Genomic DNA, 143,655 nt, shown 5'->3' on the forward strand with positions numbered 1-143,655 from the left:
TCTGTAAAAAAAGTATGTGTACCGTGTCTGCACAGCACATAAACAAATGCTTTATGGCATGCACAGAGCATAGTGCTAAGGATGCACCTAAAGAGTGCTGTCATATTGACTCTCAGTTCCAAAATACAAATTATAACGTTTATAGTGTGCACTGAGAATCAAACACCCTGACACACTGATGGTTAAGGTGGATCTCCTTTATCCAAAGATGGCAGCTAGTTTATATATCCTGGGGGCATGTGTTCTTCTACTAAGGCAAGTGTCAGTACTTCATTGGCTGAGGTACAAAAGGAGTTACTTATGTAGCACTAGAGTTTCCTTTTATTTGTATAGCGCACACTGATTCTGCAGCACTTTTCGTCAATTATTGCTCCCTGTCCCCATTAGGGCCCCTAATCTAAATTCACCTATCTGTATGTTTTGGGTGTGGGAGGAAACCAGAGTACCCGGAAGAAATCCACAGGAACACGGAGAGAACATACAAACTCTTTCCAGATGTTGCCCTTGGTGGGATTTGAATACAGGAATACAGTGCTAACCACTGAGCCACCATGCTGCCCAAGGAATGTAAATATCTCTACATGTTTGGAAGGTCAGTGCCATATTGTAATGGCTTCACAGAATATACAAAATATGAGTTTTAACAATAGGAGAGTAGGGATGCCTGGCATCCTAAATCCTATGCAGGAGCCTCATTAGCTAGGAGTTGGGCATATGCTATAGCAGGAGTGTCAAACTTCTGTCCCTCCTCAAATTTATGGTCCTCTAGCTGTTGCTAAACTACAATTCCCACCATGCCTGCACAGCCAAAGATTTTTCTTTGCCTGTCCAGGTATGATGACAATTGTAGTTTTGCAACAGCTAGAGGACTGTAAATTCGATACCTGTGTGCTATGGCATGCAGAGTTTACAAAGTAACAGGAATAGGTCACTAAACGCCACTACTGTGGAGCCCAGATGCAGCTGCCTTGGAGGTTGTGATGACAGCATAGGTCAACAAGGTGGGGCTACCAGTGCTGCAAACATCTTGCATCTTCCTAAAGACACTATTAAAATAGTGTTTTGAAGTGGTGGTAAATGTCCTCCCTTTTCCGCATCTATAAAGTCCCACGCAGTGGTAATTCCTTCATTTGCTGTCAGGCACAATTGGGTGGATTGAAGGGGAGGAGTAGGTAAGTCCCCTTATTTGGTTGCTTCAGTAGGTAGTTTTCCCTCATTAGGTAGGTTTGAAGTTTTCCTTAATAAGCTGGCACCTCCAGTAAGTGAGTTCCCCTAGTATGCTGGTAGTCCCCTGTACGTAGGTAGGTATGTACGTAGCTTCCCCAGTATGCATTATTTTTTCAGTAGGTGTCTTTCCCCTGGTAGGCGGGGGTAAATAATGTGGTTGTAATGCAATTGAAATACAAAAAACACTATTATTTGTTTGTGGTATTTTAAATGCAATAATGTATGTGTGTTGTTTTTGCTGATGTCATCAACAACCATCTGAGGATAGTTGGAGGAAGGATCAGAAGCAACATGAGAAAAAATTACTTTACTGACTCTTGTCTTTTCCAACCTTATTAACCACCAGAAAATGTACCCAGCGCTGCCCAGGTGTAAAGTGTCAGTTTGTTAATTAGATTCGTTTCAAGGTCGCCCAGGAGGCCAATCTGCCTTTTTTTTTTTTTAACTATATACCCTGACTGTTTTGCACTGTGTGAGAAGGTTGGTGTGGTCAGGCTGACAATCCTCTTTGTGAGGTACAATCTGATCTCCATAACATTCTACCATTTATTTCTATGGATCTGTTTTGAGGCAGCCGCCCCCAGCAACCAGACAGTGCCGGATTATGATAGGTCCGATTCGGGTGGTAGCCCGGGGCCCTGAGCTCCTGTGGAGCCCATGGCCACCCAAAAAGACTGATACTTTCAGTGGTTTATTGTCTCCTGGCTACAGTTCCGCCATGATTTACAAAAAATGCTGCTTTTTTTACAACCGTTTTGCACAAATCAGGGCATCATGAAATTATCTATCCTGTACTCTTAGCACCACGCTAGTGTTACTATAGTTACAGTAGAGTGGGGGCCCAGGCTTGGTGAACAGCCCGGGGCCTATGGTAAACTTAATCCGCCCCTGCAACCAGATTGCAACTCCCTTTGAAAATGAAAGTAGTAATCCTATTGGTTGCTAAGGCCTCAGTATACTTTCCCAACTACCACTAGTGTCTGTTGGGGTGGTCAGACACTGGCATCATCTGTGTGAGAGAAAATCTGATCTCCAAAACATTCCACCATTTATTTCAATGGTTTTGTTTTTTTCCCCATTCCTCTCCTCATGAGCGCCCCCCAGGCCTGGGTGTAATATCTGTGCCTGTGATGCTTTGGATCTGCACATTTATGTCTCTATAGCTCTGGCTGAGGCTAATTCCCTCACCTGTGCATTGCTGGGGAGACCTGCAGCTCTAATGATGTCACCTGTGTGTGCAGTGTGGAGATTCTCCCAGTCATCTGTATGGGGCGCTCTTCCCCATCCCCCTTCTCTCCTGTACACCTGGCAAGGATGGGACCTTTGCTCTAACGTTCCTGGGCACCCAATGTATCTGCCTGCCAAATTTGGGGTCAAACGGTTCAGCTGTTCGGAGGTCTATAGAGGACAGATAGACAGACATTCATTATTATTATATAGATGTAACTATATGGAAGTAGGTTGGTAGTCGGAGCAGCGTCTGTGGTGCCCTGTATAAAGTATGAGCTTTTAAAGAAAATGAAATAAAGCCGTGGGGATTAGCTTCAAGGGGTTCTCCGATTTAAAACTTGTCCACTATGCGCAGGATATGGAAAAAGTAAGACATCCTGGGAGGGGGGGTCTGACCTCTGTGCCCCCCAGAGATCTCCAGGTGAGCCCCCAGTGTCTTGCAAGAAAATGGAGTCTGAGAACACAGTTGTGTTGAGCCTTACCAGTCTGTTGGTTAATATATTGAAAATAATGACAAAAAGAGGCACAGGTGCCTCCTGTGATACCAGAGGCAAACGTGGAGAGTGTAGGGGTGGTATTCTGCTCACCTTAAAGCCACTTGGGCTAGTAGTGTATCACCCTAATTAGGGTATATATCCAAGCCGGGGTCTCTCGCTTGTTAGCTGGATTCACAGGACTGCAAAAGCTGGTGGTACCTCAACTGGATGCTCCCAGGGGGGGCCCGTGTGTAAACAAGAGTAAAAAGAAAAATCCCTAAAAATGGTACCATTACCAGCGCTGTCACTGCCAGAAAATCCAATTCACCAGGCGGATGACCAAATGAACAAGTTTTTCTTTATCCGCCTGGTGAATTGGATTTTCTGCCAGTGACAGCGCTGGTAATGGTACAATTTTTGGGGATTTTTCTTTTTACTCTTGGTTAATATATTAAAATGCAGAGTGACATTCAAAGAAAATTTGTGATGTAAGGGTACCAAAGGTGTGTCCTATGAAAACTATGACCATTCAGATACAGGACTGAGGCCTAATGCATAGGGCAGAGCTATGTGCACAGAGGCACACACAGTCTGCAACTCTATACAGCATTGTTCTATGATATGCTTCCTTACAGATGATTCATGACTTCAGTGGAAAGTTACATGGAAAGTAACCCTAATCCTACATAATAGGGTTGTATACATGAGCCCTTAAAGGGGTAATGCGGTGCTACACATTTATTCACTAAATAACACACATTACATAGTTACGCTCAGCCAATCGCAGCTGAGAAGCTGATGACGCGCTGGAGGAGGAGCGACATGAGGGAGGGCTGGAGCGGTCCAGCCGGCCTCCTGAAGATTACATCATTGTCCCAAGATGGCGGCCAGGGTTGACAGTAATTCAGTAAGTATAATGCACCACACTTCCAGGCGGGTGGGGGGGGGAACAGGGCCGTTCATATAAATATCACATTACAAAGTTGTATAACTTTGTAATGTGTGTTATTTAGTGAATAAATGTATAGCACCGCATTACCCCTTTAAGCATGTTGGATTTGTCTCAACCCAAGCATGCAGCATTTGATTAGCAATGGCTGCTGAAGTTGGATGCAGCCCTAGTCCTGGAAAACATGGATACAGCCATAGGGCTGCATCCAACTTCAGCAGCCATTGCTAATCAAATGCTGCATGCTTAGGTTTTGGACAAACCAGAGCGTGCTCGAAGTTTATCTGTAATGGATACCTATCACTTACACTTAACTTGTTATCAAACCCCATTGTTTTGTGCTGTAGTTGCCTTGTTTAGAGTTCTGGTTCATACACGGCTCCATTACAGTTCACTGCTTGAAACTGTATTTAGAGCCAAGATTAGCATTACGTGTTGTTAGGTTAGGAAAGCCTTGAACTCTCCTTTAGAAATTCTTCCCTAATTTAATAGGACAGTATCCAGACTCATAATTGGGACTCCGCATATGGATCACGCATGGAACTTGGAACAAACCACGTTACAGACCTGTTAGGATGTAAATGCACAGCCATCACCTATTTCACAATGTTTTTATGCTTACACTTTACCATATTACTTCATAGGCTGTAAATGGTTCCTAGAATGGCAGTGTAAATTATTCTATTTTTAGATTATTTTAAGTAATGAAAAAATAAGTTAGTCATAATGGTTTCTTGAACATAGTAATTTCTTTTAATTAGACTATATTCATATTCACCTACAGGAGTTTTTAGGACATACCATTAACCCTTGGTGTTGGATGAGAGGACTTGACTCAAAGTCTTTCAATTTATCCCAAGGGTGTTTGTGGGGTTGATATCAGGTCTCTGTATGGGCCAGTCAAGTTCTTCCATACTGTACTTGCCCAACCATGCCATTATGGATCTTGCTTTTTACACCAGAGCACAGTCATGCTCAAACAGAAAAATGGCTGAACCCAAACTGGTCCCACAAAGTTGGAGGCATAGTTGTCTGCAAAGTCTTGGTATGCAAAAGCATTAAAGAGGTATTCCACTCTAACATAACTTTTCATATGTTGTTGCCCATGGTGAGATGGTGATTGTTCATTCATTTCATACTTGTTATTATCTATTCAGTCTCCTGCCACCAGTTCTGATCCTGCTGCTTTCTGCTGAAGAAAAGAAATACAGTATGTGTCTGAGCTGTTCTCTCTGCAAAAATGGGTGTAAATGCAAAAATGATTATATGCGCCAATAATGTCTTAAAGGAAAAAAATGACTGCCACCATGTGGCTGGATGACCGCGTGGGACATTAAAATGATATTGTAACCACCCCTTACTCTATGTGCAGTGGACAGTGTCACCTAGGCGGGGTTTCATAGTTGGGCCCTCTTCCCAGCTGGAAGATGGGGCCCAAATGTTGTGAAGCCCAGCCTAGGTGACACTGTCCAACGATGAAATGAAGCGAGAGTTAGGGGATGACAGTATCCTGGCATATCACTCACTGCGGATTCTGCAACTCATCCCCGCTTGCGCGCATCTCTGCTGGTCCCATAGGCTTCATTCTATTGTTTGCCAGATTCTGCCGTCTGCCCAAAGAATGACCGGGTTCATTCTTTGGGCGGACGATGGAATCTGGCAAACCAAAGAATAATTCCTATGGAATCAGCGGAGATGCGCGCAAGCGGGGATGAGCTGCGGAGTCCACAGCAGGTGATGCGCTGTGATTCCATAGTGTGCACATACCCTTACAGTACATTGTGCAGAAATCCCAGTAGATAATCCATCAGTAGTCATGTTTCAAAGAGTGAATATCAGGTCTACAATATCCATTAAGTGATTGACTATTAAATATAAAAGTAAGAAAAAAATGAATAAAACGTTACACATTAGTCTTCCCTTTTGTTCTCATTTTTTCTTTTAATATTGTTTAGGAAAATCATTTCTGAGCATTCTGTGAAGGAGTCTGAATACAATCACTGTTAATGCTTCATTGTGTCGTAAAGAATAATCTGCTAGGAGGCTGACTTAGAAACATCTTTTCATATGACTTAAACTGCAACATTTACAGATGCAATGGATCAGTTGGATATGATGGCTTCAAATCTGGCATGCAAAAAAAGATATTGGAGGTTGATAGTGAGTGTTTCTACTTGGATGTACTATAGTATTATTACCAGATCCAGGATGTGAATGGCATAGCTGCCAAGCTATTTACTATCTATAAGACTCCATGGTTTGCATTATCAGCCAGCCAGGGAGTGAATGGTTTAAGGGTATGTTCATATCTCGTTTTTAGCTGCACGTCGGGCTACACGGCAGAAATCAGTGAAAAAAAGGATGCTGACGTGCGGCTGACGGCCACATGATGGCCACATTGACTTTAATGAGCAGGAAGGAGTCATTATGTGACTGTGTTCTGCTCATTTGCGGGACGTACACGGCTTCTGTGCAGGACTCAAAAGCGTAGTCGACCACGCTTTTGAGTCCTGCGCAAAAGCTGTGTACGTCCCGCAAATGAGCAGAACACAGTCACATAATGACTGATTTCTGCCGTGTAGCCCGACGTGCGGCTAAAAACGAGATGTGAACATACCCTTACTGCCACGTCCTTACCATAGCTGTATCTCCTGAGCACAGCAGGACTCAGCGGTGAGACACGCTGTAATCAATAACTTTTGACGTGTCTGATGACATGTCAAATATTATTTTTAGTGACAGGTATTTTTTAACTAATCTGTGTATCAGAGCAACAAGAGCATGAATTTCCCTGTTAGAGTAAGTGTGCTCTGAGTTAGTCATATTGTGCCATAATCTGTGACTGTTTAAATAATTTTTACTGGCCAAAGAATACTTACATGTGGGGCACTCGCTTCGGCATTCTTTGGGATTTGTAAAGAAACAAAAAGCATTTTTTTTTGAGCAATGAAGCAATTGCAGAAAATTAGCATCATACCATATTATGGACATAGCCATTCGTATATGCTTAGTAAATTCCCCTTTTTGTATATACAGTGACATATGGTTTATATTACTTTGGACATTGAACTGCAATATTGCAAGCTTTAAGACAACTCCCATAAAACTCAGCAGTGGTTTTCTATACACATTGCACTGTAAGTCAACTACAGAAGCTGTATGCGGTTTAAAAGAAGGGGAATACTATTTTACAGGCCAAGTCAAAAAAGATTATTAACTTGTTACTGGTCTTTTGGTTTCAGATGCTTTTAGTCAGTCCAACATCACCGTAGGTCAGTCGAGAGACCTTGACTCTAAAGGTGCCTTCACACGTACCGTATCGCTGCTTATTTCTCGCACAAAACTCGCATCAAACTCACATGAAAGTAGCTGCGTTTCTTGTGGTAGTAAACTCGCCTGTGAAAATCATATGAAGATCAGAACTCGCATGTAAAAATCGCACCAAACACGCAGTGAGAATACACATACATTGGCTTGATAGCAATCAGTATCACTGTGGATTTATGTGCGAGAAACTCGCAGCGATATATATACACAGCGATACGGTACGTGTGAAGGCACCCTAAAGTAGATTTTGAGGCATGTATGGGGATGATGGGCCTTTAAAAAGGTTGCTATCAAAGGAAAGACTAGAAGGGTTGTGCAACAATTATCAATCTACTCTAGATCTCACAAAACATGTTTTCAATTGCTGCTGTTAAGGCCCTATTACACAGAGGGATAATCTGCCAAATTAGGCTGATCATTGTCTTCAACAAGTTTACGGCTATGTTCCCACACAGTATTTTTGGTCAGTATTTTGCAACCAAAACCAGGAGTGGATTGAAAACACAGAAAGGCTATGTTCACACACTTGAAATTGAGTGGATGGCCGCCATTTAATGGCAAATAATAGGCGTTATTTCAAAACAACAGCGGTTGTTTTAAAATAACAGCAATTATGCTATTAAATGTAGGCCATGCACTAAATTTCAGCAGTGTGTAAAGATAGCCTTTCTGTGTTTTCAATCCACTCCTGGTTTTGGTTTCAAAATACTGACCAAAAATACTGTGTAAGAACATAGCCTAAGGGCCCTATTACACAGGACGATCATTGTGCAAAAAATCGTTAAATTGTTCGAATTTAAACGATTATCATTCTGTGTAATTGCAGGCAACGATCGAAAAATCGTTTGTATGTCGTTGATCGTTGATTTAGATCTGAACCTAAAATTATCGGTAATCGGTCGCTGTGATTCCACGTTCGTTTGCGCAAGTTCCGTGTTTTTTCACTAATCGTTCAGTGTAATTGCACATTGTTCATTGTTTTTCTGGGATCAGAAGGAATAAACGATCATAGTAACGATTGCAATAACGATCGTAGTAACGATCGTAACTAACGATTATCGTTCTGTGTAATATGGTGAACGATTTCAGGTTAACGATAAACAATCACGTTTGCGATCGTTTATCGTTAGTCGTTAATCATTAAAAATCGCTCAGTGTAATAGGACCCTAAAAGTCATCAGCCACCAACTGCACATCATTAAATGCAATAGGTGATGCACTGCCGACAGATGAATAAAAAGGTTCTCTGGTATATAGAAAATAAAAAAGCAGCTATGTCCTGCCACTTCTCTGTATCATCCCCTGACCACAGATGCTGTCGCTACTTCCAGACCCCTCTGTACAGAGACAGCCTGCTCAGCCAATCAGTGACTGAGACAGGATAGTGCTGTAGCCAGAGATTGGCTGGAGGAAGGGCTATGACTGCAGAGACTTGTTTGAAAGTAGCGGCAGTCAGTGGGGGATGCAGAGACAAGGAAAGGAGGACATCTGGAAGTCTGGAGAGGTAAGCATAGCTTCTTTATCATTTTCTTTAAACTGACTACCCCTTTAAAGCAAAAGCTGCATGGACATCGCTAACAATGTTTGTGCAGCCATTGCTGAATGCTCATGGTGCTGTCTAACAGGCTCTGTAAGCGGGCACCAATCAGGCACTTACTTGCTGTTATGTACTTATTATGGCACCTCTATTGCTGCTGTTCTGATTTACTCTCAGAATGTTCACCTACTGCATTAAATGCTTACCTGTTTAACAACAAGAATCACTCTGCCACCATGTACAAAAGAGGCCATATAAATGAGCTACTGAGCTTATGTGATCACCGACACTGCGCATGTTAGGTGGACTTGTGATAGGGAAATCAAAAACACCATGAGGCGCCATAACAAGTAAGTAGAACTGTCTGTTTTATGAAGCTGTACACTTGCTGATACAGTGTATATATTAACTCTATCTCCTAATTTTCACAATTATTTTCCTGTCAAATTTCAAGCCATTGGAAGGAAAACATGTAAGACACAGATCTAATCTTTGTTCAAGAAAAAAATCTAAAGAGGCTAAATAACTAGTCCTGACATCACTATGGCAACGTGCGATGCAAGGGCTTCATCTGCAAGCGTTTGAAAGAAGCAGTTTTATAGCAGGAATTGTCTAGCTAAATGTGCAGGTTATTTTCTCCAAGAGGAGCTGTGTGGTACAGTAAATGGAACATTTCAGGGTTAGACATTGACCTAGGACCTTTTTCTCATGTTATCTTTAATAATTGTCACTAAATAGTAAGTTACAGGGTAGGGCAGTATTCAGGCACTGAAGTACTATGACATGTATGGGGGGGATGAACCACAGTTTTATGAACCTGAGTTGGAGAACATTGTGCACAGGGAACTATAAACTGGCCCTAGACACTTCTCTATATGATCTTTTGGCCGCAGGGTTCTGATGCGGGTGCATCAGCGCGTCTGCATCAAAACCTCCCATAGCACACAGTAAAGGGAGTGGCCGGAGCCGCTCGCTTCACTGTTTGAACTGACAGGGTTTCCTACGGCCGCAATTCACTGAACAGGCAATAGGCATTGTTCAGCCATACTTTTATGTAGTGTGAACATAGCCTAAGGGTATAAACCCACACACCGTATATGCAGCGTATTTACTGCTGCGATACGCAGCAAACTCGCAGCAAACTCGCAGCAAAATCGCAGCAGATTAGATCTAAATAACTGAACACAGCATCAAATCTGTACCAACAAATCTGCTGCGTATTTGTTGCATATCTGCTGCATATACGGTGTGTGGGTTTATACCCTAAAGGAGGAATCCCACTGAAGTACATAAGCTGCAGGTAGGCTGGTGGGGCTATAAAAATAATAAACAACTAAACTCACCTGTCCTCGTGCCTCTGATGTGCTGCTCCTGGGCCCTGTTTACATCAGTCGGTTGCTGGCAGCCCCATTCGCATTCCTGGCTGAGTGATTGCCTGCCCAGCCAACCATTGATTGGCTCAGCAGGCGATTGCTCAGCTAGACCGTGACATTTCAGCTGGAGAAGCAGAGGGCGTGATGTACCTGGTTTCCAGGTGAAGATGACCACTGGCTGATGAGAACAGGACCCAGAAGTAACGCATCAGAGGCCTGCCGCCACCAGCCTGCCTACAGTTTTTGTACTTCTGTGGGACTTCTCCTTTAATACTGATTGTAAAGGGCTCATGATTACTATTATGTAATGGGTTTCCCCCACCATAGAAAGTAAGGCCATATTGCTGAAAGTCTTGGGAACCCACCTCCCAATCAGGGTAGGTGTGATATAGAGTGTGGCCTCTGGCAGAATAAGGAGTGGGTTTAAAAATGCCAAAATATACTGTGTAAACAAAAGTATTGGGACCTACAGAAGCTTTTAAAGGGGTACTCCAGCGCTGATAAAAAAAAAAAAACAACAACAGGCAATCATAAACATAATTTTTCCACTTACCATCACTCTTGAGTCTGTCACCATTTGAATTTCCCGCAGGTCCCTGAAGCTCCAGTTAGTCTTCATTTTTCTTCACTTACTGGTTTGGGTTTTCCCATGATGCACTTTATCTCCTGTGATGTCTAACTGACTCTGTAGAACTTTTAGATCTTACATCTTACATTTAGGCTTACATCTTGCTCAGCCAATCAGAGCTGAAGAACCTGAGTCATCTGACAAAGGGAGGCTGGCTTAACAGGTCTTAGACCTGCCTTCTTGATTATGTCACTGTCACAAAATGGCTGCCACAGAGCAGCCTGGGGTCAACAGTCATTAGGTAAGAATGAGTTTACTTCACTTCCTGGTGGGGGTTGAGGGGGGGAAAGATAGGGAAGAGGAGCAGATAGATGATTGAAGCATATTACAAAGTTATATAACTTTGTAATGTTTTTCAATTACTGGGAAAAAGCTTTTCGCTGGGGTACCCCTTTAAGACATCCCATTCTACCATTGGCTGCAGCAGTGTCCTGTCTTGGTCAGTGACTGGCTGAGTGGGCAGGTCCTGCATCGAGCTCTCATCTGGGAAGACAACATATTGGGGCACCAGGGGTAGGTAAGTATAGATTTTGTATTCTTCCCCTGTCACAGAAACTTATTAATTTGTTCTGTGACGGGAAAATTGTTAAACATAACAGAAATAATCCTTGTACTTAAAGTAAATATGTGACACCTTATTTTCTTGTCATTAATGTCATTTTGCTATGTGCTTTGCGCATGTGAAAGAACATTCTGTACCAGGTGGCTATTGATTTCTTTGCATTGTTTACAGATGTTCTCCATAATTTCCCTACTAAATTTCTCTCTATTAGGCTAGATTACAGCCTTTTCGTAAAAGGTGTAAATGGTTCCTTAATCTAAACTTTTTCAGAAAGATCTCTTTACTGGGCTGTTTAGTCTGATGAAATTGAGAGCACCTATTCTCTCTCTCTCTGCACACACATGCATACAAAGATAGATAGATGGTGCGGAGATCCCCTCTTACATTCCTCTCACCGCCATACTGTGACTGGATAACACTGCCATACCAGACCTGACCAATACCGCCATACTGTGACTGGATAACACTGCCATACCATACCTGTTCAATACCGCCATACTGTGACTGGATAACACTGTCATACCAGACCTGACCAATACCACCCTACTGTGACTGGGTAACACTGTCATAACACACCTGACCAATACCACCATACTATGACTGAAAAAAACTGCTATACCAGACCTGACCAATACCGCCATACTGTAACTGGATAACACCGCCACACCAGGCCTGACCAATACTACCTTACTGTGACTGGATAACACTGTCATACCACACCTGACCAATACCGCCATACTGTGACTGGATAACACTGTCATACCAGACCTAACCAATACCACCATACTATGACTGGATAACGCTGCCATACCAGACCCGACCAATACCGACATACTGTGACTGGATAACACTGCCATACCAGACCTGACCAATACCGCCATACTGTGACTGGATAACACCACTATACCAGACCTGACCTATACCGCCACACTGTGACTGGAGAACACCGCCACACCAGACCTGACCAATACCGCCATACTGTGACTGGATAACACCGCCATACCAGACCTGACCAATACCGACACACTGTGGCTCAATAACACTGCCAAACCAGACCTGACCAATACCGCCATACTGTGACTGGATAACACCGCTATACCAGACCTGACCAATACCGCCATACCCCCCTCGAAAAGAAACCTGATTTTCTGGCAAGTCTGAAAGGGAGGGTACTGCCCCTTTGGAAGGTGCTACCCTATGCACCAGACCATGGGTGCCTAATGGTAAATATGACCCTGCAGGTATACAGGACACTACAGGTATACAGGACCCCAAAACTATACACTACAGGTGCATGGGACCTCCACCAACTATATACTACAGGTATACAGGACCCCAAAACTATACACTACAGGTATACAGGACCTTCACCAACTATATACTACAGGTATACAGGACCCCAAACTATACACTACAGGTATACAGGACCCCAAAACTATACACTACAGGTATACAGGAACTCCACCAACTATATACTACAGGTATACAGCATCTTCACCAACTCTATACTACAGGTATACAGGACCCTCAAACTATGCACTACAGGTATACAGGACCCCCGAACTATATACTACAGGTATACAAGACCTCCACCAATTATACACTACAGGTATCCAGGACCCTCAAACTATAAACTACAGGTATACAAGACCTCCACCAACTATACATTACAGGTATACAGCACCAACTATATACTACAGGTATACAGGACCCCCGAACTGTACAGTACAGGTATACAGGACCTTCACCAACTGTACAATGCAGGTATACAGGACCTCCCTCAACTATACACTACAGGTATACAGCCCCCCCAACTACACACTACAGGTATACAGGACCCCCCAACTATACACTATAGGCATACAGCCCCCCCAACTATGCACTACAGATATGCGAGACCCCTAAAAATTATACATTGTGGGTATACAGAACCCCTCCAACTATGCACTACAGGTATACACTAATTCCACTGATTAACTCAGTTGAAACAATACCTTTAGCTTGGCCTCCTGGGCACCTTAGAACAAACCTAATTAACACACTGACACTTTATACCCGGGCAGCGCCGGGTACATTTTCTAGTTTTATAACTATAATCTAGAAGGTGAAGACAATGTAGATAGTAAACTGAGACTTCTTAATGAACCTGGGGGAGTAGCAGATGGAGGGGCTAATAGGAATAACATGCTAACCAGTGCTAGAAGTCTGAGCAATAAAACTGACAAAAGGGGGGAGATTTATAAACTGGTGTAAATTAGAATTGTCTTAGATGCCCCTAGCAACCAATCAGATTACACCTTTCATTCCTTACAGATTCTTGGAAAAACAAAAGGTGGAATTCTTCTTTTCACCAGTTTGATAAATCTCCCCCCTGGTCTTTTGCTTGTTTTGCTACATTCACCTGAAGAAGAGACTGGTCTATTGCTTTCTTTGGTGTGAGTAACACAGGAGTGGCTGCGGTCTGATACTTGATGGTTTTCACCATACGGCTATTCTGTGATAGATATATCTTTAGCCCAGAAATGTTTAAATTCAATTATTGTGGATTTACCTACCACATCTGCTGGAAATTTGTTCCAAGCATCTACTACTCTTTCAGTTAAGTAATATTTTCTCATGTTGCTTCTGATCTTTCATGTCAATTCTTTGGGCGGACGGCGGAATCTGCCCGAGCATAGAATGGAGTCTATGACACAGATGGAAAGTCAAGCATGAGTATGCAGGGGCGAGCGTCAGAATCCGAGGGATGTTACCCGCGCGTAAGACATATGATGCATGTGAGTTATTAGTATCCAGGTGCTTAGCTTTACATGTATCCACACTGAACCTCATTTGTCGGCTAATTGTTGTCTGTAAACAGGCTGAAATGCCAAAGATCAGCTTGTTAACAATCTGCTGCCGCCGCTCCATGCAATGGGTGCGGCAGCAGACCGTCGCTGTATTCTATGTATCTCCGCCAGCCGCCAATGCTATTACACGTGCTGACAGCAAGCAAGGAGGAGCGGATAAGAACTGGGGGGGCTGCCCAGGTGATTGTCGAATAGTCCAGACAGCCCCCCAGTTTTTATTCGCTCCTCCTTGCTTGCTGTCAGCGCGTGTAATAGCACCGGCGACTAGCGGGGGAACGAGGAGCCAGCGAGCGCTGACCTGATGGTTCGGTGCTCGCTTGCTCTCCACATTGCCCTGTGTAATAGGGACTTAAGTCCTCTGTCACAGACTGTTTTAATAAGCAGCGTTATCTTAGCTGTTAAAGCAGAGCCTTAGTCATCTTGCAGCATATGCACATCTTTTAAGCTCTGTTATTACAATGAGCTATGATTTACTATGAAGTTCCTCCCCCAAAGGGGGCATAAAGTCAGGAGGCCAGTTGTGAACCAGTTACTCCCTGCTCCACTGTTTGTGCATAGGGAGAAACCTATCAATGAATCCCAGCAGGAAAGGGGGAAGCTGGTGTAGAGCCAGCCCTTTTTGACTTTATGCCCTGGGCACAAATCCCTCCTCCCTGTGAAACACACCCACCCTACTGATCAATATGTTCAAGTTGAGCTTGAAACTTACTGTCAAACATCATATTTTAGAATCTAACTGTGAACTGCTCTTATGCTGCTAGGTAGGTCAAATTCCCTTCTAATATGCTGCAGCAAAATCTTCAACACCTTTTCGGTTAATCTAAGAGTTTCAGATTGTTTCAAACCCATAATTATAATTCATCAAAAAATGTCCTGACATGAAGGAATCTCTCTATATCAGCTACATATGCACAAATATAAATGAACGTATTACTCTCCTATAAGATATATGTTCCCTCAGTCATAAGCAGGAAAACAATCATCAATAGGACAGAGCATAACAGCACTATAAATAATGGGTTTCTCATTGAAATCTAGGCCATCATTTATTGCGGTCTCCTTTAGGCTTGTGCTGAGCGCTAAGAGTTCAGTCATCAGTTTGATGTATTGCCTAGGCTTTGACATAGTTGCAGCCCAAACTAAAGTAGAACAAATTCATATATTCTTCTTCAAGCAAGCACTCCATTTTTTCTCCATCTAAAACCATTTATTGGTGTTTATTTATCAACTTTGTTGACTAACAGAATCTTTAACTCCTTGGTGCCGCAGCCAGTTTTAACCTTACAGACAGCCATGCGTTCAATACCTAACACATGAGTTTCTTTCATGACACATTATACTGTGTTTGGGTGGTAAATTTTGATTAGGTATGTTTTTCAAATTTGAAATCCCACATCCTCTAATTCTCTAACATATAATAATATCTTCTTTATATAGGCAATAAATATGATTTTTGGCAACAATAAAAGGGGTACTCCAGCGGGGGGGGCACTTTTTCGCTGGGACCGGGGAGGAAGTGGCTGAGGAAAAAGACGTCCACTCACCTCCCTGGTCCCAGCGGCGGGTCCCGCATTGTGGCCGCTTCCTGGTGTCTGACGCGGGCCCGGACTTGAAATGGATCCCGCCTGTCACTGACTGGCTGAGCAGACCTGAGACGTCACGTCAGGAAGCGGCCGGGGACCAGAGCGCCGCGATGCGGGACCCGCCGCTGGAACCGGGGAGGTGAGTGGACGTCTTTTCCCTCAGCCACCTCCTCCCCAGTCCCAGCGAAAAATTGCCCCCCCCCTGCTGGAGTACCCCTTTAAATCTAAAGTGCTTTTAAGGGGGCTTTGTATTTAAGAACCCTAGAAATCAACTCTATTTAAAAACTGCACCGTTTAACCCCTTCCCACAGGGTCATGAACCTGCATGTCCTTTTTTGCAGTGCATTCCAGCATATGGATGTGCCAGTACGTCTTAAGATGAAAAGGGCACAAAAGATTACAGTGATAGCTGGACACCCACTGCAACAGCTGCTGGGACCTGAGCCACGTTCGGATCCCGGCAGTTTACCCTATAGATGATGTTTTCTTTGCGACTGCAGCATCTATAGTGAAGTACGGAGAGAATTCTCCCTCCTTTCACCACTGGGTCTGTATAAAGCAAACACACAGCCTCTAGTTTTATAGCTATGGAAGGTTATTAGCCTAACCTAAGGCAGAGTCTGACCAGCTGTGCCTATGACAGGCACAACCCAATGCAGTGCAGATCAGCAATCAGATAATAAAGTCCCCAAGCTGGGACAGTAAAATAAAGTATAAATGCAAAAACAAAACAAATGGCGGGGCTGGAAGGCAGCCATGCCCGTGCCTTTACGCTTCCAGCTGCACAAAGTATGCTTGGCTGCAGTACCCCTTTAATACATTACTGTGGGGTTATAATGAACATTTTGACACCCATATGTGTTTTACTGCATTTATCACAATTAGATCATAAAAATTAAAATATTTTTTTCAAATAAATAGTTTTGGTAAAAAAAATTTCTTCTAAATATATGCTGATAATCAGAATGTTACAAATGGTATAAAGCAGTGCTTCTCATCTTGTGGGATCAGTAACATTACAATATAATAGTTCAAACAATTGTTTATGCAGCAACACCAAATATGATTATATATTTATTTATTATTCTTTTTACTTATATTTATTTGGGAAAAGTGGGGTGATTTGAAGTTGAAGGGGAGGGGCTCTTTTATATGTTTAAAACATTTTTATATATTTTCCTAGACCCCTAGGAATCTATTATAGGCAATTATTAGCTTACTTACACTGATCAATGCTATGCTATTATATAGCATTGATTAGTCAGATTGCTGCTCTGCTAGTAGAGCCTGCTCGAGGCAGGACTTACTAGCTGATTGTAGAGTTGCAGCTTCCTGCAGTCACACTGTGGGGGTTGCCGATCAGCACATTGACAGGCAAGACACCTGTTTTTAAAACTCTTAAATTTCAAAATTGCTATGGATAGTGGCACTTTAGGGTTTAAATTACTTGCATCAGTTTTGATCATTAACTGTGATATGAGGTAAATTAACAGGTGGCGTTCGGCTGTGTGTGCTTCAAATCGATCACCTGCCTGATGTGATCTAGAGGCACCAGTCACCTTGGAAACTGGAACAGACAGCCATGAGGATTGCACAGCTCTGGAGAGGCAGAGTGGAAAAGGAAATCAGGTTCCACAACAACTCAATGTTAAAGGGGTTATCCAGGGCTACAAAAACATGGCCACTTTCCTCCAGAGACAGCACCACTCTTGTCTCCAGTTCAGGTGTGGTTTGCAATTACAGTAAGCTCCATTCTTGTTTATTTGTTTTGTTTTTAAATTGCCACTGCAGTTTTTAAACCAAAACCAGAAAAGAGAAATACAATTCCTCCCCTTATATTCTCTATCCCATTTGAATCCACTTTTGGCACAAAAGCTCCCATGGCAATTTTCCAAAAAACAGCCCTGTGTGATTCCAGCCTAAAGGGAGAAATTTTGTTAAACTCTTCCTTTTCTTCAGTCTAAGCAGACTCACACAATTAAATACCTGGTGTTGTACAGTTTACCTCCTTTGTAGCCTTTACATGTCTCTGCTTCCTGTTTTGAGTCTAATAACATTAACATGCCTTGTATTTACTATCACCATCTATTACCATAGAGTGCTTTGAGTTTAGAGGTAATTATTTTGAATATATGTACAAATTAACCAATAAGAATTAGATAAACTACACTCAAAGTTAAAAGATTAGCAGAGTAGAGGTAGAGGTAAGACCTAAGTATTGTGTATCTAATTCTTATTAAAAGTTAAGTTTTACTCTACACATTGGTGGTTGGTAACTATAGGGCATTTTTGAACCACTTTGGTGGTTTAATTTGTACATATACTGCATTTAGAGGTGCACACAGGACCCTTTCTAATAAATACTTAGAGATTGATTCATTCAAGCTATTTGTTCAATCACAAAACACATTTTGCTGAAACATTAACTATATGTTCCCTCCACATTTATAGTATTTGAAAAGCAATTAAAAAGTAACTCATTAAAAACTAATTTAATCTTTTTTTCTCTAGTCCTTATGTATAGAACCTATCACCCCTTCCCTGTATCCATCCCCCTCCTTGGTTGAACTTGATGGACATGTGTCTTTTTTCAACCGTATTAACTATGTAACTATGTAAATAAAATAATAATGTCCAATCATTGCCTACTTCGCTTATTGAACTTCATTCATTATGTGAAATTAGAGAGTACCATTAATCAGCTTCTTAGAGGCAAACTCTAAAAACAGGCAGCACTCCAAGGAATTCAGTGGGGAAAAAAATGGACACTATTCACCCTTATGTGAGTGACATTTTAGCTTTGTCAAGCAATATATTGGTGTACAAGGTAGGCATAAATAGTCCTAATGTGCATTAACCTAACTACGTTGGTGTTAGCCTTAGGCCACTCTTACTCAGCACAGTGTCAAAAAGGCACTTTACCTTTTTTCCTCCTCATGTTCTAATAGGCCTGACTCTTTTTTCACCTGATTTTTCACTGATTTTTTTCACCTAAAGACCCATATGAAGTCTTTTTTCATCTTTTTTTTAATTTAATTTAATTTTTTTGCAACTCACCATAAATTCAGCATCAGTGGGAGCACTGGGCTTGTTTCCCTGAATTAGTGGGAGCTGATGATGGACATTGCTGCTACTAAGTAAGGTCCCTGCTGCTACCGATGACGGGCATTGCTGATACTAAAGACAACCAATTTAGCTTGTTTATGGCCATGCATCTCTGATTCGTATCTTTGTAGTGTTTAACCCCTGTACAGTGTTTAAAACTTACCTGTCCCATTCCCGCGCAGTCCTCAGCAGAGCCACTTTGACATTTGCTCTGGTTCCTAGTATAAGACAGATGCAGCTGATTACCATTCACACTGCCACCATCTCACACTAGGAGTGCAGAGCAATGATGCAGGGAGCTAGAGGCACCTTACTAATACACATCAACTTTGTCAATGGCTTTATACTGACAGAAGTGCTGCATATGGAGCCCTACACACACAGTAACTTTTAAAGTAACTTCCTGTGCTGTGGATCAGCACAGAATGCACCACAGCCTGGTCCTAGTCTGCAGACCAGTAGTTCGGGACCCCTGCTTTGGAGGATCTGTATGATCATTACCTTGGTTTCTCATAGAGATTGATGCAGTACATTTCTACTGCATTGATCCATTAGATCTGCACTCAATTGCTACAGCTTGCTAAAGGCAGGCCCAGCAGAGAACTCATGCGGTCTTCACAACAGATCAGTTTTCCACTAAGTGTCTCATTCCTCTGCAAACTGCAATCCACTTTCTGTTGTTAATGGAATTTGATCTTTAGCAGTAAAGAGACCAGGATGGAACACAACTTGTGCAGGAACCAACAAGAGGAGGGGCACTTCGAGATCTAATTTTAACCAATAGGCCAGACAGAATATCAAAGGTAAAGATGGAGGGTCACCTAGGAAAAAGTGACCACAACATAATTTTTCATCTAAAAAATGCTTTTAAGGTGGCTATAAAAACTTCAGGAAGGCTAATTTCCAAAAGGATCTTAGTAATATAGACTGGGACAATACCCTCCGAAGTAAAAGTACACATGAGAAATGGAATATTTTTAAGAGCCTCCTGGGTAGATATTGTGAACGACACATCCCCTATGGGAATAAACATAGTAGAAATAGGAGAAAAGCAACTGTGGTCAACTAGAGCTATTAGGGATTTGGAGAAGCTGGAGGCTTGGGTAGAGAAATGGCAAATGAAGTTTAATGTGGATAATGTAATGTTATACATTTGGGACATGGAAATAATAAGTACAGTTATGTGCTAAATAATAACACACTGGGTAAAACTGATTCCAAAAAGGCCTGGGGGGTATTGGTCGACAGTAAACTCCACTTGGTGATCAGTGGCAGGCAGCAGCTGCCAAGGCTAATAAAATAATGGGATGCATCAAAAGAGGCATAGATGCTAAAGATGAGAACATAGTTTTGCCTCTCACTGGTCAGACCACATATGGAATACTGTGTACAGTTTTGGGCATGGTATATAACAAGGACACAGCTGAACTGCAGCGGGTGCAGAGAAGGGCGACCAAGGTCAATAAAGGAATGGGTGGGTTACAGTACTAAGACAGGTTATCAACCTTAAGGTTATTTAGTTTAGAAAAAAAGACATCTTGGGGGGGGGGGGGGGGGGGGGGGGCGATCTGATTACAATGTAGAAATATATGAATGGACAGTACAGAGATCTTTCTAGTGATCTTTGTACACCTAGGCCTGTAATCATAACAAGGGGATAGCCCCTATATCTAGAGGAAAGAAGGTTTCACCACCAGCACAGACAGGGATTCTTTACTGTAAGAGCAGTGAGACTATGGAACTCTTAAGTTCAAGGGAGGCCTGGATGTTTTTCTTGAAAAATATACATTTAAAATAAAAAGTTATGATTTATTCTGATTGCTAATGGAATCAGGGAGGATTTTTCTCCCTGTGATGGGGAAAATATCCTTGTATTAAATCCAGAAAATTAAAGTTTGTGTTAATGAATGTCTAATCAACCAGGACAACATTAAACTTGCATGTCCCATGACCCTTAGATATATGAAATTCTTCATATATCTAAGGTATAAAACACATGATCAAGTTGTGTTGCATTTTGGTTTGTAACAGTATCACATCAGTTTCCAATAGTATGTAATGAAAGAATTGCATTGCATTTTAGGAAACTGCAACGCAACCTGTGTGTTTTCACCCCTAGGCTATGTTTACACTAAGTAAAAACAAAAAGGAAAAAGGCATCTGCTTTCTGGTTTCTGGTTGCCTCATTTTGATTGACGTCAGTGAATTGTATTGAAGTCTGGAATAATGGATGTCATTTGCACACATTGTATTAAATGATGGATGTCATAAATTATTAAATGGACAAGAAAAAATGTGGGAACATAGCTTTTAAGTTTACCTGTCAATACAAACAATGTTTGACATGTCATCAGCTCATCCGCTGGGATAAGGACATACTGTATAGCCGGGGAGAGAGTGCGGCAGTGCAATCTGCTCCCCGGCCACTCACTAATCCTATCAATGTAAGTCTATGACTCTACACTGATGTAATTGGCAGCTGGCCAGAGAGTGGACAGCAGTGCCTCACTCTCTCCCCAGCTATATGTCCTGATTCCAGCAGGTCTCAGCAGTGAGACCTGCTGCAATCAATAACTTTTGACATGTCAAAAGTTATTCGTAGTGACAGTGGTCATTTGAGCCTGAGCTCTGTTATCAACATAAGCATAAAAAAATGAAAATATACCTAAAGGATAGAAAAGCATTTTAACAATATGTCAATATTCTAAATACAGTGTTTATTGAAAAGTAGCAACAAGAATCATTTGGAAAAGATGTTCTGGTTAGTGTCATTTAATTCTGTTAATCTGAGACGTGTCATTCCGAAAGCTGACATTTAATTCACATGTTATTTGCTAAAGCTATAAGCCTCCAATGACATTGAGTTCAAGAAGGTGGAAGCTAATGCTACAAAATGTATATTATATTTTGCAATTCAATCTTCTCAATAGGAGAATCCAAATGATTAGCACTGCCTTGCATTTCATTTGTGTTCACCCAGTATTTTTAGCACAAGGGCACTTATGTGTACAGTTTCTTTGAGGGGGATTTAGCGATTTCCTCCCTCTTTTGTACAATTAATCAGAAATAGCAATCAAGATGATCCTGGAGAGATGCAGCAGAGGGTGGGGGAAGTTTATAATCCAGGGGCAATCTGTGCATGTTCTTTGCTATAGGAGACTGGCAGAGATAGGATAAATGCTGGGAGTTTGCCATCAGCACCACTCTCACTTTCTTATCTGGATTACCGGACTCTATCATTACATTTAACCCTCTTTTTCTCTTCAGTTTAGCAGAGATAGAGCGACAGCTACAACAATTCTAGGATTATATAGAGGGAAATTATCTGCTAATATTCTATATTGCATATTTACCATTTTGGCAGTGACATAAAGCAGATCACTAAAGCTGCCTGACAAGATCACTTATACATTCATATGCCATGGACTAGATGTCTAAAAGAAACTATGTAGGGAATTTATTAGGACTGGTGTCTCTGATGCAGTTCTTAAAAGGATTATCCAGGATTAGAAAAATATGGCCGCCTTCTTCCAGAGACAGCACCACTCTTATCTCTAGTTTGGGTGCAGGTTCTGTAACTCAGTTTCTTTAAAGTGAATGGAGCTTAATTGCAAACCCCACCTGCACTGGAGACAAGAGTGGTGTTGTCTCTGGAAGAAAGTGGCCATGTTTTTATAACGCTTGCATAATAGAAAAGATAGGCTGGCTTTAAATACGCCAGATTTATTAACCCCTTCATGATCAAAGGTCATTGATGCACAGATGTCCAGGTCACACTGAAGCAGTGTTCTCCTCCTCTGTGTTTTCTAAGAGCCATAACGCATTTATTTTTCCACCTACAGGCTGGTTGCTAATTTTTTTGCGCCATGATTTATAGTTTTTATTGGTGTATATGGTAATTTTTTAATCACTTTTTATTAGTCTTTTTCTGATATATAATAAAAAAAAAAAATCAGCAAGCCTGATATTTTCTCTCCTCTCTTTATTTACACTGTTCACTGTACAACAACAATATTTATATTTTAAAAGATCAGACAATTTTCTATGCTACAATGTCAAATATGTGTGTGTGTGTGTATATATATATATATATATATTTTTTTTTTTTTACTTTTTAACCCCTTAAGGTCCAAGCCAATTTTCGTTTTTGCGCTTTTGCTTTTTCCATTTTATGTTTAAAAGTCCATAGCGCTTGCATTTTTTCACCTAAAGACGTATATGAGCGCTTATTTTTTGCGAAACCAATTGTACTTTGCAATTACAGGCATAATTTTTCCATAAAATATGTTGTGAAACCGGAAAAAAATCATTTGCGCTGTCAAATTGAAAAAAAAACGAATTTGTTTTGATTTCGGGGAGTTTTGCATTTACGCCGTTCGCCCTATGGTAAAACTGACTTGTTATGCATGTTCCTCAAGTCGTTACGATTACTATGATATATAACTATGATATATATTGTATCGGATGGCCTGTAAAAAATTCAAACCATTGTTAACAAATATATGTCACTTAAAATCGCTCCATTCCCAGGCTTATAGCGCTTTTATCCTTTGGTCTATGGGGCTGTGTCAGGTGTCAGTTTTTGCGCCATGATGCGTTCTTTCTACCGGTACCTTGATTGCGCATATACGACTTTTTGATCGCTTTTTATTACATTTTTTCAGGATTTGATGCAACCAAAAATGCGCAATTTTGCACTTTGGGATTTTTTTGCGCTTACGCCGTTTACCGTGCGAGATCAGGAATGTGATTAATTAATAGTTCGGGCGATTACGCGCGCGGCGATACTAAATATGTTTATTTATTTACTTATTAATTTATATTTATAAAATGGGAAAAGGGGGGTGATTTGGACTTTTATTAGGGGAGGGGATTTTTTATTAATAAAAACACTTTTTAACTTTTTTTTTTTTACATGGACTAGAAGCCCCCCTGGGGGGCTTGTAAATACATAGCACTGATCTCTCATAGAGATCAATGCTGTGTATATACACAGCAAAGATCCATGAGATCGGTCATAGATTGCTATGGCCTGCTGCAGGCCATAGCAATCTACTGCCGAGCCGGGATCAGCGTCATTCCGACGCTGAGGCCCGGCACGGCCAGAAGAACGGATCTCCCCCCCGCGATCGCATCGCGGGGGGAGATCCGACCCACTAGACACCAGGGATGTTGTGCATAAAGCACTTCAATGCAGCTGTCAGGTTTGACAGCTGCATTGAAGTGCTTAATTAGCCGGCGCGGCAACGGGACCTGCGCCGGCTAACAGAGGCACTGCCCGGCTGCACGTGTCAGCCGGGATCAGCGCCGTTCAGAGCGGGGTCCCGGCGGGACCCCGCTCTGAACACCCCCCGCGGCGCCATGACGTATCAGATACGTCATGGGTCGCTAAGGGGTTAAACATATATACATATTATTTTAGAACATATTTTTATTTGTAAAAGGGTTTGTTTTCAATTTTTATCATTTTTATTAGGGGAGAGGCTTTGTAATATTTTAAAAAATGTTTTACACTTTTTAAGTCCCCCTGAGGACTTATATAAGCAATCAGATTACTTATATTGATCGGTTTGGTCCTGTGACATTGGGGTTGCAGGGCCATTCCATGGCCTCCCTTCCCTGCACGTGCACGCAGGGAAGGGAGGCCATTCTTCCATATGTCAGGGAAACTGATCAGGACCCCCACAGTCATAAGGGGTTAATGGCATTATAGTGTGCAAGCTGCTCACACTGAAGCAGCACCGCAAACAATAAAACCCCAGTGTAGTGTCCCAGTACAAAGGTTCCACTAAGTTTCTATGTCGCCTGTCCAAAGGTGTCACACTCTGCGATGATGAGTGTTGTTTGGCACTATCACCACTTGGTGACTAATGGTTCGTTTACACAAAGCGATAATTCGCCCCATCGATCGTTTAACGATTTTGAAACAACGGTTTGGTTTTTATAACAATCAGCGTTTAGATGAATAAATCTCACACATAGGGTGAATCTGTGAAAGACTGTTTACACAAAGCGATCTGCGAATTTTTAGCGAATGACCAAAGACGATTTGAGAACATGTTGAAAGATCACAATGAAAGATTTCTCGCTCGTCGCTTGATTGTTCACTGTGTTTACATGGAACGATTATCACTTTAATGCAATCGTTATTGCGAAAATTGGTACGATAATCGTTCCGTGTAAATGCACCATGATTCTACCTTTGACTTTTGCACAGCTGAAGAAATGCAGTGGGTTAACTGGTTTGTTTCACTGTTGTCCAATCACTGGTTTCAGGTGCCTCACACACTTTCCTCCTATCACACACTTTCCTTCTTTCCCTTCTAGCATTTTCCCCATAACCAGGAGTTTGAACCCGGTTACCCCTATATAAGTAAGTTAGTTTCTAGTGGGTGGGTTCTACTCAGTTGAAGTTGGAGACAGAGAAAACATGTGCTTGCGCGTGTGAGAGAAAAAGAAAACTACTGTACAGTTCTAAGCCCAAAGGTGGGGAAACTGTCACCGAGGATCAATCTTGCCTACGCCTGGGATTCTTCTACGTATTCTTGTATAAAGTCAGGACTAACCAATAACAGGATTAGTCTGCAGTGAAGCAAATGGCAAATAGCTGAAGTATTCCACTGAAACTAGCTTGGCCTACTCGGGTAATCTTGAGAGCTTAGCTTCGCCCAGATGTGCAAGCCTGGGACTCGTACTACCAAACCTGACACTCACTGGACTTGTTTGGCAAAGACGGTCTTCTTCTTTTGTAACTATTCTTAACCTTATGTATGAGATTCTTTCTTCTTCACCAAGTCACTCTACACACTATTCCGGCAGAGTTCTGACATACGTAGGCAAAGTCCCCAAGACAACCCCTGAACCTCCCCAAAGTCAAGTAACACTTATCCTTCTACTACTACCTTCTATCTGCTACCTCAAACACTGCTAGTACCTGTACCTACACCCTCTGTGTTGTCCATCAAGAGTAAGGACGTTGATTTCTGTGATTATTTTTGGCGCACTTTCACATTTCAAAAGTCTAAAATATATTGGACTGAAGATTACTCAGTAAAGTGTTATCCTTGTTTAAGTGCTGGACACTACCCTCACAAGGTTCAGTGCCAGTGTGTCCGAGGGAGGGTAGCACCACTTCTGGCTACTGTGACAAGTGCCCAAGTGAAAAAACCAACAAGCCCACTGCTGTTACCACCTAGCAACCCCAAGCCACTGCACCAGGAAGGCTGGACTTTTTATATACTGTACGTATTACTGACATGAACGCAAACCTTTTAATAAATCTGTTGCATGGCAGGCAGTAATAATTTCTAGTGTAAGTTATAATTCTGTTGCCCCTTCCCTGCCAACGTTTCCAAAAAGTTGTGTAAAGGTCGTAGCAAGGTAAAAGGTTGCACTATCTCTGCACAAAACGGGTTTATGCAAAAGTGTGTGACTTTGATATCAGAAAACTAGTGTACCATATTGATAAATGATCCCCTATGCCATTTGACAAATATGACCTTTCTAAATGTCAATCTGATGACTTGGCCTCCCATTTAAGACTGGCAAATAAAATACGTACAATAAAATGACATTGAATGACATATTGGTAGAATGTTGGCTATGATTATAAATGACATAAGGTATATGAATTATCCAGATCCTTTTGTGATCTGTAAAGACATCATTTGATAATACTACATTGCTACGTAAAATATTTTGTGCACATTTAGCAGGACGTTATACCCAGTAAGCAATATTAATAGCATTGAGCGAACTTGCCAAACTGTTGGTTGTAGGTTGATCTATCCTCACTAAATCCTGACCACTCAGATTGGAAAATGAGCATCAACCAAACCTTAAGACAGTCCTTAGACCCCTTAAAACAAATGCTGCCACCACCCATCACAAGACGCCACAACTGAAATGTACAAATTCTCACATTTTGTGTTCTCTAGCACTAGGTACAATGCACGAGCCACAACTTATAATCTATAGTTGTTAGCTTTAATATATGAAGGTACAGTGTGTTACAAAAAGAAATAAAGAGGACATACAAGACTGTGTAAATGGTTATTTAAAATTAAAAGGGAGAAAACCAGAATGGTCCAATGCCAATCAGACTGGGCCCTAAGGGCCCTATTCCACAGTAACTATAATCGGCTGGATCGGCCCCAATAGAGAGAACGATCAGCCGATGATCGTGTCATTGGCTGATCGTTCATTTAGGGCCAGACTTAAAATCATCGTTCCCCCACTGTGCATCGCTACGGTTGGATAGCGGTGCGCGGCGGGCGACCGACGATTTGACAAGCAGCAGCAGCAGCATACATTACCTGTCCAGGCTTCTTCTCCGCGCTGTCTTCATCCCCGGGTCCCGCACGCTCTATGTTCAGAATGGCCGGTCAGCTGACGGAGCGCTCAGCCAATCACAGGCCGGGACCGCCGCAGCCTGTGATTGGCTGAGTGTGGCCCGTCAGCTGACCGGCCATTCTAAAGATAGAGCGCGTGGGACCCGGGGATGAAGACAGCGCAGAGAAGAAGCCTGGACAGGTAATGTATGATGCTGCAAGGACATCGGTAACGATGTCCTTGCATCCCTCGCTCAATGATCATCGGGCCGTGGAATAGGCCCAGATCACCGCTCGTTTACATCGTTGATCGGGCCCTCCTCGGCACGTGGAATAGGACCCTAAGTGTGTGCCAAATGGCAGTTCTTGATCAGCCCAAGGAGGTACTCATTATTCATGGCAAATGTCTAAACTCCTCCAAACCACAAATCATTCCATTTCATGAAACATAATTCCTACTGTATAGAGTAGACATGACACTGTAGTGTCTGCTCCCCTTGTGGACTTACCCTAGTGGACTACCCGAAGGGTTTTTCTATATATCTTTCTATGTATCTTCTGTATATTATGTATGGCTATTTTTCTCTGACCTTGAGGACAGACGGTTGGTATTTTTTGTATTTAACATTGTTTGACACATTGGGTATTGCGTCCTTGTCTGTTTCACCTCGGCAGTAGAGCAATCTAGGTGAGCTGCACCTAATCTTTAAATTTGTTCTGATATGTGTTGGATTCACCATAAGGCTATGTTCACACATAGTATTTTACTCAGCATTTTGCTCAGTATTTTGCACAGCTTCTGTGTTTTCAACCCACTCCTAGTTTTGGCTGCAAAAATACTGACCTAAAGACTATGTGTGAACGTAGCCTTAGTTTGCAGAAGAGTAATGTTGTGTTTACACAGAGAGATTTATCTGACAGATTCTTGAAGTCAAAGCCAGGAATGGATTTGAAAAGAGGAGAAATCTCAGTCTTTCTTTTATGACCTGTTCTCTGTTTAACTAGTATAAGTGTAAAAGAAAAAAAAGTGTTGTTATTAATAAAAAGCCCCCTCCCCTAATAAAAGTCTGAATCACCCCCCTTTTCCCATGTTATAAATAAAAATAAATAAATAAATACACGTTTGGTATCGCCGCGTAATCGCCCAAACTATTAATTAATCACATTCCTGATCTCGCACGGTAATCACGGTAATAACGCAATCAAAAAGTTGCATATGTGCAATCAAGGTACCGATAGAAAGAAAACATCATGGCACAAAAAATGACACCTGACACAGCCCCATAGACCAAAGGATAAAAGCGCTATAAGCCTGGGAATAGAACGATTTTAAGTGACATATATTTGTTAACAATGGTTTGAATTTTTTACAGGCCATCAGATACAATGAAAGTTATACATGTTACATATCGTTGTAATCATAACGACTTGAGGAACATATATCACAAGTCAGTTTTACCCCAAGGCGAATGGCGTAAAAACGAAAAAAATAAATATATAAAAGAAATGCGTTTTTTCTTTTTCAATTTCATCACACATTGAATTTTTTTCTGGTTTCGCAGTATACTTTATGAAAAAATTCAGTCTGTCATTGCAAAGTACAATTAGTGGCGCAAAAAATAAGGGCTCATGTGGGTTTCTAGGTGAAAAAATGCAAGTGCTATGGCCTTTTAAGCACAAGGAGGGAAAAACAAAAACGCAAAAATTTAAATTGGCCCTGTCCTCTAAGGGTTAAAGCGACTCTGTACCCACAATCTGACCCCCCCCAAACCTCTTGTACCTTTGGATAGCTGCCTTTAAGCCAAGATGTGTGGGATCCGTTCAGTAAGTGATGCAGTCCCTCCGTCCCTCCTCCCCACCCTCTTCACCATTAGGAATGCCCCAGGGCAGCTTTTCTCCTATTCATCACTTGTCTTAATGCCTTAACGATCCAATACATGATAAATAATAATAAATAGCAAAGGTGTTGGAAATATAGTTGGAGAATGTCATTGGTGTGGGGTCTCAATATGCCTATACCAAGAGCTTTTTGTCAGGGATAATCATAAGGTTTTAAGAGTGGTTGTAATGTCAGAAAAGTATTATGTGAGAACTCTTTATAATTGATTTTTATATTAAAGAAAATTATGAAGAAAATGTTGCTTTCTATTGATGCTTTCATTCTATTAGCCAGCAGCAGGCATCATACACATGGACGTATTTTTGATCAACTATACCACGGATAATGAATACAATGTAACAGCCTTTCTGTGAGGATCAGACCCCTATATCAAAATACAGCACTAAACTATTGCAAACGCTAAAATTTTAATTGGCCCTGTCCTCTAAGGGTTAAAGCGACTCTGTACCCACAATCTGACCCCCCCCCCCCCAAACCGCTTCTACCTTTGGATAGCTGCCTTTAAGCCAAGATGTGTGGGATCCGTTCAGTAAGTGATGCAGTCCCTCCGTCCCTCCTCCCCACCCTCTTCACCATTAGGAACGCCCCAGGGCAGCTTTTCTCCTATTCATCACTTGTCTGAACACTGCACAAGTGCTTTAACGATCCAATACATGTGCAGTGTTCACACAGGTGATAAATAGAAGAAATCCTGCCTGGGGCATTCCTTATGGTGAGGAGGGCGGGGAGGAGGGATGGTAGGCATCGCAAGCCTAGGGAATAGACACTCGAAGTCACGTCAATTTGACACAGGGCTGCAGGTTTAAAAATATTTTTTTAGGACAATAACTGCATCACCTGCCAAATGGACCCCAGGACAGATTTTGGATTAAAAGCAGCTATCCAACGGTACAAGCAGTTTTGAGGGGGCAAATTGTGGGTACAGAGTCGCTTTAAAGTCTGTTCCTGGCTTTGGCTTCAATAATCTTTCAGATATCTATGTGTTGCCAGGTAAGTAAGTGATCCAGCAGTGACATCATCTGTCTGGTTACTTGAAGGACAACTCCCACGAAAATTTTTTTTTGCTTATTTAACACACATTACAAAGTTATATAACTTTGTAATGTGGTTAAATACCCAGTCTGGCCCCCTTCCCACACTTTTTTTTTTGGGGGGGGGGGAGGGGGGGGTTCCGCGGGAATTGTCCTTTAACTAACTATATGCTACACTATACCCTTTCGGTGACTAAAGAAAAATACTTATTTTAGTCCCATATAAGCGAGAAACTTCTGGCATGTGCAAGTCTCATCCCTAGACTAGGAGATTAAAGTATCAGAAAAAAAATATTATCACCTCTCCTCATCAATCATTTAATATTACTTCTTCAATCCACATTTATCAATGGCAAGGGCATTATTTACACATTTATAAAGATGGCTTTTACTTTTTAATATTATTGCTGCTTCACAGTTGAAGATTTTTTTCTCCACTAGTCAGCTGAAACGTAGAGAAATGCAAATGTGCAAAAAGAGTCTATGAACTTGGGGAACTGCAAATTTGCAAAAAGAGTCCATGGACATAGAGAAATGCAAATATGCGAAAAGAACACTTTTTCATATACTTTTATTTTCACCTACATGCCTAAATCCTTGATAGAAAGCAGGTATGCACGAGAACACCGAATATCCTTTAGGCTATGTTCACACTGCGTATGAGTCCGGCCGTAGTGCGAACCGCGAATATACGCACGTAGTTTTGAGGTTGATGCATTCGCTTGAAAGTATACGATATACGCCCGCACAGTGCACACTACGTATGAGCTTACGGCCGGATCGTATACGGCGCCGTGAAAAATGAACACGACCATTGTTTGAGGACGGAAATGTTCCAACTCACGGCCGTGGATTTCCATTCGGTCCCGTACGGAGTACTTATTTCAGCCAAATTGAACTTGATTTTTCAATCCAAAAGGTTCTGTTTGGTTTACGGGGCTTGGCGAAGATTTCCAAGTAAATGACCTGTTTCAGATCGCTTCGAAACAAGCTAGGGAAGCATAACTGTACTGCGGGCGTATGTTCGCGGTGCGTACGCATCCGGCCGCATGTTGATTTTTCCCATGCCCGTAGCTTCAGCCGCACATGTACGGCGGCGTATGAAACTCGTACTCGTACGCAGTGTGAACATAGTCTTAATCTGTAGATCAGTTTTCTGATTATCAGCACAAGTGTTCACAGTGCAAGAACCTATGTGTACCAGCAATCAGGCTACAGAAGATCTGATATCCCTTGCTACTAGGTTACTGGGGTTCAAAACTTCACATTGTGATCAGTTCTTATTTTTGGTGTACATAAAAAGGGATTGATATAAAGGCATCGGTTACACAATGTACAGGTTTTATTTAAAAATTAGGGATTGTGTGTGAATAGGAAGACCCACACAGACTGTAAAGGTGCCCATGTACCTTCAGCAGCTGTCATTCAGCAGCTATCTCTCCCTGTCCCTGCATAACCATGAGTGCTCAGCTCAACCAATCCATGTGTTCTTAATGTAGAGAGGGGAGCAAGCTGCTGTGACTGTGGCCGTACACATTCAGGTACCATGAGGCCAGTTGATTGTGCTTCTTCGAGTAGTGCCACCTGCTATCATAAGGGGGTGGCATCAGGGCTGAATTTGTCACTAGTACAGTAATCAAAACTATTTCTGTTTTATAACTCCATGTCTTGCCTCCTTCCAGATTAACTATGAAAACGCATGTCTTTTGGGAGGGGAGTGGGTAAAGAGAGCATACCCAGATTGCAGGTGTAAGGGGGGATTGGGAGAGATAGCTGTTGGCTAAACACACATTTGGCCAATGGTCTTTTGTGTATGGCCAGCTAATCAAAAGTATCAGGAAGTGCATATACCACATCTAATCCTCCTCTCCTCTGACTTCATATGTCCAGCTGAATTTAGTGATTTGGGCCATCTTTTTTCCATTGTGTATAGGGGCCTGGACTGAAGTTTTGTAGAAAATAACAAATTTAACAATTAAAATCTAACAATTTAACAATTAAAACATTAAAAAGATTGTCTTGGGTGAAAGTGTATGTCTGTTGTGCTGCCATCTAGTGGCCACTACATGAAAATCAAATTATAAAAAAAATCACTACCTTTTTCTTTCTATTAATTGAAATACATTTTTTAAATAAAATCAATGATAAATAATAATAAACAGCAAAGGTGTTGGAAATATAGTTGGAGAATGTCATTGGTGTGGGGTCTCAATATGCCTATACCAAGAGCTTTTTGTCAGGGATAATCATCAGGTTTTAAGAGTGGTTGTAATGTCAGAAAAGTATTATGTGAGAACTCTTTATAATTGTGAAAATTGTGAAGAAAATGTTGCTTTCTATTGATGCTTTCATTCTATTAGCCAGCAGCAGGCATCATACACATGGACGTATTTTTGATCAACTATACCACGGATAATGAATACAATGTAACAGCCTTTCTTTGAGGATCAGACCCCTATATCAAAATACAGCACTAAACTATTGCAGTATAAAATACTTGATAACCTTCTGTGCTTTCCCATAAAGCCAGTGAAATGAACCTGTTAGCAACATGGCAAATAAAACGATAGTTTCTTTTCTTGCACTGCATTATGGGCCAAAATGTGGTTCATGTGTAAAAATCCATTGGTTACATACAAGTTTCTTTACATAGATTTCTACAAGCCCCAATCAGGAAACAGTCACATATGAACACAGATTTATGCTACAGCTACATGGCTACTAAGAATGCAACACCTGTCCAAATCTGCCAGGTTACTGGGAACTGTTGGGCCGTGATTGAGGCAAATTGTGAGTCACAATGCAACAACGTTCACATTTCCTAGCTACAAAGCAGGCAGGTGAACGTTGGTGCTGCAATGTATTGTTAACTGCTTTATAACTATCAGTGTTTTCAATGATGATCTTATGGCCTGTCAATATGGAAAATTAATTAGTCTTTTTATTTTAAAGTCATTCTTTTACATTTAGAGGATTCAGCCATTTTCTGTGCTCATTTAAATATTTCTTGACTTTGGTTGTTTTTTTGAACTTACCACTAAGATATTTCAGGTCTTAAATATTAGACATGAGCAAACCGGTTCGGCCGGTATGGGATCCGGGTCGGATTTTTTCAAAAGTCTGAGTCCGGTCAAATTTGGATTTTTGGAAGTCCGCTCCGAATTTTTTTTTTTCTTGCTTTCTAAAATGGCAGACGCCATTTTAGAAAACAGGAAGTGTTCGGGGCGGGAAAAGCGCTTTCCCATGATGCCCAGAACACATCCAATCAGCAGGGATCTTAGACTAGCCCACCCCCTGTGTGACGTCGGTATTGCTTTAAGAGGAGCGGTCACATGACTGCACGACGCAGTCTGCAGAGAGAGAGGAAGGAGACTGTTAGCAGTGCACAGAGCTCGTCAGTGACAAAACGCTGCTGCTGCACGCTGCTGTACTGAGAAGATATTGTACAAAAGCAAAGACCAAAAGATTATTAGGAAAGCGGAGAGGAGAAACATATAGTGATTGAGAGAGAAAAATAGAGATAGATAGATTAGGCATAGGAGAGCAAAGGATGCACCGAACAAAAAGTGCTCTACAGATATATAAGTACTATACTGTCACCCTTGCGAGAGTGTATATGACATAGGTGTTATCCTGAGGCACAAAAATGCCTCGTGCATGTGTGTAGAATAAAACTCTAAAAAAAGTGCTATACAGATATACAAGTACTATAGTTGGATCCTTGTGAGAGTGTATATGACATACGTGTTCTCTTAAGACACAAATATACCTCATGCATGTGTGTGGAATAAAACAAAAAAAAGAACTGCTATACAGATATACAAGTACTAAAGTGGGACGCCTGCTAGACTGTATTACAGAAAATACTGTTCTCATCTACCAAGTGAAGAAATCATAATTTGAATATAAAGTCATGGCACAGCGGCAGCAGGAAACCTCACAAAGCGTTTCAGGCAGAGGGCAGGGCAGAGAGCCTGGCTCAAGGGGCAGAAGGGGAAGTAGCGCAGGAAGAGGGTCCAGTGGCAGGCCTGAGCTTCCTTTGTCACACCAGGGTCGTGTCCACACGTCTAATTCCACAGTCCTGGAGTGGCTGGCTCACACTTCGACGTCCACTAGGATGAGTAGTGTACAGTATGATGTACAGTGGGGATGTGTGGCTATATAGGGCTAGTGGCAGTAGTACAGTATGATGGACAGTGGGTAATGTGTGGCTATGTACTGTAGGGCTAGTAGCGGTGGCGGTAGCAGCAGTTCAGTATAATGTTCAGTGAAGATGTGTGGCCATGTAGGGCTAGTAGCAGCGGCAGTAACAGTAGTACAATATGATGTACAGTGGGGGGGGGGTGTGTGGTTATATAGGACTAGTGGCAATAGTACAGAATAAGGGACAGTGGCAGTAGTACAGTGGGGATATGTGTTTATGTGTGCCTAGTGGCAGTAGTTTTAGATTAGCTAAATTGCTGATTATTTAGGAAACTGATTTGTGTGGAATTTGCTTATCTCCACACAGCACTAACAAAAAGTTTGAGGGGGTCCTGTAAGCAGCAGAGAGTTTCTTCACACATTGCAGTCATGTGGTGTTTTTTTCCTCATATGTGATAACATTGCAGGAGCGCGGGCCAGAGGATGCAGACAACTCACAGAGAAGCCTCCTATTCACACTGCACCAGGTCTGCCAGAGATGTGCCATAAAGTAGGAAGCAGAAGCAAGGAGGACATAATGTTAATAATGACAGCCTGGTCCTAGCTGGAGAGGGCTGATAACAGAGAACACAAGACTATGTGTGGTGATCCCCCGGAATATGTTGTAGCGGTGGGATGGACGGTCACTTGCTAGATGGAAGTGTGACACCACTATTGAGGTGGATGGCCAAGATACAACCGGACCTTAAGGGTTTGTAATGTGACGCCAGTGCCTGGTGGGCACACAGGTGTGATGGCACCCCTGCTTTTAAGGTGTAAGGCCGGTTGTACCCTTTTCCCCTGTGTCCCCTTGTTGGGTTGCTACCGGGTCCCTTGGGATAGTGTTGTCACGGATGTTGTTATCACACGTGGCCAGAGCGGTGTAGTGAGCCTAGCCTCCCCAATAGTAGGACCCGCCACCCACAGAAAGGGGAGATGTCCCAAGGTTGCGGAGTATATGCTGTGCAGGTGGTAGTGAATAATCACAGACTTCTTATATTACGTTGACTGGTTTTACTATTGGCAAAGGTTTAACAGGTAATACTACACTGGTATAAAGTTACACTGAATAAAGTTCCAATAAATACTTGAACATAGAACCACCAGATCTGCGTGATAAGTGCTGAGTAGGATGTAGTAGAGTTATACTGAGGTAGCGAAGTGGAGAGGAGAGTACCGTGAGAGTCTTATCTCAAGTAGTAATGTGCTCTGCCGGTATGCAGGAGTGTAGAGAAGAACACTTTCAGAAGAAGAAGAATGAGAAAACCTGTGCCTGTGTATTGACTTGCTTATAGTCTTCACACCACCTTATGCCCACTAGCGTTGGCTGAACTGTACTAATAGGTGACACAGGCCCCAGACCTAGTTACCTGGGCTGAGCAGAGTGATGAGGGTTTCCTGGCTGACACTCACGCTGCGACATGGTGTTCATAGACTTTCTAGTAACTTTGCTCCACCCGGATCAGTTCCTAGCTCTTTGGGTGTGAACAGCAATAACACCACTAGTGGGACACCACATATGTAGCTGTAGAGTGACAGGAGGTTAGGGTCTTGTGGACGTTATGTTACTGATGACAGTCTGGTCCTAGCTGGATAGGGTATGTGTATGTAGCTGTACAGTGATTGGACACAAGATTGTATGTAGCTGTAGAGTCACAGGAGGTTAGGGTCTTGTGGACATTATATTACCAATGACAGTCTGGTCCTAGCTGGAGACTGTATGTAGCTGTACAGTGGCTGGGGGTAGAGGGGTCTTGTGGACATTATACATATATTAGCTGGAGATTGTATGTGTGTGTGTATGTGTATGTATGCAGCTGTACAGTGACTAGAGGGAGTAGGGTGTTGTGGACATTATACATATATTAGCTGGAGACTGTATGTGTGTATGTAGCTCAGTGGCGAATTAAATGTACCCTGGGCCCCAGGTGGTCCACCCAACCTGCCCCCCCCCCCCCAGTTAATCCGCCCACATTATAATCCGCTACTGCCCCCCCACGCTGTCCCAAATAAATACTGCCTGCCTCCCCTCCCTGCTGGCCCCAATAAACATAATGTTTGGTCCCTTGCTACTACCCCCAGTAAGCATTGTCCACCCCACCTCCACTGCCCCCAATAAACATATTGCCACTTGTTTACCCGCTGTTGCCCCCAATAAACATATTGCCACATGGTTTCCTGCTGTTGCCCCCCCCCCACACACACACAAGGTCACAGCTGCACAGAGGTTGTCAGGAGAGGAGGGGGCTGATCTTATAGGGGAGGTCACAGGGTCACAGCAGCACAGAGGATGTCAGGAGAGGAGGGGGCTGATCTTATAGGGGAGGTCACAGCAGCACAGAGGATGTCAGGAGAGGATAGTGCTAATCCTATAGGAGAGGTCCCAGCAGCACAGAGGATGTCAGGAGAGGAGGGTACTGATCTTATAGGGGAGGTCACAGTAGCACAGAGGATCTCAGGAGAGGAGGGTGCTAATCCTATAGGAGAGGTCCCAGCAGCACAGAGGATGTCAGGAGAGGGGGTGCTGATCTATAGGGGAGGTCACAGCAGCACAGAGGATTTCAGCTGGCCCCCTTTCCCCCCCTTATAGATGGTCCCCCGCTCCCCCCCCCCCCTTATAGATAGTCCCCCTCTTCCCCCCTCATAGCTGGCCCCCTCATAGATGGTCCCCCTCTCCCCCCCCCCCCCCTGTGCACAGCAGATAACACAAAAAAAATAAATAACACAACACAACTCACCTACCATCCATTCCCCCGTCGAGCCTCTCTCTTCCTGGTCTGTCCCCGGCTGATGCGCGGCTGCCAGGGGGTGTCCCGTCCTATCCCCGGCAGCGCGCGCATCAGAGAGCTCCCCGTGCCCCAGAAGTCACAGCTACAGGCGCACGGGGAGCTCTCTGATGCACGCTCTGCCGGGGATAGGACGGGACACCCCTGGCAGCCGCGCATCAGCCGGGGACAGCCGACTCTTGTGACCACAAGCAAAACAATGCTTGCGGTCACAAGAGAGTGCAGTGGCGGATTATAATGTGGGCCTCAGGCCCTGGGTGGCCGCCCACACCGCCCACATTATAATCCGCCACTGATGTAGCTGTACAGTGACTGGAGGGAGGGGGGGGGGGTCTTGTGGACATTATACATATATTAGCTGGAGAGGGTATGTGTGTGTGTGTGTGTGTGTGTGTGTGTAGCTGTACAGTGACTGGAGGTAGGGGGGTCTTGTGGACATTATACATATATTAGCTGGAGAGGGTATGTGTGTATGTAGCTGTACAGTGACTGGAGGGAGGGGGGTCTTGTGGACATTATACATATATTAGCTGGAGAGGGTATGTGTGTATGTAGCTGTACAGTGACTGGAGGGAGGGGGGTCTTGTGGACATTATACATATATTAGCTGGAGAGGGTATGTGTGTATGTAGCTGTACAGTGACTGGAGGGAGGGGGGTCTTGTGGACATTATACATATATTAGCTGGAGAGGGTATGTGGGTATGTGTGTATGTAGCTGTACAGTGACTGGAGGGAGGGGGTTCTTGTGGACATTATACATATATTAGCTGGAGATTGTGTGTGTGTGTAGCTGTACAGTGACTGGAGGGAGGGGGGTCTTATGGACATTATACATATATTAGCTGGAGAGGGTGTGTGTGTGTGTGCGTGTAGCTGTACAGTGACTGGGGGTAGGGGGGTCTTGTGGACATTATACATATATTAGCTGGAGATTGTGTGTATGTAGCTGTACAGTGACTGGAGGGAGGGGGGTCTTGTGGACATTATACATATATTAGCTGGAGACTGTGTATGCAGCTGTACAGTGACTGGGGGTAGGGGGGTCTTGTGGACATTATACATATATTAGCTGGGGATTGTATGTGTGTATGCAGCTGTACAGTGACTGGGGGTAGGGGGGTCTTGTGGACATTATACATATATTAGCTGGAGACTGTGTATGCAGCTGTACAGTGACTGGGGGTAGGGGGGTCTTGTGGACATTATACATATATTAGCTGGAGACTGTGTATGCAGCTGTACAGTGACTGGGGGTAGGGGGGTCTTGTGGACATTATACATATATTAGCTGGAGATTGTGTGTATGCAGCTGTACAGTGACTGGGGGTAGGGGGGTCTTGTGGACATTATACATATATTAGCTGGGGATTGTATGTGTGTATGCAGCTGTACAGTGACTGGAGGTAGGGGGGTCTTGTGGACATTATACATATATTAGCTGGGGATTGTATGTGTGTATGCAGCTGTACAGTGACTGGGGGTAGGGGGGTCTTGTGGACATTATACATATATTAGCTGGAGAGGGTGTGTGTGTGTGTGCGTGTAGCTGTACAGTGACTGGGGGTAGGGGGGTCTTGTGGACATTATACATATATTAGCTGGAGATTGTGTGTATGTAGCTGTACAGTGACTGGGGGTAGGGGGGGTCTTGTGGACATTATACATATATTAGCTGGAGACTGTGTATGCAGCTGTACAGTGACTGGGGGTAGGGGGGTCTTGTGGACATTATACATATATTAGCTGGAGACTGTATGTATGTATGTGTGTATGCAGCTGTACAGTGACTGGGGGTAGGGGGGTCTTGTGGACATTATACATATATTAGCTGGAGACTGTATGTATGTATGTATGTATGTGTGTATGTAGCTGTACAGTGACTGGGGGTAGGGGGGTCTTGTGGACATTATACATATATTAGCTGGGGATTGTATGTGTGTATGCAGCTGTACAGTGACTGGGGGTAGGGGGGTCTTGTGGACATTATACATATATTAGCTGGAGACTGTGTATGCAGCTGTACAGTGACTGGGGGTAGGGGGGGTCTTGTGGACATTATACATATATTAGCTGGAGACTGTGTATGCAGCTGTACAGTGACTGGGGGTAGGGGGGGTCTTGTGGACATTATACATATATTAGCTGGAGACTGTATGCAGCTGTACAGTGACTGGGGGTAGGGGGGGTCTTGTGGACATTATACATATATTAGCTGGAGACTGTGTGTATGCAGCTGTACAGTGACTGGGGGTAGGGGGGTCTTGTGGACATTATACATATATTAGCTGGAGACTGTGTGTGTGTATGCAGCTGTACAGTGACTGGGGGTAGGGGGGTCTTGTGGACATTATACATATATTAGCTGGAGACTGTGTGTATGCAGCTGTACAGTGACTGGGGGTAGGGGGGTCTTGTGGACATTATACATATATTAGCTGGAGACTGTGTGTGTGTATGCAGCTGTACAGTGACTGGGGGTAGGGGGGTCTTGTGGACATTATACATATATTAGCTGGAGACTGTGTGTATGCAGCTGTACAGTGACTGGAGGGAGGTGACACTTGGGGCACTTGTCCTCCTCATGGTCGCTGATCTTCCCAGGTCGCGGCGGAGCAGTGAGGCGGCTAAGGCGCAGGCTGTGCGGTCACACTGAGGATACGGTGCACCGTGTCACGGAGGCTGTGCTCTCGCCGGGGACATGTGGCTGTCAGGCTCCCGGCCAGCTGCCGCCATTGGCTCGCGGAAAGTCGGGGAACTCCCTCTCTGTCGGGGGTGGGGGGGCAGCAGGAGACTGGAGCAGCCTGATTTACTCGCTGAGAGGAGAAGTAGAGGCGGCATGTCAGTGAGTGGGAGCGGAGCCGCGCTCTGCTGAGGAGGAGGACACGTCTGGGCGCCATGGCCAAGTTTAGGGTAGCCTATGAGTACTCCGAAGCCGAGGACAAGAGTATCCGCCTGGGCTTATTCCTCATCATCTCCGGGGTGGTGTCGCTCTTCATCCTGGGCTTCTGCTGGCTGAATCCCGCGCTGCAGGACCTCCAGGGCAAGACGGCCAACTGCACGGTGCTGTCGGTGCAGCAGATCGGGGAGACCTTCGAGTGCACGTTCACCTGCGGGAGTGACTGTAAGGGCACCTCACTGTACCCCTGCCTGCAGATCTACGTCAACAACTCCGAGTCCAACTCCAGGGCACTGCTCCATGAGGACGAGCAGCAGCTCATCAGCAACCCCAAGGTACCATGTGTGCCCCTGACCACCACCCTGTGTGCCCCTGCCCACCACCTGCAAGTGTGCCCCTACCCACCTACCTGTGTGCCCCTGACCACCACCCTGTGTGCCCCTGCCCACCTACTTGTGTGCCCCTGCCCACCACCTGCATGTGTGCCCCTGCCCTCCTACCTGTGCGCCCCTGCCCACCTACCTGTGCGCCCCTGCCCATCTACCTGTGCGCCCCTACCCACCTACTTGTATGCTCCTGCTGATCACCATGTGTGCCCCTGCCTAACTACATGTGTGCCCCTGCCCACCTACCTGTGTGCCCCTGCCCACCAACTACCTGTGTGCCCCTGTCCACCAACTACCTGTGTGCCCCTGCCCACCACCTACTTGTGCACCCCTGCCCACCACCTACTTGTGCACCCCTGCCCACCTACCTGTGCGCCCCTACCCACCTACCTGTGCACCCCTGCCCTCCTACCTGTGTGCCCCTGTGGACCACCATGTTTGCCCCTGCCCACCTACCTGTGCGCCCCTGCCCACCTACTTGTATGCTCCTGCTGATCACCATGTGTGCCCCTGCCTAACTACATGTGTGCCCCTGCCCACCTACCTGTGTACCCCTGCCCACCTACCTGTGTGCCCCCTGACCACCTACCTGTGCGCCCCTGACGCACTACCTGTGCACTCCTGCCGACCTACCTGTGCGCCCCTGCTGACCTACCTGTGTGCCCCTGCTGACCTACCTGTGTGCCCCTGCCCACCACCCTGTGTACCCCTGCTGACCCCCTGTGTACCCCTGCCCACCACCTTGTGTACCCCTACCCACCACCCTGTGTGCCCCTGATGACCACCCTGTGTGCCCCTGATGACTACCCAGTGTGCCCCTGCTTACCCCCCCCCCTGCCCCTGCCAACCTATCTGTGTTTCCCTGCCCACCACCCTGTGTGCCCATGCTGCCCATCACCATATCCGGCTGAGATGTCCTATATCCCTCTGCTCTGTATATTCCCGTACCCCGGCTGGGAGCTGTGTATAGTTGTAATGCCCCTCTGTACGCCTGATCCACATGTACCTCCTGGGCAGTCTCTCTAGATTCCCCATATACCTCCTGGTTACTCTGTATACCTTCTCTACAACTGCCATATACCTCCTGGTTACTCTGTATACCTTCTCTACAACTGCCATATACCTCCTGGTTACTCTGTATACCTTCTCTTCAACTGCCATATACCTCCTGGTTACTCTGTATACTTTCTCTACAACTGCCATATACCTCCTGGTTACTCTGTATACCTTCTCTACAACTGCCATATACCTCCTAGTTACTCTGTATACCTTCTCTTCAACTGCCATATACCTCCTGGTTACTCTGTATACCTTCTCTACAACTGCCATATACCTCCTGGTTACTCTGTATACCTTCTCTACAACTGCCATATACCTCCTGGTTACTCTGTATACCTTCTCTACAACTGCCATATACCTCCTATTCCCGTATCCAGGCTGGAAATTCTGTATAGCTGTGATGAAACTCTGTATGCCTGATCTACATGTCCCATAAACCTCCTGGGAACTCCATATATCTCTGATGCCACTCTGTATACCTTCTATCTCTGCATGCCCCTTATACCTCCTTGTTACGCTGTATAGCTCAGATGTTGTTCTGTATACCTTCTATTCTCTTTACTTGTTCTATATGACTACTGGTTACTCTGTATACCCTCTGTTCTCTCTACTTGTCCCATATACCTCCTGATTACTCTGTATACCTCCGATGCCTCTCTGTATACCCTCTGTTCTCTCTGCTTGTCCCATATACCTCCTGATTATTCTGTATACCTCTGATGCCTCTCTGTATACCCTCTGTTCTCTCTACTTGTCCCATATACCTCCTGATTACTCTGTATACCTCCGATGCCTCTCTGTATACCCTCTGTTCTCTCTGCTTGTCCCATATACCTCCTGATTATTCTGTATACCTCTGATGCCTCTCTGTATACCCTCTGTTCTCTCTACTTGTTCCATATACCTCCTGATTACTCTGTATACCTCTGATGCCTCTCTGTATACCCTCTGTTCTCTCTACTTGTTCCATATACCTCCTGATTACTCTGTATACCTCTGATGCTGTTCTGTATATCTTATTTTTTTGAGGTGTTGTATATCCTTCCTGGTTACTCTGTAGTTATGATGCCACCCTGTATACCTTCTGTTCTCTTTACTTGTCCTATATACCTTCTAGCTACTTTGTATAGCTCTGATACTGCACTGTATAACTTCTATACTCTCTCCTTGTCCCTTACCCAGTCTGTATACCTTGTACTCTCTCTACATGCCCTATATACCTCCTGGTCACTCTGTATAGCTTTAATGGCACTCTTTATACACCCACACCTTTCTTACTGACTATGTTTGCATTTCCCTATATCTCTCTTCTGTGAGCTGTACATGTCCCTTTTCCTTTCTGCTTACGCCATATATCCCTAGTGCCACTCTGTATGTCTTCATTACCCTTTGTTCTCTGGAGATTTCTCCTACCACTCTGAGTGTCATCTTTCCTATCTATATGTCCCATATCCCTCCTACTCTGTCTATAAATCCCAAGTATCACTTTATAGCTGTCATTCTTTCTAGATTCTTCTTCTCATGCTTTATATCCATAATGTAAATCTATGTGGCTTCTGTCTATATCTTCTAAGTCTTTACAACTTACTCCACCTCTCTAATGCCGCTCTATATGTCTTATCCTAAATTCTGTCTATATTTCCATTCTCTCTATTCTGGTACTGCCTGGTTACTCTGTATACCTTCTCTACAACTGCCATATACCTCCTGGTTACTCTGTATACCTTCTCTACAACTGCCATATACCTCCTGGTTACTCTGTATACCTTCTCTACAACTGCCATATACCTCCTGGTTACTCTGTATACCTTCTCTACAACTGCCATATACCTCCTGGTTACTCTGTATACCTTCTCTGCAACTGCCATATACCTCCTGGTTACTCTGTATACCTTCTCTACAACTGCCATATACCTCCTGGTTACTCTGTATACCTTCTCTACAACTGCCATATACCTCCTGGTTACTCTGTATACCTTCTCTACAACTGCCATATACCTCCTGGTTACTCTGTATACCTTCTCTACAACTGCCATATACCTCCTGGTTACTCTGTATACCTTCTCTACAACTGCCATATACCTCCTGGTTACTCTGTATACCTTCTCTACAACTGCCATATACCTCCTGGTTACTCTGTATACCTTCTCTACAACTGCCATATACCTCCTGGTTACTCTGTATACCTTCTCTACAACTGCCATATACCTCCTGGTTACTCTTCTAGATTCTTCTTCTCATGCTTTATATCCATAATGCCAATCTATGTGGCTTCTGTCTATATCTTCTAAGTCTTTACAACTTACTCCACCTCTCTAATGCCGCTCTATATGTCTTATCCTAAATTCTGTCTATATTTCCATTCTCTCTATTCTGGTACTGCCTGGTCTGTGCCCTGTGTCCTCCATCTTTGAAGTCTGTATATCCGTCCTGCTCCCTCTATACTGCCATGTGTCTGCTGTATGCCCTGTGTACATCCTATAGTTCTCCAGCTGGCTTTATATGTCCTGTGCCTTCCCTTTCCTCCTTATGACCTCCATCCTCATCCTGTTTGACCCTTATGTCCCACACTTTTTTTTTGTTCCTCCCATGCCCCCCTTTTGCCATGTATGTATGTCCAATGTTACTTTTTTATGGCAGGGATGAACCAAACGTTTTGGGTTGTTTTGTCATTTATGGAAGTCTTTGGTCAGTTAAGTAAAAATGGCTCCTGGAAGTGCCCGAGTGTCTCCTAAAGTCTAATAATGTCTTTCTCTGGCTCATGGCATGTTTTGTTCTATAGTTCTATGATGCCCCAAACCCCATTGTAGGAACATCCTTCATGATACTTCATCAATACAATATGCCAGGAGTGTCCTTCTTTCTGTATTCTGTAGCTAGGAAGGGGTGTGGCACCAAGGCAATCCATCATTTCTTTGTGACTAATGATAGAATAAACCTGTCACTTCCGTTACATACATGGGATAATGGAATCCCAAGTACCAGTAAATATCATGACACCTAGTCAGGGCTGGGGCACAGTGACACCCAACATTTTAACAATGCTGATGTGTCAGTACTAGTAGATGCCGCTGACCAATGAGCCTCTCTTATGTAATATTACCATCACTGCAGTTACCCTATTACTTCCATATGGCACACCACATTATGTCTGTGCTGCACATTGTGCTTTGCTGTAGCATTGCAGTATTCTGGATAGACTGGATAGCATTGCTGGCAATATACCCAACATGATGAGGTTAAGTAACATGTAAATAATGTATTTGTGTCTTCCCTGTCTGCCCGCTTACCTGGTGCTGTCTCATGCTTGCTCACCATCACCAATTCCATAGCGTTTCCCTATTCTATTATATTACATAGTGAAGCCTCAGGGCAGGTGGCTCATTTATAGTCGCCCTGGTACCGTAATGAACACCCTTAGATTTACGGTGGGAAGTGTCATTACAGTAAGAGGGTAATGGGCAGTAAAGGTTAATCCTGGTTATTTTACTGTGTAGGTGGGTAAGGTACACTATAAACTACTCTGGGTTCCTGAAGGAGTTAATACAATTGTTCCCATTGTGAGATAAGCTGTGTTACCTAGGGGATGAGATTCGCTAGTAGTATCTGTACAAGGGACTGTAAAATGTATTTACAGATCTCAGCGGAAGAGTTTTGTGCTGTGGCTCCTATACAGTACACAGGAGTCGCTCATTTATCACACTACATCACACTATATGGCTTGTGTCACCTGGGCCCATCACACGGTACACTACTGTTCTGTACATAAGGTGTCCTTCTAGGTCAATGTTTCTTAATACTTGTATGGGATATATCTTATACTCCCCCCTCCCCCCATTAGAAGTTACAGGTATGTTGCTATTGCAGATACACTTTGTTGTATATCTGATATCCCATGTCCATTTGCAATGTGGACTTTACTATTAGAATAGAAGTCTTTTCCCCTCTCCCTTTCTCTGCAGTGCTGCAAATAAGTTTTCTGCCATTGCTACGCCTTAGTTTTTTATTACTCTGGTAGTATACTTCACAATGCAGTTCTATCCCAGTATATGTGTGAATTCATTACTTTTATTATTTTTACTGCCCTCTATTTAAAGGTAAGTCAAGTATTATAAAACACTTTAAAATAATAATACATAGCTGAAAACCAGACTATCACAGCTCCATTCATAGGTTTTTGGAAGTGCAGCGATCCATTGTATGTACTTTCATAAACCTTTTTCCAGGGAGCAGAGTCTGGGGTTACACGTATTGATTTTTCAAGTACAATATTGTCGGGGGGTCAGACAGTGTGTTAGCTTACTGCTCTTGCTGCCTGGCAGAGAGGGATTGTTGCCAGGAGTGAATGGTCATTAGCATAAGCGACATGCTTCGACTTGGCAAAATTCTTGGGTATAGTTCAGCTGTCCGTGTAAGAGATGTCCTTTGTTGACAGCCTGGTCCTAGGTATACAGAACACCTAAAGAAAATCAGTCCAGCAGCCATTATAGATGTTATTGACATCCAGTGGGACTTTATAATTAAATTCCATTTTTCCTCGATAGTTGCCAGGGGTATGTGTTGAATCAGATAGTCATGGACCAATAAGTTCTAATTAAAGCAGGAACATGTTATCACTAAAACGGCCCGCCAACAAAAGACACAGTCGCCTGCACTTTGTAATTAAGGGAGAAAAAACATGAGACGGAGCGCATTGCATTGGGAGCCCTGCACTGGGTTGTTATGTTGCAGCATTTTCTGGTTGCTGTAGTAAGAAACTTCTGTCAAGACACAAGCACGTACAGAGGCTGATGGATGGTGGGGTTCATAATCCCCCCCACAGGCTAGAACGAGTGACATGTAATGGGACCTATATAATATGAACATAAATAAGCAGATGGGTAAATATAGTTATGCTAGGTATTGATTTTTGCAGACTTGCCAGGTGGTTCTTATCAGGATATAATACAGTGAGTGGAGCTGAGCTCTGTGATATGTAGGTTTATGTGATTTGTAGCAGGAATTCATACGACTAAATCATGATAGGCCTCCTATGAAAGCCAATAAGAGTCTGCTTACTCTGCCTACACTTAGGTGATTGACAGCTTACCCTATGTTTTTATGTACAGAGAAGGTTGACAATAACTAGTCCTGGATAAGCAGGACTGGTGTCAGAAAGTCTTTCAGTAGTTATCAGCTGCTGTATGTCCTAAGGTAAGTGATGTATTTTTTTTTTTAGTTTGACACAGTGCTCTCTGTTGCCACCTTTGTCCTTGTCAGGAATTGTCCAGAGCAGGAGAGGTTTTCTATAAGAATTTGCTAGTGCTCTGGACAGTTCCTGTTTCATACAAAGGTGGCAGTAGAGAGCACTGTGTCAGACAAGAAAAGAAAACTCCACTTCCTGCAGGACATACAGCAGCTGATACGTACTGGAAGGCTTGAGATTTTAAAATGGAAGTAATTTACACATTTGTCATTTGTGGTCATTTAAACATGTCCTAGAGAAATGTGTAAACTTTTGATGGGTGGGGTCTGGTTGCTTAAGACCCCCTCACCAATTGCTAGAATAAGAATACTCAGACCTTGGGCTCGTCATGTTGGGGATCAACCCTGGGCACTTAAGCCAATTTGCATATTAGCAAAAAGGCTTATTTCTCAGCTTTGGCATGGACTATATAAATAAAAAGTAAATATGTGTGGAATCCTAATGAAAAGCATCATCTAGCCATTGGCTTATTTTTACCCCAGTTTAGCTGCTGACTAGAGATGAGCGAACCGGGTTCGGGATCGAGTCCATCCGAACCCGAAAGATCAGCATTTGATTAGCTGGGGTTGCTGAACTTGGATAAAGCTCTAAGGTTATGTGGAAAACATGGATACAGCCAATGACTATATCCATGTTTTCCACATAGCCTTAGGGCTTTATCCAACTTCAGCAGCCACCGCTAATCAAATGCCAAAAGTTCGGGTTCAGATGGACTCGAGCATGCTCAAGGTTCGCTCATCTCTACTGCTGACATGTCCTTTGGAAAAAAAAAAAAAGGACGTTTTTCTGAGATTAAAGCCTTAAAAAGGTTGGCAACATTCCCCCCCCCCCCCCCCCCTATTCACAGGATAGAGGAAAGGAAGAAATCCTGGGGGGTCCGACCTCTGTACTTCCTGCTGGTATCTGTATCTGGCTCCCGACTCCTCTATTATGATTAGAGACGCGGGTACAGCATGTGACCCACGGCTCTATTCATTCCTATTGAGCTCCCGAAGAGAGCTGAGTAAGCTGGAAGACTGCTTAATAGGCAGCTCAATAGGAATGAATAGAGCCGTGGGTCACATGCTGTAACCAGTCATAACAGAGAAGCCGGGGGCCCGATACAGAGATTGGCCGGGGTACAGAGTTCATAACCCCCACAATCTCTTTTTTTGGACAACCTCTTTAATTCCAGAAACAGTGGGGGAGATTTATCAAACTGGTGTAAAGTAGAATTCTCTTAGTTGCCGCTAGCAACCAATCAGATTCCACTTTTTATTCCTCACAGATTCTTAGGAAAATTAAAGGTGGAATCTGATTGGTTGCTGGGGGCAACTGAGCCAATTCTACTTTACACCAGTTTGATGAATCTTCCCCAGTGCCTTTTATGCTGTAGGATGGGTCTGGTGTTACAGCTCTGACCAGTTGAAGTGAATGAGGTGTGAACTGCAATACAATACAGGGCACGAGCAAGAGTGATGCTATTTCTGTAAAAGAAGAGCAGATCTTTTTTTCTTATCTGACAGGCTTCTTTATTGTACTTTTCAGTCTTCACTTCATATTAAGAATCACCTTTAAAACAGTTAATAATTTCTTAAGAATCTCTATCATTTAACTCAACACTTCAGCACAGAATTGAATAGTATTATTCAAAGGCGTAGGTCTGCTCAAAGCAAAAGTACAATAAGGAAGGCACTGCTATTGTATTGATATGAAAATACTCCATTTTCCATTTGTAATACTCCTCTTCTAGTACCAGACTACAGAGTAATCGTGATAGGCATCATTATGGGTTTGTACATGGACTTACACACTCTGTCTGCTCTTGAAGGGCTTGCGTTATAAATGACTAACTGATGACATGCTTTATAGTGCTCTGGTTGTAATCAATACATCAGTCGTTGCTCCATATATCACTGTAATAGTCTCAGTCTGCTCTAATACTGGTAGGTCAGATGTCTGTGCGGCAGCACTTGGGTGTCACAGCAGCTGAGGTGTCATTGTTTCTTCAGGTCTTCTGGATCACTCTGTGCCGCAATCTGATAGGTGAATACGGTAGCACATGGGGCGATGACTTCTCTTCTTGGCACAAAGCATAAACTCCACTTCTGGCTATTATCTGGTGCAAGGACCAAGCAGCACATTTAGAGAATGCCAGGAACAGGAGTTTCTTATGGAAAGTACACCACCATTTATTTATAGCCCAAAAAATGAATAGAAGTCCAGCACTTCAATATAAAATAAGTAAAAGAATAAATTAAGTAATATTGCAATTAAATTCAATACAATTTAGTTATATATTTGTTGCCATTCTTTTTGGCTTTCCTACACTTGCTAAAGAAATGTGAGTATACATGTGAGCTGACTAAAGAACTATTCCTTTATAAAGTCCAGTGATAGGCACTCAGAACTAACATGGACGGGTAAGGTAAGGTTTGATTATGTACATTGGAGATAACATAATATCTGTCTCCTATGCAGGTTTAGGCTATGTTCACACATAGGGGGAGATTTATCAAACATGGTGTAACGTGAAACTATCTCAGTTGCCCCTAGCAACCAATCAGATTCCACCTTTCACTCCTTACAGATTCTTTGGAAAATGAAAGGTGGAATCTGATTGGTTGCTAGGGGCAACTGAGCCAGTTTCACTTCACACCATGTTTGATAAATCTCCCTCATAGTATTTCTCTCAGTCTTCTGGTCAATATTTTTTCAACCAAAACCAAGAGTGGAAGTAACAGGGCAAAATTATAATGGAAAGGTTTGCACAGTTTCAGGTTTTTTTTTTTTCAATCCACTCCTGGTTTTGGATGAAAAAATACTGACCAAAAGACTGATGGATATACTGGGGGAGATTTATCAAAAGGTGTAAAATTTAGACTGGTGCAAACTACCCACAGCAGCCAATCACAGCTCAGCTTTAGGCAGTGCTGAAAGGAAAGAGGAACTGTGATTGGTTGCTGTGGGCAGTTTGCACCAGTCTAAATTTTACACCCTTTGATAAATCTCCCCTACTGTGTGTGAACATAGCCTTAGGATGTATTCACATACAGATTATAGTACCAGGCATGCACATTAGATTTTACCAAACTCTGTGGCGCAGCCCTTTTTTCAAAATTGCCACCCAGTTCCCACATCAGTCTTTTCCCTTACACCAGCCTGCTCCGGAACACTGGGGCAGGCTGTCTGGTCCCCGTGTGATGACACCCCTTGCCCTTGGTGACACGGCTCCATTAGAATAAATGGAGCTGCGTCACAGAGGGGAGGGGATAATGCCACACTGGGGGGTGGCGAGCCTGCCCCAGTGCTCAGGGGCGGCCTGGTGTGCAGGAAAAGACTGACGTTGAGTGTGGGATCCCAAGGGCAGTTCAAGAGAAGGACAGCACCACTGGCATCTGCATGCCGGCGCGTGTACCTCATTGGACAGTCGCTTTAAAAACATGATTGTTTACCTTGGTCTAAGCATCAGTACATATTGAGAAAAAGAAATCTGCAGCTTGTTATCAATTTTATTGATAAAGTATTTTCTCGTTTACTGAGTAAAGAACAAGTGTCTATTAAAGATAGAACAGTGCATTTATCCTCATGTAACTGAAGTATATGTTTTAAATCCATTTGATGACTTTATTTTTAATGGTAATCTAGGGTGGCAATATTTTTGGAAGTATTTCAACGTTACAATATATCCAGTAGAAAATGAAGAGAACATCCAAAGCAATGTCCTCTTATGATATTAATTTAAAGCATTGCAGTAAAATTAACATAAATATGCGTCCATAAACAGTGACCCGCAATGAAGTGACTCCTATGTCATATGCAAAACTGCTTATCATTAACATAGTTTTTATAATGCAGCAGAACAAAACTGCTTCCGTGTTATTTTATACTGTATTTCTTAAGCATTAAAAACTGTATACATTCACAATGATGATTACTTAATGTAGACTAAAAATATTAAGTGATAAGACCTTTTTTTTTTTTTTTTTTTGCAGATAAAGCACAATTTTTCAATTTTTACTTTTAAAGGAGAAGTCCAGCTATAGTAAAATTCTGAGAGTCAGCAATGGAAAAAAATAACAATTATGGATTGTTTACCTCTGCTCTTTGGGCCATAATTTAAGGGCCTTTTACATGGGCCGATTATTGTGTGAAAAATCATAAAATTGTTTGAATTTAACCGATAATCTTCTGGTGTAAACGCGGCAATGATCAAACTATGAACGAATCGTTCATGTCGTTGATCACATCTTCTGAGCTGACCTCGAAATCATTGTTAATTGCTTTCAAGTCTTTCAGTGTAAATACTCATTGTTCACAGTATGCAGATATGAACGCAATTATGAATAGTCACAGAATATATATATATGACCGCAATTGCAATCATATTTATGACTTTTCATAATGATTTATTGTTCACTAAACAAGTTATTAAGCGATTTATCTGTATGCGTAAAAGGACCCCCTTAGTGTCTAAATTGTGTCTGTTTCCGTGGACCAGTCTGAACTCCAGCACTTGCTGTACTTGCTAGCCTAGTGCTTGGCTGCAGATGGTTTAGACAGGTTCCATTGCCACTCATCTACCATTCCTGTCAGTCTGTGTTGTGTGCGGTCTGGGTCTCAGAGGGCTGGTCCAATCACATCCTGGTAAAATCAGCTTGTGCTGTTACATATATTGCTTGTGATAGTCTCTTGTAGCTTGAGCTTGCATTTCATATTGGATTGCATTTCTTGGAATTCTAATCAATTTGCCTGTCCTTCTGACTTTTGTTTTTGCCAGCCATTCTAGTACCATTCTGCTATCTCCGGTTTGACCTGTATTTGCCTGACTATTCTTTATCGTGTTTGTCTGTCTTGTTCTGTGTTTCACCTGTTTAGTGAAGGGAATGTTGCCAAGTTGTTGCCGACTGCCTAGGGTCAGAGTGACAAGTACAGTCAGGGACAGTCTTGGGGGGTGAAACATTAGGGCTTACACTATCTGCCTTTCTCTGTACTCCTTCCAAGTCCTGGGTTCCCTTAGGGCCCTATTCCACGGGATGATTATCGTTCAGATTATCGTTAAGTTGTTCGATCTAAGCGATAATTGTTTGGTTGAATAGCAGTTAACTATTAACGACCGAACGAGAAATCGTTGATCGTTTAATAAGACCTGGACCTATTCTTATCGTTGCTCGTTCGCAAATGGTTTGCATTTAATAAGACGTCGTTTGATTGTTCGCAGTAGTGCCGAACCCAATAGCGACGACAAGACTACGGCAAGAACAACCATAAGTAACGATTATCATTCCATGTAAGTGGGTGAGCGATTTCAACTCTTTTGCAATAGCAGTCGTTTGGATAGTTTATCGTTAACGATAAACTGATGAAGGCAAACGCTTTACTTTGCTGAAATGCGTTTGTCTTTGAGTCTCTACGGGAACCCATAGAGGGATAGAGTAACGTCACTCGGTTCCATGAACCTTCTTTTTTTCTTGTGGGGATTAGCCGCCGGCCGGGGCATCCCTATCCAAAAGTATTGCACATTTCTGCACCATAATTGGACCTTGGAGCAACGCCAGCATTCTAGATCTCGGTCTGCCATTACCACCAACATTGGAGGACTACTACGCCTTTGAAGTTTTTACTGCACGATTTCTACAGGTACTTTCATTTATTTCACAGTGATATCTAGCGTACAACTATAAAAGAGTTTTATCATTATCTTTTTAAGTACTACAGCTCATAATATGCTTGGCATTTCAGTATTCATTTGTAGTTCACTTTTACCCATTTCATAGGGACGTACAGTGTGCAATTATATATAAAGAGACCTATTGTTGCACTTATAGTATTACAGTACATGTTTACTTGCGCTTGGCACTTTAGTATTTAAATATGCAAAAAAGGGGTCAGTGGAGCCTCAGTTACGAGTCTCAAAACACGGGATTAGCCAGATATCCCTCTCTCTAGAGAAGGAAGCCCATTGCCAAGAGGTGCCTCCTAGTGGGGAGAGCACCAAACCACCCTGATACGTAGTCCCTCAGGTCCTCACTCTGTTGCGAGCTTTGGGACCTAAATAGGGAAACACCAGGGTGGCCCCTGTGAGTTAAAGTCTAACTCTGTGGCGAGTATAACGACATAAGACAAGGGTTACCAAGGCTAGGCATCCATCCACAGACTGCAGTTTCGGGGTATTTGCCCCTTGTCAGTGTGGAGCAGGATTCTGGCTACTGGGGCAATGATAAATAGACCAACAAAACACAACAATCACTGAACTCAGGGAGAACAATGAAAAATTCCAATGGAGTACTCATTTACGAGTCTCCATTGATTGTCCCATACAAAATTTGAATATGCAAAAAAGGGGTCCGTGGAGCCTCAGTTACGAGTCTCAAAACACGGGATTAGCCAGATATCCCTCTCTCCAGAGAAGGAAGCCCATTGCCAAGGGGTGCCTCCTAGTGGTAACCCTTGTCTTATGTCGTTATACTCGCCACAGAGTTAGACTTTGACTCACAGGGGCCACCCTGGTGTTTCCCTATTTCGGTCCCAAAGCTCGCAACAGAGTGAGGACCTGAGGGACTACGTATCAGGGTGGTTTGGTGCTCTCCCCACTAGGAGGCACCCCTTGGCAATGGGCTTCCTTCTCTGAAGAGAGGGATATCTGGCTAATCCCGTGTTTTGAGACTCGTAACTGAGGCTCCACGGACCCCTTTTTTGCATATTCAAATTTTGTATGGGAGAATCAATGGAGACTCGTAAATGAGTACTCCATTGGAATTTTTCATTGTTCTCCCTGAGTTCAGTGATTGTTGTGTTTTGTTGGTCTATTTATCATTGCCCCAGTAGCCAGAATCCTGCTCCAAACTGACGAGGGGCAAATACCCCAAAACTGCAGTCTGTGGATGGATGCCTAGCCTTGGTAACCCTTGTCTTATGTCGTTATACTCGCCACAGAGTTAGACTTTGTCTCACAGGGGCCACCCTGGTGTTTCCCTATTTAGGTCCCAAAGCTCGCAACAGAGTGAGGACCTGAGGGACTACGTATCAGGGTGGTTTGGTGCTCTCCCCACTAGGAGGCACCCCTTGGCAATGGGCTTCCTTCTCTGGAGAGAGGGATATCTGGCTAATCCTTTGTTTTGAGACTCGTAACTGAGGCTCCACGGACCCCTTTTTTGCATATTCAAATTTTGTATGGGACAATCAATGGAGACTCGTAAATGAGTACTCCATTGGAATTTTTCATTGTTCTCCCTGAGTTCAGTGATTGTTGTGTTTTGTTGGTCTATTTATCACTTTAGTATTTATTAGTAACTTATTTATTTGTGGAGAGAAGCGGGTGACTCCCAGACTGACAGCTGCAAGACTATCATAGCGCTGGTGTTTGTGAACTTCTGTTTTGTGGGGGCTCCCACACAGTTGGTTCTTAGCATTGGAATTATTTATTTATTTAAATATTATTAATGAAGATATAAATAGGTGAAATTGTAAAAAAGAATGCAATATGATAACTTTTGGGGGGTTCCTGTGTCTACGCAATGCACTATATGGTAAAAGCGACATGATACCACTATTCTATAGGTCAGCCCGAACACAACCATATGCAGGTTTACACAGATTCTCTAATGGTATATACATTTTTTTTTTAATGAAATCCTTTTTTTTGGCAATTAGTTATTAATAAAATGGGCCTATTGTGACGCTTATAACGGTTTTATTTTTTCCCCTATGGGGCTGTATGGGTTCTCATTTTTTCCGCCATGATCTCTAGTTTTTATTAATACCATATTTGTGAAGATTGGACGTTTTGATCACTTTTTATTATTATTTTTTATATATATATATATATATATATATATATATATAGTAACATAAAATCGGTAATCTGCGCACTTTTTCCCCTCTTTTTGTGTATGCCGTTCACCGTTCGCAATGACGCTTGTTATATTTTAAGAGATCGGACAATTACACACGCTACGGTAGATTATATGGTTTATTTATTTTTATATGTTTTATTTATATAATAGGAAATGGGGGTCATTTAAACTTTTATTGGGGGAGGGGCTTTGGGGTAGTGTATTTTATTTTGGGTATTGTAATTTGGGGTGTTTTTTTTTTTTTTTTACACACATTTGAAGCCCCTTTGGGGGACTTTTGCATACATTAGTGTGATTATTCACACTGATCACTGCTATGCCATAGGCATAGCATTGATCAGTGTGATAGGCGATCAGGCGATAGGCGTGTACAGGCTCAGTGAGCAGATCGCCGATCGGTCCGCACAGAGTAAGGTAAGAGTCCTCCGGCGGTCTGATACAGCTATCGGGACCCCCGCAGTCCCGATTGGTAAGTGACAGGCGACTCCGCGTCGTTTAAGCAGTTAATGACACGCTGCAGTGCGATCACTGCAGCCTGTCATTAGCGGTGAGGTGCTGGCTGCTCACTGCAGCCGGCCCCCACCTCCTATGAAGCGCGCTCCGCTCCGAGCGTGGTTCATAGCAGGAGAAACACCCTGGACGTACAGTGACAGACTGTCTGGTGACAGACTTCCATGGCATAACTGTACGTCCAGGGTCGTCTAGGGGTTAAATTTTGTAGGGGGCAATCAGTGAAGACTCTTAAATGAGTACTCCATTGGATTTTTTTCACTGATCTCCCTGAGCTCAGTGATTGTTGTGTTTTGTTTATTTGTATACTGTATGTTGTCCCCTCACATCAGTTCTTTGCTGCAGCACCTGATGTCTGGACTATGAACTATAGTCTGCTTTGATGTTTGAGGCTGGGTTCACACTACGTATATTTCAGTCAGTATATTTCAGTCAGTATTGCAACCAAAACCAGGAGTGGATTAAAAACACAGAAAGGATCTGTTCACACAATGTTGTAATTAATGGCTGTTATATTGAAATAATGGCAGTTATTTACTGTTATATGGCGGCCATCCACTCAATTTCACCATTGTGTGAACAGATACTTTCAGTGCTTTTAATCCACTCCTTGTTTTGGTTGCAATATGAGGACCACAATACTGACTGAAATATATGTAGTGTGAACCCAGCCTAATTGTACTAAGTGTGTCAATTTAATAATATTTGATTCATAATCTTTGACATTGAAGTAACAGTGTTTTGACAAAGAAACTGTAAAGCTTGTTTCAATATTACATTTGACATCCTGCTGTGTTAAAATAGTGTTATGAGATGCGTCAATAGGATTTTTGGTATTTGCATTATGGTCTGTCAAGATGGGTAACTTAATTATTTGCTTTGTGTTCAGCTTATTTATATGGTTAGTTGGAAAAAAGGTAATTGAAGCCCTCACTAGTAATTGCGCTATACTGTAGCTAGCTGTCTGCATTCTCAGTTTACGGCATTGTCAATCAATAAGCAGTGCTCGCCGTGCGCTGCAGCAATAACATAAAAATCTCCTTGGAGAAGTTAAAAAAAACCTGATTCTGCAAAGAAAGCCAAAAACAAGAAGAAAACTGGGACCTAATGAAAGTTGTGTTAGTTTGTAATTACAAGTGGCTGACTCACCAACTGTTGGTGGATTAGAAGCACTATATTAAAAACTTCACAATCAATAGTGCATTGTGCCGAGTAAGAAGACTTGTCTGCATGATGTAAGGATTGGAATGTACTCATTTCTTTACAAGAAAACATTGTATGCATAGACCTTCACAGACAAACTGAAGATTACAGAAACATATTGTGATATTGGGGAACTGGAATTAGTGGTTGACTGCACAGCAAACAATGCATTGGGGTCTGACAGCATGCCTATGGAAATTTATAACTGGTTGGGTGATTTGCTCTTACCACCATCTAGAGGTCTTCCATGACAGAGGCAGTTGTGGTGGTCCTTCTGTAATCTTGTAACGACCCTCTATTCTCTGGGTCATATTGCTCTATCTCCCTCCTCCCTATATATGTTAAAGGGAATCTATCACTGGGTTTGTGCCACCTTAAATGAGGGCAGCATAAACTAGTGACAGAAATTCTGAACATATGGGTATATTACTTACATCATTTTGTTCATCCATTCTAATATGCCACACCCCTCTCCCGTCCTGTCGAAAGTATTGAGTGGGATCATTAATAATAATAATAATAATAATAATATTTTTTTATTTATATAGCGCCAACAGATTCCGCAGCACTTTGCAATTGTGGGGGTACATACTGTGACAATCTGGGGGTTACTCACTAGCTGGGATCGCCATCTCCTGGGCCTGAGACGGTTGGCACATCACAAATTGCAGTCCAGTCAGTGCTGTATGCTTTATACTGACCTCAGTCAGCTTTATTTATCCGTTCAAAAAACACAAGACATAGGCAACACTGCCAATAAAATAAAACCTAGGCCGTCTAGCCACTGACTAACACCACAGCTTCCCTAGCTGTCACTTATGAGCCTAATGCTCAATATCACCAGCTCCACTGGTCTTACCCAGACTTCTTGTCTGCAGCTCCCACAGGCCTAGCGCTGACTGTTCTCCCACCCTGGGAGTCTTCACCTGGGAGCCATCACCTGGGAAGCTCTGGAGTCTCTAATAGAGCTTCCACCAGGTGGTTTCAGAGCCTCATTAGCTCTTGGACTGAAGTGGAGTATATGGACCAGGAGCTCCACCTGAACTCCTATTCCCACTCCAGAGGCACAGAACTGCCTCTTACAGCCCCACCATGCCACATATCCTCCCCCCCTGACAAAGGCCATAGGACTTGTCACTTTATTAACACCCCCTCCTGGGTCAAAGGTCCTACATTGGGGTAAGATGTGACACCATTCATGCCTTATCTTCTTTTCCTGGGGACACACATCACACTTTTCATGAGATTTGTGTTTCCCCCACATTTTCCTTAACACAGGAACACCATGGTCCACTTTCTTACTTTGCCGTTCATTTCTTTCATGCAGACGTCCATTAGGGGAGACATGCATTGGACGACTGTACTGAGAACCAGTCTCATCATGCACACAGTCCTTATTCTCAGCAGGCACACAGTCCTTATTCTCATTCACAATTTGGTTTCCCTTATTGGTAACATCCAGGTTGTTCCCCTTGGCAACATGAAACCTCTCACTTCCAGCTACATTGGAGGGGACTGTATGAGTGACACTCAGCTCAGACCTTGCCTGATAGGTCTCACTACCTCTCACTCCAGACAGGGCAACATACAGACTGCAGCCACTTTCAGTCTCCAAAGTGACAGTTTTCACACCAGCTCCTTCATGCACATCTGTGTTTTGAGGACTCAGTTCCTCCAAAGTTACCTCTTCACCATTTATATGAGCCTCAGCAACTTCCAGACTCCCTGTAAGAGGTAATGTGTGACCCAACACAAGCTCTTCAGCCGGACCTTCTCTGGCCACCATCTCATCACTTGCTACTTGAGGCATGTTCACATTAGCCACAGGAACAGCTTCTGGGACCTGACAAAGAAGGGACTCTATAACCATAAGTGGCGACTGTTCTACTACTGTGTGACCACCACTAACATCACTGGATGCTACTACTGTGCGACCATCATCCCTAACCTCACTGGATGCACCTACAGTGTGACCACCACTCAGGTCTATCTGGCTCTGCCGTGTAACACAGTCATCCACCTCCCAGCTGTCGGTCTCCGCCATGGCTTCCCGCTGCCGCTCCGGCTCTCTCTGCTCCTGGGTAAAGTCTCATTGTGAGTACACTGTGCTGCATGTTTTGTTTGAGAGCTGTGCAGTAGGCTCAGCTCTGGTTAGTGAGTTGATAACTGTTTAGTTAGTCGCCAGACGGCGGAGGTTTTCTTTTGTATTATTGTTTCTTTTATCTGCTGCAAAGAAAAATAAAACTGGTTGCGGCCAGTAGCACCCTACTTGCTGGTGTGGACTGTGTTTTGTGCCAAAAAGCGCCCATCTAACCCAGGAGATGGTGATCCCATGAGCTAATCCCCTCACAATACATAGACAAAAATCAGACATTACAGAGATCTACATATAATTATCCATACATGAGGAGTGAGGGCTCTACTCGCATGCATCAGCTTACAGACTATTAGGAGGGGGTGCGAGACAAAATGGCAGAGGGGCAAAGTCCTTACTTTTTAGCATGGTCCGGCCATCTTTATAAATAAGGCAGTGCAGTTAAAGGTGGGTAAACCAGTCACCAACCAATGCCTGCCTGCTACAGGTCTAAGTGCTTGAATGCCTGGCGTATGTATTTGGGGGAGGGGGGGCAATTTAGGGAACCTGGTAAGCCTGCTTGAACAGATGTGTTTTGAGGGCACGTTTGAAGATTCGTGCATTGGAGGTGAGTCTGACAGTCTTGGGTAATGCATTCCATAGAACTGGTGCAGCTCGGGTGAAGTCCTGGAGACGGGAGTGAGAGGTGCGGATTAAGGTGGTTATTAGTCTTAAGTCGTTAGAGGAGCGTAAGGCACGGGTAGGGCGGTAGACAGAGATGAGGTAGGAGATATAGGGAGGTGCAGCACTGTGGAGAGCTTTGTGGGTGAGCAGGAGGACTTTGTATTGTATCCTGTGTTTAATAGGGAGCCAGTGTAGTCACTGGCACAGGGGGGGAGGCATTGGTATAGTGGCTGGACATGGAAATGTGCCTGGCCGCTGCATTGAGAATGTACTGGAGAGAGGAGAGTTTAGAGGAAGGAAGGCCGATTAGTAAGGAATTGCAGTAGTCTAGACGGGAATGAATAAGAGCGGCAATAAAAGTTTAAGCAGATTCAACAGTAAGGAAGCGACGGATTTTAGAGATTTTTTTTAGATGCAGATTACAGGAACGTAATAGAGATTTAACATGAGGAGTGAAGGACAGATCTGAGTCAACTATAACCCCAAGGCAGCGGGCTTGTTGTGTAGGGGTTATGGTTGCACCACAGACAGAGATGGAGATGTCAGGTTTATGGGCAATATTTGACATTATTACACTGATAGAACAAAACCCCTCCAACCAAGACTGAATTTATCAGTAAGGGTCCTATTACACGGAGCATTAATCGGCCAAATTAGGCCGTGTAATAAGAGACGATCAGCCGTTGACAATGATCGGCCAGAGCTGCATAAATTGCAGGTTTTATAAAATAATAGGGAAAAGAATATAGTTTCGCACATATACCCATCCCATGCCACTGTAGAGAGATGCCCTACTTAAAGCTTGGTAATATAAAAGTATGTTAGGGAGGCAAAGGTCACCTTTACTTGACACCTTTACGTGACAGTAAAGGATTTTAGCATTGACTCTCGATCTCCCTGAACCCTGTAAAAATGTAAGATGAATGCTCTGGAGTTTATGCAAAAGTAATTTCAAGAGAGAGGAACTTGCAGATTACAAAAGAATTAAATATTATTATTATTTTATCTTGGCAGTGTTCTCCACCCATGATGAATCCATCTTAATGTAAGACTCAAGTTCACATTTCAGAAATGGGGGTGAGTGGGGGGGGGGGGGATTATGTATCTAAATACCTCAGCAATTAATGGTTAAGAGGGCCTATCTTTTAGGCTATATCTATAACATGGCTCCTATATTAACCCCTTCAAGACTAAGCCTATTTGGGCCTTAATGACCAGGCTCATTTTTCAAAATCTGACCTGTCTCACTTTATGCGCTCATAGCTCAGTGATGCTTTAACGTATGCTAGCGATTCTGAGATTGTTTTTTCGTCACATATGGCACTTTATTAGTGGCAAAATTTGGTCACTACTTTGTGTGTTTTTTGTGAAAAACATCAAAATATCATGAAAAATTTAAAAAATTAGCATTTTATGAACTTTGAAATTCTCTGCTTCTAAAAAAAGAAAGTCGTAGCACATAAATTAGTTACTAAGTCACACTACCAATATGTCCTCTTTATTCTGGCTTCATTTCATAAACATATTTTACTTTTTTAGGGTGTTACGGGGCTTAGAAATTTATCAGCAAATTACCACATTTTCGTGAAAGTTTCCAAAACTGATTTTTTTTTAGGGACCAGTTCTTTTTTTAAGTTGATTTAGGAGGCTTGTATACTGGAAACCCCCATAAGTGACCCCATTTTGTAAACTACACACCTTAAAGAATTAATCTAGGGGTATAATGAGCATTTTAACCCTACAGGGGCTGGAGCAAAGTATTCACCATTAGGCCGTAAAAAAATAAAAAATTAAAATTTTCCAATAATATATACATTTAGATTAAAGTTTCTCATTTTAAAAAGGAACATGATAGAAAAAGCACCCCAAAATTTGTAACGCAGGTTCTCATGAGTACAACGGTACCCCATATGTGGGCATAAACCACTGCATGGGCACACAGCGGGGCTCAGAAGGAAGGGAGCGCCAATTAGCTTTTTCAATGCAGATTTTGCTGTAGAAGTTTCTGAGCGCCAGGTGCGTTTGCAGTGTCCCTGTAGTGCCAGCGGAGTAAAATCTCCCCATAAGTCACCCCATTTTGGAAAGTGCACCCCTCAGAGAATTTATCTTGGGGTGTAATGACCTTTTTGACCCCATAGGTATTAGAGGAAAGTATTCAAAAGTAGACAGTAAAAATGAAAAACTTGAATTTTTCCAATAATATGTTCGTTTAGTTTGAAATTTCTCAATTTCACAAGAAACAAGAGAAAAAAATTACCCCAAAATTTATAACGCAGGTTCTCCTGAGTAGAACGGTACATCATATGTGGGTATAAACCACTGTATGGGCACACAGCGGGGCTCAGAAGGGAAGGAGCGCCAATTAGCTTTTTCAATGCAGATTTTGCTGTAGAAGTTTCTGAGCGCCAGGTGCGTTTGCAGTGCCCCTGTAGTGCCAGCGGAGTAAAATCTCCCCATAAGTCACCCCATTTTGGAAAGTGCACCCCTCAGAGAATTTATCTTGGGGTGTAATGACCATTTTGACCCCATAGGTATTAGAGGAAAGTATTCAAAAGTAGACAGTAAAAATGAAAAACTCGAATTTTTCCAATAATATGTTCGTTTAGTTTGAAATTTCTCAATTTTACGAGAAACAAGAGAAAAAAATTACCCCAAAATTTATAACGCAGGTTCTCCTGAGTAGAACGGTACATCATATGTGGGTATAAACCACTGTATGGGCACACAGCAGGGCTCAGAAGGGAAGGAGCGCCAATTAGCTTTTTCAATGCAGATTTTGCTGTAGAAGTTTCTGAGCGCCAGGTGCGTTTGCAGAGCCCCTGTAGTGCCAGCGGAGTAAAATCTCCCCATAAGTCACCCCATTTTGGAAAGTGCACCCCTCAGAGAATTCATTTTGGGGTGTGGTGACCATTTTGACCCCACAGCTATTAGAGGAAAGTATTCAAAAGTAGACAGTAAAAATGAAAAACACGAATTTTTCCAATAATATATTCCTTTAGTTTGAAATTTCTCAATTTATTGAGGAGCAGGAGAGAAAGTTCACCCCAAAATCTGTAACGCAGGTTCTCCTGAGTAGAACGGTACCCCATATGTGGGCATAAACCCCTGTATGGGCACACAGCCGGGCTCAGAAGGAAAGGAGCGCCAATTAGCATTTTCAGTGCAGATTTTTCTGAAGAGGTTTCTGAGAGCCAGGTGCGTTTGCAGAGCCCCTGTAGTGCCAGCGGAGTGAACCCCCCCCATAAGACACCCCATTTTGGAAAGTGCACCCCTCAAAGAATTCATCTTGGGGTAGGATGAGCATTTTGACCCCACAGGTATTGGAGGAAAGTATTCAAAATTGGCCAGTAAAAATGAAAAACTCGAATTTTTCCAATAATATGTTCATTTAGTTTGAAATTTCAAAATTTCACAAGGAACAGGAGAAAAAATGTACCCCGAAATCTGTAACGCAGGTTCTCCTGAGTACAACGGTACCCCATATGTGGGCATAAACCACTGTATGGGCACACAGCGGGGCTCAGAAGGGAAGGAGTGCCAATTTGCTGGAGCAAAACCGCAGCTAGTAATAGTTATTAGAATAGCGCAGTTACTAAAATACAATAAAGAAAATGAGATTACAGGTAACGTGGGGTGGTTACGGACAGTCTGGGGTGGTTCCGGGTAATCTGGAGGTGGTTACGGGCAACCTGGGGTGGGTACGGGTAATCTGGGGTGGATACGGACAACCTGGGGTGGTTACAGACAACCTGCTGTGGTTACAGACAATCTGGGGTGGATATGGTTAACATGGGGTGGATATGGTCAACATGGGGTGGTCACAGGCAACCTGGGGTGGTTACGGGCAACGAGGGGTGGATACGGACAACCTGCTGTGGTTACAGACAACCTGGGGTGGTTACGGGCAACGTGGGGTGGATACGGGCAACCTGCTGTGGTTACAGACAACCTGGGGTGGTTACAGGCAACCTGGGGTGGTTACAGGCAACGTGGCGTGGATACGGACAACCTGCTGTGGTTACAGACAACCTGGGGTGGTTACAGGCAACCTGACGTGGATACGGACAACCTGGGGTGGTTACAGGCAACCTGGGGTGGTTACAGGCAACCTGACAAGGATACGGACAACCGGCTGTGGTTACAGACAACCTGGAGTGGTCACAGGCAACCTGATGTGGATACGGACAACCTTGGGTGGTTACAGGCAACCTGGGGTGGTAACAGGCAACCTGACAAGGATACGGACAACCGGCTGTGGTTACAGACAACCTGGGGTGGTTACAGGCAACCTGGGGTGGTTACAGGCAACCTGGGGTGGTTACAGGCAACGTGGCGTGGATACGGACAACCTGGGGTGGTTACAGGCAACCTGGGGTGGTTACAGGCAACCTGACAAGGATACGGACAACCGGCTGTGGTTACAGACAACCTGCTGTGGTTACAGGCAATCTAGGGTGGTTACAGGCAACCTGCTCATTTTCACTGTATTACTATGATTACTGTGATAATTTCTATCACAGTAATCATAGTTCATTGACAGAGACCAAATTGGTCTCTGTCACTTTAAATTTTCAGAATTGGCTGGTTGTGAAGCGCATGCGCACTTCATAACCAGCCAGGACGTCGAGGAGGAAGGAGCTCCAGGATCAGGTAACGTATAAGGGGTAGGGGGGTGACTGGGGGACGGGGGGTGACTGGGGGGAGTGGGGGGCGACTTGGGGGACGGACCCTGACACTTTTTATCCCCTGTCACCAATCATTGATGGTGACAGGGGATAAAAAGTGCATCCCTGCACTGTGAACAGGCGATCGGCGGTATATGGTATATACCGCCGATCGCCTGTTCCGGGACCCCACAGGCGGAGAGCATGGGGTGTTAATTCATTTTTACATTTCCATCGCTGTGAACAGATATACTCATGTTCACAGCGATGGCGGCGGCCATCTTGAATCCGATGGCCGCCGGGGGAGGGGGGTTAGTGACTGGCTACTAGGAGGGGGGGCTGATCTGGGGTCTGATTCACTTATTTCATCTCCCCCCACCGTGAATTCACTGCAGCGCCGGCCCATTAGTGACCGCCGTACCGGCGGTCACTAAGGGGTTAACTGCCGGGATCCGGGCTTGGCGCGGATCTCGGCAGTTGCGGCGGGTGCCCGGCTATCACTGACAGCCGGGCCCCGCCGGGGATGACAGGAGTGCAGCTACTGCGCCCCTGTCATCCCGTGGACGTACCGGCACGTCCATCTGCAGGAACTGTATGCAGATTTGGACGTGCCGTACGTCCATATGCGGCAAGGGGTTAAAAGCTGCCATATTGGATCAAGGTCAAGTTTTTCCAATGGAAAGGTTGTCATGTAGCATATCAAAGAAGACCAGAACTGGATTGCCACAATCCGTTTTGCAATATCTCTTGTAGTTCAAGAGTTACCACCACATAAAGTTGTAACAACCGCAAATGTGTGATGCACAGCTATTTGCCATGTTCATTGTGTGGTCCATGGTGCTGACACAAAGATCAAGCTGAACACAAAGCAACTTTCTGTGTTGATAACTTCTTAACCACAAGAGGTTCAATGGGAGAGTAAATCGGTGCACTGGGCCCACCTCCAGTGCACCAGAATAGCTCATTAGCATATTTAGAGAAAAGGATTTATCTCAGGGTCGGTGTGGTGGATTTGCAAAAGAAGGGCACTGTTGAATTCAGTGCAGGAAATGGTAATGGCTTCATTTCTCAGGTCTTTTGATAAATTTGCTTTAATAATTCACAGACCATACATTACTCTTCAAGTTCTGTGTGTATTTTCATTGAGGGAACATAATGTCTCATGGATGTCCTAGTTTCTGATATAAAAATGATGCCGAAGCCTTTTGTGTGAAAATGATAAATGGAATGTTCACCTTGTGTAAACTCACTGTATCATTAATGATACACTGTGGTTGTGAAATGACTGTCTGAGAAGTAGATTAATGTAAAAGATGCTGTTCTTTATAAAGGATAACAAAATGATACAATATACCTCTCATACTCAGTCTAGTCCAGGATAATGTTCACATCATATGTTTGCAGGCCAACTGTAACAGGTTAGGTTTTGTATTGTTGCCTTATACAGCAGTACATGGGTCCGAAATGACATCCATATCCACATCTGAGAACCTAAAGTTGGTAGTATCAACATTTGTGTCAGCCTAGTTTGCATAGGTTCTAAGTGAGAGAGGGGAGTAAACCGCTGCCAGACTTCCCTGGCAGAAGCTTATCTTAAGACCAAAAGGCTAGGACTTACCTACACATGGACTAAAGTTGACAATAGTCTGGCTATGTACTGTCTGTGGTTTGGGGTTTACCTAGTTCTGTAGAGAATTTTGTATCTTGTTTTGTAAAGTAACATAGAAATTAACAATACAATCTTTGAGAAATATAGCAAGTTATTAATATATCCCTTCTAAGGATATCCACATTATAAAATAGCGTAAAAAATATTGTTGATACAAAAACTAAAACAAAATTGTTGCAAGGGCTTACCATATATACTCCTTTCAGCGTACACACGGTGAACACCTGCTTTGTAGATATTAAAAATTAAAATATAATTTTTTTTTTTTTTTTAGAAAAGTGAGGATCTTAGCAAACTATTTGATCAAACAGAGTGTACCATGTCGCCACGTTAAGGCGTCCTCGAGACATGGTCCCTACTCTAGCATTTTCACACTAGCAATGGCCTCTCCTGGGCTGAATAAGCCTACAACTGGGCAGATAGGAACCAAATGATCTCTTTTATAGCAGCCTTGAGACATGGGTGGAGTGCAAGCCAACAGGAGGTAGCCACACCCCCCACATTCAACAGAAAAAAAGGGAAATTTTGGCAGCACATCTATGACTCTGTTCACACTGCAGGTTGCACGCTGCTTGTGGCTTAAGTACAGACAAAACTAAAAATGCAACAGCAACCCACAGGTGCAAGGGCTTACCGTATATACTCCTCCCAGCGTACACACGGTAAACACCTGCTCTGTAGATATTAAAAATTAAAATATAAATTTTTTTTTTAGAAAAGTGAGGATCTTAGCAAACTGTTTGATCAGAGTGTACCATGTCGCCACGTTAAGGCGTCCTCAGAGGGACGGTCCCTACTCTAGCATTTTCACACTAGCAATGGCCTCTCTTGGGCTGAATAAGCCTACAACTGGGCAGATAGGAACCAAATGATCTCTTTTATAGCAGCCTTGGGACATGGGTGGAGTGCAAGCCAACAAGAGGTAGCCACACCCCCAACATTCAACAGAAAAAAAGGGAAATTTTGGCAGCACATCTATGACTCTGTTCACACTGCAGGTTGCACGCTGCTTGTGGCTTAAGTACAGACAAAACTAAAAGTGCAACAGCAACCCACAGGTGCAAGGGCTTACCGTATATACTCCTCCCAGCGTACACACGGTAAACACCTGCTCTGTAGATATTAAAAATTAAAATATAAATTTTTTTTTTAGAAAAGTGAGGATCTTAGCAAACTGTTTGATCAGAGTGTACCATGTCGCCACGTTAAGGCGTCCTCAGAGGGACGGTCCCTACTCTAGCATTTTCACACTAGCAATGGCCTCTCTTGGGCTGAATAAGCCTACAACTGGGCAGATAGGAACCAAATGATCTCTTTTATAGCAGCCTTGGGACATGGATGGAGTGCAAGCCAACAAGAGGTAGCCACACCCCCAACATTCAACAGAAAAAAAGGGAAATTTTGGCAGCACATCTATGACTCTGTTCACACTGCAGGTTGCACGCTGCTTGTGGCTTAAGTACAGACAAAACTAAAAGTGCAACAGCAACCCACAGGTGCAAGGGCTTACCGTATATACTCCTCCCAGCGTACACATGGTAAACACCTGCTCTGTAGATATTAAAAATTAAAATATAATTTTTTTTTTTAGAAAAGTGAGGATCTTAGCAAACTATTTGATCAGAGTGTACCATGTCACCACGTTAAGGCGTCCTCAGAGGCACGGTCCCTACTCTAGCATTTTCACACTAGCAATGGCCTCTCTTGGGCTGAATAAGCCTACAACTGGGCAGATAGGAACCAAATGATCTCTTTTATAGCAGCCTTGGGACATGGGTGGAGTGCAAGCCAACAGGAGGTAGCCACACCCCCCACATTCAACAGAAAAAAAAGGGAAATTTTGGCAGCACATCTATGACTCCATGTCCAAGGCGTCCTCGAGACATGAGACCAAATGTGTGCTTATTACAATGCCTTCAGAAAGCCTTTGTTTGCATCTTATGTTGCCCCTTGTGTAAAATAAAAATCATGTTTTCCCATCCAAGTCTGCATCCAATGCCCCCTAATCAGAATGTATAAACAGGATTTTAGAGATTTTTTGCAAATGTATTAATCCTTTCATGACCGAAGGTCATTGATGCACGGCTGTCTAGGTCAAATAAAAGCAATGGTCCTCCCCGCTTTCTAAGAGCCATGCCGCTTTTATTTTTCCACCTACAGGGCTGGTTGGGGTGTCCTTTTTTGCGTCATGATCTCTAGTTTTTATTGGTATCATATCGATGTAAGAAAACTTTTATTTATATATATATATATATATATATATATATATATTTATATATATATATATATATATATATATGCAATGCTCTGATACATATACTGATGAATGCTATGCCATTGCATATAATTCATTAGTATTATCGGCGATCTGTGCATAGAGTCTGCCTGAGAGGAGACTCTTTGAAGAGATCTAAGTTTTGACAAGACAGCGGTAAGTGTCTTATCACCCCCCGTCAGTACAAGTGAGAAGGACCCCTGCAGCATCAGTGACAGGTGCTTGTCCTGTCACTGACTACCTTAAACGCTACAATCACTATACCTTGTGGCGTTTAAGGGGGTTAATTACAGGCAGCTGTGGGACCGAGGCTGTCTCTCATTAGCTCCGGCACAGGCCACACTGATGTGCGCGGGACCACTCCAATGCGGGCACACATTTAAAGCCCCTCCAGTCCAGGAACATATAGATATGTTCCTACTGTTCCTCGTGTCAGCTTATTGGAATCTTCTAACATAGGATGAAACACTATAATATTTTCAGCACATTTTTTGTCATTTATTTAAAGGATCCATTGCATGGTGTCTTTGTCTATCTGGTCATATTGTCATGTAGCGTTTCGAAGGATATACCCAGGTATTTCTTTACATTTTGTAATTTTTGCTTATGAGACAAGCAATTCAAATGGGTTTTCCAGGAAGATAAATGTGTCTGATGCATAATATGGAAAGAAACATATTTCAATCTACAGGCATTTTTTTTTATCTGCAGTGTTTGAGAGACACATACTGATAGGACTTTGGGAGGGGAGGACACAAGACAGGTGATGCCCTAGCACTGACACCCGCCCTGCTGTCCCTGCCTAATTACCTCAACTGCCCTAAATGGCAGCGGATAACTGGTTGACAGTCTCTGGCCTTCAACGGTGTGACAAAAAACGCAGACAAGACAGACAAACAGACACAAAACTTGTGGTCAGAATAACAAAGTCAGCAACAAATGATCAGCGTAGTACAAAATCGTAGTCCAGAGAATAGTCCAAAAGTCAAAATCCAGAAATCAGAAAACCAGGAATGCAATCACAATCAATAACATTGGCCCCCTGTGCTTAGTGTGCATGCGAGAGCACGTGCGGGGTTGGGGGGGGGGGGGGGGGCGCAAAATTGAATCTTAGCTCCAGGTACAGGAGAGCCTAGCTACACCTCTGCTTGTCTCTGCAAAGTTGAGGCGAAACAGGATAGTTTCTTGCCCCCTTAGAAACATAGAAGATTGTCGGCAGAAAAAGACCACTGGGTCCATCTAGTCTGCCCTTTTCTTATTATCTTAGGACAGATATATGTTTATCCCAGGCATGTTTAACTTCAGTTATTTTAGATTTACCAAGCACATCTGCTGGAAGTTTGTTCCAAGCAGATGTGATGTCCTCTTGGTGATGTCTGCTGGGTAGATGCTGTTAACAGAGCCAAACAGTAGCTCAGGTATAATGTAAAAAATAAAGAAAAATTAATTAACAAGAAAATGAACCAAAATAGAAAACTAAACACGTCTCTGTATCTATCAGAAGACACATATTTTTATGTGCTTTTAGATTATTGGACATTTCCTATTTCTTATTTTGATTGGTCTTCATGCACTTTGTAACCCCCCTGTGTTCCAACTATTCATGTTATGACCAAGGGCCATGTAAGACCTGAAACCGATAAGTGGTTTATTCTATTTCTGCACTTTAGTATGGATTTTAATTTTGCCTAATTAAAGAAGGGATTTTTTTTCCTCACTAAGTGGATGCTGGAATCTCTTTGTATGCAGTTGAAAGGTGACAGATGGCCATCTTGTGCACAGTCCATTATGTGTGATATTGATCCTTTCAGTTCTGAGAAGATATTTCAAGAACTTAATAGTCAATTTAACTATATTTTATCAGATAAATGCTCAGTAGGCAGTAGTGCATTGATGTAAGTGGACCAGTGTGTGCCATTGTCAGCTTACTGAATGAGTTCATTATTACACCCCACACTTTAAAAAAAAAATATTTCCAATTATTGCTGTGACTGCTCATACCAATGACTTAAAGCACTGTGTCATCAGAAAATGACATTGTTGATATCAACTTTTAAAAATATGCTTTTTCCATATCACTATAAATAAAATCACAGCATCTTTCACACTGAGCCTCATAATAAGCTGATGCTTTCTGTTCTGTAAGGATCAATTTTTGGCAGTCATCTCATTTTCATCGCAGAGCTACAATGAAAGGTTACAGCTACATACTGAATTCACAGGATCCAATATTTACCACAGGTGATGGTCCTAGCACCGTTATTCCCTGCACACTGACTTCTGCACAGGTCATAGAGCACTGTCCCATAGAAGTCAATAAACAGTTGAATACCGCCAACAGTAGCTCTGGCAGAATGGCTGCCCCCAGTACAGAAAAAGTACAACCTACAATTACAAAATAAAAACAGATTACAAAGAACAAAGTATGTATCTGGTTTTAATTAGCAAAAAAAATTAAAGGCAATACTTTAAAAGTGGTATGAATGTATCCAAAATGAAATGGTTTTACTATGTAGAGGAAGAAAAAGCCCTAACACTCTATAGTGTTACACATGCTCTGTAGACCGAAAAAAAATTAATAATATAGGGGTCAGAACATGGTAATGCCCACATTTTTCACTTTTTTTTTAATAGTAAAAAAAAAACGGTAACAAATTTGGTATCACTGTAATCGTATCAGTTTTACTGTAAGATGAATTGAAATAAAATATTGCCCTGCTGATTTGTGCTATTGTATTTTTTCTTCAAATTTTACCCCTCAATTTTTTTTCTGATTTAAAATGAAGGTTGGCAGTTCAAAGTACAGCTTGTTCTGCAAAAAATAAGTTTCATATAGCTTTGTAGATGGAAAACGGAAATTTTATGGGTCTGAGAAGGTTAGGAGAGATGAGGAGAGAAATATGTGAGTGAAACATAAAAGATTTGGGGCTTAGGAAGTGATGTCTCACAACTTAGCGTTGAACGAATGTGCTTTGTCGAGGACAGTGCTTGATCGAGTATCGTGGTGCTCGTTTGAATTTGATGGTCAACTGAACACATTGTGGTTCTCAGGGTGCTGTTTAAATATTTGCGCTACTGTACTGACACAGCATGTCAGCACAATAGCGTAAATATTTAACCAGTTTTTAAAACTGCCAATTGACAGAATACCATAAGAGTTCTTATGTGTCTTGCAGTAACAAAATTGGTCTCAAATTTTTAAATTCTGTACATTGTTGTTCGAATTTATCCCTTTTCAGGTGGTAGCCATGAGACTAAAGGCCAAGGCTATTTCATGTAGCTACCAAGGTATATGGAGCATAATGACCTGATTGGGAGGGTAATGGTTTACTTGCTTTCTCAGTAGGAGACACTCAAGGTTATAAGATGAAACTTATAGGTTGCCCTTGCCATTATAGCCAATTAAGAACAACAGGCTGCACAAACATCCTAAAAACACTGGCAATAAAGGTACAGGGGGATGTGTTCTGTCAGAAGGTTCAAAAGGTTGTATTATTTAAACTAGGTCAAACCTAATTAACCCCTTCAAGACCACGCCTATTTGCACCTAAAAGACCAGGCTCATTTTTCAAAATCTGAGCTGTCTCACTTTATGCGCTTATAGCTCAGTGATGCTTTAACGTATGCTAGCGATTCTGAGATTGTTTTTTCGTCACATATGGCACTTTATATTAGTGGCAAAATTTGGTCACTACTTTGTGTGTTTTTTGTGAAAAACATCAAAATATCATGAAAAATTTTAAAAATTAGCATTTTATGAACTTTGAAATTCTCTGCTTCTAAAAAAAGAAAGTCGTATCACATAAATTAGTTACTAAGTCACATTACCGATATGTCCTCTTTATTCTGGCTTAATTTCATAAACATATTTTACTTCTTTAGGGTGTTACGGGGCTTAGAAATTTATCAGCAAATTACCACATTTTCGTGAAAGTTTCCAAAACTGATTTTTTTAGGGACCAGTTCTTTTTTTAAGTTGATTTAGGAGGTTTGTATACTGGAAACCCCCATAAGTGACCCCATTTTGGAAACTACACACCTTAAAGAATTAATCTAGGGGTATAATGAGCATTTTAACCCTACAGGGGCTGGAGGAAAATATTCACCATTAGGCCGTAAAAAAATGAAAAATCTAAATTTTCCAATATATACGTTTAGATTAAAGTTTCTCATTTTCAAAAGGAACGTGAGAGAAAAAGCACCCCAAAATTTGTAATGCAGGTTCACTTGAGTACTACGGTACCCCATATGTGGGCGTAAACCACTGTATGGGCACACAGCAGGGCTCAGAAGGAAGGGAGCGCCAATTAGCTTTTCCATTGCAGATTTTGCTGAAGAAGTTTCCGAGCGCCAGGTGCATTTGCAGAGCCCCTGTAGTGTCAGCAGAGAGAAAAACCCCCATAAGTCACCCCATTTTGGAAAGTGCACCCCCTCAAAGAATTCATCTTGGGGTAGGATGAGCATTTTGACCCCACAGGTGTTAGAGGAAAGTATTCAAAATTAGACAGTAAAAATGAAAAACTCAAATTTTTTCCAATAATATGTTCGTTTAGTCTTAAATTTCTCAATTTCACGAGGAATAAGAGAAAAAAAGTACCCAAAAATTTGTAACGCAGGTTCTCCTGAGTAGAACGGTACCTCATATGTGGGCATAAATCACTGCATGGGCACACAGCGGGGCTCAGAAGGAAAGGAGCGCCAATTACCTTTTTTAATGCAGATTTTGCTGAAGAAGTTTCTGAGCGCCAGGTGCGTTTGCAGTGCCCCTGTAGTGCCAGCGGAGTAAAATCTTGCCATAAGTCACCCCATTTTGAAATGTGCACCCCTCAAAGAATTCATTTTGTGGTGTGGTTAGCATTTTGACCCCACAGGGATTAGAGGAAAGTATTCAAAAGTAGACAGTAAAAATGAAAAACTTGAATTTTTCCAATAATATGTTCCTTTAGTTTGAAATTTCTCAATTTCACGAGGAACAGGAGAGAAAATACACCCCAAATTCTGTAACGCAGGTTCTCCTGAGTACAATGGTACCCCATATGTGAGTATAATCCACTGTATGGACACACAGCAGGGCTCAGAAGGAAGGGAGCGCCAATTAGCATTTTCCGTGCAGATTTTTTTGAAGAAGTTTCTGAGCGCCAGGTGCGTTTGCAGCGCCCCTGTAATGTCTACAGAGTAGAACCCCCCCAAAATTCACCCCATTTTGGAAAGTACACCCCTTAAAGAATTCATCTTGGGGTAGGATGAGCATTTTGGCCCCACAGGTATTAGAGGAAAGTATTTAAAATTGGCCAGTAAAAATGAAAAACTCAAATTTTTCCAATAATATGTTGGTTTAGTTTGAAATTTCTAAATTTCACAAGGAACAGGAGAAAAAATGTACCCCAAAATCTGTAACGCAGGTTCTCCTGAGTACAACGGTACCCCATATGTGGGCATAAACCACTGTATGGGCACACAGCAGGACTCAGAAGGGAAGGAGTGCCAATTTGCTGGAGCAAAACCGCAGCTAGTAATAGTTATTAGAATAGCGCAGTTACTAAAATAAAATAAAAAAATTAGATTACAGGTAATCTGGAGGTGGTTACGGACAGTCTGGGGTGGTTCCGGGTAATCTGGAGGTGGTTACGGGCAGTCTGAGGTGGTTCCGGGCAACCTGGGGTGGTCACGGGCAATTTGCTGTAGTTACAGCAACCTGGGGTGGTTAGAGGCAACCTGGGGTGGTTACGGGCAACGTGGGGTGGGTACGGACAACCTGCTGTGGTTACAGACAATCTAGGATGGTTACAGGCAACCTGCTGTGGTTACGGGTAACGTGGGGTGGTTACAGACAATCTGGGGTGGTTACAGACAATCTGGGGTGGTTACGGACAATCTGGGGTGGTTACGGACAATCTGGGGTGGTTATGGACAATCTGGGGCTGGTTATGGACAATCTGGGGTGGTTCCAGACAATCTGGGGTGGTTACGGATAAACTGAAGTGCTTATAGGTAATCTGAGGTGGATACCTGTAATCTGGCGTGGTTACGGGCAATCTGGAGGGGGTCATTGGCAATTTGGGATGGTGAGAGGCAAGGTGCAGTGGTCAGAGGCAAGGCGCGGTGGTCAGAGGCAAGGCGCGGTGGTCAGAGGCAAGGCGCGGTGGTCAGAGGCAAGGAGCGGTGGTCAGAGGCAAGGTGCGGTGGTCAGTGGCAAGGTGCGGTGGTCAGAGGCAACGTGCAGTGGTCAGAGGCAACGTGCAGTGGTCAGAGGCAACGTGCGGTGCGACTTGGGGGGGGCACAGTATCACTTTTTATCCCCTGTCACCAATCATTCATGGTGACGGGATAAAAAGTGCTGGGGAGCACATGGCACAAGCGATCAGCGGTATATAGTATATACCGCTGATCGCTTGTACCGGGACCCCACAGGGGGCTCACCGATCACTGACCCATGCTCTCCACTACCTCCGGTGGCGGAGAGCATGGGTGTTTCATTCATTTTACTGTTAGATCACTGTGAACAGACATTAGTCTGTTCACAGTGATGGCGGCGGCCATCTTGGATCTGATGGCCGCCGCGGGGAGGGGCACTAGGGGGGCTGATCTGGGGTCTGATTTTAGTTATTTCATCTTCCCCCACCGTGGATTCACGGTGGGGGGAGATGAAATACAGCGGCGGCACCGGCCCATTAGTGACCGCCGTTTCGGCGGTCACTAAGGGGTTAATGGGGGTCAGCTGCGGGATTGCAGCTGATTCTTATTATCTCCGGTGCTGCACTCAGATGAGAGCGGGATCGCTATCTCTGCAGCGATCCCGTTCTCATCATAAAGCCCCGTCAGAGCAGGAACGTATATATACATTCCTACTGCACAGGGTATGTGCAATAGGAACGTATATATACAGATTGCTGACGTGAAGGGGTTAAACATGATTTAAATATGAAAGCATTTCTGGAACTGTAGTGTTTAAGAGCTATAGACTCACTAATCCCCACATGTGCCTCCATTGTTTTGTTGCCCTTGGTTACAACCCAATAAGATGGGCCAGGCATGCCCAGTTCAACTGCAATCTCCAGGAAGTTCTGGCAGTTGGCTTCCCTTAGGCTGCATTCACATGTCCATGATATATGGAACTGTATACTACGGACCAGACCTCAGAACTCCTGACATCATTATTCAATATGATAATGTGATTTGCGAAACGGGTAAATGTCTGCGCTACTGCACCGTGTCAGTACAATACTGCAAAATTGTAATTCTTTTGGAGCTTACAACATCATTTTGAATGATGATGCCGGGAGTTCCCAGGTCGAGTCTGTAGTATGTAAGGTGTAATACAGATGTAATACAACAAGACAACACTACAGCCAGTGATTGGCTAAGCAGGCTGTCACTGCCGAGACAATTCCATCTTAGAAGTGCTAGCGGGAGTATTCAGCGAGGGACCCAAAGATGCGGCAGGTGGTTCCCGGAGGAGCATGAGTAGGTGAGAACAGGCTGTTTAGTATGTTGCATATAAGAGATATATAAAAAGAGTACCCTCTTTAAGTGATGTGGAGAGAAAGTTAGTTGCTGATGGAAGAATATTGAAAATGTTCCCTGCTTTTTATAAATTAATAGATAGAATAAAGTTTAGAATATTTTTATTTTATTCCATAGTACATTACATTATCCTGAGATAAGATCTCATAAAAAAAACATTCCCTTCTGCCCTAAAGAAGAATAAATCATGAAAGGAGGCAGTAGTTATTCCATTAGCTAAATTAGAGGTAATTGTTGGTGAAAGATTAGTGAGGAAATAGAAGGTGTAGGTTTAAGGAGGACTTTCAGGGACATCCTCTTAGTCACTACCCCATTAAGTGCCTCCTAACTTTGCTGTTTACTATGAAAAAGATGTAGGGTGCCTTCACACCTACCGTATCGCAGCAGAAAATCCGCTGCGGATCCGCAGCAGATCCGCAGCAAATTTAACTAAATGAATGAACACAGCATCAAATCCGCACTTACAAATCCGCTGCGGATCCGCAGCGGATTTGACAGTGCGTATTTAAGGCTGTGTTCATTCATTTAGGTAAATCTGCTGCGGATCTGCAGCGGATTTTCTGCTGCAATACGGTAGGTGTGAAGGCACCCGTAAACAGTATTTCTGCTAATGTTTGAGCATATAGCAGTCTAGGTACTGCATTGGCTATGCAGAACTTACCTATTACTCTCTTGTCTTTTTTGCAGTACTAGTACTGGGTTTGCTATGCATTAGACAGTGGTAGGATTTTCTCCTGGTTTAGGCTATGTTCCCACTACATATGAGACCGGCCGTTCCGTGACCCTGGCCGGGTCACGGAATGGCCGGATGATCTTTTGGCCGCAGGGTTCTGATGCGGGCGCATCAGCGCCCGCCCACATAAGAACCTCCCATAGCACACAATGCCGCTCGCTTCACTGTGTGAACTGACAGGGTTTCCTACGGCCGCAATTCATTGAATTGCGGCCGCAGAAAACTGACATGTCAGTTCTTTGCGGTGCCGCGCGGGATCCCAGCCAGAGTGTATACAATGTGTATACTTTCCGGCCGGGATCCCATTGAAGCAGAGGCAGTGTTTCACTCCACAGAAAGTACGGCCATTGTTGCCAATGGCAACAACGGCCATACTTTTACATTGTGTGAACATAGCCTTAAAGTGGGTATATACAATTCAAGAAATAGATGTGTAACTTGAACCCATACCGTTTAAATAAAAACATTAAATATCATCTCATACACTGCTTGACAAGTATTCAAAACAATTGTGCCGTGTAGTTTAATTTTAAAAAATTCTGAAAATTAGGACCTCTGCATCCATGAATATGTGTAACAAGGGACCTGGTTCAAATCTAAAATCTGTGCAGAAAGGAGGAGGAGAACAGAATAAGATAGAAAGGAGATGTTTAGGAGGAAGATAAGGCAAGCAACAGAGAGGGGGAAAAAGTACTGTAGCTGAAAAAGAGCAGGAAGCATTAGATGGAAAGATTATTATAATAAGAGAAAACAAACAATAAGCTTGGAGTCTTCATAGAGAAAATGGGAACAAGTTTTTATAAGGCAAGTCAGTTTAGGAAATAAGGCAGATAAGCACAAAGGATTTTTGGACTTAAAGTGGTTTTCTCAAGATTTAAATCATTATGCTCATTTGTAGTAACTTGACGTGTCATCAGACATATAAAAAGTTACGGATCGCACTGAATCTCACTGCTGAGACCCACTGCCATTCCAAGATACACTCGCTGTCCAGCACGCCTTTCGGCTGTGTCTCCCTGGCTGTCAGTCATATCCAGCTATTTTGCCTGATTGCAGTCTATGGAGCTAAAGAGTTGTATGTTCATCCAGCAGGACGGTGAGGCACACTGCCAGGCACTCCATCAGGCTGTATATCAGGCTTGTAGTGGGTCTCAGCTGGGACACCTGATGCAATCAGTAACTTTTGATGATGTTTTAAAAGTTACTACAAATGACAGTAATGCTTTAAGGGTGCTAACACACATGACAGATGCGCAGCGTATTTATCTCAGTAAATACGCCAGAAACTCGCAGGTTGCCTCAATGCAATTTTTGTGCTTGAAAATCGCACGTGCCTATGTAGAAAATCAGTCGAGAATCAGCAGCGAGTTTACTTTCCCATAGAAAACAATGGACACCAATATTGCTGCGTATTATGTTGTGAGAATCTCACAGAGATAAATACGCTGCGCATCTGTCGTGTGTGTTAGCACCCTGAAGCTTTCCTCTGCCACTCCATTAACTCCAGCAGTTCACTCCTCTGCCACTCCATTCACACCACCATTCACTTTACCAGTCAGCCAATCGCCCCCATATCCTATATATCATGGGGTAACCTCTTTAAATAACAAAGAAAAAAATGAGTAACCATGTGATGACCCATATATTATGGGATTTCTAGCTTATATAGCGTAAATAGAATTTGTGTTTTTAATTTAAATATTTCACTACCTCTGACATACCAGACACGAGTGGTGTAGGCAGACCAAGCAACTGCTTTGGGGCCCCTCAGTGAAATGTCATCTGCCTCCATGGTAGCTACGGTTCCTGCCTGCCAGTGATGTCACTTGTGTGCTGGGGATCTGGGAGAACTGAACGCTGCAGGTCTGCGCCAGGTCATGTGAGTATGGGGTGGGGGTCCGTACAGTTTCTTGTTATGAGGCCCATGAATTTTAGCTATGCCGCTTCTAGACACTGTCATAGCTCAAGTATGTAGGACTGATCTTACATTTTTGTCTTTTAATGGTATGGCTATATCCTAGTATGTAACCTTTCAGCACCATCCCTATCTACTTTTGTTCTCCCTGCTTTGTATAGTACTTCATTATTTACGTTTATTATTTTACTTTTTGTCTCCTTTCTTCTTTGAGTTTATGCTTATTTGTTTAGACTTAGTTCACATATGTCTGGTGATGCGAAGCTTCCCCATATGGGAATACTGGATGCAACAAGCCAGATCCATAGCACCTGGCTTCCCATTGCGTGTAACATATGCTGAAAGGCGGCACTGCACCAGACTATCTGTGAATGATCACCCATAGTTGCCCTCTCATGTGCTTGTGCTGAATTAAAGAAAGCTGCTTGCAGTGTTTCCCAATCGTGCACAGGATATGTTTCCTGATTATGTCCCACCTTAAATGACTGCTTACTTCACCTCCTTGCCTGCTTCTTAAAGAGGCCCTGCAGATTAGGTTAATATTCATAATATGTCTTTGTCTCAGCTACTCCCTATAATTCATTACGAATTCCTTTTAAACTCTCTCCACCTGCTGGCTCTTACAGAAACATGGCTATAACATACTAACACCACCTCCCTTGCTGATCTAATTTATGGTGGTCTACATTACTATTACACCCCAAACTTGGGAACAGGAATACCGTGGAGGAGTTAGAATACTTCTTTTGGCACATTGCACTTTTTTCACAGATCTGAGTGAAACATCCTGATATGTTCCTAAAGTGGGTGTATTTTGTAAAGTAAAACAGCTGTGCTACATCTCAAAATACACCTATGTTATGTAATTATTTCCTATTGAATTACCTTGAATTTGCTGTATTTTTTTACACACTGATTTGCATAAAACACTTAGAGTCACTGTCGTAAATTTTTTTTTTGTTTTTTTGCAGAAATCAATAGTCCAGGCGATTTTAAGAAACTTTGTAATTTGGTTTATTAGGCAAATATGCCATTATCTGCATTTAAAAAGACTTTCCCCAGGTTCCCCCCCTCCTCCTCTCCTTTCTCTCATCCACTGCTCAGAATCAGGAAATCTCGACTGTTTTACATCAGTGGGATTCTGTCTGTGCTATGGAGAGGGGAGGGGGGAGGAGGGAGGAGGAAGATTATTCGCCAGCAGAGAACAAAGGATTACACAAAATTTTTTAATGACAGTGACACTTTAAGAAATGGCGAGGAAATGTGCATAAGAACTCCCAAAATGCTCCATGAAACAAAAAAAACATTGTCTCCAAAAAGTACTAAAATAAAATTGAAAATCAGGTAGGGCTGGGCGATATAAACGATATGCCAAAATATCGTCATCAATTCGGTTGACGATATAGATTTTTGGCATATCGTCATATCGCGATATACCACGGAGTGGTAGTGAATAAGCTTCTCACTTACCACTCCGTGGTACCGCGCTGCAGGGCCTTCCGTTCACGCATCGTCAGCGCGCTAGCGCGCTGATGCGTGTGACGTCAGGTCTCCCAGTGCATGCTGGGAAGAAGACGCGGCCCGTCTCGCCTCGCGGACTCCATCAGCCAGCCCTGCAGGAAAGGTAAGTAGCAGAGGGGTCGGGGGCGGCAGATGGCTTGGCATGGGGCTGATGATGGCCCTGGCTGGGGGGACATGATGGCTGGCACATGAAATGGCTGGAAAACTGAGGGGGAGATGACTGGCACTGGGGGGGGGGGGGGGGGCTGATGACTGGCAACGGGGGGCTGATGACTGGCAACGGGGGGCTGATGACTGGCAAGGGGGGCTGATGACTGGCAAGGCGGGTGATAACTGGCACAAGGGAGGGCTGATGACTGGCACAGGGTGGGCTGATGGCACAGGGGAAGGCTGATGACTGGCAAGGGGGGCTGATGACTGGCAAGGGGGGCTGATGACTGGCACAAGGGGGGCTGATGGCACAAGGGAGGGCTGATCACTGGCACAGGGTGGGCTGATGGCACAGGGGAAGGCTGATGACTGGCAAGGGGGGTGATAACTGGCACAAAGGGGGCTGAAGGCATAGGGGAGGGCTGATCACTGGCACAGGGGAAGGGTGATGACTGGCAAGGGGGGGGGTGAGTATACACACACAAAAAATTTTATATATCGTGATATATCGTTATATTGTGCATGCATCAAATTATATCGTGATATAAATTTTAGGCCACATCGCCCAGCCCTAAAATCAGGCTTATTTTAGATGAAAATACAAGTGTATTTTGGAGCTTGAGGGTGCGTTCACACCTACAGGATCTGCAGCAGATCTGCAGCAGATTTGATGCTGTGTTCAGTTATTTAAATGAAATCTGCTGCAGAAAATCAGCTGCAGATCCTGTAGGTGTGAACGCACCATTAAAATGGAAATGGTAGGTATTGCAAGCCAAAACCAATGATGAGTTAGCCAAATGAATTTACGGTGCAGAATACAAAGCATCACACATTACTCTAGGCTCAGAACACTTTAGTTATGGGAACTGAAATTACATTAATTAAAATTCTGTGGACAAGTGAAATTACAAGTGCCGCTCTGGCTCTCTCTTTTTATCTCTCTCTCTAGAGAGCAGAAAAAAGTTAATTGAACTGTGCATGGAACTTTCCTTGAATAAAATGGGTTTTTCTGTTGCTTTTCAAAATGTATTACTGATTCTCCTTTACCCAATCACTTACTATTAAATATGGTTTAATTTCTGAAAATGGGGTCCTGCCATTTGAGGATTCAGCCATACCCTGTGAAGCTCCATTCATGCTTTGACAGCTCTGATTTCTTGTGTCTTATCTGTATGGAGCATCACAGGCACCACATACTGATGATGGGACAGGATGACGTAAAGTAAGGGCGGGAGCGTCATCTTTGTTATCATGTACTTAGAGGAGACAGGAACACAGCAGAACCATCCCAGAGCTAAGCATGCTGGTAAATGTGTGAAAAAGAGACCTGAACATAGACATTAGTAATGATCAACCTCATTATTGTTCCTTACACTTTCCCAATTGGTGTAAAATCCATTCTGGTATCCATGGGTAAGACCATGCCGGGTTGGTTCTGTACACAGTGTCAATTGGATCAGAATGGGGGTCGTGTGCACTACTGACCTGGCATGGTGCTGTCCATGGATATCTAAACTTCTGGCATACATCATGGAAGGTATGCTTTAAAGGGTTGTTCTCATCACCGAAGTGCTTTGCATTAGCAAAATAGCTTTCTGTGAAGTTTGGCCCCTTTCTCTATCTTTACTGTTATTGCCTTGTTGCCTAGGTTTCTGACCAGCTCTTTCTGCTCTTAGAGTGGTGGGCGGGCTATGGCACTCTTAGGGCTGGGATCCTTGGGGGTGGTAAATACAGCTTTACTCCTCTCCACTCCTCTCCCACTGAACTTATACACATCCCCAGGGCTTGGATTGTCCATGGAGACATGTTTAACCTCAGTGGGACACAGCAATGCCAAATGTATTCAGCTCAGCACTGCTGTGTCTCGTCTTTATTCCCCCGGAGACACAGGAAGTGAGTGGGGACACAGCAGTGCCGAGCATATTCAGCTCAGCACTGCTGTGTCTCGTCTTTATTTCCCTGGATACACAGGAAGTGAGTGGGGACACAGCAATGCCGAGTGTATTCAGCTCAGAACTGCTGTGTCTCGTCTTCATCCCACCAGAGATACAGGAAGTGAGTGGGGACACAGCAGTGCCGAGTTTGAATCCCCTTTAATGTCAGACATTTAAGGGCCTGAGACATCCTGTTGTGGATGGTACTCAATCCGTACCAGACTGTTGTCTATCTGCTCCAAATTAGGTATGCTTATATATATATATATATATATATATATATATATGCATATGCGTATGAAGAACCACTATGACGCCATGTCAAGGTAAAACTCGTTTATTATAAGCGTTACAGAAGGCTATATAGCAGCAAGAAGTCAGAACCAAGAGGGGAGTTATATAGATAAGATGCCAGGCTATTATTTGCCATTGACAGGTTCCTTATTTGCATAGTGGGTTGTATTACATAGCTCATGAATTACATAGTCATACACAGACTCTTTCCATTAGGCGTTGTCCAGGATATGGGGGCCATCTTTAACAATAGAATATACAGAATTGTCTTTATTTTGACAACAATCCCAACATACATTATATAATGTCAGGAGCTATCTGTTATTGAAGTGAACATGTTAGCAGCTAAACAGGGGTAAACATAAGCCGATGCCCAGAAACGGGCTTCTCATCAGGATTCTGTGCATAATTTTTTTTTTATTTCCATAGTCCTTTCTAGCAGCAATATATAAACCTTTTTTTAAATATATTAATGAGGCTCAAGTGCGTTTCAGTGCGCCAAGAGTTAAGGCTGTAATAGGCTTGCATAACAAGCCTATTAGCTGGCCCCATAAACATGTGGCCAGGGCTATAGGAACATCACATGTTTGCGCAGCTCTTAGGGCGGGTTCACACTACGGAATTCTCGCGGACAATGTCCGCGGAATTCCATCAGCTGTCCGCCCGCACGGGCACGCGCTTTTCCGCCGGCTCCATAGACACCATTCTATGGGCCGGCGTATTCCGCGATCCGCTAAAAGAAGTGACATGACACTTCTTTCAGCGTATAGCGGAATACGTCGGCCCATAGAATGGTGTCTAAGGGGCCGGCGGAAAGGCGCCCAGATGTGCGGGCGGACAGCTGACGGAATTCCGCGGACATTGTCCGCGAGAATTCCGTAGTGTGAACCCGCCCTTAGCCAGCTAATCACCTCTTTATTCCCAACATCTGTGTGGTAAATAAGCCTAGTGGCTGTCAGACAAATGGGGGTGGATGTTTGCAATTGGGCATGGAGTCAGGAATAGGAGGAAATGGGCTGGCTAACCCTAGTTTTTTTTTGCAGTGCTTGGAAACACTTAACGGACTGGAAATTGGAGGGCAATCAACCTCAAAAATAAGAGTTGCCAAGTAATCAAAAATTGCCATAAAGGAAAAGCGGAAGATCTTTTATTTAATCTAACAAATAATAGCACAAAGACACACATCTAAAAACACATGGAAATTGCCCTATAGAGATAGTATAGTAATAGCAGAGTGGTAACCAGTAAAAGATGACTATCTGAGGATTTTACTATACCCGAGTGCTGTGCTGGTAACAAAGTTAGGCAGTTAGGCAAATATTCATGCAGTTAAAATGAAAACATGTTTCAGCATACTTAGGTGGCGGACAATTATGGGTTGCTTGGTAACTCTTGGTTTTGAGGGAAATGCCCCTTGAGGATTTTTCTTTTTTTTACTTGCAAATGAACTCCACCTTATGCTACTATATCCCTCAGTATAAATCTCTGTGTTTTTTTAAACATTATTTATTTTTTTATGCAGACTTTTGTGATTTATATCTTTTTACCTGTCCACATTCTGTTCCTGTGTAATTATAGTTTCACATTAAAGAATGTATCCCTTTTGCTTCAGTGAAATATTTATATGCATTTTACACTTATACCAACAGTGTTCCTATATTCCTAAATGTGAGCGAGAAAATCAGAAAAATTCAGACAATGTTCTGCAAAGGGAGAGGTTTTGGAACAAGGAAATTGGATTCCAGCCCTTCACCTGTTATTTTAACCTGCATAGAAGGTAAGCACATTTACACATTTAGCATATTATGAAATGTATACCCCAGAAATGTTTTTTTTTTTCATATAAGCTTAACATAGGCATAGGTTTTTACATATTTTTTTTACAATAAAGTTGCACAATGCACATTCTGTATTTATTATTCATCTTAAGTCTGGGTTAAAAACCAGAAGTCATTCCATTAAAGTTCTCCTGTGGTCTGTCTCTTTTCTCCCTGAATATTAGCCGTAACATTTTTAGAAGTATACCTTCCAAGAGGGGAGACGATGCATGTTGTGAGCACTTCATGTGTTATATGTACAGAGCTCTGAAATCAATGGTGCCTAACCCCTTCCCGTCATATGACGTACCAGTACGCCATGAAAAGCAGTTCCCACATACTGGTACTCCATTTTGTGCAGAGTGCTGATAATGCTGGTCAATGCTATGCAATGGCATAGCATTGAGCAGTATATGCAATCTAATGATTGTTTGTAATAGTCCCCTATAGGGACCTTAAAAGTGTAAAACAAAATGTATAAACCCCTTCTTAATAATACAATACAAATCTTCCCCTTTTCTTATTTTACACATAGAAAAATCAAAGAAAAAAAAAAGTCCCATCTACACCAAGTGATAACATTCATAGCTTACAAGTCATAACACAAAAAAGCCCTCATAAAGCTTTGTACAGTATATGGAAAATTTAACAAAAACGCGAAAATGTCCTCAAGGCCAAAATAGGCTATGTCATGAAGGGGTTAAAAATAAATAATAATAATAATACCATAATAGATGTGGGTCCTCAGCAAGTGATTCCTATTTTTAATGTCTTTATGCCCCAACAGAGTCCCTCTATAAAGAAGATCTCAAGTCCAGTGTGTCTCATGAGCCTTATTTAAAGGGGTAGTTTAAGCAAAAAAAAAATAAAAAATTTAAATTAACTGGTGCCAGAAAGTGACAGAGATTTGTAATTGACTTCTATTTAAAAAATCTGAAGTCTTCCAGTACCTATCAGCTGCTGTATATCCTACAAAAAGTGGTATTCTTTCCATTCTGGAGAGTAGGAGAGGTTTTCTGGTTCAATGTTTTTATTAGTTTTTTAAGAACAAATTACAAAAGAGAAAGTCTATAAGCACTGACTTTAGTGCCAACAGTATAATTAACGTTTAGAAACAACAGGAATAACATTCGGTATATTACATAAATATAAAATTGTGGTAACATACATTGTTACTGCACTGGACAGTTCCTGACATGGACAGAGGTGTCAGCAGAGAGCACTGTGTCAGACTGGAAATAATACACCACTTCCTGCAGGACATACAGCAGCTGATACGTACTGGAAGACTTGAGATTTTTTTTTAAAAAAAGAAGTACATTAAAAATCTCTGGCATCAGTTAATTTGAAAGATATTTTTTTTTGTGAACTACCCCTTTAACTTTTAATAATTATCAGGGCAATGTAAACATTTGCTGCTCAAGATTTTTCACTAGTATTATACCATCCAAATCACCACAGTTTTAGGGGTAGGATATGTTATGAACAATGTAAATTTCCAGTGTATAACTCAGGACTTGTTTAGCGATCCGCAACACAGGACTTGCATGGTGTCACTACACTAAAGAATCCATCATTTTGCTCACTGTCTGACATGTCATAGACACGTATAAGAAGTTGTGTATGAAGATCTAGGTGTTGGCTAGTATATTCTCTAAAGTTGGCTCTCTGAAGTGAGCTAAAGAAGATTGATGGATGTTTCGCAGGATGAGGGCCCCTTTAAACTGTGTGTGACCATATTTATTCTGCTTTAAAAGACATTTGCTATCTATTCCTTACTATATATTTTACAACCATGCCAGTGTTGTAATAGGAAAATGGTCTATTGTGAAACATTCTTTCCATAGATAAGGCTATAAATTTAGGGTGTAAAATTTTTCTCTTTTTACCATATAGCCCTGCACAAAGTATATTAAAGATCTGCAGGCAAAGTGATTTAGTTGCTGTTCTACTTCAGCTATCTAGGGGTTTTTACTGAAGGACAATAGACAAACTGCACTGACTGCATTCCCATGCAGCCTGCCGTGATTGATTAGTGGGAGTTAAGCTGCAACGACCAATTCACTGTTCTGTCTTTACTGCAGAGTCAGAAATTACACTGCTGATGGTATTCTGAAAGCACACCATGTATTGTAGGAGAATAGTGCTTACTGATTCCATTATAGCTTCTCTGCCACAGTGGAATCAGCAAGCCCAAAGCCGCACAGGTCTGGCAGATGGGTCAAGTTCCAGTTGGTTTTAAAGGTTGCTATAATCCATGTAATGTTTTCAATATGTGATGTATCTCTGTATTATTTTTATTTGAGGTTGAAGTTAGAGGCCTCTGGTGACAAGAGCTTCTGTGCCGGGGTCCCTTATGACGTTCTGCACCTGTGTTCCAGGAGCTTAGATTTATCAAGCTGGGCTGCATAACAACCCATCAGTGAGAGCTGTATTCTGATTGATTGATTGCTATAATGGTCTGTTTACATAGAATGATAATCGTTTGAATTTTCGCAATAACGATCTCATTTGAGCGATAATCAGCTTGTGTAAACACAGCAAACGATCAAGCGACAGGCAAGAAAATCGTTCATTTTGATCTTTTAACATGTTCTCAAATCGTCGTTGGTCGTTCGCTAAAAATTCGCAGATCGCTTCGTGTAAACAGTCTTTCAAAGATTCACCCTATGTGTGAGATGGGCTTAAGTAGTCTTAAAACGAACGCAATAAAAATTTTTCTAAGAAATTTTCTAACGATTTTTTAACAATTTATTCATCTAAACGCTGATTGTTATAAAAACCAAATCGTTGCTTCAAAATTGTTAAACGATCGGTTGGGCGAATTATTGCTTCGTGTAAACAGACCATAAGGCTTAGCATCTCTAGAATCATGATACCTTCGAGCACAGATATGTATAAATGATCAATATCCAGGACAGCCAGGCTAATGCAAGCATGGGACTGGTTGCTGGCTGACCATATATTGTGTACAGGAGCCTCCTGACTCTTCCTCTACAGTAGGTGTTGGAGGAGAGAAAGATCTGGCATGATCTGGCATGAGTCTGGCAGCAGCTTACTTCCCCTCATGTAATGTGTATGGGATTGTAAGAGATAGCCAATGGCAGAAGAAAATTCATCTAACTGTTACAAAATGTGTACAGCTGGCTTAAAGCAAATTTACCATCAGGTACATAACTTTTTTTTCTTACATTACCCGGTCGGTGCCAGCACGGGGATCCTGGTGGCGGTCCTTTTTTCCATTAGAATCAATGGAGGCACGTCTTAGAGGGGAAGGGATATTGTCATTTTGGGGGGCGTTGGGCCCACCTCCAGTGAATAGAGCCGGGCCTGTGTATGAGAAGAGAGCGACACCAAGCGCGGGGACTGGGTGGTGTTTTGAAAAAAGGACTGCGTCACTGAGTTCCCACGTCGGAGTTGACCGGGTAATGTAAAAAAAAGAAAAAAGTAATGTACCTGTACATTCCCTTTAAGCCTACTTTTACCATTTACAATTCTGCTTATCACCACCAGGCAACAAAATGCAACTGACAGAATTATAAATCGTGTTAAGACTTGCCGAGAGTTTGGACTAACTCGAGCATACTTGAAGTTCGCTCATCTCTAATAAATACATATAAAACACTAAGGTCGGGGGGGGGGGGGGGGGGGGGGGGGGGGTTGTTTGGATCCATCATTTGCAGAGTTTTTGATGTCTTGTCTGTATAAATTCCCCAGTGCATTTTTACATTGTGCTCTGACTTATTACATTGTAGCACAGACTTTGATAAATAAGGTGCAGCTGTGCAAAAACAAAGTCTGAAGAGATTTAGACTGACAGCAGACTATCCATGGAAGCCTATCTTTGCGCCTACATCAAATCGTCATAGATTTTTCTTTTTAGTTTTAAAAGAGGCATCGGTGGTGTTGAGTTTAAAAAGTCACTAATTGTGCAAAATGTAAGCCAAAACCATGCTTAAAAGGGTGCAAAACCTTGTTAAATCCCCCAAAAATATATATCTTACACTCTATTACATACAGTTAGCCTGTCCTGCACAATAGTAACAGATGCTAAATTCTTAAAGGCTTTTATAATACACGTATGTTACATTTATAGGGCTGCATGTGAATAGTTCTTAGCGCTATATATTTTTTAATAACTTGTTAGATAGGCAAACACTATTTTCAAAAATATATGAGAATAAACCCCAGACTAAAATAAATCCAAATACATAACCCTTTGGTTGCAACCAAGGCTCATTAGTGGATTAAAGGGGTTGTCCAGGTTTATTACATTGTCTGTCCACAGGATAGACCATCAATGTCTGATTGGTAGGATGCTAACATCTGGCACCCTCTCTTCCATTAGCTGCTCATTGGAGCTGCTGCATCAGCTCCATTACAGCGCAAACAGAGCCAGAGGCCCTGCACTGTCTATTCTTTAGTAATGGTTTGGGTTACTGCGATCAGCTCCTACTGAATTGAATGGGAGGTGAACTGCAGTAACCAACTCCACCACTACACAGTACACCCGGACAGCCCCTTTAAGAAAGAAATTCTCATGATAAATCAGTTGTAGAAGAGTGTTAGAATAGTAAAAAATGGATAAATAAAGTGCCATATGCACCCAATGTTTATACATCCCAATAAGCACTTGAATTATGAGTGTCCAGCCTGATATGGGATCATATGTAGCCATGTGGGAATTTAAGGGGTTACTTCAGCTACTTTATTGCAGAAACAGCACCAAACCTGTTTATGGTCCTTTTACACGGAACGATTATCGTTCGAATTTGCACGATAACAATCGAGTTCGAATGATAATCCTACGTGTAAACGCTGCAAACGATCAAACGACGAACGAGAAATCGTTCATTTTGATCTTTCAACACGTTCTCAAATCATCGTTGGTCGTTCACAAAAAAATCATTGATCGTTCCGTATAAATAGTCTTTCACCGATTTAACCTATGTGCGAGATAGGCCTTAGCGATCGCAAAACGATTTTTCCATACGATGTATCGATATATCGATAAAAAATCGTTACTTCGAAATTGTTAATCGTGCGATTGGGCGAATTATCGCTTCGTGTAAAAGTACCATTAGTCTGTGTGTGGTATTACAATTGAGAGCTTCAAAACCACACCCAAATTGAAGACAAGAGTGCTTCTGTTTTTGGAAGAAAGCAGCCATGTGTATCTAAGCCTAGACCACCACTTTAACTCCAGAGACATAACAGAGCCTGGCCTCTTTTAAACAGACCCCCCCCTCCTGATGATCCATACAGATACAGAGAGAGTGAAGTCTGTAGTAGCCGCTTGCAGGCTGCATTCACACATCCGTAGCACGGTCTGCAGCCGCGGTCTCGCAGCTAAGGACAGCCCTATGGATGTGCACCCGCAGCCTCTATTATGGCTCGCCAGTATTTTTTGCAGCCCCAACACAGACCTGTAACACCTACAGATATGTGTAAGGGGCCATAGAAATTAATGGGTGATTATTCTGACAGAATGTGTGAAAACAGATGTGTGAAAGTTTGAGCTAAAGATACAAAAGGAAAAGTTCAAAATATTCTGCATAAAATATTTGTAGATAGTTTTGTCAGCTCAGACTATAACATTTAGAATCATTTGTTTAATTTAGGACATAGATGAAAAGCTCTGAAGTGATTTGTTAGCGCTTCGATTATAAAATATAATGGACATGATCTTTTTAGCTTCCTACTTTTAAAATATAAAAAACATGAAGAGTAAAAATGATCAAAAGCTTAGACATGGCTAGACATTACATTTTATTCAGCAGTTTCAGTTTCTTTTTTTCTTTTCTTATTTTTAATGTTCTTTTAGAGATGGTGACATGGGGGGATTGGACTAGAGCTCAGATACAAGCCTTCTGTGATATCAGAGCATGATGCATTGTCACAGGACAGAGGAAGATGCTGGGGTCAATACAACTTTTGTAGTCCTTCTGTTTTCCATTTGCTGTCAGTGGTGAAGCACAAAAAAACCCACCGAAGACAGTATTGTTAGTAATACAATTTTCTGATACCGGAGTACCCCATTAAAGTGATATTGTACTCCACACCATCCACAAGCTTAGATGCTGCACATTTCATATATACCTGTATAACACTTACTGGTATCTTCTTTCTGCTCTAAAGTCGCTTAATTTAATTGGTGGACAGTACCATCTAGGCGGGGCTTCACAGCCATTGAAGGCCCAGCTGCCATGAAGCCCCGCCTAGGCGACAATGTCAGCTGAAGAAATGAAGCAAGTTTTTAAGTAGAAAGAAGACACAGACTAGTGTTTTACAGTTATACATCAAATGTGCATCAACTAAGCTTTTGGATGGTTTAAAGAATCGCACATATAGTGGGGAGGTTGTGACAGTATCACTTTAACTCCTTAACGACTGTGGGCGTACATTTATGCCCCCACTGCCTGGGCCTTAAATCAGGAGGGCGTAAATGTACGCCCTGACGCGGGCCCGGCTATGGAGCGGGCTTACAAGCTGAGCTCGCCCCATAGCGGGTGAGGACCAGCTGCTATCCTCCTGCCATTACCCCCTTAAACACCGCAATTGCCCTGCTTGTCTGCGGGGGTCCCGGTCGCATGGCTTGACTGCCGGAGGTCCCTTACCTTCCTCCGTGCAGTCAGGTCTTCAATCTTGTGATTCAGTCTGCCACAGGCAGGCTGTATCAGAAGATCACAGATAACACGTAAAAATAATAACGTTAATTAACATATAATATACCGCAGCGTGCGTAATCGTCCGATCTATTAAAATAAAACAATATTGTTCCTGCACGGTGAACGGCGTGAACAAAAGGTAAAAAATGCAAAGATTGCTTTTTTTAAATTACATTTTATGTATAAAAAAATAACAAAAAGCGATCAATACGTTTGATCTAGAAAACAATTTTACTAATAAAAACAAGAAAGTATGGCGCAAAAAATTATGCCCCATACGACACCCTAGGTGAAAAAATAAAAGCGCTATAAGAGTCACAATAGGGCCATTTTAAATATACCTATTTGCAAAAAAAAAAAAAGTTTTACTGCTAATAAAAATAGTAAAAGGTTAGAAAACCTAGTAACCATGCATATCGCTGTGTTCAGACCGACCTATAGAATAAAGCAAAAATGCCAGTTTTACCATGAAGTGCATTACGTAAACATTTTTTGACCCAAGTTAACCCCATAAATGATATTTTGGGGGTTCTGTTATTCATTTTATGGCAAATTAAAAGATGCCATTAAAAAAGTACACCTGTTCCTGAAAAAAACAAGCCCTCTCATGGCCCTCATGGTCTTAGAAGGTGAGGAGGAAAAAAACGAAAACGCAGAAGTGACAATTGGCCCGGTCCTTAATGCCATTTTAGGCCCGGTCCTTAAGGGGTTAAAGGCTATGCACACCTCAACATCAAATTCATTTTTATTTATTGCTCCATTGCTTTTAAAATAAAAAAAAATTAATCATCTCAATCTTAAAATGGTTTTGTGTCTATATCTCTTAGAAACATAGAAGATTGTCAGCAGAAAAAGATCCCCTGGTCCATCTAGTCTACCTTATTACTTTCTTATTTGTTTATATACGTTTATCCCAGGCAGGTTTACATTTAGCTATTATTTACCAACCACATCTGCTAGAAGTTTGTTCCAAGAATCTTCTACACTACCACAAACGGTAGATATTTATTACACTGAGGGTCCTGTTCTTGTTGGTATTGTGCATATCTAGGGGGAAGACAGGGGGAAGAGTTGGAGAAAATCACATGCACTGACATAAAGAAGGTAACCATGAGTGAAAACTATTCTGTCATCTTTTTATGGAAGCTCGGCACAGTATGCCTAGGTGTCAACTGGAGCATGAAGGCTGTAATTCCATTTGGCATATTTTCAGTAGCCTGGAGTGTGCAGGGGTAGCATCTAGTAAAATACATAATGACCATTTTCTGCTTTTCTTTAAACTTCTATGCAGGGCTGTTAGTTTTATGTCTTTGTTATATTTGTGATGTATTTTTTTCTAAATACATTTTATGACCAAATCTGCTTGGAAAATCTTAATCCTCTTGAAGGCATTTTGCTATTAATCTAAATAGGTCATCCAATCCAAATGCACTGAATCTGACATGTTTCCACCTAGTTCATTGCTTTAAATGCACTTTGCCAAGAAATGTGTGCCAAATAAATATGCTAGAAGGCTGCAGTGTGGACCCTCTCCTCTGCCAGGACAGAATTACAACCATTTATTGAGTTATCTTTCAGTTCTATGACATTTCCAAGTATTGATTTTAAGAAACAAGTGTTCCTCACACTGAAGATTGACAATTAGATGGTTGTAGTTTCCTTTTTCATTTGTATTTAATAAAATGAGGAAACAGACACAGTGGCCCAGATTTATCATTCTGTGCTGGACAGTCTTTTCGTGGTCTATTTGCATGTGCGCTGAAAATTTGTCTATTTCCGACTTTACCAGCATTTTCTGTCTACAAAGAGGAAGGTGGACATTCTGGCAGGATAGTGAAAAAATTACCAGATTTATGTAGATTTTACATGCATATTAGGTAGATCCACTGTTAAAAAAAACACCAAGATTAGACTAAAATATTTTCATTTCCTATTTTTCTCCCATACTATACCCCCTATACCCTCCTATACTCAGAGCCACCCATTACCTCTGCCCTAATGCAGTGCAGGTGTGGCATCACTCATCAGCCCCTGCACTGCATAGGTGAAAAGAGGTGACCCTGCTATTCTGTATTTGTCCTTCACATTTATCCCTATTTCCACCAACATCATCCATTGGTAGACTGTCGGTAGAGCCCCATACACCTCACAGTGGCGGCCAAACCTGCTGCAAACGGCATGTACTGCTGACAAAAGTATGAATTGTATGGGTACCATTGGTGAATGGATATACGTCAATTGAAGCATAGCTAGGGGTGGGGAAGAAAAGTGGAGGGGGCGAACAAACTACTGTGCCTTTTGCAAGGATATTCAGCAAATTGAATCTTGAGGAAAGCCATGCAGAATGATTAAAAAGTTGATGGGTCTAGTACATCCAGCTTCAGTTTCCATCCATCACCAGTTTCATGCTGCCCACAACACTGGCAGCATGAAACCAAAACAAACTCTCTTATTGCATATGTATATAATTTGTTATGAAATGATGAGCCATTTGAAAAGAATTATAGTTTAAAATTGGGCAGGAATGGTCTTTATAGCAGCGGGGTTCTCCCTATTTGCTTCTCCCTGCCTCACCAGCCTTGGTTGAGCTTTCCTTATACATATATAGGGGGAGAACAGCCTGTGAGCACTGGGCAATTTAAAATAAGGATTCTTCGGAAACACTGCATCATTTCAGACTACATTGTCGGCTGTTGTAATAGGTGAGGCCCCTTGTCTGTGTCAGTTTTTACTGTCAGGAAATCCTGATCAGGAAGCCTCAAAAGACATCAGGAAAGTATCTGGATTTCCTGACAGTAATCCGTTTTTTCTTTTAGGAAACCATGAGGAAATGTCTTTAGGATTTCAATGTCTTCAGAAGTGATTTCAATATGGTCTAGTATGCCAACACACATCACAATTACCCACATCATCCCTCGTGTACCCTGCCACTGCGTCCCCCTCGTGTAACCTGCCACTGCGTCCCCCTCGTGTAACCTGCCACTGCGTCCCCCTTGTGTAACCTGCCACTGCGTCCCCCTCGCGTACCCTGCCATTGCATCCCCCTCGTGTAACCTGCCACTGCGTCCCCCTCGTGTAACCAGCCACTGTGTCCCCCTCGCGTACCCAGCCATTGCGTCCCCCTCGTGTAACCTGCCACTGCGTCCCCCTCGCGTACCCTGCCATTGCGTCCCCCTCGCGTAACCTGCCACTGCGTCCCCCTCGCGTAACCTGCCACTGCGTCCCCCTCGCGTACCCTGCCATTGCGTCCCCCTCGTGTAACCTGCCACTGCGTCTCCCTCGCGTACCCTGCCACTGCGTTCCCCTCGCGTACCCTGCCACTGTGTCCCCCTCGCGTACCCTGCCACTGCGTCCCCCTCGCGTACCCTTCCACTGTCTCCCCTCATGCCATGTATCATCCTCTAATCTGTTGCAGAACTACAACTCCCATTGTGTTATGTAGTCTTGCTTATTACCACACAAACCATGATGGGAGATGTAGCTCTACTGTGCCACTGCCTCCCCCCTTCTATACTGTGTCATCCTCTAATCTGTTGCAGAACTAAAACTCTCATGGACTGTCAGCAGGACATGATGGGAGTAGTAGTTCTGCAACCTGAATGGCCACATGATGCAGAACTACAACTCCCATCATGGACTGTGAGCAGGACATGATGGGAGGATTAGTTCTGCAACCTGAATGGCCACATGTTGCAGGGCTAGAACTTCCATCATGGACTGTCAGCAGAGGATTGGGGGGGGGGGTGCTGAGGTCCAGGGAGGGGGGGACGGATGGATGGAGATGCCGCGGCGCGTGAGGGTTGGGGGGGCAGTATGGGGGGGTCAGGCTGCAGGAGGCCGGTGCAGACCTGAAGCGTCCGCGGTTTCGGCGCTCCCATAGACTTCTATGGGGGTGTCCGGGCTTGAATTTCGGACAAAAATAGGACAAAAAAATAGGACAAAAATCCGGATCTATTTTCCGGACCAGACACCCCTCCGGAAAAATCCAGAATGCTGTCCGTGGCTAATTAAAGTCTCTGGCTCCAGGTGGTTTTTCCGGACGTGCGAAGGGGAACTGAGTCTGTCCCTCTTTCATGCTGCCTGTGATTCAGGGAACATGAAACTGAAGACAGGTTCCCTTTAACAGAGAATTTTGTTGGCTTATTCCTCAGGTGAAGGGCAGTACTGTAGATATAGTTCTTTTTTCTGCTGGGAGGAGATGCTTTGGATTATGTCAGAAATCTTGCTCTTAATTCTAAATATAGAATATTTCTGAACTTTGAACATTTTGTCTGATTATACTAGTTTACATATATATCGAAGAGCTTTAAAGTTTAGTAGTGATGTTCATTAGAATGCAGGAGGAATTTAGCGCAGTCACAGTTTATGAGCCTCCTGACAGATATGTTTAATTAACAATTCCCGTGATGTTTTCTCTCTGGCTGACTCAGGAAACTTTTTGTTAGAATGATATTCTGTTTGCTTTGTCCATTACTGTAGGAGTGCCATACACACAGTTGGAAGACTCCATATTTTGATAAGTGTCATTGTTTTTTTTAATTAACGCAGCATTTGGTTGTAGGTTTTCTTTTTTAGCTCATGCTATGATGGTATGAATGGCCTGTCTTTAGGTCACTAGTACCAGATCAGTTAAAGGGGACTCTTAGCGCCCCTGTTGGTTAGCTGTTTGAAGCTGGCGCTTATCTAAATTGGACAACGCTGCAATACCCTGCACAGCAACTACTAAAAGTACAGGTGTACAGAGCCAAGTAAACAATGAAGAGGCCTTAGTGTTTTAGAGCCTGTCCCTGTCCCTATGTATTATACCTAGTGAACATCTCAAAGGAAATGTTTCATGAGAAAATGAAATGTGCTATCATATAGATAGGAAGGGATCAAGAGCCATTCACTACATGTAATGGTTAGTGCTTAGCCTGCTCCAACTTTTTACAATGCGCTCTGCACAGGTCACAGAGCATGCAAAGTAAATGTTCCCATATACATGCATAGGGTTCCAGACTATTGTGCATATGTTTATAGGGGTTGCTGTAAAAATGGCTGCCCTCATAATATTGTAAAAAAACAAATATAATAAAAACATATAAATGGATTTTTAAAAAGGACATGTTTCAGTATTTGACAGTGATCAGTAAAAAAATAAATCTAAATGACACATTCACTTTAAGGCTATGTTCACACTATGTATATTTCCGGCCGTAGTGTGAACCGCAAATATACGCCCGTAGTTTTGAGGTTGATGTGTATGCTTGGAAGTATACGATTTCCAGCCGCACAATGCACACTACGTATGAGCCTACGGCCGGATCGTATACGGCGCCGTGAAAAATGAACAAGACCATTGTTTGCGGCCGGAACTGTTCCAACTCACGGCCGTGGATTTTCATGCGGTCCAAATTGAGCCCAATTATTTCAGCCAAATTGATTGATTTTTAGATCCAAAAGGTTCTGTGTGTTTTATTGGGCTGGGCAAAGATTTCCAAGTAAATGACCTGTTTCAGATCGCTTCGAAACAAGCTAGGAAGCATAACTGTACTACGGGCGTATGTTCGCGGTTCGCCCGCATGTTTGCAATCCGGCCGCATGTCTATTTTTCCCACGGCCGTAGTTTCAGCCGCACATGTCCGGCCGCTTACGAACTACGGCCGGACATATACGTAGTGTGAACATAGCCTTAGGGACTGTGTACCAAGGGCATAACATTATTAGTTTTTCTTATGTTTTCCTTTAAATATGATCCATTTTGTACTAATCCAGACAAATTCATTTACTGTGTATGTAGTTGAAAATGTACAAGTGCATAGTAAAGCGCTAACCGTCCCTAAAACTTTAGAGATTTTGGAAACTGCATTAAACCCCAATTATCTATGTTTGATGGACATCTGTCTGATTCACTCAGGAGGCATAAAGTGGTCCTGGGGCCCGATGCTAATATAAGTCAACTAGAGTTCTTGTGGAGTGATAAATGTCACTTTCACATACTGTCAGTTACATATATTAATAATTAGCAGTCTGTCCCTCTGCAGTGACCTTCCTGTATGCACAGCTATATAACTACACATTAATAAGTCATGGAAATAAATAATATATCTTTCCTTAGCTGGGTGCATATACTGTATACTGTGTGGCATAAATACTGATATATGCTCAAAGTGTGATGTTTCCAGCTAAATATTACTGTATACATCTATGTCCTGTGTTAGAGTTTTTCCTATGTTGCCTATATGTAACTAGTGTTATGTATTTTATTCCATGTACCTGTGTGGTTTGCCAGCTTTTAGCATAGTCTTTTATACTCCAGAAGCTTTGCATCATACATTCACCTTGTAGAATGGGTAAATGATCTGTTGCTACAGTTACACCATTCCACTTCTGTGGACAATTTAATATCCTCCATATCTAATTAGCACAAAGAGAAAACAACACAGACTGAATAGCTTCCTACATCTGCTGTCTATCAGAAGAGTCCTCACAAGGAATAGGCATTTTCTTTTCTTTCTTTATTTGTCTCTAATATTATATGTTTTGTCAGCTTTGTTTCATGTGATACTTACGTGTTTTCTAAAATGTTAACCATTTCTTCAGAATTTTAAAGCTTAGAACGTTCTCCCTCTGGGGTAGATAGATCCTTTTCAGGCTTTAGCTTTTCAGGACTCTGGGAAGGATTGGTATTTTTTTTAGGCAGTGATGGAGTCAGTGTAGCAATACTATGGGTATTGTGTTGTTTGTCTTGAGTATTGAGTGGTGTGTAAGCTAGTTTAGGAAGAATAAGCATTTTGTTTATTCAATTGGTATTTGCTTTTAGTGTAGAATAGCTGTTTTATTTGCATACATGTCATTTGTTATTGCTTAACAAAAGATCGTTTTAATCCAAGGCTTGACAGATCCTTGGAGCTAAACAATATGCCTAGAAATCTGGCAATTGTGCAATATTTTGGGTTGTTTCATATTGCTGTGGATAGATACTTTTTGCTATTACAAAAGAAATGAATCCGCCTCCTGGTTTGAAGTTTTATGGTGTGAGAAAAATCTGGAAAATATGTATGTACCTGGTCACACAAGGGTTGTGAGAGAAGAAGCCATAAAACCCTTTTGTTATGGAACCACTTATTTTTTACAATAAGGTTATGGAAAGATCAAAAGTGCATAAGGTTTCTGGCATGCAACTTTCAAGGACAAGCAGATGAACATCCTCATGGTTCTTTTACATGGATCGGGCATAAAAACTTGTGATAATGACCAAAACAGATATTATTAATCACTGTCTTTAAACATGTTCTAAAATTACCATTGGTAGTTCATTGATCGGCCACAGATGATCATGATCTCCCAACAATCAGAATAACAGTTTATAGCTTGGTCTAAATGTCAATTGCTAATGTTGTGTTTATACAGACAGATTATCTGACAGATTATTGAAGCCAAAGCCAGGAATGGATTGGAAAAGAGGAGAAGTCTCAGTCTTTTCTTTATGACCTGTTCTCTGTTTATAGTCTGTTCTTTGCTTTGGCTTTAATTATCTGTCAGATATCTGTCAGATAAATCTGTCTGTGTAAAGACACCCTTAAAAGGCTAAATCATCGATTCACGATCTCCAAATAACCGATTAAGCTATTTATCTGTATGTGTTAAAGGACCTTAACTCAACAGCCCCCATCTTAAGGTACAATTAAATATTCATGCAATATGTACTGAACTGACCAGCAGATCTGAAACCTGATCTAGAGAAGCATGCAATAAGGTATGGCTGAAACTAAAAGAAATGTGGGTGTCGGACTTACTGAGCTATTATCCAGTATTCCATCCTGCCTCCTGGGAAAGCAGAGAGAAGAAAATTATATATATATATATATATATATATATATATATATATATATATATATATTGAGATATGGGGCCAGACGGCACTGTGTGGCTCTATGGCTCAAGTGGGTGCTTCAACCTCAGAGGACGGACTCCAAGGCCACCTTAGTAGTACAATAATCGAGAAGAAGCGGCACTCCAATATTCAGTGAAAAAAAGAAGATGATTTATTCACCCATCAATGTGCAACGTTTCGATCTCCCAATGAGATCTTTTTTAAGCGACAAACAAGAGTGGAACATCAGCTGGTATATAACATCAAAGGTCCACCCCCAGTGCCTCCCCCAATTAATTACATCATAGATATTATCATACATAAACAAAATTAAAATAAGTGCATCAGTGTACATAATGCAAAAAATCATGTGCATCCAGCAACAGTGGTATATAAGGGCTGTGGGAATAGTCCATGATCGGCGTACAGTAACCTTGCATAGTCCATATACAACTAATAATCAAAGAGTCCATGATCCATAGGGTTAATGGAGGGGGCCGTCACTCACCAAGCAAAATGGAACAGCTGCTTGATAATTTTGCTTGGTGAGTGACGGCCCCCTCCATTAACCCTATGGATCATGGACTCTTTGATTATTAGTTGTATATGGACTATGCAAGGTTACTGTACGCCGATCATGGACTATTCCCACAGCCCTTATATACCACTGTTGCTGGATGCACATGATTTTTTGCATTATGTACACTGATGCACTTATTTTAATTTTGTTTATGTATGATAATATCTATGATGTAATTAATTGGGGGAGGCACTGGGGGTGGACCTTTGATGCTATATACCAGCTGATGTTCCACTCTTGTTTGTCGCTTAAAAAAGATCTCATTGGGAGATCGAAACGTTGCACATTGATGGGTGAATAAATCATCTTCTTTTTTTCACTGAATATTGGAGTGCCGCCTCTTCTCGATTATTATTATATATATATATATATATATATATATATATATACAGTGGTACCTTGGTTTAAGAGTAACTTGGTTTAAGAGCGTTTTGGTTTAAGAGCTCACAGTTTTTCTAAATTATGACTTGGTTTAAGAGCATTGCTTTGGTTTAAGAGCTCCCTGTACTGGGTGGGAGCGCGAGTGGAGGAGGGCATGGTCTACATAACGGGGTCTACAGCACTGTACTCTGACCCAGAAAGACTCCCTCACCTTCCAATCATAGCAGATCCACTTCAGGCTAGGGCTTACATCAGGGGACAGGACTGTGGAGGTAATCTCCATAGCTGTAACCCCTCTCTCCCCAGACAGAGAGTGCTGCATGTATTTGCCCACATCTTCCCTGCTAATTTCTTCATGTTCCCTGCAGTCTCTGTCCGCCCTTGTGTTTCCCATCCTCTCCATTACTGTACAGTAACTTATAATATCACATATTCTGCTGTTTCTGAATGTTTGTTTCATCTATTTTACATGTTATTCAGAATAATAAATCATTATTTTTGGGGTGTGCAAACCAATTGTTTGAATATCAATGATTTCTTATGGGAAAATTTGCTTTGGTTTAAGAGTGGATTTGGATTACAAGCATGGTCCCGGAACGAATTATGCTCGTAATCCAAGGCACCACTGTATATATATTGCACAATCCAGAAATGACATTAAAAACAGTCACTTGTCACTAGGATCTATATCTAATCTGCCTGATAAAAGTTAGCGGATATGTTCGGTATAGATTGTGACTCTTAAGAATAATTTCCTCCGATGGACACAAGTACTTTAGCTTGACATTTGTATTGTGGCTTTATAACAGCAGGAGAGTTACACATATTGCCTCCTATTCCTTTCTAATAATTCTGGTTTTATAAAATCTTCCATCCAGATATTTTACGTGGATATTACTCCTGTGGATGTTGCTGTCTCACTTTACAGATTCCAGGACTTGAGTGATGATACATGTGGACACTTATATGTGGTATAATGTACCTTGGGTACTGTAGCTGTGCCTTTGACACAACAATCTTTCATTCATAATTGACCAGTGAACATGGGTTATTAAATATTAGACTGAAAGGTTTTTATATTTATCAGATTATAATCATTCCGTTCTTCTCTGCATACAAAACTAATCTTTCATCCACGCTTGTCTTGGACGTGTTTATGATTCTTTACTTTATGCTAATGTTTATATAATTGTATACATTAGTTTTCAATGGCAATTCATTCACGCATCACAGCCATGGCAAATCAATTGGAATTATCTATCCATTACGCAAATGAAATTTGGAAGCTGCTTGTGATCATGTAGCACCTCATTCTAATGTAATTTGTAACGCATTGAGGTTTGATTGCCAATACTTAGTCTTTTATATACAAAAATATATTTTATTCTGTATTCATAGACCTACTGTAATTCATCTTACACTCCAGGCAAAAGTGATACTGTGTTATGCTGAGTACAGGGCTGGGGTTCAGGAGATTCAAAGAACAAAAACTACATATGGGAAAATTGGTGTTTAGTGACCCTTCAGGCAGGTACCAGGCATAACAGTTTATCTTTTTATTTTTATTTTTTGCCTGGACTGTTCATTGAATTTCCTTATTTATTTGAGTATGTCTGTGATGTTGCTTTTGACTCAAGACAAAACCACCGCAGGAAAGCTTTGATTTTTTTTTTTTTCATTTGATCTTGGTGTATCCGTTTAAAGGAGAAGTCCGGTGAAAAGTATTGTATTGCCCCCCAAAAGTTATACAAATCTCCAATATACACTTATTACAGGATATGCTTATAAAGTGCTTTTTTCCCTGCACTTACTACTGCATCAAGGCTTCACTTCCTGGATAACATGGTGATGTCATGACCCGACTCCCAGAGCTGTACGGGCTGTGGCTGCTGGAGAGGATGATGGCAGAGGGACACTGAGGGACACAGGGCACTGGAGGGACACTGAGCATCCCCCTGCCATCATCCTCTCCAGCAGCCACAGCCCGCACAGCTCTGGGAGTCGAGTCGTGACATCACCATGTTATCCAGGAAGTGACATCACCATTTTATCCAGGAAGTGAAGCCTTGATGTAGTAAATGCAGGGAAAAAAGCTCTTTATAAGCATTTCCCGTAATGTTGTTCCCGTAGTGTATATTGGAGATTTGTATAACTTTTGGGGGGCAATACAAGACTTTAATAAAAATTTTCACCGGACTTCTCCTTTAGGAACATTTCTGTGAAATTGAATAGATTGTAAAATTTCTACTGTTACCAACCTGTATCTTGTCCACCCAGAAGTCATTACACAACAATTAATTTAAAGCAGGATAGTTTAAACCTTTATCAGTTTTTAAAAAGTACTGAATAAATGTCCTAAACACTTTCCACTACTGGACCTCTGAAATGGATATACAGCAGGGGGTGGTCTGAGATCACAGAATCCTCCAGATTTATTTTCCGATGTATATCTATGATACCCAACATGCTCTATTTGCTAAATAACCAGGACATTAGAAAAACAACATACCATCTTTTTCCCATGTTAAAACACCCCCCAGTGCATCTTATAAAAGGAATGTGCTGATCAAAAACCCCCCAACCCCCACCCCCACCCCCCCCCACCCCCGCGCTCCAACGTCTTTGGAAAAGACAAATGACAGTCAGTGAAGCAGCAGCAACCACTGACAGCTATCCACAACAGGTGCAGGATATCCATTCACCTGCTCCTGCAGCCGCTGCCGAGATATCTGTTACAGAGATCGTCGGGGGGTACAGAGGTTAGACAAGCACCCATCCTACTTTTCCCCTATCCTGTGGACAACCTCTTTAAATTGGTGGTCAGAATGATAACGGCAAGATTTCAGGATTATTTTAAAATATACATAGAAAATTTGTAACACATCATCAAAAATATGTTTAGCATAAAAACTTTGTTTAAGCAGTAGGCCATTTTCTGATGACACATTCCCTTTTAACAATAGATTTGACTCATACCCTTCCAGCTGTGCCATGATGGGACTTGTAGTTTTGCTGGAGGGCCACGGATCTGCCAACTGTGATAAACAAATGAACACAAATGTTCATATAGGGACCCAAAATATTTGACGGGGGACCCAAAGGTACTGCAGGAGCACCCGGGGGAGCTGGGTGAGAATAGCCTGTTTACAATGTTCTCCACAAGGGCAGTAACAGATCACAAATTTCACATTGCCAAAGTACCCATTTAGGAATAATACCCAGGGCTAAATGATATGTACAGTATCTGGATTTTTGCATACCCAGAACTGTACAAAATCCAGCCCATCGCTGTCTCCCAGTGCAGGAAGTTGAGCGCTCAGGTCACCAGACAGTCTTAGAAAGCTGCTGATATCGTTTTAAATATGCATGGGCAGTCAGTGGTAGCAGACATCTAAGAAAGACATGGTCTTCTCACCTTTTATAACATTTACTTTTCAAAACTAAGACAGGGATAGGGTATACATAGCACTAAAGAGTTTTTTTTATTTTTTAACTTCCCTCTGTGACAAACATTGTGGTTAGTATGTATATATATATATATTGTAGGGATCTTCCCGGGGGATGGTGTGTTTGGACACAGTTCAGTCAGCAAAACTTGGACTTATAAAAAACAGCTTGGTGTTTATTTGTATCATAAACAGTCCATAACAGAAAATAGCGATACCGTGCTTTTCAGAACAAACAAAACAAAAGGTCCTGCCCGTCCGGGCACTTACTAACAACCGGTCACCTATCTGGCACTTGGTAAGCAGAGTCGCTGAGTAAGCCCCCCAGCAGCGACAGTATCCTTTGCTCGCAGCAAACCCAGCCTGCAGGCTGTTCACTCCTGACTGAGAGCAATCCCTTTCAGACTGACTAGAGCTTTTGCCTTCTCAGGCTGATTGGGATCAGAGCTCACCTGATCCCAAAACCCACACTGGATCGAGGGGGAGGGAATGGCAGGTCCCACTACCAACCTACCCACCATTCCAGTAAATCCGGCCCGGAAAATTTAAAGAACAACTCAGCAGCATATCACTGCTGAGTGACAGGTCTCTTCCAGATTTACCATCTCCCCATAAGCAGTAGTCTGGGTGAGATGTACCTCCCCTCGAGCACTTTTCCTGTGACATGTCCACATATCCCCCCCCTCTTTTTCAGACCGGAGGGCTGAGCATTCTGTCCCCACAGACAGTGTACCCTTGATAGGGCGTCAGCATTTGCCTGTAACTTTCCTGGCCTGTGTTCCACTGTAAAATTAAAGTTTTGGAGGGATAGAAACCATCTAGTCACCCTCGCATTTTTCTCCTTGTTCAGCTTCATCCATGTTAGGGGGGCATGGTCTGTAACTAACTTGAATTTTCTACCCAGCAAGTAGTACCTTAGGGACTCTAGGGCCCATTTCACTGCCAGACATTCTCGCTCAACAATGGCGTAGTTTTTTTCGGCCGGGGATAGCTTTCTACTCAAGTACATCACCGGGTGTTCCTCGCCATTCACGACCTGCGAGAGGACGGCACCTAACCCTGTATTAGAGGCATCTGTCTGGACCAGAAATTCTTGCCTAAAGTCAGGGGTAACTAGCACAGGTTGTTGACACAAGGCAGATTTAAGGCTTTGAAAAGCCTTCTCGGCCTCTGGAGTCCATGTCACCATTGCGGACTTCGCACCCTTTGTCAGGTCAGTTAGCGGGGCTGCAACTGTGGCAAAGTTTGGCACAAACCTACGGTAATAGCCCGTAATACCCAGGAAAGCTCTGACCTGTTTCTTTGTGAGGGGTTTGGGCCAATTCTGTATTGCCTCAATTTTATTTAGTTGTGGTTTCACTAACCCCCTCCCAATAATGTATCCCAGGTATTTGGCCTCCTCTAAGGCTAGTGCACACTTCTCTGCATTGATGGTTAACCCCGCACCACTTATGGCCTCTAACACCGCCTGGACCTTACAGAGGTGACTTTCCCAATCAGGGCTAAAAATGACCACATCATCGAGGTAGGCAGCAGAGTAATCCCGATGTGGTCGCAGGATCAAGTCCATCAACCTCTGAAAAGTGGCAGGGGCTCCATGTAACCCGAATGGCATCACTACGTATTGGAAGAGCCCATCAGGGGTGGAGAATGCAGTCTTCTCTCTAGCCTCAGGAGTGAGGGGGATCTGCCAGTAGCCCTTGGTGAGATCGAGGGTGGTTATGTACCTGGCACTACCCATTCTCTCAATCAACTCATCCACCCTGGGCATGGGGTACGCATCGAACTTGGAGATCTCATTTAACTTTCTAAAGTCATTACAGAACCTCCAAGTTCCATTGGGCTTTGGGATTAACACAATCGGGCTGGACCACTCGCTCTGGGACACCTCAATGACTCCTAGGTCAAGCATACGTTTTACCTCGGCTGACACCGCCTCCCTCCGTGCTTCTGGTATCCTATAGGGCTTAAGGTTTACTCTGCTTCTAGGCTCAGTTTCAATGTGATGGTGAATGAGATGCGTACGCCCTGGGAGGTCAGAAAACTTGTCTTTATTTTTCTGCAAAAACTCTTTAGTCTCCTGCTTCTGTGACACTGATAGAGTATCACCAATCTTGACCGGAGGGATTGGTTGTGACAAATGATTAACAAAGTTTGTCGCCACCAAGGATTCCCTGTCTTTCCAGGGTTTGATCAAGTTTATGTGATAAACTTGAAAAGGCTTCCTTCTACCTGGTTGGTGTACCTTGTAGTTGACCTCACTGATCTTCTCTACAATTTCATAGGGACCCTGCCACTTTGCTAAGAATTTACTTTCTACAGTGGGAACAAGAATGAGTACCCGGTCACCTGGGCTAAATGTCCTGATTCTGGCAGAACGATTGTAAATTCTGCTTTGGCTCTCTTGCGCCTTCTGGAGGTGTTCCCTTACTAGGGGCATTACAGTGGCTATACGGTCCTGCATTTGTGCTACATGCTCTATAACACTCTTGTATGGGGTGGACTCACTTTCCCATGTCTCTTTCGCTATATCCAACAAACCCCTAGGGTGACGACCATAGACCAACTCGAAGGGAGAGAACCCTGTGGATGCTTGGGGCACTTCCCTAATAGCAAACATCAGGTAAGGTAGTAAGTGATCCCAATCCCGACCATCTTTTTCCACTACTTTCTTTAACATATGTTTTAGGGTTTTATTAAACCTCTCCACTAATCCATCTGTCTGGGGATGATATACAGAGGTACGAAGGTGTGAGATTTTAAACAGTTTGCATACATCCTGCATCACCTTTGACATAAACGGAGTACCTTGGTCGGTCAAGATTTCTTTGGGGATCCCCACCCTGGAAAACATATAAAACAACTCACGGGCAATTGTTTTAGATGCAGTGTTTCTTAGGGGTACAGCCTCAGGATAGCGGGTTGCGTAGTCTAAGACCACCAAAATGTACTGGTGTCCCCTTGCCGACTTTACAATGGGACCCACCAAGTCCATTGCAATGCGGTCAAAAGGTACCTCTATGATGGGGAGCGAAACCAAAGGACTGCGGAAATGCGACACTGGGGCGCTAAGCTGACATGTGGGGCACGACTCGCAGTAATTTTTTATGTCAGCATAAATCGCAGGCCAAAAAAACCTCTGGAGGACTCTCTCCTGTGTTTTATCTGTCCCCAAGTGGCCCCCAAGGACATGATTATGGGCCATGTCGAGTACCTGACGCCGGTACGACTTAGGCACCAGAAGCTGTTCCACAACCTCATCATTAATCTTAGTGACTCTATAGAAGAGATCATTAGTCACAGAAAAATGTGGAAATTTTTTCTCAGCTTCTGGTTCCTGAGGTACCCCATTCATAACAGTGACCTGCTCTCTAGCATTTTTGAGAGTGGGGTCCTGTAATTGTGCAGTACCAAAATTATCCCTAGACACCTCTAAGTCTGGAACATTCTGCTCAGTGGGAGGAGACTCTTCCTCACCAGCCAGGACCTGCAAAGGAAAAGCATCATATTCCTCCTGTACATTTTTATCATTTACCGTGGGTAATGCAATAGACTTAGGGGTCTCCTCACTCCTTTCAGAGGATTGTTGTTTTCCCCATAGAGCCCAGAACAATGGAAAATCACGCCCCAATATCACATTATGCATAAGGTTTTTAACCACACCCACTTCATATTGTACAGCGCCTAGTTCAGTCCCGACATTAGCCAGTACTATAGGGTAAACCTTTGTATCACCATGTATGCACACAACGCTCATATGTCTTGCTGGCACAAAGTCCCCAGTCACCAGGCTGGCATGCACCAAGGTGACAAGGCTTCCTGAGTCCAGCAACGCCTTAACAGGGAAGTCATTGACAGTAATGTTGCAGACTTGTGGTTCAGTCTCTAGTCCAGGAACTGCAACACATGACGGCTCCGCAAATAGCGACTGACGCCGGCTAGCGTCACACTCCATGGGCTCAGTGGTAAGAGGGCAATGGGCAGACACATGTCCCGTCTCATGGCATCTCCAGCACTGGATAGGGCCTGGTCTCCTTGGCAGGGAGTCCTTTTTAGGGCCACTTAGCCACCGGGGACCATCACCAGTCTTTTGCCCCTGAGACACCTCCTGAGCGCTTTTCCCTCTATCAGCACCCCTCCACACTCCCCCAATAGATGGAAGTCTCTTACCAGATGATGGCACAGATCTGGCACTCCGGGGAGGTGACGGTGCTGCAGGAACATCACGGAGGTAGTCCTCGGTCGCCTGGAACCTCTCCACAAGGCTGACGAGTTCGTCGGCACTCCTAGGGTCGCCTTGTCCCACCCAGCGTTGTAGATCAGCAGGAAGGGCACGGAGGTAGCGATCCATCACGACCCTCTCTAGGATCTGGGCAGGAGTAGAGGTGTCTGGCTCCAACCACTTTCTTGCCAAATGGATCAGGTCGTACATCTGGGACCTCGCTGATTTGTCGAGACGGTAGCTCCAGTTGCGGACCCTCCGGGCACGGACAGCAGCAGTAACTCCTAGTCGGGCAAGTATCTCCGCTCTTAGCCGAGGATAGTCTTTGACCTCTTGCTCACTGAGGTCATAATAGGCCTTTTGAGGTTCGCCTGTTAAATAGGGCGCAATCACTTCTGCCCACTCAGTGGAGGGTAACTTCTCTCGCTCAGCCACCCGCTCAAAGACAGTTAAGTAGGCCTCAATATCATCATCAGCAGTCATCTTTTGCAGCGCTCGCTGCACGGCTCTTTTCACAGACAAGGTCTCTGGTGCGGCTGCGGCCACCAGCTGGGGATTAGCACCTGCAGACGCCTCCTGCTTTGCGATTAGGTGCTCAATAAGTTTCTGTTGTTGAGCCATCGCTTGCTGATGTGCAGCCATTGTCTGTTCATGGCGCAGGTTAGCGGCTGCCTGATCCTGTTTAGCGGCTGCCTGAGCCTGTTGTTGTGCGGCCAATGCCTGTTGTTGTTGCAAACTCACTTGCATTAACTGCTTCATCATCTCCTCCATGTTGCTTGGCTGCTTTTGGAGTGAAGCCGCAGCCTTCACCCAGGACATACGCAGCTGTAGCCAAGTTGATGCACACCGTTGCCCCTAGCAACCGTTTTGCCCGCTCCGCAGCACCAATTGTAGGGATCTTCCCGGGGGATGGTGTGTTTGGACACAGTTCAGTCAGCAAAACTTGGACTTATAAAAAACAGCTTGGTGTTTATTTGTATCATAAACAGTCCATAACAGAAAATAGCGATACCGTGCTTTTCAGAACAAACAAAACAAAAGGTCCTGCCCGTCCGGGCACTTACTAACAACCGGTCACCTATCTGGCACTTGGTAAGCAGAGTCGCTGAGTAAGCCCCCCAGCAGCGACAGTATCCTTTGCTCGCAGCAAACCCAGCCTGCAGGCTGTTCACTCCTGACTGAGAGCAATCCCTTTCAGACTGACTAGAGCTTTTGCCTTCTCAGGCTGATTGGGATCAGAGCTCACCTGATCCCAAAACCCACACTGGATCGAGGGGGAGGGAATGGCAGGTCCCACTACCAACCTACCCACCATTCCAGTAAATCCGGCCCGGAAAATTTAAAGAACAACTCAGCAGCATATCACTGCTGAGTGACAGGTCTCTTCCAGATTTACCATCTCCCCATAAGCAGTAGTCTGGGTGAGATGTACCTCCCCTCGAGCACTTTTCCTGTGACATGTCCACATAATATATATATATATATATATATATATTGATGAGTCAGTAAAATACATTTTATTATATATGATAAAAATAATTATCTATTACAGAGTATGTGGTTTAAGTAAAGGTGTAGTATGTATGTATGTATGTATGTATGCTCTTTCCTCTTGCATGTCACCCACAGTGAGTTTAGTGTGAACTTACATTATAATCCTGAATGTACAGGTAAACTAAGCCTCACTTGTTATACATTAAACAAGGCTGTAACTAAAGCTTTGCAGCCCATCTGATTGCTGACCTCACAGCAGCCCCAGATAAAAAGCCTCTCTATCGCTGTATTGTAAATCAGTATAAGTTTAGGATTAGTGGTACTATTTCTATGGACACTGTGATTACATAGAGTTGATTGTTCTAGGTAGTGAAATACTTCACAAGTAGCAGTTTTAAAAGTCAATAAGTAATCAGTAGTGATCTCATTCTGTTTGCATATAAGAAGGAATTTGGATGGTCATCAATCCAAATTATAGATTTAGTCATTGATGAGTATTTTCATGGTCATCACTGATCTCTTTAAAGTGAGCAATATTCACAATAACATATCAATGGGTTCATACACGTTGGGTAAATAAGTCACTAAATTTGGATGCTTCTTACCACATGGTGTGTATTATTACGTGGGTCTTTATGGACAAAGGCTTACTTAGTGTTTTTTTTATGGCCCGGCATTATATATAGGCGTTTAAAGTGACATATATGATAATGTGATATATTAATGCAGTGACTGCTGTCATGTCAGTCACTAGCCTCAGATGAAAATAGCAGCATTGAATCTATCAAGTGCTTAAGTGCTGTGTAAAATTTTGTATCTGACATTTGTGATGAGTGTAAAAGGAACGCTAAAAATATTCTCCATGCTTATTTTATGTTAGATTTTAATTGTAATATTCCCATCATACTCAAGAAATAGACAGCCAAGCTGGACTGCATCAACGCTTATTAGATTTGATTAATTTAATTCTTGAATTAAGTACATTTATTTGCATTTTAAGGCTATGTTCACATACTGACAAAATGGCAAGCGTTTTTATTGGACGGCTGTCATTTATAACGGCTATATAATAACGGCCATTGTTATAAAATAACAGCTGTAAATTAAGGCCGTTCAATAAAAACAGACGTCATTTTAACGGTGTAGGAATATAGCCTAGGTGTATGCAGGATTTTTAAAAACCTTAAATGTTATATTAAAAATGATTTCTTATCCTAATAAACACATTATCCACTAAACACTGTGTTAATAGTCACCAGGAGGTCTTCATTAGTATTACCTTTAAGGCACTAGACAGTTTCTTACTAGTTTTGTATTTTTGGTGGCTATATACTTCTTTCTTCTGCTTTGTAAAGGTTGTAACTCAAAGGGGGAATGGGGAAGGGGGTGCTAAAATGGGATTAGTTAATTATTATTGGAACAGCCATGATTTTAAAGCTAAAAAGGCTTGTCTGATCTTGGCGATGCCTCTCCATTAGACAGGTCTGTCAATAAGCTGAGCACAGGTTGTTCTTAAACGGTGGGGGAACCTGTCAGCAAGTGTTTTATTTCCGTTAAGTATGACAAAGTTCCCATTTAAATCAATTGGCTGTCTTTGTAATGTTTTTTTTCTTTCTTTAGCCGCACTCTAACAGATGAGGGGCCTAAAAGTGCTTTATCAGCAGTCACATAGATCTAGACAATATACAATGCATTTTATATAGTATATAACATAAATAATGAACTCTTTTGTACTTTTCATTTGTTATCTTTTAGGCCAGAAGATGTCCTGCTAAAACGAACCCATGATGAGAACGTTCTCCTGCACTGTTTCTTGTGGCCACTAGTCACCTTCATGGTGGGCGTACTGATTGTGGTTCTCACTATTTGCGCAAGAAGTCTGGCTGTAAAGGCAGAGGCTATACAGAAAAGAAAATTTTCATAGAGTTTAAAGGTGGAAGCTTCAGTTCAAACCAAAACCCCAAATACCTATAGTCCTCTTGTTGCCTCTTCATCACTATTTTTGTGAACTTGATAATTGATGATACGCAGAACGTGGAATATTTTCTCAGACTTCTAATGGATTACTGCTCCCTGTGGGAAGAATGCCCAGAAATGCTGAGGACAGAAGTAGATATATAAGGAGAAAAGTAATGACTTATACTTAGCCAAGTGTAGTGAAGTCGTCCAAAAGTTTCATTTCACCTTTGCGATAAAATATTTTTTATTTGGTATGTAAAATATCAAAAGATTTCAGTTTATTTTGTATCATGTACTTCTAAAAAATTAAAGTGTGCTTTTTTATGTCCTAGAGCTGAATTTTTATAGGCTTGATTTTTGTTCTTTCCACCTCTTTGCATTTCATTTGCTTTTACAAGTCAAAGATGAATACACAACTTAATGTATTTACAGAATACCTTTTGTCCTTGTAGCGACAGTTAATCAGACATATTTGTCTATGCTGTATACTCTATATTTAGAAATACATATAATACTTCCTACTTTCTGATTAGTCAATTAAATACGTACAGAAGCAAATTTTTTTATTGTTCTTATTTATTACAGAATATCTATATACATATATCTTATTTCTTCGAGTTTGAAGTCAATCTGTCAGCTGCAATTCACCGCTGACACTGATACATAGCTGTTTGGCCAAGGAGACACAATGGTTCACATTTATTAAAGTCTCTGTCACACTGTCTAGTTTTTTGGTGTAAATTTACACCAGCTATTACTTGGCTTGAAGTCAACAGATTTTTCAGCTAGCTTCAGGTGCATTTTTGGTGCACATTTGGCCACATCCCCTTTTTGTATAAACCATGTCCCTTTCTTTGTACCAGAGGAAAAATGTCTAAATGTGGTAGAAAAGTGTGTAAAATGCTTAATAAATGAGAAAAAGTCCCATGCACCACTTTTACAGCCCACATTTTGGCTGAGACACATTAGTAATTCTGGGCCATTGTACTTTTCATATATCTATGAAGGTCAGTGTGGAGATCCTTGGAGTTACCCGAGGATCACGAGAGCATTAGCGGATACCAATAAGTAGTAGATTTGGAAGGATATAATTATGACTCTTTATTTAGGGTCTCAGAAAACAACACGTTTTGAAGTGTCATGATTATAGCCACGGGCGTAACTAAGGGGCGCAATATATTGCAGGAGTGGGCAATGGGGCCCCCTGATGCGGTGGGCCCCATAGCAGCCGCTATGGCTGCTATAGTGATAGTTACGCCCCTGATTATAGCCTTTAGGATCTACTGCTGATTGGTATCCGCTAGCACTGCTGATGTGCTCATAATCTTTGGGTGACTACAAGGATCTCCAAACCGACCTTCATTGTGTATCTCCCAGATTCCACTGACACTGGACCACAACTTTATCTGAGAAGCTATTTCTACTTAGGTTGTTTCACTCATGCAAATTTAGAGGTTAACCTCTGAGCGCAAAACTTCCAGGTGAGTTTATCCATCACTCAATGTTGTTCTCTACTGTTGCTAAAAGAGTCTACCTTATGGTGCACCTTACTTTTATATTTTGGCTATACTTGATTTTCATATATCTATGATATCTATTATTTATCTAAATATACATGCAAGCAAGCTGGAATACATCCTTACTCCCCCTCCTATCCCTATCCTTGGTCCTTTGCACAGGAGAATGAAAGCATTTTTCCATGTTCTGTAAGCAGAAATATATGAAATGTTCCATGTGTCTCCTTGACCTATCTCCTGTCTAACAGTGTCAGCAGTTTGGAACGTGAATTTCAGCTGACTGGTTTACTTTAAAGGGAACCTGTCACCGGGGACGCGGGCACAGAGCCCGCCCGACCCCCCGGTGCAGCCCCCGGATACTTACCCTTTCCGATGAGTCCCGTTCTTGGAGCCGGTCCCAGGATGAAAATAGCGCCCAAAGCCGTGCACGCGCCGCTAAGATGAGTCCGATGCCCATAGAGAATGATGGCTCCAGTCATTCTCTATGGGCATTGGACTAATCTCAGCGGTGCACGTGCACGGCTTAGAGCGCTGATATCTTCGTCTCGGAAAGGATAAGTATCCGGGGGCTGCACTGGGTGGTCGGGCGGGCTCTTTGCCCTCGTCCCCGGTGACAGGTTCCCTTTAAAGCCTGATTTATGGTGCTTGCCCCTGTTGCACTAACATTTATAACATATTAAGACACTGATGTCATTGCTTATTCACAATATCTACCAATTGGTAATCAATACTCTGTTCCACCATTAATATGTAAGTAAAATTTTAAGAACTACTGTTTGCTAAAACCTATTCCATGCCACAAACATATTTTACCACCTCACTTTAGCATCATCAGGGGAAGTCTAAAGTCCAGCTTAATTGTACCAGTGGCCCAATGTATGTTATTATTATTACTGCAGATATTATCATTACAACATATTTGATTGGCTTATCTGAACTATTGCGTGTTTTAAAACTGTCCTGAACATGCAATTACGTCTATGAAAACCTGTGTTGAATTATCTACCCTCCATTTCATTATTTCATCTATGACAAGTTTCCTGAATACCAAAGAATACTCAATGATCTTATTGGCTAAATGTCCATTTACACAAAAAAGATTATCTGACAGATAATCTGCCAAAGATTTGAAGCCAAAGCCAGGAATGGATTTGAAAAGAGGAGAAATCTCCGGCTTTCCTTTATGACCTGAGCTCTGTTTAGTCCGTTCCTGGCTTTGGCTTCAAATCTTTGGCAGATAATCTGTCAGATAATCTTTCTGTGTAAATGGACCCTTATAGTGGGGTCAATCAGGCACATAGCTCTGCAGAAATTGTGGACACTCTAATAGAAAGAGCATAATACAAATCACTAGAGTCTATTACATTTATGAATATAAAATGTGAACACAATCTATAATCTCTTCACGTGTTATCTATTACCATTTTTTATCCATTTTAAATGTAGGTTTTTTTTACAGGTAGAAACCATGGGAAATGAGAATTCAAATGTGATATGTCCATAGATAGGTACAGGTAGAGAAAGATGACACTTGATTACACTTCTTGTCATATATGTTCATAAAGATGGTTTTGAACTTGGTATTGCATATATACATATGGCATAGAGATTTATAGAAACACAAGTATCCTCATTCTCTGCTACATCTGGAGTTCCCATCATGCCTGATTACAGTTAGGTTTGTCAAGGCATTGTAGTTTCTTGTACAAGTTCTTCCATCCCTAAATGACCAGATGTCCGTACACTTCCACCTTCCAGTAAGTATTTTTCTGTGTAGAGGAAGCATATTGTTAAGGAATTTTGAGCGTACTCTCGTATACAAAGGAGTATGTTATAAATGCAGATTACACAGATCTTAAGGAGATTGGTTAAACACATTTGTCACTCACTTATTTCTTACTAACCAAAACCGGTGAACACCACTGTGCACATAGCCTAACAGAGATCATGGTCTCACCTGTGCTGTACATAACAGATTTTAAACTTCTCTACCAGTCATGACTGGCTTCATATTAGGATCAAAATTAAAGGGGTATTCCAGAGGAAAAAAACATTTTTAGATTCAGGAACACTTTAACATCATCCATCCCATCGATGGTTTTTTTTTCCCTTCTTGGTCAAGTCGACCCTCCGTTGATTCCTCTCAAGTTCGAATCTAAGGAGAGGAACAGTACTGACGACTGACAATTGCAAGGGCCTGGGGTTGGGGACCAGGGAAAGTGGGATTCCTCCCTAAAGCATTGGCCTTAAAATAACAATATGACCATATGGATGGCCTTCAGAAGTTCGAAAATCTCTGCTGAAACCGCTGTATTCTTTAGTCAGGCAACTCCAGGGCTGCAGCTTTCATCTAACACCAAGGGGGGGCTAAGACACACTTCTCTTCATTTTTTTTTTTTCAGAGAAAATGTTTCTCTGTGCAGATCATATGGTGAAATCATAAATGATAATAATATACTTAAAAAAATTACAAAATTATTAATCTGTAATAAATAAAAAAAGAACTAGGTGGTACATTGACTTTAATTACCTTTTACATGCAGTAGTTCTCCACTTTGTCCCTTATACTATGTGGCACTATTCCTAGTAAAGCAGTAATAAATATTCTTGAAGGTTTGATATCATTTTGATGTTTCTGCATCTAAATTATAGATGCATTTATGTCTATCTTAAAGGATCATTGATTTATAATTCTATGTTTTAACCTATCAATTTTTATAAACCCTCCAAAAAATCCAAGATTTTTCTTTTGCCTGCCAGCAACCTGTATTCAGTAGTAGACATTGTTTTGGTTTTTCATACTGCCCTAACAGCCAATGCCATGTAAGCTTTAGAATTTAGTTGCCAAGTAACCAGGCAAAACAATGTTCAATGCTTTCTTGTCACCTCTAATCTAGTGGAAATTGTCACATTTGGTCTTAGGATAGAGTAAAAATGGTATTTCAGCTTCTTGGTCAATACGGTATTAGTGCATAAAGCAAAGCCGGCTTTAAACATAACATTGTGAACCTCCTTCATGATCACAACAAATTCATTTTGTTTTCACGGAAATGTTAATATGAATATAGCACGACTTTTTGCTAAAACCAGATTAGCAAAATCCTTTCTAGGCTTGTAGCTGAATTCACAGTGAAGTGAATTAGGTTAACTTGTTCATTGCCAGATGGCCTTGCAGGAAACATAAAATGTCGCCTGTTGGATATCAAGTAGATTAAAGGGATACTGGGGACTCGATGATTGAATCACCATACAGGATCCAGACTGGTTCAATCAATTTGCTAGATGATCTATACTCCCACATATCACAATAAAATAAGTTAATTTATGTTTATATCCCTGTCTACCACATAGGCAGAACATACTTTGTAATATAATAGATGAGATTAGATGGCATTAGATGAGATAACCTGCTCCTGTTAACTTGGAAATTTTCAGACAACATTTACTGTGTAAAATCTGCAATATACTCTTCTGTATACTCACTCTACATTTATGCCTGTATCTAGAACTTAGCTGAAAAATTCTAGTTAAAAGTTTACTCTTTGTAGTTTTTTGCTTTTCTATGTCAGAGATGAGTGGCCACATGTGTATTCATCCAGCTCTGTTTTCTAGTCCTGTAATGATTATCTTTACTGTAAATGTAATATATCAGTTTACAGACATTTTATACAGCACTGTATAATCAATACATAGGATGTTTGATCAGCTTTCCTTTTACGGCTATCACTCGTAAACAAGTTATCAGGTTACCATGCTACTATCTGGACAGAGTGCCGTCTTGTTTGCAGGTCTGTATATATGTACCCCCTTTGGTTTGAGAACAGGGGATTTTCACTAGACTGCGCTCAGATTAATATAGAAGACCTGACAGATCTGATTTCCTCATTTTTCTCAGTTGCTTTAGTTGTCAAGAGTTATTACTGTTAGGTTTACAGTTTTTATATTACCTTTCGTAAAGTCTTAGAGTAGTATTGGTGGATTTTGTATTTCAAGTCAAAAGAACTGGAAAAGTGTCTGGAAAGACACCCTTGTCTGACATCCCAAATATAGTCACCATAATAATAATAATATAAATCTGTCAGGAAATGGCCAAGATCTTTACACTCGGCCTTTATCATACAGTGGAGAGGAATGACCACCCATCTATCCATACTGCTGCAACTATTCAATAGTTTCCAGTCCACAGATTCATCAGTCTAAGCACATATTGGAAACACACTGCCATAACAGCCATATATTATCTGGAAACATATCAGCCATAACTTTAAAACCACCTCCTTAATATTGTGTGGGCCCCTCTATGTGCTCTATTGGAAGGTACATGTGTTTGGCCACTAGTTATATGGGACTGCTTCTAAACAGTACAATAGCTGTGGAGGTTTTACATTTGTGATTGCTGTGCTGGAGGACTCTGATCCAGACACAGGTAAAAGAACATAGTTTATATGTTATAAGTAAAATCACTTTTTATAAACTATATTCTGCACATTTCAGGCCAGCTTTATACCTATTAGGCCGGGTTTACATATGTCCGGCGGTGCGGTGGCGTTTCCCTCCGGCGCAGGAGAAAAGCGCCGGAGGGAAACGCATCTTTGAACTGATCCCATTGTTTTCAATGGGATCGTTCAAAATGTGCGGCGGTGAACTAGTGGCCGCCGCATCGCCGGACCGTCGGTGCGTTAGGACGCATCTTGCAGCGTCCTGGCGGACCGCCGCTCCGGTGATGCGGCGCCGCACCAATTCAATCGAATAGAGCGCCGGATGCCTCGCCGGGCAGGACGCATGTCGTTCGGCTCTGGCATCCGGCGTTCAGGCAAATAGTAGCACAAAATAAACATATATCTCCCCCTGTGTGCTCTCCCCCTCCCCTATAGTCCCCCCTTGGTCCCCCAGTAGTATATCACCCCCCCTGTTTCTCCTCCAGTAGTATATAGCCCCCCCGTTGCCCCCCCCAGTAATATTTGGCTTCCCTGTGTGCTCTCCCCCAATTAGTATACAGCATTGCTGTGCGCTCTCCCCCAATAGTATATAGCCCCCCATGTGCGCTCTCCCCCTCCCATATAGCCCCCCTGTGCGCTCTCCCCCTTCCATATAGCCCCCCTGTGCGCTCTCCCATTGTAGTATATAGCCCCCCTGTGAGCTCCCCCAATTTAGTATATAGCCCCCGTGCGCTCCCCCGCAAATCCCATTGAAAATGACAGGAAAACATACTGGGGAAAAAAATGTCAACTGATGAGCGCAACTTGTAACAACTGATGGGAACTGATGGAAACTGATGGCAACTGATGGTTTTTAATGAAAAGACGGATAGAAAAACTGATCACAACTGATGCATTTTTGGCATCAGTTGTGGTCAGTTTTTAGGCAAAAAACGCAACTGATGCCAACTTATATATGTAAACCCAGCCTTAGTCTTTTAGACAACCTCCGTAACTTGTTCTATCACCTCCGGGCAAGGCATACAGAAATGGCTTACTAATGGGTCTGAACGTCTCCCTAATAATTGCAGTGAGCACTTTCAGTTATCAGAGAAGTAGAAATGAGAAATATCTAAAACTGCAGCCAGTTTTGCTATCTCGCTTAAAATGATCAATAGCAGGACGACTATACAACTTCTTGATATGGTGCAATATGGTAATATGAATATGATCTATTTATTGTACCTAAACCAGGCGTCAATGAACAAATGAACATTAGCATCATCATCATTTCTGTTGCCAGAGATGAACCCTTACTGACAGTAATTTCCTAAGTGACATGTTAGACAAGCATTGAGTATCCATTCGTAGCTCACCATTGTAAACAAATAGCTGCTTTCAGAGGACGTTCTCTCCTCAGATCATTCTGTGTCCTTACATATGTCAATTGACCCTGGAGCAACTGTTATGTGATCACAGCGTCATATTTCTTGAAGCCAATATTAGGACGACGCTGCATCATAACTGCCTGTATCCTAGCAACTACATGAAAAGAGACACATTTGGCATGCTTACACCGGTGCTTAAGAAAATTGCAGGAAACAATGGAAAAATATATAAGAACATTGTTTATTAATTTGCTCACATGAATAGGGATCCAATTGGAGCAACAGTGTTTTTTGAATATAAAGTAGTTCAATAGTAAAAAAAAATACAAACCCAAAGGGGCTTGTATTGTTATGTAACAAGTGAATGTGAGGGTGGTTGCACAATAGGTCCATTATGCAGAATAATAGCAGAGAGAAGAGAGGCTGCGGGCTATATTCTTAACAAATACTTGCATCTGTTGTAGATAAAATCACATAAGGAAAGGGGAGGATTTCAGAATCACATTTGTCATTGTCGTAATTACCTGTATAAGTACACAGCGCTGTTATATGAATAGCTGTAAATCGTTCCAGGATAGAAACCCTACTTACAATAAGATATCATATAAAAGACCAAACCTGTTATAATGCAAGTGCCCTGACCTTAAATGTTTATAGGGTTACAGGTTTAGGCATGGCACTGCTATCCATCGCTTTCCAGACCTGATCAAACAAGACAACAGCAACAACAGCAGCAATAAGACATGAAGGTGCCATGCTGTTGGAAGATACAACTCAGTTTGTGGATAAACTTTTTTTTGTATTTCGTGTTGTAATATACCTGGCAACCCCAGCACCCATCAGGTGGTCTGTGGGCATCACTGGTTGATTGATCCTTCCTTACACATAACTGTTCAGCTTAGCTAAGCATTTATGTGTTCTGGATGTAGAGAGGAGGTGTAAACCACCGCCAGTTTCCACTGATGGGGGCTCATCTGTCTAACAGTTCGATCCTTTTGTTCTTAAGGGATACTCCAGAGAATTTTTTTGAACAGTGGCAAGCATTTCCTCTTGACTTGGCTCCCAAAAGGAGCTGCCGGCGGCACAACTCAATGATTTGCTTGCCCAATGCATTCAATGTTGCAGAACATTTCTCAGACAACAACTCATTGATAACATGCCAAGATGTGTAAGTACTTGCATTTCTGAGTGTGGCACTGATGGATGATACTAAATAAATCAAGATGTTTTGAATAGTTTCCATATTTTACTATTTGCATAGCATTAACATGTCTATTATTTCTGAGATTAACATAGTTCCATGACTTTGGCTTCTTGGTGCTGCTATATTAATGTTGAGGAGTATAGTTCTATAGAGGAAATTTATCATTGGAGATATAAATGCATTTGTGTTCATAAGAGATCTTTGAATGCACATGTGTGCCGTGCAAAATTAAAAAAAAAAGTAAGAAGCTAATGAATGTTAGTGTTCCACCAAGCTAACAGATATAGCCTTAAGCCTCTATTCCATGGGCTGACTGAAGAAGAAAACGAGCTCCTCGTTCCCCGCTTACTGCCGCCGCTTTTCCACGCGTCGGCAGTGAGCAGGTGAGTCCAGGAGTGGCCGCGGGGGCTGCAGGGGCGGGGGGGTGCTGCCCGGGTGATCGTCCGGGCAGCCCATAGCAAATAGCAGAGGTCTGCTGCCGACGCTCCTGTTCCATGGAGTGACGGCAGCAGATCGCTGCTATATGAGTCGAAATGTTGAAAAACAAACGACTGCACTGATCAGCCGATATGAACGATGTTGGCTGATCGTTGCTTTCTATTCCACGGGACAATTATCGCCTGTAACGGCCGATATCGGCCGATAATCATTCCATGGAATAGGGCATTAAGGCCATATTTACACATCCTGTAATCTATGGATCTGTATCTTCGTGTTAGTGCACATTGAAGGCTATTGAGCTATTCACATGATCAGTATATTACAAGAATGCAAACCCATTCTGAAAAAAAAGCACATGTCCTGGTGCGGACCTAGATTTTTCTGCGAAGGAGTTATATTTGACATGTTGAAAAAAGAAAAGTGATTCACAGAAATACGAATGCACCACATATGCCCAATCCATAATTTTTAGCAGATTGTACAGGTGGATAACAGGAGGAATCTACGGACTTAAAAAAAATACTGAACGTGTGCATATAGCCTAACAGTCATTATTTATAAATGTGCAGTGAGGTCAAAAGACAACTGTAACTAGATGCGAGTCCCACTTAAATGACAACAGATATGAGAGAGGTAATATGCCTATTTTTGAGCAATGAAGAGATTGTACAAAAGTTTACAACAATTTTACACCAATCCACAGATTTACAGTGGTGATAAATCCCCCCCCCCCCATAGTTGCTATTTTCCTGACCCTGGCTATCCTTGTACAGCTGTAGCAGCACATTCCTTTCCCACAATAATTTTGGTTAGGAACTTTCTCCAAACTCATTTACCAAAGTAGCAATAAATGGTCAGACAGCAGACATTTACATTACCACAATGCTCGTGTCATGGAAGCTGAATTGATTTCTGTCATTGGGTTTACTTGGACCATGTTGTCCAGGCTCCACAATGAGCACATGTTGGCCACTGGTTGGGCATAATTGGGTTTATGATGATTAATAGAATCCTAATGCCAGTAGAAATACAGTCTATGTGTGTTTCTAAATTACAACTTGTCAGAAGTGACCTTGGTGACTAACTTCTTCTCACTTGCATGGATACTTGGAATAATCAGGACATTTTTCAAAGAAGGGATTCTTAACAGTCCTGTTTTGCATTACACTATGTACCAAGCAGTCTTCTAAAAATAATATCTTTAAATTATCATAGCGACTGAGCTGGTGCCAAAAATGGTGTTTGAACTTGAGAACAAATTGTATTAATGCCAGTTTTTTTACATTTGCATTATAATTATCCCAGTCATGTCAGTGAGCAATAATGGCCTCAATTAACTAGTTAACTCTGGGTCAGGGGCTGGATTTAAAGAAGCATTCCAATTTCTGATCTCTGACATTGCGTGAGAGTTTTGTTCTATATAAAGCCAGCATTTTAAATTTTTTATTTTGTATTAACCTTTCTGAAATTAAATATTGCAGAATGTGAAAGTGTGGCAAAGGCAAATATACAATCCTTTATAAAGGTCATTGTTAATCTAGGTAACATATTCAATGTCACAGTTTAACAAAGGGGTTGTCAGGTGCTGATGTACTAACTAATGTAATATATAAATAGTGAAGAAATGTACCTTCAATACCAATAGTTCAATCAACAATCTTTTCTGTAAACGTATTAATATTTTTATTAAGTATTATCACTAACATGTGCCAATGTATACATTTAAAAGTTTTGTGTCTATGCAAATAAATAAAGTCAACTAATATATCAGTTCAACCAATGCTAACTTGATGAGCCCTATAAGATTAGCTATGTTAGTTGAGATGGGAATACCCATTTTACGATTGTATACTTGCACCATTGCAACAGGCTAAACTGGTCAACAAGATGGATAAGAAAATTTGCTAGCCATACAAATGACCAAATGGCCAACCCCCAACTCCCCCCCCTCCCCCCGCAATTCTGTGGGACCAGTCAGGGAACACACGGTTTCAGCCGTCAGGATAGCGGAAGTGTCACCATGATTGACAACTACATTCCTGCAAAAATGGCTGAGATCTGAGAAAGCTCCTTGCATCACATGATTTTCAGAATTGGTATTGCAGTTTCTGGTGCTAACTGGAAACTGCTGACTAATGACTGATCAAGGAATACCTCAGGTGTACACTAACAGATGCCAATAAATATCTATTACAGGCAACAGTAAGATTCTAATGAGAATCTGGAATGTGCAAGAACAACAGTCCCCCAAACCCTGGTCAAAGCCAACATATTTCTGGTGCTATACTGCACCCTTAATCATGTACCATATTAGAAAAAGTAATGACTGAGGAAAACAAAAAAACAAAAAAAAATGATGTATGACAAAAGCAAGACTGCAGCATAAGTGCTTTGTGTGGATTCAATATCACAGAATGAAAAATTAAAACAAAACTTAATATATTCTCATAAAATTACTGACAATAGTAAGAAAACACTAGTCCAAAAAATTATAAAAAGCAATGTTCCTCCACTGTGTCCCAGTAATAAACCAGTGGACTCCACTGTGTCCCAATGATAAACTAGTGGTAAATGCCAACTCTTGTATAACTCACATCAACATCACAGTTCATAGAGTCAGCCCCCAGAAAGTATACCTACACTCAAAGGTCCCTCAAGGTTATTGTGTGCTGATTGTGTGATGTAGTTATAGATATGAAGACTGTGAGGAAGTGCAATATATCCTCCACAGGGCAACTAGATGATAAAGAGTGGGTGAGACAGATAATGTATGGAATAGTATATGAATTTTAGAAAACCCTAGCTCACACCCTATAACTATCCAGCCTAGCAGGGCTATATTACCAGCTGCTGCTGCCCTAGGCACTTAAGCTGATGACGCCCCATCCTCACTCACCAATTAGCATCATGATTTTCTAGTTTCTGAACATCATATTGATATCTGATCAGTCTTAGGCTATGTTCCCACTACGTAAAATAACGTCCGTTGTCCGCTCCGTAAAACTACGGCCGTTGTTTTGAGGTTCCCTATAATGACTGCAATGTAACTACGGCCGCTGAATTCACACTACGTATCAGATAACGGCCGTTGTTTATACGGCCCCGTGAAAAATGAACATGTCAATTATTTCCGGCCGGTAATACTGCAACAACCGCCGTGGATTTCAATGCGGCCATGAACGTAAAACTTATATCTGCCGAATTAAACTTGGTTTTGATGTAAAAAAATTTCTGAGTGGTTTCTCGGGCTGGGCGCAGTGTTTAAAGTAAATGACCTGTTTCATCCCGTTTATAAACATGCTAGGAATCAAAATTAAACAACGGCCATAGTTTCACGACTAGCCCGTACGATCGTAATTCTACGGCCGTAGTTTTGGTCGCAAAAGTCCAGCCGGTAAAAACAACAGCCGTTATTTTACGTAGTGTGAACATAGCCTTAGGCCGCGTTCCACATTTACTGTATGTCACCACATGCAGCAGATGCCAGACCCTCATGTGGTAACCAATAGGTGTATGGCCTATAATCCAGGTAACAGCACATGACTACTGAGGAAGAAATGGGAGCGTGGTTTCGGCCACATGCATTTCTCCACATGTAGAAACATTGTCTGAATTGCGTTTTTCATGGTATATACCTGCTTAAAATATAAAAAAATTTCCACATTGAATCAATGATTAGAGCATTTTGCATATTGTCTGAAAGAAATTCTCACCATAGGATTGGTAGATTGGTAGGAAATAACTCCAGGCATCACATTTACCACCGTTATACCAGACTTGACCAATACTGTCGTACTGTGACTAGATAACACCGCTATACCAGACCTGACCAAAACCGCCATACTGTGACTGGATAACACTGCCATACCAAACCTGAACAACACTGCCATACTGTGACTGGATTACACTGCCACACCAGACCTGACCAATACCACCATACTGTGACTGGATAACACCGCCATACCAGACCTAAACAGTACTGCCATACTGTGACTGGATAACACCGCCATACCAGACCTGACCAATACCACCATACTGTGACTGGATAACACTGCTATACCAGACCTGACCAATACCACCATACTGTGACTAGATAACACTGCCACACCAGACCTGACCAATACCACCATACTGTGGCTGGATAACACCGCCACACCAGACCTGATCAATACCGCCATACTTAGACTGGATAACAACGCCCACCAGACCATAACAATACCACCTGTGACCATCTGGGGGTTACTCACTCGCTGGGATCGCCATCTCCCAGGTCAGAGACGGTTGGAACATCAGAAACTTCAGTCCAGTCAGCTCTGTATGCTTTTAACTGACCTTTGCACCTTTTAAACACTTTGCAAATAAAATAAAACCTAGCCGTCTAGCCACTGACTGTACACCACAGCTTCCCTAGCTGTCACTTCTGAGTCTACTGCTCAACATTACCAGCTCCACTGGTCTCACCAAGACTCCTTGGCTGCAGCTCCCACAGGCCTAGCACTGCCTGTGTTCTCCCACCCTGGGAGTCTTCACCTGGGAGCCATGACCTGGGAAGCACTGAAGTCTCTGATAGAGCTCCACCAGGTGGTTTCAGAACCTCATCAGCTCTTAGGTTGGAGTGGAGTATATGGACCAGAAGCTCCACCTGAACCCCAATTCCTACTCCAGAGGAAGAGTACTGGTGGCCTCCTGCAAACTCCCTGTACACTACTGTGCTAACTGTCTTACTAATTGGAATCTATACTAGGTACGATGCGCCTTATGACCCACTCTGTGTGGATTCATCCTAATTTAGGAACATCAGTATGATTATGTGTCATAGGATGGGGTTCTGGGATTTCATGGCACAGGGTATTCTGTCATGTTACTTTACATTGTTGCTGCTTTGTAACTAGAGAAAGCAATGATATGAATTACATAGTAAAACCTGCTCTGTGATCGGCAACTACATAGGATATAGGCCTCTACCTTTAGGGTACATTCATATGTACTGTATCACAGCGGATTTTAGTGTGAGAAATCAGCTGCGATACAGAACATGTGACTATACCTTTAATGTACAGTATTTGTGACAAATAAAGAGGCAGCTCGAATAGAAATCTTATCATGTTAACCTTAGTTTTTGATTTTCTTCTAGTATACCACCCTGATGAAATGCACGCACGCATGGTAACCAAATCCATTTTCTAATAGAAATTCCATTTTCTTGCAAGCTAAGCTTTAAAAGGACAAACCTTTAATGGTCAGAACAATAGCTCAATGTGTAATGAAAGCATGGGAATGATAGCAGGACATGGATTTTATAGAGAGAAATGACAAAGCTATTGCCTAGAATTGAAAGGAAACACTTTGAGTAAAAGGATCACTCTCCGAAGACTTTCAGGGATGTAGCAAATTGTGTTTTCTATAATGTCATCTTTTAATGTATAAGAGTGGGCTCAGGTGGCCATGTTATTATACTTCTAATAGAATAATATTCTGCTACATTTATTTGTCATTAGATCATGATTTACCAAGCAGCAAATTAAAATTCTTGTGAAACACATGGGCCCAGATTTATTAACGTTTGTATAAAAGAAGCTGGGGTAAATTGCCCATAGCAACAAATCACAGCTCAGCTCGGGTAAAATGGATGCTGAGCTGTGATTGGTTATTGTGGACGGTTTACACCAGGCTATGGTTCTGTGTGATCTTGTCTCAAACCGCCAAAAGAAGGATGTAAAATATTTCTTATACGTGGAACATAATCTGGCTATGTAGGATCTGTGGCCGTTTGTATGGTCAGGAAACACTCATCAGAAAGCCTTTCAGGAGGCTTCAGGAAGCAATCAGTGAATCCTCACCAGAAAAATGGAAAACAGAAAAAAAAAAACTATACTCACCTGCTGCAGGCTGCAGTGGTGTTCTCCTCCAGCTTATCCCTCTCTCTTCCAGTTTTGTGAGGGAGGGTAATACAATACAAAAAAAAGACTTTAAAAAAAGCAGTACTCACTTTATTCAACCCCTCCTCTGCTATTCTGGTTGCGCCCCAGTCTGGGCTGGTCTCACTTGCCCACTCAGCCAATAATTGACTGAGGTGGGTTACAACATTGATTGGCTGATTGAGTGAGTATTCCCAGGAAGTAGAGATTAGTAATGATCTGGGCACCATTGAAACAGCAGTGTCGGAGGTGAGTACTGTTTTTTTTTTGCCTTGTTAACTCATTCTGTTCTCTTTTATTTTTCCCACTGAATACCCTCTTTTAAAAAGCTATGATGAAAAAAGGGGAATCTTTCCAAACATTTCAGAATGTACAATGTGTGCAAAATGTTTGCGATAAAAGGACAAAAAAGACAAATTGTAGCAGTCATTTTGATTCACAGCAACATTGGCTAATTACTTATACAGCATGTGATGGGCGAGCAATAATGAGATGAAATGATTCATCCTATGTTGGCAAGACTCAGGTATAGATTACTGGAGGGAAGCCATAAGAGATATACAGAAGGGCAATGCAATATTTAAAATACAATGGAAACAATGATTAGAATATAGGAAGACTATTCATCCTATGGGACCTTCTGCTTTAGAATCATGAAGTTGTTAAAGAAGTTTCACAAACACATCCTAGTTTTGTATGCCCTCTTAGGACATATTGGAGGTAAAAAATGGAAAGTCCCCCCCAGAGCCAAACAACCAACAAAGATTGTATCTTGCTTGGGAAAACCTGTCCCAGCTGTAAAATACCACACTTGATATTAATTTCGAAAGGGGTTGTTTTATATACAAATATATTGTTCTGTCTAGCAAATCTAGATTGTACCACTAAAAAGTCCAACTTGTCCTACAAAGATAAGCCCTGACATGGCTATGTTGATGGAACCATAAAAAGGTTACACCATTTGGGAGGCGACCATGGAAAAACGAAAAAAAAAAAAAAAAAAAAGATTTGGGCATTAGGGCCCAGAATGCTTTTGAGCCCTAATAGGAAACGGTTAAAGGGTAAACATCAATGGTTTTGTAGGTAATACAGTAAAAAAAAAACATTGAAGATGGCAGGTTCTCTTCAAAGATTGTTAGTCTCCAGCCCACCCCTTACCTTTCCTGTTTGGTTTCCCCATAATTCATCCCAAACATTTGTCCCACACATTCGTTAACTGTTTTAGTCTGTGTTTTTTTTTTCTTATGTTTGCTTATACTTGTCTGACATTTCTTGTTGTTTTACTTTCTATTGTCATGTATACTGTGATATTATTTATAAAATAAAACAATGTTTACAAATTATCAGACACAATTTATTGTTTATAGTAAACTGTACATCAGCTATAACTGTTGCAATGTTTTTTAGGGGCATAGTAAAGCCTCATTGACCAAGCCTAATGAACATAGTTAAATGCTTACTGTTGTTTTAAACTACTTCCCTCCATTCATTAACCTATGTGATTCCTATCATTGTTTAAATCCCTTCATTTACCATAAATGACTCCTTACCCAGAAATCAACTTAATAATCTTAACTACTTCTCTACAAACTGCTGTCCACTGTCTGTTAGAGCGGAACTCAGGTTAAAAAAGATTTAACCCTTTTCAATCCACACCCACAATCCAAGCTTGTTTGTAATAGGTTTCTATTACATGAACTGGGCCGTTTGTCTGCATTACATCTAGACTCACACCCTGAAGATGCAGAAAATCCTCACTGCTGGCTCCACTCCTCTGTCCTCCCCCTCCCTTCTAAGACAAAGGTCACTTGATCTATGTCTTTTCAGTTGCCAGGCAAGCGGTAACCCCAACAACCTTTCCTGAGTAGTATAGGGGAAAGGAGACACTGTTGCTTCATCTCTCTCTCCAATCTATGAAGATGAATAGATAGATACTATGTTTACTGTGCAAAGCAGAAGCAGATCGAGCCAGTGAGGGCCAGATACCAGAAGACAGAGGCAGATACCTAGCAGTTGGTTCTGAGGTGCATTGCCTGCTGGGAGATACCTAGCAGGATGCCATGATATGAAACTGGGATTTGTAGAAGTTTGAATCTGGGGCTAGGAGCAACATAGACAAGGGAAAGGTGGGGGAAAGGTTTCAAATAGGGATGGTCCGAACCCTGCGAGGCTATGGCTGTATCGCAGTTTTCCAGGCGGTTCTCCCGCTGGATCCGCCCGCTGCACGGAGCGGGCAGACAGCGGGTATCATTACCGAGAGTTCGGGTTCATACAAACCCGAACCGAACTCGGTTCGGACCATCCCTAGTTTCAAACAATTGGTGGGAGATCAGTGAGTTCACCTATATGATTTTTGTGCATATTATTTTTTTATCTAATCACTTGAGTTCACCTTTAACTCTCCAAAAACAAAGCATACCTTTCCCGTTGCTATTTTCTCTACTCTGTAGTCCCTAATGGAAGTGCCCTGATGACGTCTCATACACACTCAAGGGACCACTGCAGCCAATCACTGGTCTCAGTGGTCATATGCACTTTCCCTACAGTCATCACCCACTGTGTATGAAGCATCTGAGCCTGCTCCATGCACTTGCTTTAACCTCCAAAGTAATTATACACATTTGCACACTTTTGTTTATTGCATTATATGTATTTTAATAACTAAAACATATTTGCAATTGGTTTCAATTAAAAACTTTGGACTATTTGTCTTTTGTAGCTGTATGTTGCTGATGCTGCTTAGTGCTCATTCTATCAGATGGATGAGCTCTCTGATGGAGCAGTCTGCAGCCTACCTTCCTGCTTTCCTGAATATCAATCTAAGCTGACATTTATTACTAACACATAAAATACATTGGAATGTGAAGATGTAATATTTTATTAACATTTAGGGAAATAGTTCAAAATAGGGAATTTGCGATTCATCTTGGATAACAGTGCTGAATCCTCCAAGCTTCCAGTGCTGCACACATTTCATTGTAATTGTCTCACCTCATTCATTGTCTTAATTACTCAAAATATTGATATAGTTCACATTCCCACTTTGAAGATCATTTCCTCTTTCCTTTTGGATAGTGATACATAAGTGTATAGAACATGACACATATTTGATTTGTAGCTTATTACTCAGAACATTATATTTTATCGTTCCCAATGATTTTTACTTGCACATATATTAAAATCATATTGCCAAGGTCATAGCTGGCTTAATTTAGATTTTCTCTGGCAAGCCTTGAGCATTTACTCCACGATATATACAACATACATAATTACATAACTGCATTGATGTCTGGCACCAAAGGTTAACACAGTTATCAAAATCTTTTTTCTAAATGGAAATTACTTACAGGCAGACTAGTGTCTTTATGTAATGGCTTTCCAATTCAGTCACAGTGTGAGACCATGTTGACACAACCATTTTCAGTGGCCGTTATTTGATTCAAAGTAACGGTTGTTGTTTTTAGTATTAAATAACGGCCGTTGTTTAACATACTTTGCCGGAATGATGGCCCTTTTGGGTGTGTCTTTTTTTTAAAGGTCTATTGAATTTAGTATAAAAGACAGTGAAAGGATGGTGTGTGAACAACATAAAACAATGTCTGATGTTCACTTACTGTAACAACGCCCTCAAATTAAAAACATGAACATTAATTTGACAGCAAAGTAAAAAACTGTCGGCATTACAGTCTGGAGCTGCTACCCACTGCAAACAGGTGATGATCGGGAGTGTGCACGGCGGTGCTAGTGTAAGGACAGTCCTCGTACTGAACAATGCAAAGAGAAAAAATGACCTGTTGAAGCGCAGTAGCGCGAAACAAGCCTGTTACCCGCACCCAGCTGGCGTCTGCTCCACAATGTCCGCACATGTATAAGGAATAAAGAAGTCATTTATGCCGGTGAGTGCAGTGTTTCATTTTTTCTCTTTGCATTGTTCATTAATTTGACAGCTGCTGCAAACATTACATTGTGAGAACTAATTGCCGTTGTTTCCATGGACTTCAATGGGAATTATTGAGGAATGAAAACAACGGCCATTATTTTAAAATGGTGGTTGTTATTTTAAGAAAAGAGATAATTGTGAAAATAGCCCAAAAGTGTACTCCCTTTTTTAATTACTACATTGCAAGAGGTATTACTTTGTAATATAACTTCATAAAAATGAATGTATCCTCTTTCCTTTTATATTCACTTCTTTGGAGTGTCAGCAGTAAGGGGCGACAAGGCATTGTTTGTGTTAGGAATTGCAGCCCTGCAGTCCCTGCTCTGATCAAGCGCTACTGCACAGTGTTTCTTATACAGATCAGTCTTCTGTTCCCCCCTATGTAACTAAGCCCCCCCCCATGTACAGTATATTCTTATTAAAATATTTAGTACCTGGTGTTGGGTGTCAGGGTGTAAGCTGCCTGTCACAATAGCAGAGTGTAAAAAGCATGCTTAGCTGAAATGAATGAGCATGTACATAATAGTGTTGAAAGTGATAGTTGTCGGATGAATCACTGTTAGCTGGTAACTCTTTTATTGGTATTGTGTATAAATGAGCCTGTGATAGCTTCTTAGTACTGTTTCAACCCTGAGTGTAAGTGTTACTGGTATACATTTTCTTGTTGCCATCAGTAGTCAGCCTTATTTGTAGTCAGATCCTGTAGGTAAAAGCCATGCCCAGGCCCCCAGCACATAGGATGTTCTCTCTTGGCACTGGACTTGGAGTTAATTCCTCTCTGAACCATTTGGAGTCGTAGAATACTTATCTCAACAGCAACAAGGAGAAAGAGAGGATGGAGGAAATGTTATAGCCTAGAATGGTGAGAAGGGGTAATAGAAAAAATATAATATTATAAATTATATTATAAATTATAATTTATAACTTATAAGTTATAATATATTAACTTGTTTACAATTCATTAGCATTGGGTAACAGTATAAAGAATGTATATTGTGCAATTTTTATCAATGCAGCAGTGTCAGATGAGGTGAATTTCAGTTTTACTTAGGAACTGCAAAGTAAAGCCTTAGAAAAGATGACAGGTGAAGCGCAGTGGTATTTAAACATTGTTATGATTGCATCATGAACTCTAATCCCTTTAGCTAAGTTGTCACTGAATCTTACTAAACTCAACGTTGATGATTTACCATTGATTTCTGAAAATATCACTCAACACCAGATGATATCCTCTCAACAGGGGCGTAGCTAATGTCTCCTGGGCCCTGGTGCGAGAGGCCAACTTGGGCCCCCCCCCCCCCTTTCACGACCAAGTGATGCTATTGGTGTGTGTATATATATATATATATATACACACACCAAGACAGATATTACCAATAACACCAGCTTATTGAAAGAGAAAGTATTATCACTGTACATATTACCGCCATACTGTTACCGACCAAATCCTGTATACTGAGACCAATATTACCAGTAATACCAGTGTATAGGAAGGAAATGTTACCGCCACACCACAACCACTACCATCACCACCATATTGTTACTGACCAAATCCAGTGTACTAAATCACCTCACCCAGTCATATAGAGGTGGCCCCAGCTCTACACAGGCTCTATACACCATATACATTACTGTGCAGTTATATCAGGTGACTCACAGGAGATGTCTTCTCTGATCGGAGTTCTTTCCTTTTTATCTTCTCCATCCGTCCTGGGCTGTTATCAGAACTTCTCTGAGCCACGAATCCACGGAATCTGCCAGACAGACATATTAGTCTCTTCACACTGGCACCATCCTCATCTCTCTACAAACTGCACTTCTGTATTGGCCCCTTTACACCCTCCTTTAGTGGGTAGCCTGACTCTATGTGACCCCCTAATAATATATGCCCCCCTCTGTGTATTCCCTCTCCCCCTATGTTGCCCCCACAAATAGATGGCCCCTCTCCCCCCATGTTGCCCTCCTTATAGATGGCCCCCTCTCCCCCCCCCCCTTATAGATGGCCCCCTTTCCCCCACCCTCCCTTATAGATGGCCCCCTCTCCCCCCACCCTCCCTTATAGATGGCCTCCTCTCCCCCCTCCATATAGATGGCCCCCTCTACCCCCACCCTCATAGATGGCCTCCTCTCCCCCTCCTTATAGATGGCCCCCTCTACCCTCTCCCCTATAGATGGCCTCCTCTGCCCCCTCCTTATAGATGGCCTCCTCTGCCCCCTCCTTATAGATGGCCTCCTCTACCCCCTCCCTTATAGATGGCCTCCTCTCCCCCTCCCTTATAGATGGCCCCCTCTCTCCTCACCCTGCCTTTTGGATGGTCCCCTCTCCCCCCACCCTCCCTTATAGATGGTCCCCTTTCCCCCTGGTGTTATCCAGTCACAGTACGGAGGTATAGGTCAGGTCTGGTGTGGCGATGTTATCCAGTCACAGAATAGCGTGTGGCATGGTGTGGCTTTAAGAGGCAGTACTCTTCCTCTGGAGTAGGAATTGGGGTTCAGGTGGAGCTTCTGGTCCATATACTCCACTCCAACCTAAGAGCTGATAAGGTTCTGAAACCACCTGGTGGAGCTCTATCAGAGACTTCAGTGCTTCCCAGGTCATGGCTTCCAGGTGAAGACTCCCAGGGTGGGAGAACACAGGCAGTGCTAGGCCTGTGGGAGCTGCAGCCAAGGAGTCTTGGTGAGACCAGTGGAGCTGGTAATGTTGAGCAGTAGACTCAGAAGTGACAGCTAGGGAAGCTGTGGTGTACAGTCAGTGGCTAGACGGCTAGGTTTTATTTTATTTGCAAAGTGTTTAAAAGGTGCAAAGGTCAGTTAAAAGCATACAGAGCTGACTGGACTGAAGTTTCTGATGTTCCAACCGTCTCTGACCTGGGAGATGGCGATCCCAGCGAGTGAGTAACCCCCAGATGGTCACAGGTGGTATTGTGTAACGCCCGGAGTAGTGGATCCACTGGACCGGCACCAGCGATGGCACAAACCTCACCAGGGAGCGGAGTCTAAGGGGCCGCTGGTTTTCACCAGAGCCCGCCGCAAGGCGGGATGGACTTGCTGCGGCAGGCGACCCCCAGGTCGCTACCCCTGGCTTGGTTGCTGGAGACGGCAGGCGAGGCGTGACAGGAGCAGGTACTGACAGTGGCGTGTAAGCGTACCGCAGGTGACAGGCTGAACACAGGAACAGCAGAGAGACGGGAAGCAGGAACCAGGGACTAGGAGTAGGGACTGGGTAGCGGACAGGAATCAGGAACAAGGACTAGGGACCAGGTAGCGGACAGGTATCAGGAACAACAGGGAGCTGGGCCAAACGCTATGGGAAGCATGTAGAGGCTCCAACACAGGGGACAGGGCATGCTGGGATTTATAGGGAGTGATTGGGTGCAACTACCAATTAGGGGCGGACTGGCCCTTTAAATCTGAGACAGCCGGCGCGCGCGCGCCCTAGGAGGCGGGGACGTGCGCGCCGGCCGGCACAGACGGAAGGAGGAGCGGGACGAGGTGAGGCGCCCCCCGGGGCCGAACAGACAGCAGCGCCGGGTCCCTGCACCAGGACCCCGGCGGCTGCCTGAGCTGGATGGCGGTTGCGGCGGCGTCCCCGAGCACGGGACGCCGCCGCGGCCATGACATATTGTTATGGTCTGGTGGGCGTTGTTATCCAGTCACAGTAAGGTGGTATTGATCAGGTCTGGTGTGGCAGTGTTATCCAGCCACAGTATGGTGGTATTGATCAGGTCTGGTGTGGCAGTGTTATCTAGTCACAGTATGGTGGTATTGGTCAGGTCTGGTATAGCAGTGTTATCCAGTCACAGTATGGTGGTATTGGTCAGGTCTGGTATGGCGGTGTTATCCAGTCACATTATGGCAGTATTGTTTAGGTCTGGTATGGCGGTGTTATCCAGTCACAGTATGGTGGTATTGGTCAGGTCTGGTGTGGCAGTGTAATCCAGTCACAGTATGGCAGTGTTGTTCAGGTTTGGTATGACAGTGTTATCCAGTCACAGTATGGCGGTTTTGGTCAGGTCTGGTATAGCAGTGTTATCCAGTCACAATATGACAGTATTGGTCAAATCTGGTATAACGGTGGTAAATGTGATGCCTGGAGCTATTTCCTACCAATCTACCAATCCTATGATGAGAATTTCTTTCAGACAATATGCAAAATGCTCTAATCATTGATTCAATGTGGAAATTTTTTTATATTTTAATGGTGCGTTCACACCTACAGGATCTGCAGCTGATTTTCAGCAGCAAGTTTCATTTAAATAACTGAACACAGCATCAAATCTGCTGCAGATCTGCTGCAGATCCTGTAGGTGTGAACGCAAACTAAGCAGGTATATACCATGAAAAACGCAATTCAGACAATGTTTCTACATGTGGAGAAATGCATGTGGCCGAAACCACGCTCCCATTTCTTCCTCAGTAGTCATGTACTGTTACCTGGATTATAGGCCATACACCTATTGGTTACCACATGAGGGTCTGGCATCAGGGGCGTAGCTAATGTCTCCTGGGCCCTGGTGCGAGAGGCCAACTTGGGCCCCCCCCCCTCCTTTCACGACCAAGTGATGCTATTGGTGTGTGTATATATATATATATATTTATATATATATATATATATATATATATATATATATATATATATATATATATATACACACACACACACCAAGACAGATATTACCACTAACACCAGCATATTGGAAGAGAAAGTATTATCACCGTACATATTACTGCCATACTGTTACCGACCAAATCCTGTATACTGAGACCTATATTACCAGTAATACCAGTATATAGGAAGGAAACATTACTGCCACACCACAACCACTACCATCACCACCATATTGTTACTGACCAAATCCAGTGTACTAAATCACCTCACCCAGTCATATAGAGGTGGCCCCAGCTCTACACAGGTTCTATACACCATATACATTACAGTGCAGTTATATCAGGTGACTCACAGGAGACGTCTTCTCTGATCGGAGTTCTTTCCTTTTTATCTTCTCCATCCGTCCTGGGCCGTTATCAGAACTTCTCTGAGCCACGAATCCACGGAATCTGCCAGACAGACATATTAGTCTCTTCACACTGGCACCATCCTCATCTCTCTACAAACTGCACTTCTGTATTGGCCCCTTTACACCCTCCTTTAGTGGGTAGCCTGACTCTATGTGACCCCCTAATAATATATGCCCCCCTCTGTGTATTCCCTCTCCCCCTATGTTGCCCCCACAAATAGATGGCCCCTCTCCCCCCATGTTGCCCTCCTTATAGATGGCCCCCTCTCCCCCCACCCCCCCTTATAGATGGCCCCCTCTCCCCCACCCTCCCTTATAGATGGCCCCCTCTCCCCCCACCCTCCCTTATAGATGGCCTCCTCTCCCCCCTCCATATAGATGGCCCCCTCTACCCCCTCCCTTATAGATGGCCTCCTCTCCCCCTCCTTATAGATGGCCCCCTCTACCCCCTCCCCTATAGATGGCCTCCTCTGCCCCCTCCTTATAGATGGCCTCCTCTGCCCCCTCCTTATAGATGGCCTCCTCTACCCCCTCCCTTATAGATGGCCTCCTCTCCCCCTCCCTTATAGATGGCCCCCTCTCTCCTCACCCTGCCTTATGGATGGTCCCCTCTCCCCCCACCCTCCCTTATAGATGGTCCCCTTTCCCCCCCTCCCTTATAGATGGTCCCCTTTCCCCCTCCCTTATAGATGCCCCCCCTCTTTCCCCTCACCCTCATAGATGGTCCCCTTTCCCCCCACCCTCATAGATGCCCCCCTTTCCCCCCACGCTCATAGATGCCGCCCTCCTTCCCCCCACCCTCATAGATGCCCCCCTCCTTGCCCCCACCCTCATAGATGCCCCCCTCCTTGCCCCCACCCTCATAGATGCCCCCCTCTTCCCCCCCACCCTCATAGATGCCCCCCTCTTCCCCCCACCCTCATAGATGCCCCCCTCTTTCCCCCCGGCCTCATAGATGCCCCCCCTCTTTCCCCCCCACCCTCATAGATGCCCCCCCTCTTTCCCCCCCACCCTCATAGATGCCCCCCCTCTTTCCCCCCACCCTCATAGATGCCCCCCTCTTTCCCCCCACCCTCATAGATGCCCCCCTCCTTCCCCCCACCCTCATAGATGCCCCCCTCCTTCCCCCCACCCTCATAGATGCAATACTCTTCCCCCCCACCCTCATAGATGCCCCCTCCTTCCCCCCACCCTCATAGATTACCCCCCTCTTTCCCCCCACCCTCATAGATGCCCCCCTCTTTCCCCCCACCCTGCAGGCTGATAAAAAAACAAAACTTAACTAACCTGACAACGCGCTCCCACGTTGATCCTCACTCCTCCTGGTCTGTCCCCGGCTGCTGGTGGTGTCGCGTCTTATCCCCGGCAGCGCGCGCATCCCAGAGCTCCCTGCGCGCCGGAACCGGAAGTCAGGGCCCAAGGCGCGCAGGAAGCTCTGGGATGCGCGCGCTGCCGGGGATAAGACGTGACACCCCCGGCAGCCGCGCAGCAGCCGGGGGAAGACGGAGCCGGACTCTTGTGACCGCAAGCAAAACAATGCTTGCGGTCACAAGAGTGATTGATCGGGAGGGCCTCGCGGGGCCCCGCGGGCCCCCCTTCATGGCGCGACCGCCGCGACCGCAGTAGCTACGCCACTGCTTCTCAATGGGACTCATAAAGGATGTGATATTTACTAGCTCTCAATTCTTTCAAAAAATCATTACAAAAGCGCAGTCATGAAAAAAGTCAAGGGCTTTTTTCATGCCTAATATACTTCACTAGAGAGAGCTGAAGAAGTTGGATGCAGCGGTTAGGCTGCCTGGAATACACTGATACATAGGCTATAGGCTATGTTCACACTATGTAAGTTTCGTATTAATCACGGCCGTTTTGCAAGCCGATTTGCAACAACAGAGCCACTCACGATCCCCGCGACCAGATGTACGGTCTCGTATAGTAGGTCTTCGGCACTACTATACGAGACCGTACATCTGGTCGCGGGGATCGTGAGTGGCTCTGTGTGAGCCTGGTTTTATTACTGCACTGTTTGTCCATTGTGACACTCTTTACCTGATCGAGCTGTGTATGTTTTTGACACCACAGGGTAAAGTATGAATTTGTCAGTGCTTTCCCACTATCTATATTTTATTGTCCAGAGTGACATGTTTGATTAGTGGTAGTCTTGACCCCATTTATGTGCTTGTTGCTGTTTGGTCTCCTGATGATCCCAGAGGGGAGAAACGCGTAGAGACAGGGGTGGCAGATAGGTGCCACCACCTACTTTGTAAGGCATATATACTTGTTGGTAGGGGTATGATGTGTCATCTCACGATTTGTGAAACACACTATGGATTTTTAGTTTAGTGCCGCTTTTATTTCTAATTGATTGACCTATATGGTAACTATTTATTGTGGACCACGTTTTTAATGTATACCTAATAAAATTTATTAAGTCTTAGATCTACATGTTTTCAGTGATAGTGTCCAGAGTGTATACACATACACTCCGGCTGGGATCTTTAGCGGCGCTGCATAAAAACTGAACCTGTGAGTTCACACAATGGAGCGGGTGGCTCCACCCGCATGCTCCATTGTGTGCAGGGAGGATTTTGTATGCAGGCGCACGCTGATGCGCCCGCATCCGAGTTCAGCAGCAGTGAAGATCATCCGGCCGGTACTGCAGTGCCAACCGGGATGATCTTCTCTGACACCGGCCGTGTCATGTGAACATGGCCATAGGCTGTATCCATGTTTTCCAGGACTTCCTAGGGCTGCATCCAACTTCTACAGCTCATCTATAGTATTTACCAAAAGTGGTCCAAGGCAGGACAACTGTTTAAGTTTGCAAGTAGTTACAAATGACTATGTGCAGTGCTGGTGACATTCAGGGAATAACGCTGATTATATTACAACAGTGGCACCTACAGTATTTAGGGACAGGATAAATTAGGCAGCAAATGAACTGTCAGTTCTTAAAGGCAATGGGGGAGATTTATAAAAAGGGTGTAAATATACACCTGGTGTAAACTGCTCACAGCAACCAATCACAGCTCCTCTTATATTTTACCAGAGCTGAAAGCCGAGCTGTGATTGGTTGCTGTGGGCAGTTTACACCAGGTGTATATTTACACCCTGTCATAAATCCCCCCCATTGTGTTATAAGCAGTACAACTGACAAAAGTAACACTGCAAGTATTAGTTCAGCCTTACATTCCTACAGTATAAGGAAACGGCACACAAAGTTTCAGTGTTTTAATTAAAGGTAGATAAACTGAAAGTCAGTATAATTTGTGTTTTATAAAGGACCTATCAATCATTGTAGGAGGGTCACCTGTAATGGAAGAGTTAAGCAGCCACTTAAAATAATACAAAAAAGCATTTGCATAGTGTATAAACTTCTAGGCTAAAATGTGCAGCATGCCTGGGGGTGCTAGGCGTCTGACCTTGTTTGGCTTTGGGTTATATTCCAGCATGCATCACTAAATATCATTTCAGTTGGTACTGAAATGAACATTTGAACCTACATTACTTAAAGAGTTTGGCCAGAGCAATTCCTAGTTTGTGAATACCTAGAATGTGCAGATAAATAAATCATATTGCACATTGAAGTCAGTAATTGCCAAAGTACATGCTGCCAGTACTATTGCTCTAATGAAATGTCATCCTTATAAAAAAAAAATTGAACTTTTCTTAGCATATTTTGAATAATATTGCTTCATTTGAAATGTGAAGGTAGGAAATCTGCTATCTTACTTTAGCAGACCTATGAACTTGCTACTAGGATTATGTGATTGTTATAGCTATTAAATAGGTTAACTGTATTTTCCATCTGTATGGTGTTCCTGCTACTGTAATTTTCTAACAAGGTAAAGTCACTAATAAATTCCATGGCTGTTATGTCGGTGCCTGTTCAGACCTCAGTGCGGTCCTCTGTCTGTAAATTATGGCCAAGACTGCGCCTTTGGCCATGATTTAGTGTGCATGTTTCGTACCATTACTCTTTCTGATTACAGTACTTGCTGTGTTGATTGACAGGTTCCACCACACCCGTCTGATTTCTTCTGCTAGCCTGCAGATGGTTTAGACTAAGTAATGATAAACAGTTTCCATTGCCACTCATCTCCCTTCCCTGTCAGTCTGGGTTCTGTGTGGCCTCGAGGTCAGAGGGCTGGTCCAATAATGTATTGGACCGGGACTCTGGCATCTCATAAGAAGTCCACTTGTGCTCTTGACGATAGTCTCTTGTAGCTTGAGCTGGCATTTGTATATTGAATTACTTGGAATTCTAACCTATTAGCCTGTCCTTCTGACCTCCATTTTTTCCTGCTGTTCATATACCGTTGTGCTATCTCTGGTTTAACCTGTATCTGCCAGAATACTCTTTATTGTGTTTTTCTGTCTTGTCTTGTTCTGTGTTTCACTTACATAGTTAAGAAGGGAACGTCACACAGTTGTTGCCGACCGGCCATAGTTGGGCTGGCAAGTAAGCAGGAACAGTCTTGGGGGCCTAGCGTTCAGGCTCACACTATCTGCCTGTCCCTGTCCTTCATCCAGGTCCCAGTTTTCCTTACTAAGGCTTTATAAAAGCCACACATTTGACTGAATTTTAGTGGCCTTACTCTTCTTAAAGTTGTTCTGCAGTAGCCAGGATGAGTATTACAGTGTCCTGGTGATCTAGTTTTATATAACATACTGTCCTTAATTGCTATTGTAACTCTATAACTTCAGGTCAGTAATCTTAAAGATTAGTGCTGAAGATGAGTGTATCTGTCATAAAAAATAAATAAATAATTCATCGTATTCATATAATGTATAGCACATCTATAGATTGCAAAATTGCTCTTCTAAATGGGCCATCTAATCATCTGTATCATATTAAGAGTTCACCTACCATCCAAGTTATAGTAACCATCAAAATACTATTAGAGTAGCTTCACAAGTACCATATCGCAGTGGATTTGATGTTTCGGATCCGCAGCAGATTTTATCTAAATAACTGAACACAACATCAAATCTGCACCATCAAATCTGCTGATCCTGTACATGTGAACACACCCTTATAGTTGATTTCATCTTATGCATACATTTCCAACCAAGCTTGTAGCAAGCTTGTAGCAAGCGTGTTTTGTTGGCCAACCAAGCTTGTAGCATTAAATTGCTAATTCCAAAATGGCAGCTTATCAGGAGTCATTTATACCCTATGAGCAGGAATCACTCACTGATCTTATTATAAGGACTGGTCAGACAAGAAGGGTGAAGCTTTTCTTTTGTTTTTATTTGCACTGAATGTGGACTGCCGGCAGACATAACAGGTTTTATCACAGGGGATAATAATAAAAAAACATATTACATTTCTTATTACATTGTAACTGAAATAGCAAAAATGTCCAATAACACAGTATTGAACTCCCATGTTATATACAAACCAGTATGGCAAGAGTAAACACAACCACTGAAAAAGCTCACAAATGACATGACATCTTTAAGAATTTTCACATTGTTTCACTCCTTGTAAAATAAGGCAATTGCTACATTTGAATTTGAGCAAAAATACAACATTTTGGAATAGTACTCCTATTATCCCAAACAAAGTTGCTGGACAGAGCTAGTGTAAAGGGAAGCTGTCCCATAGGAACCAATCACAAGGCTACCTTACTTTATTAACTTGTTTTTTTTTTTTTGTTTTTTTTTAAGTAAAAGCTGAAAGTGCATTGATTGCTACAAACAACTGAACTAGTTTTCATTTATACATCACATCACTCCCATTATGTTAGGTGAAACACTGTCACAAAAAAATGTGCAATGTCTTCTACTCACATACATGTACATACGGTGTATGTATATTTCTGACCTTCACTTGGAGCTATCCAATAGAACATTTAGATGTACATGCTTTATGTGCTTACTATACCCAATAGTTTTAAAGAGGTTTTCCAAACCAAACTGGCTATCCACAGGACAGCTCATCAATCACTTATCGGAACAGTGCTGACATTGGACATTAAATAGGCGAGAAGCAGTTTGTCCCTGTTCATTGTGTAGCAGTGGCGAACTGTAACTGAAGCTCAGGTCCTCTTCAAGTGAAAAGGTGAGCTGAAGTTACACATCGCCACCGCTACATAGTGGACGGAGACAAACTCCATTCACTGTGTACTGCAGGCACTGAACAGCTGATTGACAGAGGTGCCGGTGTCAGAACTCCGCCGATCAGTCCATTTTGTGCCAGAAAACACCTTTAAAACAGTTTTAGAATTACAATGATGTCTGGTTGTGACCTAATATTTTTGCATATTAATTTTTGTGATGATTTTTGCTCTAAATGAGTGAGAGGTCAGGGCAGAGGAATTCTTTCTATGTGTGGTATATATTTTAGCTAACTTCTCTGTATTAGAAGGTTAGGCAATTGAATCATTGACATTGGTGAATTTATTCTAAAAAGCAGTAACTTTATTTGTTGGAGCTGTAGTACATAGCTACAGAAATATTATGGCTATACTTGATGTTACTAATGGGGAAGCAGCAAAATTAATATTCTTCCCTAAAATTAGTGAGTCATCGAGATGAGATACTGACCCACGCCAGGTAAACAAAACTATTGAATATAGTCCATTTTAAAGCAGTTACCAATATCAATGCCATCCCTATACTCAAGTTTTATTAAGAGGGTTTTCTGAGCTAAATAGACTTATAAGCTATCCACAGCTCATCGGTTATTGATCGCCAAGGTGGTGACACCTGGCACCAATGCCAATCAGCTGTTTTGGTGCCCACACTACACAGTGGATGGGGCCATGACCAGTTGTCTGTGTTTGCTGTATTGTCGACCCGCCAATCAGTGACTGATGTTGGTGTTGGCACTGTGCCAATTGGTGCCTTTCCTTTTGGCTAGCTCATCAGTCTATTTTGCCTGCTAAACCCCCTTAAACACTTAGACTCAAATAATGCTTCCTCTCAATGGAAAATCTATTTTATTACAAAATATAAAACATGCAAAAATACTTCCCTCCCAAACATCTAATATTTATTGAACCCTTAAGATGTTACGATGTGCCATAGTGCTTGGCAGCAAAGTAGGATGTCTGTCTAGCACTGGCAATACATGTATATCTTAATATATAACAATACAGGTAAAATTAAATAAATATGAATAAACATAATTTAAAAGCAAATAGTTGCTACAGTAATGTAGTGCAAGCTACATATTAAAATCACTGAGTGGAATGAAGATTTTAGCACTTTTATCATATACTGAATAAAGAAAGTTCTGTACAACTATACTATTCCACAGTTTAGTATTTGTATTACAGCCTAAACTCCTTGCTATTATGCTTGAAGACGTCTGGCGAAAAAAAAAATACAGTGCGGGCAGGGGGTGGGGAGAACAGAATAAAAAATGTATACTTACTGGTTCCTGTGCCTCCACAGCGGCGCTTCCTCGCTTCCAGACCCCCGCTGGCATCCTCCTGCTAGGCAATGTCATGACCTAGCTAATGGAATACCTGCTCAGCCAGTTAGTGACTGGGGCGGGACACCGCTGCAGTCACTGACTGAGGGGGTAATCCATCAGCTGGCTCGGGGTGTACCAGGAAGCGGGGACAAAATGACATCCGGTGGGGGTTCCAAGAGCCTGTAAATTGATGCTGTGGGGGCACAGTGACCGGTAAGCATACATTCTTTATTATCTTCCCTCCAACTCCTGTCTACAAAGAATATTTTTTTCCCTAGAGTTTTCCTTTAACCTAACTTAGCTTACTGTAAAACCCTATGGTTATAAGTTTAAGTAGGAACATAAGGGGATTAGATATGGCACAACAATACAGATGATGAAACATGGCTGTATTCTAGCTATGTGAAACAAAAATCTAATGTGACCTCCATTACAAGGCATTTGCCAGTGAGTAATACAGTAATATTCATACATACTGTTATTGATTTATTATAAAATAAACTGGCAATACAAAATGTTCACTAAGACTCACTAGACTCTAACTTGCAGACCAAGGAGCTGAAAGGAAGCTCGGCTGCAAATCACACTGCCCGCTCTTGGTGTTGATAACTGGCTGAAATAAACTTTTTTGACTTGCTCCATTATTTTAAAGAAACATCATGTAGATTTATGACCCCTTTGGAGCAGTCAATAGCATCAAGTGGGATTAGTGAGGAGAGAGCCGCTATACAGTATTTTTTCATTAGCTTATCACCAAGCTTCATATAGGTCTTGAGGTAAGAATGAGTTGTGTAGTGAGTACAAATGTACTTACTGGTATAAATAAATGAGACTAAAGGGCCTATTACACGGGTCGTTTAGAGGAGCAAACGAGCGCTCTCAGCACTCGTTTGCTCCTCGTTCCCCGCTCGCTGCCACCGCTATTCAACGCGGCTGCAGCGATCGGGTGAGTGTGGGAGGGGGCGGCGGGGAGCTTGGGGGGGGCTGCCCGGGTGATCGCTGATCGTCCAGGCAGCCCATAGGATATAGCAGCGTCTGCTGCCAACGCACCTATTCAACCGAGCGATGGCAGCAGATCACTGCTATATCAGTCGCTTGTTTTTCAACATGTTGAAAAACAAGCAACTGCAACGATCAGCCGACATGTACGATGTCGGCTGATCGTTGCACTCTATTCCATGAAACGATTATCGCCCGTAGCTGCCGATATCGGCCGAATACCGACGATAATCTTTCCGTGGAATAGGACTATTATTGGTTTCTGTCATATTGACCAAACCTCTTTACTTTGACAAAATGTGAATGTGATTAAAAAGAAATCTGTCAGCGTTATATAATGCTCAGATATCAAGTGTTAAGGAGGCAGTGCCCAGCTGCAGCATGCACGCCCCCTCTTTTCCTAATCCCTCCCTGCCTTGATTGATTGATATACAGGGCTCAGTACTGGAAGTCAAGCCCTATATGTTAACCAATCAAGACAGTGGGGTGATAGGAAGGAGACATGCATGCTGTGGCTTGACATGATATAGCATGATATAGTGCCAACAGTTTCCCTTAATATACAACTATATATGAGCATTATATGTATGCCTGTATTTCCATCCAATTACTCAGTATATAGAAAAGCCTTTTCTATTTGATTTACCTGCTTCCAAACAAACAGTGGAGTCATTGTGGAAGTCTGCTTTAAGATGTACAGAGCCAGAACACTCACTTCCTAATGAATAATGTTCTGACCGTTTGGCGAAGAACATTCTAATTACCATGGTAACCTGCATCCTGGATAACAAACCTTTGCAGATACTGCTTATAAATGTGACCCAGATGCAGCGACTGCATGTCATTTTATGTTCCAGGAAGAGTGAATATCAGGTCACAAAATTAGGCATTTTCAGGCTATACATTGATACAAAGTATGTTAAGCATTAATTTGTATAGCAATCACAATTCTTATGAGAAAAGAGCTAACAAGTGCATTCAGTTTCTAAGAACGCAGTAACTAAAGAGCTATACTGAAGTATCCAAGTGCTAAGGTTTATATTCCATTCAGTATGATAACATTATCTCAGCATGCTTAGAATGTACATTAACATCTGCATATTATATATGAAGAACATGCCTTTAATATGTGTTCTTATACATAATAGCTTTATACATCACAGTGGCAGTGGTTTAACATGTAGCTTGGGTTCTGCTACTGAAGCACCACTGGTTAAGTGCCAACAGTACAAAACAAATCTTTCACAATCCTATATAGCTTATATTGCAGTTGTATCATTCATTAAGGGCCATGTACACAAGTGCCTCTCTTAGGG

At 42.6% G+C, this 143,655-nt stretch overlaps 1 protein-coding gene across 1 annotated transcript; it reads left to right on the forward strand.

Moving 5' to 3' along the window:
• The first annotated feature begins 39,792 nt into the window (after positions 1–39,792).
• KCNMB4 (potassium calcium-activated channel subfamily M regulatory beta subunit 4) lies at positions 39,793–110,618 on the forward strand. The gene is made up of 3 exons (XM_069955907.1): positions 39,793–40,308; positions 83,298–83,425; positions 109,867–110,618. The coding sequence occupies exons 1-3, from the start codon at positions 39,973–39,975 to the stop codon at positions 110,033–110,035; spliced, it is 633 nt and encodes a 210-aa protein (XP_069812008.1). The 5' UTR covers positions 39,793–39,972; the 3' UTR covers positions 110,036–110,618.
• The last annotated feature ends 33,037 nt before the right edge of the window (positions 110,619–143,655 follow it).

Source organism: Dendropsophus ebraccatus, chromosome 1 (genome assembly GCF_027789765.1).
Source record: "Dendropsophus ebraccatus isolate aDenEbr1 chromosome 1, aDenEbr1.pat, whole genome shotgun sequence".
In the NCBI taxonomy this organism is placed as follows: domain Eukaryota; kingdom Metazoa; phylum Chordata; class Amphibia; order Anura; family Hylidae; genus Dendropsophus; species Dendropsophus ebraccatus.

What these genes read in the sequence shown, in the direction of transcription:
- KCNMB4 (XM_069955907.1), top strand. Translation starts at nt 39,973, where the DNA reads ATGGCCAAGTTTAGGGTAGCCTATGAGTACTCCGAAGCCGAGGACAAG. An exon ending in AGCTCATCAGCAACCCCAAG is followed by an intron (nt 40,309 to 83,297) that starts GTACCATGTGTG and finishes TTATACCAACAG; the next exon opens with TGTTCCTATATTCCTAAATG. An exon ending in TATTTTAACCTGCATAGAAG is followed by an intron (nt 83,426 to 109,866) that starts GTAAGCACATTT and finishes GTTATCTTTTAG; the next exon opens with GCCAGAAGATGTCCTGCTAA.